Source organism: Geotrypetes seraphini, chromosome 1 (genome assembly GCF_902459505.1).
Source record: "Geotrypetes seraphini chromosome 1, aGeoSer1.1, whole genome shotgun sequence".
Classification (NCBI taxonomy): Eukaryota; Metazoa; Chordata; class Amphibia; order Gymnophiona; family Dermophiidae; genus Geotrypetes; species Geotrypetes seraphini.
In genome coordinates this window covers 527,192,273-527,336,451 of record NC_047084.1, presented here as the reverse complement: position 1 = coordinate 527,336,451, position 144,179 = coordinate 527,192,273, and the positions used below count along the sequence as shown (strand labels likewise).

At 41.5% G+C, this 144,179-nt stretch overlaps 2 protein-coding genes and 1 long non-coding RNA gene across 8 annotated transcripts in view; 1 reads left to right on the top strand and 2 right to left on the bottom strand.

Moving 5' to 3' along the window:
- The window catches only part of LOC117352546 (protein-lysine 6-oxidase), a 71,944-nt gene extending 66,224 nt beyond the window's left edge, over positions 1-5,720 (bottom strand). Inside the window, exons 1-2 of one of the 2 annotated variants that reach the window (XM_033929025.1) lie at positions 4,627-5,720; positions 3,011-3,119 (exon numbers count right to left, since the gene is read on the bottom strand). In XM_033929025.1, coding sequence (XP_033784916.1) covers positions 3,011-3,119; positions 4,627-5,323 — 806 coding nt within the window. In that variant the 5' untranslated portion in view covers positions 5,324-5,720. The remainder of the gene's footprint in view (positions 1-3,010; positions 3,120-4,626) is intronic. The other variant, XM_033929024.1, reaches the window with a different exon arrangement.
- Positions 5,721-35,261: 29,541 nt separating this feature from the next.
- On the bottom strand, positions 35,262-58,313 carry LOC117367055. Of its 2 annotated transcripts, XR_004540694.1 has the most exons (4): positions 58,180-58,313; positions 46,005-46,150; positions 44,268-44,439; positions 35,262-35,364 (listed from the first exon to the last, which is right to left on the bottom strand). It is a non-coding gene; the product is annotated as an uncharacterized LOC117367055 (long non-coding RNA). The 2 variants fall into 2 exon arrangements; XR_004540693.1 differs by lacking the exon at positions 35,262-35,364 and having other exon boundaries at positions 44,102-44,439.
- Positions 58,314-58,463: 150 nt separating this feature from the next.
- On the top strand, positions 58,464-139,638 carry LOC117352544 (zinc finger protein 474-like). 4 transcript variants are annotated; one of them, XM_033929019.1, is made up of 6 exons: positions 58,464-58,559; positions 73,740-73,811; positions 85,974-87,266; positions 126,066-126,246; positions 129,321-129,463; positions 138,979-139,638. In XM_033929019.1, the coding sequence occupies exons 3-6, from the start codon at positions 86,283-86,285 to the stop codon at positions 139,033-139,035; spliced, it is 1,365 nt and encodes a 454-aa protein (XP_033784910.1). In that variant the 5' UTR covers positions 58,464-58,559; positions 73,740-73,811; positions 85,974-86,282; the 3' UTR covers positions 139,036-139,638. The 4 variants fall into 4 exon arrangements, with proteins under 4 accessions (XP_033784910.1, XP_033784913.1, XP_033784912.1 ...); XM_033929022.1 differs by lacking the exon at positions 129,321-129,463 and having other exon boundaries at positions 139,032-139,638; XM_033929021.1 differs by lacking the exon at positions 129,321-129,463.
- Positions 139,639-144,179: the final 4,541 nt, after the last annotated feature.

Sequence of the window (144,179 nt, the reverse complement as noted above, 5' to 3'; positions counted from 1 at the left end):
GTTAGCTCCGATAATTAAATCATTGGAGCCTGTTAACTAATTATTTTCCGAATTTGGCCATCCTTGACATAATCTGGGGGTTTATTATGTAATACTTTGAAAGTTGCTTCCCCCCCAAAAAAAAACAAAACCAAAAACCTCCATTATAGTATAAACTTGTATCAAAATGTACACAACATAGACTGAAGAAATATTTGGCTTTGCACTAGGAGGTTATTTCCCTGGGATAAACCGTTCAGTTATATTTCCCCTGAAAATGCTGTTAGATATGAGAATATTCAATATGTATATTATGAGCCTACACAATTAAGATCTTTCTTGGATATGAGGAATGTCTTCTAATGACCATTGTGTTGGCTAATTCATCTGGCTAATTCAATTTTGATAAACAAACAAACAAATAGAGGACTAATAATAACAAGAATTCTTGCTATTCTATACCGCTCTCAGAACCCTGTAATGTTCAAAACACGTAAGTGTCCAGACATCACTCGTACAGGTACATGGTATCTTTCATTGAGCCGGTATTTTTATGTGCAAAGCTACAAATGTGCAAGAAGCTGTATTAAAGTGCTACGTGAAATAAATAACTTTAAAAGGTATCAAAAATTCGCACTTAGCTTTTGTATGAGCTTGATTTGTAGTAGATCATTGTAGTTAACAAAAAATGGCTAAACGCCATTTTTTGTGGTTAAGCATAATTCAATTTTGAGGCAGAAAAAAGGGGAACAAAAAATTGTACAAAGCAAAATATGAGATAAACAGTGGAATAAAAAGACTGTACTGGAAGATTATAGACTAAGTGGGTACATCTGTACACAAAACATAAAATTAAGTCTTAACTAATTTTTAGGTAAGAATTACTAGAAAATTATGCTTTCCAATGCACGGAATAGAGCTACTTCTTCTCTAAAGCTTGATATAAACACAAATGGTCATAAAACTCATAAGGCCATACAGATGGGCAGGAGATGACATCACACACCGGGCTGGCTTATGCCTTGTGCAGAGACAGGAAATTGTAACCTCTGTGGAAGAGAAGGGGAGACCTGGAGTACCACTGATGATCATGTCCTTTCTGAACCACAGTATTGTCCTCCTTAGTCAAGTATTTCAGCTAGTAGCACCCGTTCTGTCCAAACCACAGAGGTGTCACTAAAGCAGCAGTACCCTAAGCAAAGGTACAGGTCATACACCCCTAAAGCCAGCCCTGATCACATATTCCACTCCTCTCAGGCCAGTAGTCTTCACTAATTTTCAAGCAGGGGGCAATTTTGAATCTAAATGAACTGAATGCGAGACTCCACACATCTTCCCTTGCAGTGCCATGACACTGCTGGCCAGCATGTGTCACTAACATTCTCCTCTTTCAGGCCACCTTCAGACATTTCACTGGGGGTATCCTCATGAATCAGGTCATTTCCAAATTCATTCAGTTCTTTTGTTGAGAAATGCGTTGTCCTTTAAGCATGCAACTCTTCCCCCCATCTGCTTCCTGCTTTCTGTTTTGAGCTTGAAACTGACAATAGGGCCCCCGGGCCTTCCATTGAAGAACCCTGTCTTAGGCTGACAGTCCTCATATATCAGCAGAATGAGTTTTTAATGTATTCAAGAGTTCTGCCCTTTAGGTCACATACAAGAGCATTATGCTGTGCTTCCCAGGTTATGTTTAGCCGACTGATCTATGTCTACGGTGATAGACACTGGGTCAGCACACCTAACACTGTACGGCCGAGACTGCCTTCAGTCTCCAGCAAGGAGATCTGAAGACATTGTATTAAGCTTGAGAAGGTACTCTAGAAAGTCTTCTGTAGCTAGTTATGTTTATAATGTTGTATATAACTATGGATGTCACATAAAGAATGGGGCATGATTTATATTCTGCATCCCCCTCCTCATGTTTGTTCTTATAGTCTATGATTAGAACTTACATTTGTTTAATCAACAATAAACTTTGAGGTGTTAGTATTTGGTGAGAGCTATGTCTTTCTAGTTCCTTTTTTTTTAAGTTCAGTATAGGATATGCAGACATCTGGAAAACAGACTGAATTAAAGATTTCATCTAGCTTCCTGTACCCATATGCTATGTTTTGCACATTCGTCTCAGATCTGTTATATGATCCTTACAGCAATCAGCAAATGAGTATCCTCATTAGAAGATGCTCAGGTGTGAAACACTGAATCTGATAAAGAAGAAGAAAGAAACATGGAGAAAGAGAGAGGAATGAATAGTGTGAAGCAGTGGTTTAGCCAGATCTTGGATTTGGCGGGAGGAGCCTGATCGCAAAGTGAGGGGGGCACAAAATTTTGGCCCACCTCCCTGCTTCTCTCTGCTCTCCTCCCCCCCCCCCAGCAATAGAAGCCCTCCTCCAGTGATGTCTATTTTTCTGAGCCAACATGCTACCTGCTCTGCTTCTCCTCTCCCCACCCTGTATATGCTCCGTTTTAGCAAAACAGAACATGTGCAAGGGAGGCCCGTCCCCTGTACGTGCTCAGTTCTGAGCACATGCGGAGGACAGGCCTCTCTCACTCATGCTCAGTTTCACTAAATTGAGCATGAGCACAGAGGGGAGGTGGATGAAACAGGGAAGGTAGTACAGCGTCTCAGAAAAAGAAACATCATTGGAGAAGGCCTTCTGCTGACAGAGCTTGAGGACCCCTGCCAGCCAAACCAGCAGAGGTGCACATAAATTTTTTGGAGCCTAGGCCCCCAAGAATTCCCATGGCTACACCCCTGGCATGAAGGCTGAAAGGCTTCCTTCAATAAACAGTAGTATCCAGTTATCCATCTTAGTGAATGAAGTTCAGAGGTTAGCAATACACCAGAAGTCAAAATGGAGTCATTTCAGCCAACAGCAAAATGTCTGTCCTGATTTCTTCATAGTCTCTGCAATATAAGATACTCCAGAATAGTGTCTAATTGATTCTGAAGTTAAAGCAAACCAAAATAACCCCATTCCTACACCCTGAAGCTGTGAATAATACTAAAGAAAAAATGTTTCATGCTTACCTTGCTAAGCAGTTCTCTTCAGCGGCACATCGAAGGTTATACATGGACATTTGCTGAACATATATGGCAGCTTGAATATAGTATGGATCCGGGACTAAGTCTGGGAGGCCTGCAGCGCAAACAACAAACCAGAAGTATAGTGTTATAGGCTCCTTTATTTCTACTCTAATTAGAAGGGCAATTCTGAAGGGTAATTTTCAAAGGCATTTTCTTGGCTAAATAGGCCCACAAATGCCCTCTTTTATTTGGCTTAAAGTACTTATGCACCAGTTACTACAGAATGCATAGTTTTAGCTGGGTTAAAGAGGTAATTCTTGGGCAGGGGATGAGAAGGGTGTTTAGGATTGGGGTAGAAAAAGCAGTGAAACTGTGCCCTGGGAACTCCCCTACCGCCATCTTTTTTTTTTTTTTTTTCTAAGCTGGATACAGTTTGTACATACTAACGTATAAGTTGCCCACATAAATTTAATCAGTTAACAGGGACAAGGGGGTACATTTTAACCATGAAAGTTTGTCTTCCCAAAATTAGGTAGATGAATACTGACTTCTGTTTTTTGATGCTAGCTAACTAAACACAAAGGGGTCCTTTTATCAAGCCGCTCTAGCGGGGTTAGCGCGTTGGACATTTCATCACGTGCTAACCCCTGCAGCCGGTTAAAAAACTAACGCCTGCTCAATGCAGGCGTTAGCGGCTAGCGCGGCAGGAAGTTTAACACGTGGTATTACGTGCGTTAAACCCCTACCGCAGCTTGATAAAAGGACCCCAAAGTTAGACAAAGCTGGGCCAGGTTAATTCCCTTCTGGAAAAGTTATAATAAAGCACTGACACTGAACAGTAACTGCTAACAAGGAGAAAGGGTACAGAGAAAGCCATGAAATAATATCCTTATGGATATTGCATTATATTACCATTTCAGTAATTGGTTCCCTATTTTCCCACACAAGTGTTTACATATTCTTTCTGAGGTAATTTTTAATAGCTTTTGCAAAGGCAGCAGGCACTGATCCTTATTGTTTGACTAAGTGGCTGTGTCCATGGAAAAGACACCCAAGTGTTATGTATTTTGCATCAGTTATCATTTCACTATGGTCAGTTGAAGGACAGAATGTAAGAATCTAAAAATCTTTAAATTCCCATTTAAAAATTTTTTTGCAATAGCAGCCGTTTCTTAAATTAATTTATTCCAAAGTAAATCACACAGAATTGTTACTATGCATAGCTAATAAGTGCCAATTAACTTTTAAAAACACACTTTTGGTCATATGTGTCTGAATACCATATCTAAATCTTATAAGAACTATGTGCAAAGTTTCCCAACCTGTCCTAGTAACTTCAAAGCCAGCCAGATTTTCAGAATATCCTCAATATATATATATATATATACATCAGATAGATTGCATTTATTCTGTCTCCAGTGTATGCAGATAGCATATGGTTAGTTGACAGTGCATTCCGATTTATTTCATCTATATGCATTTTCTGCATATCCTGAAAAATTTGACTGGCCGTGGGCTCACCTTAACAGCCCGGACTAAATGCATATTTGCACAGTTTCCTGGAATTTGGCATCTTTCCTTATACTGAATGAACCCCACCCCCACCCCAATTCACATACCGTTTTGATAGTAGCGAGTGCCATAGCCGGGTCTCTGCCTTGGCCGGGGTCTTTCATAGGTATCATAGTAGTTATAATACGGGTTATCATCTGAATATTTGTAAGGGTTATAGGGATCATCCCCTACCATTTCATCTTCTCTTGGTCTTAGATTACTCAGAGGAAGGCTGCTTCCTCCAGTTCCATTGACTCCCTGGGATGCAGCTGTTGCATTCGTTGAAGCAGATGCCCGGGACTGTCCAGCTGCGGCTGCGCCCCGACTCCTCTGGCCTTCTCCAGGTGTTGCCCGCGCATTCCCTGAGTTGTATCCAGCTTGGAACCACAATCTTGCTCCCGACCTGCTGGTGCCGGCTTGGGGAGGGGAGCCAGCGGCTGCGCTTTCCGATCTGGAAGGCAGGGACCTCTCTGGGGATGCGGTGTCTGAGGAGGAGCTACTCGTTCGGTTATTGCTGAGCATGAGGATGTGGTTCCGGAGGCCCGTAGCAGCTTGCTGTCTCCTTCGGGGGGGCTGATACTCCGAGCCTGGGCTCAGCAGGCTGAAGACTTGCCCGTTGTTCGTCCACTGAATTCTTTGCCTCCATGCAGCTGGAGGAGGGGGATTGTGCTGGTGCTGGTGCTGGCAGTTCACTTGTAATACAGAGCTCAGGTACAGGCACACTTGCAATTGTGTTAAGATGACAGAGAAAGAGAAACCCATCTTCTTTTTAATGATCACAAGCCAAAACCTATAGCAAATCGTTTGAAAGAATCATGAAGGGTCACCACAAGTGTTTTTCAAATCAAAAAAAAAAAAAGAAGAGAGAGAGATCTGGAAGCTGAAAAATAGAAAGAATGGGACATTAATTCAGATTTCACTACTGCAGAAGACTTTTTTGTGAGAAAAGAACAGAAAAGCAGCCGCTCCTTTTCGTCACTGGCTCGCTGGTGTCTGGAGTGAAGAGAGGAGGAGGAGGGAATGAGAGGTTTTAAGTTTCTGGCACATTTACAAAGTTATACAAAGCTTCTTGGCAGGCTGTTCCTCTGCTGTTTGCTCACGTAATATGATTGGAAACGTGCAGGCTGACAGTTCCTCACATCTGCCTTTTCAGTACCTTCCCCCCTCCCCCCCCCTGCAAAAGCACACACAGATTTTTCAAGGGGAAAGGAAAAAACACATATCTTAAATCTGGGATGAACGCAAAGGAATTTCACTGGGATCCAGACACAGAGAACCAACCCAGCCATGGGGCAATGCCAAAATATGCACTTAAAAATGTTATTCCAACAGAGAGACTGGACAAAGCCAGCAGAAACACGCCTAACAGCAATGAGGTCCTATGTCACCAGATATTTACATATTAGAAGATGACTGTATATTTTAAGAATTTAGTACAATTAGAGTTCTGCATTTTTAATTACTATTTTGAAGGGGGGGAAAAAAAGTCCAGGAGTTTTCCAGAGTTCCTAATTTAAAACTAGACGAAAAGAAAATTGCTTTAAAATCAGGTAAAATAATAAAACTAGTAAAAATGAATACAGGTATAATATAGTTCATGTATTTGAAAGCAGTAATACAGGTGAGAAAGAAGTAAAAAGGAATGAAAAACGGACGCGCTAAATGCATATTTCTATAATGCAGTCATAGTGTGATATTAATGCAGTCTAATCTGACCGGCTCCATCATGTGTCCAGAGAGAGTTTTACATTTAAGAATTGCTTCAGCTTCGTCTATGGAGATAATGTTTCAGAAAGATAAAAATCCAATTTGCCAATATTGAGGGGTGAAGTTATCAATGTAGGCTACCATTAAAATGTGTTATTATTTTATTGTTAACCCTAGTTATTAGTAACTAGGTCTCAGTACATAAAATGGGACCTCTGTTAAAATATTATAAGCAGTGGTGTATCTGGCAGGGTGGGAACCCATAGCAGAGCAACCCTACTCTTGCTGCAGCACCCCCTCCTCTGGCCAAAGCACCCTCCTCCTCCAGGCAGTGAGAAGGTATGTGGATCAATCACAGGGTTGCGGTCCACCTGCACGTGGCCATTGCCTCTGCTGGTCCTCCACACAAGAACAGGAAGTTGACAAAGGAGGTGGGAGTCAGTGCACCACAGACCTGCGAATGCTGCAGCACCCCTGAGCTCCCTGCACCCAGGGCAGACCACCCCCCACTCTTCAGTACACCACTAAGACGTTAGTGCTACCCCCAGAAAACCCCCATATCTTAAAAGTTACCCACGTTGATAACTACCCCCTGAGGACCAGATTCTTTTTTTTTTTTTTTTAATCTTTATTCATTTTAAAACAATAAATAAGTGCAACATATTACACATTCAGATTCTATATTGGACAACTACACCAGGCACTGCTAGGCACTCAAATTGCAGCCTAAGATTGGGATCCACACCTATTTCTTTTTTTTAATTGGCTTGGTAATTGACTGCGCTGGTTTTCAGTCAATAATAATAATTAAAAAAAAAAGATTAATTAAACAGTTTAAGAGTTTGATGCTGAGCTCTTAGGACACCTAGTGATGCCTAAACGGAGGTGCCTTCCCACGCCTAAGGACACATATCTCAAATGGTTAGGAGTGGAGAATAGGTATGGTTGACTTAGGTGTCGTTAGGTGTCCGAGATAGGCACCGATGAATTAGGCCAGCAAAAAAACTGGCCTAACGGAGGGGCATCTACCTTTAGAATTTTTAGCGATGTATGCTTAGGTGCCACTATGGAAATGCCACGTCATGTTATAGAAATTGTGAACAATTAGATCTTATTTTGAGTTTACTGCTTTTAGATTATTGGTTCAATTGTTACTACTGAGTCTTCTCGATTATTGAAATATTATCTATCTGACAGTCACCAAGAAAGAATTAGCAAGACTTACAATAATACAGAATACAGCGGTCAGAATGATTTATAGCCTGAAGAAATTTGATCATGTTACACCCTTTTATTGCGAATTGCATTGGCTGCTAATGGAGGCCCGGGTATTGTTTAAACTAGGCTGTTTCTGTTACAAGGCTGTTTATGGTACAGCTCCTTCTTACTTAGTCAATAGATTTTCTTTAGCATCATACAGACATAGTAGAAGAACTCATCCTTTGTTTAATTTTCCATCTGTCTAAATCATACTTTGGCATCTCAGGAAGCTCTTCATGACAACGAATTCCGAATATTGTTGCTTACTACCCATTCCTATGACCATTTTAGAAAACAATTAAAGACCTATCTTTTTTCTAAATATTTAACTGTTTAATGAATCATCTTATTTCATGTAACATGTTTACTTTTACAACTTTTTGTAAACCGCTTTGAACTTCTGGTTACACGGTCAATAAGCACAATGTTATGTTATGTTATGTAGGCATGATTGTATACATGGTGCCTAGTGGCTGATTGACAACCGTGCCAAGCTGCACCTGCAATGTAGGTACTGCCAGGTGCCATTTATACAATCAGGCCCTGAGTGATTGAAAAATGGGTGTCGATTAGTAAACACTGAATAATTAATTTAAAATACACAAGGCAAGTCTATACTTTGGTGCCTACTAGTGCTGCCCGATTCAGGAAAAAAAAATTTTGATTCAATTCGATTCAGCCTATTGAATTGATTTTTCGATTCGATTCGATTTTCCTGCCCAATTGGGTGTTTTTTTTCAAACATCCTGGTGGGTTTATTTTACAGCCTCTTCACCCCCTTTGCCTTCTAACCACACTGGCGCTGTGGTGTAAACAAAATAAACAAACAAAAAAGACTTTTCCTCTTTCTGTTAAATCCTAGCTCACGTTTGCGGTCTAACACCTGCTCTGGCAGGATACTGACATATTGTAATCACAAAGCAGAAAATAAAATTATTTTTTCTACCTTTTGTTGTCTGGTCATTATTCAAATTTTGTTGGTCTCAGGCTCTGGTTGTCTTCTGATAACTTGCTTGCCAGGGTCTCCTTCTTTCTTCTTTCTCCCTGTTAATCATCCATCTTCCATCTCTATCCTCCCCTTCCGTTTCTCTTCCCTCCCCAGGAGGTCTGGCATCTTTCCTTTTTTTCGTCTCCCTCTACAGATCCACCTTTTCTTAACTACCCTTTCATCCAGCATCTCTCCTTCCTTCCCCACCACCCCAGGGTCTACCATCTCTCCCTTTCTTTTCCCAACTACCCTCCTATTCAGTATCTCTATCCCCCCTCCACACCATTCCTTGCGTCCAACTTCTTTCCCTTTCTGTTCCTTCCCTCCCTAAATCCCATTGTCCATCATCTCTCTCCCTCTCCTCTATTTTCAGACCCATTTCTTCCTCCCCAAAGTCCAGCATATGCACATCTCTTTGAACCCCCCTTCCCTCCCTCCATGTACTTCTATACCAGGGCCCCCCTCCCCTGAAGGTCTGTCCCCCCTTGAAGGTCTGTCCCCCCTTGAAGGCCTGACCCCACCCCTAAAGGCCCGTGCCACCATCCTTGAAGCCATCTTTCGATATTTATAGTATATATAAAGAGAATCTCACTCTTTACCCCAAAGCAGTTCACTCCAACTTAGATAATATAGTAGCACTAGATAATATATCAATGTTTTATAAATTCTTTCTTAGTCCAGTTTCTTTACAACAGTACATCTTAGGAATTCAGATATCCACCCTTATCAATAGATACAGATGGTGGGATTCTTCATGATTCCAAGTACTATTTCCCAACTATTTACTTATTTCAATTATTTTATATAAATATATAAATAATAGACTTAGCTTATTCAAAGTCCATTCCCCTTCCCGACGCGTTTCGCCGAACTTTCTCAAGGTCGGGGGAACTGGACATTACAGCATTTAAAAAATGGCTGGTTATACTAGGAGAAGCTATGCTGTAATGTCCAGTTCCCCCGACCTTGAGAAAGTTCGGTGAAACGCGTCAGGAAGGGGAATGGACTTTGAATAAGCTAAGTCTATCTAATATAATAAAATGGTAGACGCGCATGCGCACTAAAAAAATCGTGTTCCCTGAGCTGTCCCGTTTTTTTTAGTGCGCATGCGCGGGTTGTACGTCACCAGTCAATCGCCTCCACAGGCCGGACCGCAGCCAAACGGACCGCGGGAAGGGAAAGGGGGAGGGGAGGAGGGCTTCGAGGGAGCCGGCTGTCGGAGGAGGGCAGACGCGGACCCAGGATCAAGTCCAGCTGTACAATCCTGTCCCTTAAGCCGCGGCGGCTTTGAAAACTGCTCCCTTAGTTACCGCGGGAAGGGAAAGGGGGGGAGGAGGGCTTCGAGGGAGCCGGCTGTCGGAGGAGGGCAGACGCGGGCCCAGGAGCAAGTCCAGCTGTACAATCCTGTCCCTTAAGCCGCGGCGGCGGCTTTTAAAACGGCTACCTTAGTTCTTTGTTCGATTTTTTTTTAAAGTTTAACGCTGCCGCCATGGCTCCTCTCACGATCCCGGCCTGTGTCAGAGAAGGCTTCCGACGCAGGCGGGATCGTGAGAGGAGCCGCGTCGGCATCTTTAAACTAAAAAAAACAAAAAAAAACAGCAAATAACTAAGGGAGCCGTTTTATCTGCATGCTGCTACGAAGGAACAGGTGAAGGGGAGGGAAATGCTGATGCTGATGCACAGGGAGCAGGCAGGCATGGCAGGCAAACAGGGGGAGAGGGAAAGGGGCTGCTTTGGGGGTAGGGGTGTGCTGGGGGCACACAGCAATCATGGGCAGGGGATCACAGAGCAGGCAGGCATGGCTCAACAAGGGGAGAGGGAAAGGGGACTGCTTTGAGGTGAGGGGTTTGCTGGGCCAGCAGCAATCATAGGGGGGAAACAGAAGGGGGCCACGGAGCAGGCAGGCATGGCACAAAAGGGGGCAGGGGCATTGGAAAATGGGGCTGTTTTGGGGGGAAGGGTGTGCTGGGGGCACACACCAAGAGATAGGCAGGCATGACGCAATGGAGAAATACAGGCAGGCAGGGCACAAGGCAGACACACAAACAGAAAGAATGACAGACAGACAGACAGCATCCAAGCACAGAGAGAGAAAGGAAAAAAAAAACAGTCTACTCTAGCACCCGTTGGACAGGGGGAGAACGAAAGAGATACTGATGGACAGGGGGGGTGAAGAAAAAGGAACGGAAGACTAATGTTGGACAGGGGGAGAAGGAAACAGGTGCTACTGGACAGGGGGGAGGTAAAACAAAGGGAGAAGGGCTGTTGCTGCATAAGGAGAGCAGTGAAGGGGTGGTGGTGGACACAGGGGAGGTAAAAGGAAGGGAAAATGGACAGGGGGAGCAGGCAAGGGGTGATGATGGACAGCCAAGGAAAAAGAAAGGCAGAAATAAAAAAAGCGACTAAGGAGAGAGAGAAAGAAATAAAGACAGACACACACACATATGTTCTAGCACCCGTTAATGTAACGGGCTTAAAGACTAGTTATTTATATAAAATAATTGAAATAAGTAAATAGTTGGGAAATAGTACTTGGAATCATGAAGAATCCCACCACCTGTATCTATTGATAAGGGTGGATATCTGAATTCCTAAGATGTACTGTTGTAAAGAAACTGGACTAAGAAAGAATTAATAAAACATTGATATATTATCTAGCGCTACTATACTATCTAAGTTAGAATGAACTGTTTTGGGGTAAAGAGTGAGACCATCCTTGAAGGCCTGTTTCCCCCTTGAAGGCTTGCCCCCCTTTAAAGGTCTGTATCTCACCCCTGAAGGCCTGCCTTTCCCCCCTAGAGGCCTGTATCCCCCCGTTGAAGACATGTTCCCCCTTTGAAGGCCTGCCTGTCCCCTTGAAGGCTTGTCCCCTCCCTTGAAGGCCTATCCCAGCCCTGAAGGCCTGCCTGTCCCCCCTAAAGGCCTGTCTCCCCCCTTGAAGACCTGTCCCCCCCTTTGAAGGCCTGCCTCCCCCCTTGAAGGCTGTTCCCCCCCTTGAAGGTCTATCCCCCCGTGAAGGCCTGCCTGTCCCCCCTAAAGGCCTGTCCCCCCCTTTGAAGACCTGCCTGCCTGTCCCACCCCGAAGGACTGCTCATTCCCCCCACGAAGGCCTGCATGTTCCCCCTGGCCTCCCACTGGGGTCTGGCTTCTCCCCTGGCCTCCCCGCACTGTTTACCTTCCAGGAACAGCCTGCAAACAAGATCATGGTGCTAGCGATCTTTGTTCTTCTTCAGAGCTGTTTCCTCTGTCTTGGTCCCGCCCCTCCTCTGACATCATACCTGAATTGTTTAAAAGTAAGATGTCAAATTATTTACCATCTAGGTCTCTGAGGTCTGAGAACTCATCATTAAAAACAAATGTTAATCTAAAATATGCTGAGACCAGTAAAATGGCCTTTTGCTGTGCGGGGGTCAAATTGTGGAATTCACTTGTCAGTCAATTACAAAAAAGTCATGACAAGAGTAATTTCAGAAAACAAAAACGCAGTTATTTGTTATTTCTAGAACTGATCTTTCCAGTTGTTCTTTTGATAGGCCCTTCACATGATTTTCTGATGATTTTATGTTAATGTTTCTTTGATTTTATTTGTTTTATTGAATTATGTATGTAACGATATGTAAACCGTTTAGGTTTAAATGGTATATAAATTTTTAAAATAAAAATAAATACTATTAATTACACAGGTCAACACATCAATTTCATCAGAGTTAATTTTGGGTGGGTTTTGTAGCATTTTTCATGCTGATTTCAAATCTGTGTTTAGCTTTTCACTAGCATGTCACATTTTTGTGATGAGGATCATTATATATAATTATAAACATTAATTGGGCAGTATATCATGTGTTTATAGGATAAGCGTATAAGGAAGGATAATGACAGTTGTCTTTGTTTTTTTATGCTACAGACATTATTTATGGTGATTAATATCAGTCTTTATCATGTCAAGACATTGTACTAATCATCCAGATAGTTTCTGTTATGTCTGTGGTTCATTCACAACAAAAGCACAACATCGTCCAATTACCGTAGATCTGACGAAGGTATACAAATTGTACTTTGGCTGTCCACTGGGTGACCAAGATAAGTCTTGGGCTCCACATATCATCTGTACCAGTTGTTCCAATGGACTTCATAACTGGCTCAATTGACGAAAGGCAGCAATGTCATTTGCAATCCCAATGATATGGAGGGAACCACAAGACCATATTAAAGATTGCTACTTTTGCCTTGTGAATACAAGTGGATTCTCAGCTAAAACTAAGCACAAAATTATATATCCTACTCTGGATTCTGCTATTAGGCCTGTTCCTCATGATGACTCACTGCCTGTCCCTATCCCTCCAAAAGATGGACTTGCTTCTGTGGAACATGATGGGGAATGTGATGATGATGCAGCAGCTGGTCACAATCCAGAATTATCTGATCCTGATTATGTGAATGATGAAGATTCAGAACCAGAGACCTTTACACAAGCTGAGCTCAATGATCTTATTCATGATCTAAATCTTTCAAAAGAAAAAGTAGAACTTCTTGCTTCAAGGCTTAAGCAAAAGCACTTGCTTGCAAAAGATGCTAATATAACTCATTACATCTATATATATAAAATCGGAGGTATGTATGTGTGTATGTATTTATGTGTGTGTGTGTGTGTATGTGCCGCGATCACGCAAAAACGGCTTGACCGATTTGAACGAAACTTGGTATGCAGATCCCTCACTACCTGGGGTGATATGTTCTGGGGGTCTCGCGGCCCAATTGCACATGTGGGCGGAGCTACAAACAGAAAATCAGATTTCACCCATTCATGTCAATGGAAAAAATGTAAAAAGCTGCCATTCTCACAGTAATTCAAAAACGGCTTGACCGATTTGAACGAACCTTGGTATGCTGATCCCTCACTACCTGGGGTGATATGTTCTGGGGGTCTCGCGGCCCACCTGCACACGTGGGCGGAGCTACAAACAGAAAATCAGATTTCACCCATTCATGTCAATGGAAAAAATGTAAAAAGCTGCCATTCTCACAGTAATTCAAAAACGGCTTGACCGATTTGAACGAAACTTGGTATGCAGATCCCTCACTACCTGGGGTGATATGTTCTGGGGGTCTCTCGGCCCACAACTCTATGTTGCTTGCTCAAGGGTGGGTTCACCCAACAATTTATATGTTCTTGCTCCTGGAGGTGAAACTAAAAATGTTGTTTATAATCACGTTTTGCGTTAGTTGTATTGTATTCATTTTGTCAAATATTTCACATTATTATTTGAATATTGTACTTTTATTAAGCTGTAAAACAATAATTTCATTCACCACTATAAAGTATCTTTATTTGAATCCATTTACAGTGTTATTGCTATAATTAAATACCCGTGCAATGCCGGGTCATCAGCTAGTAAAAAATAATCATAACTTAACAACATTCTTCACTGTAAATGGCTCATTGTGCTTTTGTCATGACATCAACAAGCTCTTCAAGTTTGTCACAAGTGCATTGTCCAGATGAATGGCATCTCTTCATTGATTCTTCACAGAGAAGCTTGATGGCAGTGTTACTGCACAATGGAAACTCCAATCCAAGTATACCAATTGCTCATTCTGTTCATCTAAAGGAGTCTTATGAGAATATGAATAATTTACTAGAAGCAATCAGTTATAAAAACACACCTGTGGAATATCTGTGGTGATCTGAAGGTCAATGGCATGCTAATGGGAAAGCAAGGAGGATTCACTAAATTCTGCTGTTTCCTGTGCTTCTGGGATAGCAGATCTACAGCTGAATATTATGTCAAGCATGTCTGGCAGCTGAGGGATACCTATAACCCAGGGACAAGCAGTGTGAAATTTATGCCATTGGTGGATCTTCATAAAATATTTCTTCCACCTTTTCATATCAAGCTGGGGTTGATGAAGAACCTGGTAAAGGCCATGCAGTGTCTCCCCATTCTCCCTACTCTTTGATCCAGTTATTATCACCCTCCCTTTCCCCTTCCCCTTCCTGTGTTACTTTGACACTGTTCCTTCCTGCTTCTGCTTCCAACACAGGACCACCTTGCTGAGGCATGTGCTGTTAGCTGTGCCAGTCCTTTGCCCCTCTGTCAATTCCTGTTCTAGGACAGAGGTCTGGCAAAGCCAACAGTCACAGCGTGCACTCCAGCAGAACGGTCCCGCTCATATTTCTTCTTACAGTCACCAAAATTTGGACAAAATTGGACAAAAGCAGAAAAATAAAAAAGCCAATAACAGAGCCCTCAGTAAATGCAGAAGAAAATACACATGCATGGGACCATTTCTCAGCATGAACCAGATTCATGCCCTAACATAAACGTCCTGTGTGGAAGGGTACAGCAGCAGAATTCAGAGTGGGTGTGCCCAGGAAAATGGTCCTTGATGTCTTTTCTGCTGGTTTTACCAATGTCACTACTGCTGAGGTGCTGAGAAGGCAGTAATATTGGTGGGCTTGGCAGATCTGTACAGAATTCTGCACAGTTGTGGTGGAATTCTGTGTAAATTCTGCACTGCACCGCAGCACAAAATTCTGCAAGGAGTAATATATTGGCAGCAGCAACAAACAGATATATATATATATAAAATCTCTGAGGTTTTACTCTCAGTTTCTTCTCAAAGAATGTGCCAATTTTCTTACGTGTCTTCTTAGTCCTACTACAGAGGGTATTGGGGATTAAGTACAGTTCTCTTTAATTCTTGCCTGCTGTAGTGAGCAGCAGAATAACAGACTTCATTTTAGGATTCCATTCTCTGTTCAGAAACTGATTACCTTGAGGCTTAGGGACTCCAAGGATCAGGTACTGTTTTTTTAAGCTTGGAATCCAATAATCTGCGCTAGGATCTTCAGGAACCCTGTGGAGTTATTTATAAGTTCTGCAAACACTGTGTCATTAAAGATTTTTAAAAGTATATGTTCGGGATTTTTTCTCTTACTTAAATCCATTACCCTAAGTCAGGGAAGTGGTAGGCACTCTCATCACCCCTCTAATGAGATGTAAAGTGATCTTATCCCAGAAAGGTTCCACAGACTTTCTTTAGGAAAACTATAGTGAGCTTTCTGGGCCAATGCCTGAAGAATAACAAGGGTGTGTGGAAATTTGGAAAAATCCCACATCCCTAATTCATCAAAAGGGAATTATAACTATGAGACATCTGAGCCTTGGCATCACTGAAATCCCAAAGTACGTACTGTTACAGAATAAGGGAGACGGCCCAAGAATTTTGGCATAGTAGCCAAACAGTAGCAAACATCTGGATCTACCTATGTGGGCTGAATGCAGATGGAGTCCTTTCTTCCCTAAACAAAATAATTTCTTTTTTGATCTGGAACACTCAATTCATAGAATATGTAAACTACTTTGGTTGTACCACAGAAAGTTGGTATATCAAGTCCATGTTCATTTACCCTTTCAGAACTCTTACTGAACAGCTAGTACCAAGGGGAAATCCTGCCAATCCAACTTGATCAGCTTCTTTGACTGGGTGACGGGGAAGCTCGATGTTGGAGAGTCCTTGGACATTGTATACTTGGACTTCAGCAAAGCATTTGATAGTGTCCCACACCGCAGGTTGTTGTGCAAAATGAGTTCTATAGGATTAGGTGACACTTTGACAAAATGGGTTGGGGACTGGCTTGGTGGTAGGCTTCAGAGGGTGGTGGTGAACGCCACCCCCTCCGTAACGACGGCAGTGATCAGCGGAGTGCCACAGGGCTCGGTCTTAGGCCCGATCCTTTTCAATATCTTTATAAGGGACTTGGCTGAGGGGCTTCGCGGTAAAATAACGTTATTCGCTGATGACGCCAAACTATGTAATATAACAAGCAAGAGCACAACGAACAATATGAAACACGACCTACTCCTATTGGAGCAATGGTCAAGGACCTTGCAACTGAGTTTCAATGCCAAGAAATGCAAAGTCATGCACCTCGGCAGTCAAAATCCATGCGAGACTTACACCCTAAATGGCGAGATCCTAGCAAGGACTGTTGCAGAACGGGACTTAGGGGTGATCATCAGTGAAGACATGAAGACTGCCAATCAAGTGGAGCGGGCTTCATCTAAGGCTAGGCAGATCATAGGATGTATACGTAGGAGTTTCGTCAGCCGTAAGCCTGAAGTCATTATGCCGTTGTATAGATCCATGGTGAGGCCCCATCTGGAATATTGCGTGCAATTCTGGAGGCCTCATTACCGCAAGGATGTACTGAGGCTTGAGTCAGTCCAGCGAATGGCCACCTGGATGGTCTCGGGACTCAAGGATCTCCCGTACGAGGAACGGCTGGATAAATTGCGGCTATACTCACTCGAGGAATGCGGAGAGAGGGGAGATATGGTCGAGACGTTCAAGTACCTCACGGGCCGTATCGAGGTAGAAGAGGATATCTTCTTTTTCAAAGGTCCGACGGCGACAAGAGGACATCCATGGAAAATCAAGGGGTGGGGGGAAGTTGTAAGGCGACACCAGGAAATACTTTTTCACCGAAAGAGTGGTTGATCGCTGGAATAGACTTCCACTTCAGGTGATCGAGGCAAGCAGTGTGCCTGATTTTAAGAAGTAATGGGATCGTCACGTGGGATCTCTGCACGGAGTTAAATAGGGGAGGGTCATTGGGGTGGGCAGACTAGATGGGCCGCGGCCCTTATCTGCCGTCTTTTTCTATGTTTCTATGTTACCTTAGTTATGAGAAGCTAAGAGAAAAGGGGAAAAAAAAACCCAATGGCTACATATAAATGTTTTGTTGTAGTAGATATTTAGAAACATGATGGCAAATAAAGGCCAAATGGCCCATCCAGTCTGCCCGTCTGCAGCATCAACTATCTTCTGACCAATAAATGTAAGTCATTAGGAATACCAGCCTGGTGTGTGAAATGTCTTTTTACATTGAATGAGTAGGCCAAAGAAACAGCAAAAAACCTGCAATAATTCTTATCCTTCTTATAGTTTTGCTGGGTATGTTCAGTACCCTAACATGGTTCTAATTATTCAGATAAGATAAAGTTCCCCAAAGAGCTTACAATTAAAATGGGTACCCAAGGTGGCAGAAGACAGTGATTTGCTCAGTTTCTCTCAGTGCTCTAATCACTAGGCTAAGAACATAAGACTAGCCTTACTGGGTCAGACCAATGGTCCATCTAGCCCAGTATCCCCATCTTCACGGAGGCCAATCCAATCACAAGTACCTGGCAAAAACCCAAAAAGTAGCAGCATTCCATGCCACCGATCCAGGGCAAGCAGTGGCTTCCCCCATGTCTGCCTCTTCCACTGCTTGCAGAATTTTGAAACTGAATGCATTTTGATGCTCATTTCACCTGGAACTTCAGGAAAAGAAGAAATCTACAGAAAAGAAATGGGTATACAAGAATCTGCATAAAGGACCCCTTTTACAAAGCTATGATAGTGATGCTGCCATGGTAAATGCACTGAAGCCCATTCAATTCGTATAGACTTCGGTGTGTTTTAGAGCAGTGGTTCCCAACCCTGTCCGACCACCAGCCAGTCGGGTTTTTCGAATGACCCTAATGAATAGGCATGAGTGATTTGCATATAATGAAGGTGAGAGGCATTCAAATCTGCCCCATGCATATTCATTAGGGCTATCCTGAAAATCTGACTGGCTGGTAGTCCTCCAGGACAGGGTTGGGAACCACTGTTTTAGGGTGTCAGGTCAAAAGTGCGCCGGGACAAAGGCGCGCCCAAACAATTGAGCGCAGCGCAGAGGCGCATGCCACTCAAAATTACTGTTTTTAGGGCTCCGACGGGGGAGTGTGGGGGGGGAACCCCCCACACTTTACTTAATAGACTTTGCGCCGCGTTGTGGGGGCGTTGTGGAGGGTGTGGGGGGTTGTAACCCCCCACATTTTACTGAAAACTTCACTTTTTCCCTGTTTTTAGGGAAAAAGTTAAGTTTACAGTAAAATGTGGAGGGTTACAACCCCCTAAACCCCCCATAACGCTGGCGCGATGTCTATTAAGTAAAGTGGGGGGGGTTCCCCAACAAAACCCCCCGTCGGAGCCCCTAAAAAGTAATTTTGAGCGGCGCGCGCCTCCGCACTGCGCTCAATTGTCTGGGCGCGCCTTTGTCTTTCGCGCCGTTGTCTATGAACCCTGTTTTAGAGAATGATACGGGGACAAATTTTTCCCCTTCCCTGCGGGAACTCATTTTCCCATCCCATCCCCACAAGTTCTTTTCCTGTCTCTACCCCATTCCTGAAAACTCCGTTCTCATCTGCACAAGCCTCAAACACTTTAAAATCATATGTGTTTGAGGCTTGTGTGGTTAAGGCAGAGCTTATAGGAATGGGGCAGGGACAGCGACAAAACTCGTGCGCATGGGACAGTGAGATTGAGTTCCTGTGGGGTTGGGGACAAATTTAACCCCGTGTCATTCTCTAGTGTGTTTACTATGGCAGCATTGCTACCACGGCTTTGTAAAAGGGGCCCAAAAATGTGTTTTGCCTAAATGTGCTAATTTTTTAAAAAACTAGGCACAGAACGTACAAAGCTATACCTTGTATGATTTATTCAATAATTTTAACTGCTCACAGAAAATTAAATTCTTGGGCAACACATGCATTAGTCCATGCTTATCCAATTCAACTGACTAAAGGCAGGGGATTGCTTTTTTTTTTTTTTTTTTCTGTGCTTTCTCCAGAAATCTGCCTTAAATGTCTTTTTTGTTTCACTATTCTGTTTAACTATGCTGCATTCCTCAGCATTTTTCAGGGGCTGCATACTTGACATTTCTTTCTGTCATATGCAGTTTCCTAAGTAGGACTAGCCAAAAGGGAAAAGTAGATCCAATTTGCATTTCTTGCCACGTTGTAACTTAAAAAATAACTCCTTGATTTTTTACAAAAATTTCACGTCCATGTCAAGAGCTTTTTCAACCATGTTCCAGTCTAATGCAGTATAAAAACACTTAAAAAGGCAAGCTTCAGCCTTAACCACACAAAAAAATGTCATAAATCCAACACAAATTGTTTGTGACTTTTAGTTGCTTCGCACAGAAGAGATTATGCAGAATTCATTAGAATGCCTAGAATGTGTGTACAGGGCATGATCACAGAAGAGTTGCATAAAAAGAATCAAAGATGCTCGATTTTTGCCTCTCACTTTACCATTTTTGTTCAAGAATGATACAGATTCTGGTTTCAGTAACTTTCGAAAGTGCTTATATGAACCTGTGCTTTTGACTCTTCAGGTATCCATTTCATGAAGTACATTTCAAGGGTTCATAGACAAGTTGGCGAAAGACAAAGGTGCGTGCCGACAACAGAGCGCAAGATGGAGGCACGCGCCGAAGAAAATTACAGTTTTTAGGGGCTCCGACGGGGGTTTTTGTTGGGGGAGCCCCCCCAGTTTACTTAATAGAGATCGCGCCGGCGTTGTGGGGGGTTTGGGAGGTTGTAACCCTCCACATTTTACTGTAAACTTAACTTTTTCCCTAAAAACAGGGAAAAAGTGAAGTTTTCAGTAAAATGTGGGGGGTTACAAGCAACCCCCCACACCCTCCACAACGCGGCGCAATCTCTATTAAGTAAAGTGGGGGGGGTTCCCCCCCCACATCTCCCCATCGGAGCCCCTAAAAACAGTAATTTTCTTCGGCGCGCGCCTCTGCACTGCGCTCAATTGTCTGTGCGTGCCTTTGTCCCGGCGCGCTTTTGACCTGACACCCATTTCAAGAGACAGAATGTTGTCTCCCTGTTTTAGAACTCTCAACTAGCAAATGCATGATACTTCTTTTTAAAGAAGTACACAACCCAGGAGACATCAGAGATTCCCCCTGTCAATCCTTTATGCGCTTCCACAGACTTCTTTCTTTACTATAACTATTGTAGTTCAACCGCTTTCCCTATTGTATCATGTTGGTCCTAGTATGATTTGATATGTATTTTCATTTTATAATAATGTACCCCATTTGAAAGTGTGCATCGCTTAGAAGTATTATAAGCAATATAATCAATTTTTTTTTTCATGTATAATATTTCTTTATTAGGCAGAACCAACAACATACAGAAACAAAATATGAACAAAACATCGCTGCAAAGCATGTACATCCACCCAAATAAGGCAAGTAACATATACAAATCAACAATGCAGCCAAATACAGATGGGAAGAGGTCAGTAGATGCCCAATAGAGGAGTTTATAATAGCCCACAAGAAGAAGCCCGTCCCCAATAAGGAACAAATCAACCAGGTAAGACAAGAAATATACCAAAACCCAAACCACCCAACCCCCCCCCCCCCCCCAGACCTGTGCGGTAATCAGAGTACACGTGAAAGATACAAAAAGAGACAAAACAAGAAAGTATCACACTATAGAGACAAAAAAAGAAGAGAAACAGAGAAGAAGAAGCAGAGCTCCCCACCAGGAGCAGAAAAAAAAAACAAAAAAAAAAACCTGAAAGTATCAAAAGAGGAAAGGGAGAAAAAGAAAGAGAAGACGCTCCAGAATTCAAGAATTGAGCAAAAGACTCTTCGCCCTATGGGGAAGAGACAGCCAATACACTTCCCAAACATCCTGAAATTTGGTCCAAAGGCTCTCCACACGCACCCCCGCTGCTCTTCGCTCCAGGAGATAATCAAATTTTAAATCAACCTGAAACCTAAAATATTAGGGTTTTCAAATCCCTAACAATGTAACCCCCTCGTTTACATTACATCCTCTCAGGAAGATCTCTCAAACTAGAATCAGCAAGCAAAATGCAAACTAGAATCAGCAAGCAGATGCTCATATAGCCTCTTTATCCCTCGCCTGCTTACTAAGATCAGGTCACTGGACTTGCTAATGGTCTTTTGGAGAGCAACAAAGACCTTCCTTTTTGCCAAAGATACTGAATGAAGTGACTCCTTGTAAACTGACCCCTTTGAAAGCTACTATCTTTAACCTCTTGTCCCTATATAGTTAGGAAAATGTCCCATTGTATGCTTCTATCGGTATCCTCTCTTCCCTTTTTAGTTCTTTTATCCTCTGTAGTCCCTGTCTTTAGCTTCATGTCCTCTCCTTATACTGTGAATGTCCTTTTGTAACCTGTTCTGAGCTGTTGGGAGAACGGGATAGAAATCTAAATAAATAAATACATTTCTAGACCGTAAAACCTTCCAGATCGATGCGGTTTACATAACCAAGAGACTGTACAACAAGAGTGATTTACAAAAGAACCATCATGGACATTAGTCCCCTAAGAATCTTACAAATAAAGTAGATTTCAGTAACTTTTGAAAGTGCTTATATGAACCTGAACAAGCAAACAAATTACGAAGCTCAGCATCCCAGCTAGCTTCCTGATATGCAAAGCTGCGGTAGCGGCTGCTGCATGGCAAACGCTCCAAAGCCCATTAAATCCCTATGGATGTCGGCGCAATTGCTGATTTGTAAAAGGAGCCCTACGTGAATGATTAAAACTACTCACCCTGAGCATCACCACAATTACCTTTACCGCTCAATATTCAGCAAGATTGGGGAGTGGATGGTTAGTGGTGAAAGCTACAGCCTCAGCACCCTGAGGTTGTGGGTTCAAACTGCAAGCTGCTCCTTGCGACCCTGGGTAAGTACATAAACCACTACCAATACCTCCCTGGTAGTAAAGTCCACTCTTCAACACTTCAAATCCTTACACTCGACGTGTTTTCACTCGATCATTCTGGTAAAGATGGCGTCAGTCTCGACTTCATCAGACTTATAGCGTCTGACGTCGGGAAGCACGTTCAACTCAGCTGCGAATGTAAAAACAGATGGCAGTTAATCCATTTAATGTTTTTTTGTTTTGCTAAAGTTTTAACCCCAATCGTTCAACTTCTGTTATGTTAATGGGGACTTATACAAAAACTTTGCCGCATGTCTGGCAAACTTGAAAAAGAACTTGCTGGGAATCCATTCATTATATGCATATATAAATGCAATTGTGTAACATTCAATGGCAACGCAGGTCCACTGCTTGATGTTATTCTCAAAAAAAATAAATGCCATTCAATCTTTAGGTTGACGCTAACTCTATTACGTAAGGAGCAGGAATGGATATTCCGCTTAAAATCTGAAGAACCGAATGGCTTAAACCTTAAGATTGAATAGCATTTATTTTGTTGAGAATAATATCAAGCGGTGGGCCTGAGTTGTCATTGAATTTTACACAATTGCATTTATATATGCATATAATGAATGGATTCCCAGCAAAACTTTCAACAATTTTTCTTAAGTTCTAAAGTGTATACGTAGGCGCGATTCATGCATAGAAAGGCGCCAGAAATATAGGCCCGGAAAACCCTGGCCTTCATTTCTGGTGCCTATCCTCATAAGCATGATTCTGAAACCGGTGAAAATGCGTGATTGACATGTGATTGGCACCAGTCATAGAATCCGGCCCTCAGTGTCCATTCCTTCTTGGGTACTATGGGCCTGATTATATATATGTAACCTAAAAAATTGGCATTGACTAGTTTGGCATAAGCGCAATTGTATAAAAATTATGTACCCATTAAAGAATCACGCTTTGTGCCACCTGTGTTTAGACAATACTAGCTCCCTCTTCTATTAAACTGTGCTAGCAATTTTTAGCGCAGAGAGCCACGCTGAATGGCCCGCGTGGCTCCCCGTGCTAGAAAACTGCTAGCGCAGTTTAATAGAAGAGGCCCTAAGTGTTCTAATATTTAGGTGCCAGGGTTTCTTGGCCTAAATGCCTGCAGGCACCCAATGGCTCCTAATTCAAAAACACGTCTACAATCCATCCCTAACCATGCCTACTTTTAACTATGCAGTTTGCATTAGACACCTAACTGTTGTAGAATCACCTCTACTAAGTTAGGTGCCTAACTTTCAATGAACACCAATTAGTACCAATTAAGAGGCATTGAGTGCCAATTTAGCCTACCACTCAATTAAGTAAGGCTCCTATATTGGCTAGGTGTACCAATGTAGATGCACAAGTTAAGGCACACTTTCTTTTGGAGGCTAATGCAGGCATTAGTCAAAACGTGGCCATGTTGAATTTTTAATTGTTGCGGGCTTTTAAGAATTGTGTTTCTTTGTTATTTTGTGTTCTCACTGTGGAGTATTACATTTTTGTTTCCAGTAGTACTCAATTGTATTTCATGTGCTCTGATCTATGTTTCTAAGATTTTGGAATTTTTGTTTGAGATTATCACTTTTTGTACAATCCTGTGCATTTTAATATAACAACTTCTTATTTACTACTATGCAGGGCAGTTTTCGGATATTATTGCAGATGGGTTCCAATACAAAAAATGAAAAGCACAGGCTAAATTTTCAGACACAGGACATAGTCCCTCTTTTACTAAGCCATGGTAGTTTCTACCGTGGTTCCAGAGAGCTAAATGCTCCAATGCTCATAGGAATTCTGTGTCAGAGCAGCGTCGGAGATTTAGCGTTCTGGGCCACAGTTGAAACCTCTACCATGGCTTAGTAAAAGGGGAGGATAGATTTGACTATTGCAACTCTATCTACTTAAGCCTAACTAAGAAATACCTCCACAGACTCCAACGGATTCAGAATGCCGCGGCCAAGCTCATCTTCGCTAAAAGTAAATTTGACCATGTCTCCCCGCTCTTGGCCAAGCTCCACTGGCTTCCGATAATCGCCAGGGTCTACTATAAATGCGCCTGTTTAACTTTCAAAATCCTATATGGTATTCTCCCTCCCTTTATCCCTCTTTCTTGGAATTCCTCAAACCCTAATACCACCAGATCCTCCCACAAATTAAAACTATCCTTCCCCTCGCTAAAAGGCATTTCCCACACAGGAAAGCTAGGGACCTCCCTCCACTTCAAAATCACTGAGCTCTGGAACAATCTTACCTCCCCTCTTCGGAACTTGAGCTCTCTCCAAGTTTTCCGCAAACATCTGAAAACCTGGCTTTTCTCAAAAAATATAAGTCTCCCTCCAATTTAGGAATCAAGGAAACTCTTATATCTTGGCATCCCAAGTCCTCTAAATTTTCTTCACACTTCTACCTCTAACCCTCTGTTGTAGTTCCTTCCTATTTCTCCTACTGTAAACCGCGTCGAGCTCTACGAACGTGGAGATGATGCGGTATACAAACCTAAGGATTAGATTAGATTAGATTAGGATAGTGAAATGTGATGTAGCAGAATAGTTTTTGCTTCCCATACAGAGCCGAGGGGTGTCCAATCTGTTTTTTTCAGTATACAGTGATTATATATCAGCATACAGCCACCAGATTCTATTTAACTGCCTTTCCCTCACTGCCATCACCCTTCTGGGATAACTCACAAGTTTTCATAAGTCAAGTTAAGCAAATGACCCTATTTGGAATAATGTAAACATTAAAGCAATGGATCAGCTTTTTGGCCAAGAGTTATTTGTAAGCTAGACAAGTACAAAAAAATAATGCTAAACATATAACTCTGTCACTATATAAAACTTGCAGTTTAAAGACTTCTATAACAAAAATGAACTAAGTGAGCCAGCAAAGAGCAAACTCACATTACTTTAAAGATTAGTTACGCATGACCTTACCAAGCCAAAAAGTTGTGGCATGAATGTATGTCATGTTACTGCAGATATTGGATAGGATGTCCTATAAACAAATTAAAGTGTGGGAGAAAAATGTAAAACTGGAGCAGTGGAAGAATATATCACTCAAAGTGTATGAAAGTAATTCTTTAAGTGCCAGAGTAAAGGAAAAACAAAACAAAACAGGATCTTATATGGATGGTGCTTTTCTCCAGGCCATATAAAGAGATTAGGCTCTTACCTTGATAATATATTTTCTAGTAGATAGGAATGGTATGCTGAACCTTAGAGTATTCTGTCCATTTTGCTGAGCATACTGCAGAAAGATATCAATCACAGCTGAAACCTCCTCCTTCTTCCAGGAGTTTTCTGCCCCCTTCAGTTCATTCCAAATTATGCAAGAGCTCTAGAGTAAATGACAGGAGAAGGAAGGACATGGGGAACTCCCCAAAACCAAGATTCTGATCTGCTCATATAACGTTATAACAGTTAATAATGAAACTGCAATGTATAAATGAATGAACATTACCAATAAACAGTAAAACATTAAATAAATGCAACAGCTTGAATATTGGTGGAGCTCAATTATCTCTTTAGATTCTACAGTATATACAAACTGATTCTGAACCCTTAGTCCGACTGGCAGAAAAGTCTTAGCTATAGTGAGGACCATGAAGCATGAAGCAGAAACAGGCACATCATAATTTTTCAGGTGGGGTGGGGGCAGCAAATCATTCCTATCTACTAAAAAAAATATTATCTCTTTTTCCAGTGCAATAGGAATGGTATGCTGAACTTTAGGGGCATTACCTAAGCAGTCCCTGAAGTCCCGGGTGAGAGAGATACGCCTGCTTTCAGTACTGAGGTTTCAAAAGTGGAATCTTCTTGTGCTGCCACCTCCACCTTATAGAATTTAGTGAAAGTGTATAGGGAAGACCATGATGCAGATCTAAATATCTCCTCTGGAGGTATTGCCCTCGATTCTGCCCAGGAGGTGGCTACTCCTCTGGTCGAATGTGCTTTCAATGACTCTGGTGGTTGTTTGCCACAGACAATGTAGGTGGAGGAGATCACTGTCTGAATCCACTGGGAAATGGTGGTCTTGGAGGCTGGTCTGCCTTGGGTTGACTCTTTGGTTAGAGCAAAGAGATAGTCCAATAAATGAAACTCATTATGTCACTTCCAGGTAATGCAAGAAAACTCTGTGGATGGCCAGCAGCTTTAAAGCCTTGCCTGACTCCCTGGTTGATGTGAAATGCTTAAACAACTCTTGGCAAGGTCACTCCCATTTCTGTGATCCTCAAAAACAGCTCCCTGCACGATAAAGCTTGCAATTCTGAGACTCTTCTGGCTGAGGTAATTGCAACTAGGAACACTGCTTTGATCGTAAAATCCATGAGAGAAGCTTCATCCAAAGACTCATACGGGGCCCTCCAAAGACTCTCTAAATCAGTGTATCTCAAACTTTTATATAGTGACAGAGTTATATGTTTAGCATTATTTTTTTGTACTTGTCTAGCTTACAGTGTATCTCAAACTGCGTGCCAAGGAGATTCCAAGTGTGCCACGGCACACAGTGGAGGAAGAGAGGCGCCTGCCAGCTGATTTCCCTACGCGGTACAGCACCAGCACTGCCTGATTTGCCAAAGGCCTGAATGTTTCCCCCTTCTCTCTAGTGTCCTCCAGCTTCCCCCCTGGCCTCCCGGTCTCACCTTTAAAGCTAATTACAGCAGCCTGCAGAGGATCGCCAATAGGTAAAATAATTTTATTTTCATATAGTGATTGAAATGTGTCAGTTTTGAGAATTTATATCTGCTGTGTATATTGTGTGTATATGAAAAATGAATGGAAAAAATTGTATTACAGTTAGTAAAGGGGATGGGATCTGGGGCAGAGCTTGGGTGGGCCTAGGGAGGGCTGTGGTTGGGGTACTCAGTTGATATTTGTTAGACTTAGGGGGTACTTAGCTTGAAGTAGTTGAGAAACACTGGTGTAAGCAATCAGCTGGCGACAGTGCCTCTCCTCTCCAGCCCTCTTCCCTGCTGGCACTCCCTACTGGCATCTCAGGGCCCATCTGGAGGGCCTCTGCACATGCGTGGATGTCAATGTGATGATGTCATGCATATACATGATGTCATCACGGTGACGTCCGCGCACTTCTGGGTACCTCAAGCCATGGCCACTACCTTTAGTGTGCCCCGGATTGAGAAAGTTTGAGACACTGCTCTAAATGATGATCCTTCTGAGACTTCTTTTTCTCTTTCAGATAGTTTTGTTGTGGGTACGCAGACCTGTCCTGGTGGGGGTGCAGTGGCGCCTCTTGCAGTTTATCTGGGTGCATCAACATCCACGAGTGGGACAGTGGGTATTGTGTTTGAGCAGAAGGGAGGGAGGTTTAGCAGTTCCCAATATAGTGAAGTACTATCAAGCAGCTCAATTGAGGGTGCTGATCAAGTGGCAAGCTCAGGAGTATAAACTTTGGGTTGATCTTGAACAGGAGGATGTGGGGTGGTTGCACCTACTCCATTTACCTTAGTTGCCAGGGAGAGGTGTGGTGTTAAGTACTGCTTCCGCGGTACGGACTACCTTGCGGGTGTGGAGGAGGGTTCGGAAACTTCTTCTGGAGGGGCGTCGGCACTCGGTTCACACCACTGAGATATAATGATGATTTTGCTCCTGGAAGAGTGGGTTGGGGCTTTCAAGATTTGGGAAGCCAAGGGCCTGGTGTGCACGGGGCAGTTTTGGGATCCGATGGCTGGTAGAGTGCGGCCCTTTCCGGAACTCCAAGATAAATATTGCTTACTCCCTTGGGATTTGTATCCTTATCTGCAAGTTTATTTATTTATAAAAATTTATATACCACATAAAAACTATGCGGTTTACAAAATTACATGCATACATATTTAAGAAATGCTAAACATGTTTCAATAAGACAAACACAAAAATACATTAACTAACGGTATCATTATTAAAATCTTCCTTTACATTCATCTTACAAGATGGAAACACAAAATCCCATACAATCATTTACAGGAAGGCATTAACAGAGAATAGCCATTGACAAATAATTACAATCTACTGATCTTATTTGGGATTTGAGCGGGGAAAAGACTCAGTTTGAACAATTGATGGGTCTGACATTGTAGAAGGGGACTATTTCTGCACTTTATCGGTGCTTGAACACTAGACGAGGGGTTAAGCTTCCCTATATGAAGGGGTGGGAGCAGGATTTGGGTTGTGAACTTTTGGATCTGGAGTGGGAGGGTATATGGGATCAGGTGGCTTCACTGGGGGGTGGTGGCTTTTTTGGTAGAAAATGGGTATAAGGTGCTCTTCCATTGGTACTATACCCCAGTTCTGGTGGCATAAATGGAAAAGGAAGGGGAGCGCTATGCTGGAGGGGTTGTGGTCTCCTGGGCACCTAAAGGCATATGTGGTGGGAGTGTCCGAGGGTAAGAGGTTTTTGGGTGGTTCTTTTTGATATTTTGACTCAGATCTTGGGTAGGGCTGTACTGGAATCATGGGAGGAGCTTTTACTTCATTGGTATGACCCTGCCCTGGAGGAGGGGGAATTGAGCTTCCATAAATTGTTCTTTGATGCTGCTCGGTTGGTCCTCGCCACTAGTTGGAAGAGGCCAGATTGACCTGACTGGTACTTGGTGGTGGATATATTACATCACTATGTATAAGCTTACTGCTGTCAGGAGGGGCACATTGCCTCGGTTTGATCGCATTTAGCAGAAATTTGAACAATGGAAACTTAAGTGATCTCTTTTGCTTGTGTAGCTTGCTGTTCAGATGCTTTACTATACCTTTTTCTTTGGGTGTGGGTGGGGGAAGGGGGGAAGAGAGGCAGGGGGTGGGGGTATGTGTTTTGCAATATTTTGTGCTAGACTTTTGAGCATTGTGGGTAGCATGTTGTGTTATATTGCAATATGTTTGATGTTCCATGTTCCATTTGCAGCATGTACTGTATTGTATTCTGCTTTATTATGTGGCTTTCAATAAAAACATTATTTTCAAGTTAAAAAAAAAGAGGCAAGCAAACACTAGGGGCATGGACCCTGACCTCCAGTAATTTTCAGCAGGCTGGATGTATCACAGGACTTTTTAAGCTGCTGAATGCTGCTGTGCACACAGAGCTGAAAGGGGCATATCTGGAGGAATGGTTAGGGCTGTATGTAAGGTACCCCAATGCTCTGTTGCCATATCTGGGTGGCCAGTCTATTTCAGGATTGGTCCAAATGGTTCAAAATTGGTCCAAATGGTCTTGTTCTGGGCGTTTGGGACTTGGATGAAAGTTTGGTCAAAAATATGGTATAAACATAGAAGTCCTGGTTTGGATGAATAGCCTCTACATCCAGATAGACGATTAAAAAAAAAAAAAAAAAAAATTGTAGATGTATTTTTCAAACATGGACATTTTCCCCCTGCCGACTTTGGGCATCTTGCACCATATGCCCAAATCAGACTTAGACATATGTTATGATTATGCCCCTCCACATGTCTATGCTCATATATTTATAATGCCTGTATATTTGTTCTTTGCTAGTATGCATTCATTTATTTGCATGGAGGAGCATTTTCGATAGGACGTCTAAGACTGAGTTTGGACGTTTTGGGAATGACGTCCAGAAATCCAGTAGAGAAAATGTCCATTCTCAAAACAGCAGGACATCTATCTTTTCCTTTTGAGAATAACATATCTAGATGTTTTGGTTCCTACTATGTCTATCTTTTTTGCCCATTCTCTAATATAGAGTCCACATGAAAAGTGCACAAAAGCGTAGCATGTGGTACCCAACTAAAGGCTTGCCATCAGCTGATCACAGCAGGGGAACACGATCAGCTGAGCTGGTGTTTCATGGAGACCTGCCGGCTCAGCTGATTGGTGATTCCTCTGCCAGGGTCAGCTGAACCAGCAGGGAGAACCACGATTTTCAAAACTCATTTTCTAGATGGCTTTCTGTGCTATCTGCAGCACATCTAAATCTCAAAGAAGCATGTTAGAGGCATGCTTTGGGTGGGAACTAGGATGGATTTGCAATTTGGATGTTTTTCTGCAATACTGAAACGTTTTAGAATAAATCTAGGGCACAGTTTGGACTTTTGGGGCTAGACCTGTTTTAATAATGAATAAGTACAAAAGAGGTGCCCAAGCTGACCAGCTGACCTCCTTACACTCCTCCAGTGATTAATGATCCCCTCTCACCCCCCAATAATGTGAATGAAACAGTGCATACCAGTCTGTATGACAGCTTCAGATACCATGGCCAGTCCTATTAGAGAGAAAGCAGATTCCAAGAGCCTAGTGTAGTGATCTATGCAGACGGAAACTTAGGCCCATACACCACTTTAACTACTACACTTATGATGGAACAAGTTAGCCCTCCCCAACCCACCCCAAACCTACTGGACCTACAATACATATAGGTGACACCTGTAGGCATAAGGGTTATTGGTGTGGTGCACAGTTGGATACAGTAAGTTTTGGGTAGATTTTGGAGGGTTCACCATACAAGGGAGTTATGGCAAGATGTGTACTTGGGATTTATATGTGAAGTTCACTGTAGTGCCTCCTAGGGTGCTCCAGTGCTCTACCGGGATTTCTGTGTGGCCAGTCTACTAGGAATGCTGGCCCCTCCTACATCCCAATGGCTTGTTTTGTGCATTTTTCCTTTGGATGTGTTTGGTTTGGTTTTTTTAAATGACTCAAAAAGACAAGACACACTGAGCACAAATGCACCTGTGATATGGCCATTTTCCAAAACAAAAAGATAGATTTTGCTTTTTATGAAATGGGCATATTCGCCACTGGATTTTTGTGCATGTTTTGCAAAATGCTCAAACTCAGATGAACAGTGGATGTCATATTGAAAATGCCCCTCCACATCACCTTTATTTCTCATATCATTATATCACTATCATACTCCACCAATTTATTATCACAATTTAGTAACTGAATCCACTGCTTGGTTCCTTTTTCTATTATTACTTTTTAGCTGGGCACACATTACTCTCAATCACTATTTCTTTGCACATAATTTATTTTCATGCATAGACACAGATATATTTACCTTTATTATTTTAAAATCTTTTCTTTACCCACTGTCTGCTGTCCATTTCTATCACATTTCTTCTGCTCATCATAATGATTCATATGTTGCTAGAATGAATGTATGTGAGCACTTTGTATGTTATTCTTTTGAAGGGCTTTTGAGGAAGGCACAGGTTGCTGAAACATGGACCGTGTTGGGGCCCCTCCTGAAGCATCATCATTCATATTTGAGACTGTGTTGTAATAAATTATTTTTATTCATCCAAATATTTTGTTTGCATCCCACTTTTGTTGTTTTACTGATTATAACATGGAACCTGTTTGAGTTCTTCCTTTTTTAATGGTAGTAATTTACTCATTAACTTTCATTCATACACTTAATCTATACACTTTGAGGGTCTTAAAGTTCACTAGTCTTTAAGCCCGTTATATTAACGGGTGCTAGAATAGAGTGTCTATCTGTGTTTCTTTATCTCTCTCTCCTTGGCTGCTGTCTGTGTCCTTCTGTCTCCCCCCCCCAGCATATCCCTCCCCCAAAGCAGCCCCTTTTCCCTCCCTATCTCTCCATGGCCCCTTCTGTCTTCCCCCTAGCACACCCCTCCCCCAAAGCAGCCCCCTTTCCTTCTCCTTGTCTCTCCATGGGCCCTTCTGTCTTCCCCCCAGAGTAAAACTGTCTGTCCCCAGCACACCTCCCCCCTAAAGCAGCCCCCTTTCCCTCCCCCTATCTCTCCATGGCCCATTTCCCTCTCCCTCTGGCCCCCTGAATTAATCCCCCTGCTTACCTGGCCTGATCCTCTTCAAAGCAGGCCGCGATCGTGGTGGCCGGCCCCAGCGAACTTTGCAGGCCGCTCCCCAACCCGGAAGCACACTCCTCCCGACGCGATTCCATGCGTCAGAGGGAACGTGCCACCGAGGCCGTAAAGCGGCCCGCGAGGCCCACCAAAGCCAGCTACGATCGCAGGCTGGCCCGAAGAGGAGGATCAGCGGCAGCGACAGCAGCGGTGAGTGAGGGTGGGAGGTATGATTTCCAGCTTGGTGAGGTGAGGGCGGGAGGTCTGCTGAGTTTCCTTCGGGTTGGTGAGGGCGGGAGGAGGGGCGTGGCCAGGGTGATCATTGGCCAGGTTCTAAAATGGAACACAGCCATAGATCACACATCACGGCCGAAGTAATCACGCTTTTTTAAAAGCGCATGCGCCACTAACCTTTTATTATTATAGTTCATTTATAGAGTTCATGTTCTCTTCTTCTTTTTCTTTTTTTATGTACCAATCTCCTCTCATCACCTTCTCTCTGATGTCAATACTGTATTGTATATGATATTTTTTCTTCCTATCTCCTTCCTGCTGATCCACGCAATGTCTTAGATGATTTCAACCTACACATCTCCTGCCTGCATAACATCTCCTGCCTGCATAACAAAGGCGCACTAGTGGTTTAACGCACATAATAGTGCACGCTAAACCGCCGGCCGCACTAGCCGCTACCGCCTCCTCGAGCAGGCGGTGGTTTATCGGCCAGCGTGGGGGTTAGCGCGTGATTAAAAGTCGCGCACGCTAAACCCGCTAGCGCGGCTTTGTAAAAGGAGCCCTTAAGCTCAGGACTTTCTTTTCTAGTTGATTCTGGAGATATAACAGCATCCGACTATTCCAACCCACATTGCAAGACACATTTTTGTCCTTCTCATTACTTTCAAAGCTTCAGTCTCCTGTTTCAAACCTTTGTACAATCCCTCTTCCCGGGACAGATTATTCACTCATCTGCTTCTCCTGGACTCTTGATTCTACTTCTAATAGGCGACGTGATACTTCCATCTCTTATTGTGCCCCTTTCCCTACAGATTTTAAACTCTTTTCTTAGCTGTACAAGTCATATCTTGAAAATGCTATCTTGTAGTCTGCTCTGAATGACCTGGCTCTTCTCTGTTCAGTTCCTTTATGCTCAAATCAACTCCAACCTTGGTTTCATCATGGCTTGAAAAAAATGAAATCACATTGGAGCAAATATTGCTCTCTTTCTCACTAGTTGAAATTTAAAAGAAATATCTGTTGTTTATACAGTATGAAGAATATTTCACAAGCTGTTTACTTGACGAGTATTTCACAAGCAGAGAATGAATACTTTTCACAGTCATCCTAAAAGATCATAATCCTCCAAGGTTACATTAGTCTCCTCCCTCAACTTGCAAATAGAGTCGGGTGAGGTTTTTAACCTTCAGGCCTCCTTGTCATGTCTTTAGTGAAACAGCTGGATCTTTGATTTCTCCTGATTTTATTTCTAGCTCTTGTAGCACCTCTCCTTTCACTCTTCCCTTTCCAAGGTGGTGTCTCTCATGTAAACCTCTATTGCCCTCTTAAATTCATTACCATCTTTTTTTTTTTATATATTTTGTCACCAAAATTACAACTCTACTATCACAACATATTCAAAACACCTCCATCATACTGCTCTTTGAAATATGAGATACAAGAGTATCTCCCCTCTTCTATCAGAGGAATATTGGCTTCCTATTTTGTTTTGCTTTCCATTTAAAATCCTCACTGTTCCCCATCATGCAGGAAAGTATAATGTACTAGCTAGTTAATGCTTCCACACCCAATTTCTGCCCATGACCTGCCCTTCTTAAATATATATATTTCAATAATCAATGCAAGGGTTAGGGTACACAAATAGGCAAAATGTTATAAAACACTTTAAACATGTTTCTACAATTTCCTGTTTGCATGCTATTACAAGCATTTTCGAAATACTAACCCCCTCTTCTACAAAACTGCGCTTGCAGTTTCTAGCAAGGGGAGTCGCGCTGAATGGCCCGTGCTGCTCCCGGCGCTCATAGAGTTCCTATGAGCATCAGTCAGGAGCAGCGCAGCTCTCTGCGCTAGAAACTGCTAGCGCAGTTTTGTAGAAGAGGGGGCAAGACATCCCAAAAAATGGCATAAATCAGCTCTTGGACATCCTAATCGCCAGGACATCCAAGTGTCAATATTCTAAACTGTCTTTCTGGACGTCATGTGAGATATCCTAGCCCCTGTGCATCCAAAAGTAAAGGGGAACATGTTGGAGGCAAGTTCTTGGTGGGCACTGGGTGCACTTAAACTTGAATGTCTTGCGGTAATAACAACCTTTCCCAAGACGCCTGGATGGAATTTAGACATTCTGAGTCAGACCTGTTTTAAATCCATCTAAATGCCAAAAAGGTACTTAAATTAGCCAGGTGGAGGGAGAAAGTTATGATCCCTCCACCACACCCCACAACTCATACCAAGAATCCATTCATCCATCCATCTTATCAAATATGCTAATTGTTAACTTGCACTAATGAGGTTAGCACATGCTAAATCGGTTAGTGCCCCTTGATGAATTTCCCCGTTAATTTGTAAACCAGTTGGATGTTTTAACTGATTTTGTGGTATATCAAATAAGATGATGATGATAATAATTTAGTTTGGTTTCATCATGTGTATATTGACCTTTTAGAAAGTGCCAGTTTCATGACTTTTCTTCTATTATGTCAAATGGTCATATTTTTAAGAGGCTTATTATTCAATTACAAAACAGATTTTTTTTCTTTTAAATTTCATACATCCTTATAGCAGCAAACTGAGCTGTGACTAGTTATTGGAATACCCCCGAATCCATCAGTACAAATAACATTTGCAGATATTTGGTAAATTTTTATTTCTATGGAAGTGTTGAATTAAAAATATTACATAGCTTCATTATTCCCGTTTTATCAAGCTGTGCTGCCAAGCAGCACAAGCTAAATGCCGAGCCACCCATTCTATTCTTATTGGCGGCTCAGCAGCGCAGCTTGATAAAAGGAGGGAGGGGCATATTCTGATTTGTTGGCATTTTATCATTTGTGAAAGAAAATCCAAGTACGATATACAGATCAAATGATTTGGCCTTCTTCAATGTATATTTAACTGGCATATAATTATAATAGAAGATAAGAGAAATGGGATCAGATGAATGAGGAAAATTCTTTAAGGACAGACTATGTATATTCTTTAATAAAGTTTCATTGAGTTCTATATTTGAACAGTATTTCAGGCAAAGATGTATACAGGTACAAAGGATCAGTTAGTTATAAGACTGTATAAACTGTCGATTTCCAGTACTCCTTAAAAAAATGAAAATAAAATAGTTTTGCTTTGATAGGGATTTGGGGACACCATCAAGAATTAATATAATGGCAAAGAATGAGTTAAAAAATACAAGTCTGGTAGTCCAATGTTAATTTGAATAGTCTATTAGCAATGCATTCCATACCAAGGACAGTTCGCTGTGTGCCCTGGCAAAAAAAAAGATATGAATTTAAGCTTCTCTTTAAATTTTCCTCTTCTTTTAATCTTCTATGGTGAAGGAGCATAGATATGCAAAGTGAAGCAACATGATTGGTTGGTGCTGCTCAGCCAGTCTTTAATAAGCTGCAGCTCAATCCTTGACCTTTAAATTGTCTTCTTTACTGCTCCACCACAGTTGAAATCAAATGTCCACCACTGCAGTTTTACCAACCCTGTCAGTGTCTCTTTCAGTACTATCTGCGTGAATTTGAACACGTTGCCTTAAAGGCATCAAGTTCAACTATTTCCAAAGCTATTCGGATTCTTATTAGGTGACAACAATTTCTAAAGATAAATCCAAGATAGAATTAGCAGGCCTGTTTAACCTTCAAGATTTCGATATACAAGCCCTTTTTATATAACTCTAAATACTTCCATACTAAGACCATCAGCTTCATTGTATTGATGTCCGCCAATAGATATATAATAATAATAATAATAACTTTATTCTTGTATACCGCATTACCGTGGAAGTTCTATGCGGTTAACAGAAGAAGAGACTGTACAATTACAGCGAAGATACAATTTTGTTAATGTTACATTAACATTTTACAACAGTCAAAACTGAAGACTAATATAAAGAGTTCTTGCTCATATCGCTATACCGCTCTCAGAGACCTGTAAGGTTAAACACAGCTGTGTTCTAAAACCACTTTGACAGGTGATAAGTATCATTCATTGAGCCGGTAAGTATATATCATGTATTTTTGTGCAAATTACTGCAACCAGCTATACAGCTCCTATAAAGTGCAACGTGTAATAAATATTTAAAACGTATATGAAAAATATATATCAAAAAATTTTAAACATTGCACTTATCTCATATAAGCTGGTTCGTAGTTAACGAATGGCTAAACGCCCTACGGGACCCGTTTCACCATGTATATAGGCTTCTTCAGGGGTCATATCATTGAAAACTACAAAAACAGAAAAACAATATACTGAACTTTAGTGCGACAGTGCTAGAACTTATAATAAATGAAGAAGTAGACATACTCACAGTGCGGCGTAAATTACGTCTGCACAAGAAAAAATGGCGCTGGCAATTTTTGAACGCCGCGCATGCGCCCTTTATCCTCTTAATCGCGCATGCGCCTTGCTGAATGAATGTTAACCAAAACCACTTATTTAAAGAAATATACTGTTTTGTGAAAAAGAAACAAACAATTGAAAAACACTTAAATTTAGAAACAAGTTTAGAAAAATATTTAGAAAAAATCTTTTTAGAAAAATGAACTAGAAAAATGAACTAGAAAAAAGAATACCAGTCTATGTTAGAATTCAACCCCCGTGGTTTTATCGTATTTAACTTAAAAATCCATCGTGACTCTCTCTGATGTAATCTCCGTTGTCTGTCACCCCCTCTAATATTACAAACTTCCCTGTCTATCCCGAAACATTTTAAATCCGAAAAAACATGTTTCAACTGAATACAGTGTTCTGCTAGAGGGGCATTTCTTCGGAGACATTTAATGTTGGATTTGTGTTCTCCCATCCTAACTTTCAATGACCTAGTGGACATGCCAACATAAAATTTGTTGCAAGGGCACACTATCACATAGATGACATAATCAGTAGAGCATGTTAAAAAATGTTTAATTTTATACGTTTTACCATCCTGTGGATTAGTGAACTCAGATTGCGAAATAGTGAGTTCACAGATATTGCAATGTCCACAAGCAACAAAACCAACCCGCGACGAACTCGGGGTTTCGGCAATGCCACATCTAGTTGGAGAAAGAATGTCTCTTAAATTCCTATTTCTAGAAAAGGCTATCCTCAACTGTACATCTTCAAAAAGAGAACTGGTATTCATAATTTTCCAGTTCTCTTTCAAAATGTGCGCGATGGAATTCCCATCGTTTGAATAACGCAATGTACAGGTCATGATCGTCTCATCTGAGGACAAATCTTTTGGTTTCTTCAGAAATAGCCACTCTCTGTGATAGTTTTTAGTACGTTTAAGCGCTTTCTTCAAGGTAGCTTTCGGATAACCCCTTGCTTCTAATTTAACTGTCAATTCCTGAGCTCTTTTTTTAAAAGTTGTTTCAGAAGAACAATTCCTCTTTAACCTCAGAAACTGCGAAAAGGGGAGATTATTTCTCAAACTAATAGGATGACAGCTCCGGTAATCTAAAAATGTGTTACGATCTGTTGGTTTTGTGAAAACATCATACACGAAATGATCTTCCTTTTGGGAAATAAACAAATCTAGAAAAGCAATTTCAGACCGAGACCAAGTCATAGTGAAATGCAAATTCACATCCCGGCTATTAAGCCAAAGCAAAAACTCATCAAGATTTTCCTCATCTCCCTTCCACAATACCAAAATATCGTCTATATACCTATGCCAACTGTATAGCACTTTTTTAAAAGGGGAATGTTTAATCCAATGGGCCTCAAAATCTGCCATATATAAATTGGCAATGGAGGGGGCAAAAACCGCCCCCATGGCCACCCCTTTTCGTTGTCTGTAATATTTTTGGTTATAAACAAAAAAGTTCTCAGTCATGGTAATTGTGGCAAGATCTATTAAAAAACTTGTAGGGATGAAATGAGGTCGTGGTCTCCTATCAAGCATTTCTGTGATGATGTTCAGAGCTGCTTCCTGAGGAATAGACGTGTATAACGCAGTAACATCAAAGGAGACCAGAATGAAAGAAAACTGCTCACTCGGAACAGCATCTAATGTTAACATTACATCTCTCGAGTCTTGAAGATAAGATTCTATTTTAGGAATTTCATATTTCAAAAATTCATCAATAAATGTTGATAAAGGTTCTAACAGCGAACCTTTAGACGACATAATAGGTCTCCCCGGCGGATCTTCCAAACTTTTATGTATTTTAGGAAGGATATAAAATGTTGACGTCATGGGAAACTTCCTATTCAAATATTTGTGATCACGTGATGTTAAAAAACCCTCTTCGAAACCCTGATTAGTTAAATTCAATATTTGAGTTTGCAAACGAGAAGAAGGATTCCCCACTAGTTCTTCATACACCGATGTATCATTCAATTGTCTCATAATTTCTGCATGGTATTTAACTTGATCTAAGATGACAAGGGCACCCCCTTTATCAGCTTTCTTAATCACGATAGTGTCATCCGTTTTTAAAGTAGAAATGGCATTTCGTTCCACTTTCGTTAAGTTATTATATACCCAACTCTGAGACTCTTGCCATACGGCCACATCCTTAAGGACACACTGCTTGAATGCATGGACCATCGGGTCCAAGGGGATAGACGGGGACCAAGAAGATTTCGGAGTGATAACAGTCCTATCTTGCATGTAATCTTTATTGGAAAAATAAACTTTCAACTGTAATTTTCTTATCAGTCTTTCCAAATCAATGTTAAATTGAAACAAATCAAAAGAAGTAGATGGTACAAACGAGAGTCCATATGTTAAAACCTTCACTTCGATCTCAGATAAAGGTCTCGTGGATAGGTTGATCACCACTGGTTCCTTGTGGACTGCGATCTTGTGTTGGGTCTGGATTGTGGGCCCCCTCTTCTTCCTCTTAACCGAGTTCTTCTGTTGGATTGGCCTCTCCGTAAAAAAGTCGTGGAACCACCACTGCTGGTCGAGGTGGATGAAGAAGAAGCATCAGATTGAACCGTTTCATCTGCCCTTAAATTCTGCGAGTTTGATGCATCCATCCAAGAATAGAACCTATTCTGCACATAATCTTGTTCATCTCTTTTGAACTTTTTTAATTTATTTCTTTTCAAGTTTTCTCTCAATTTTTCCATGTTTTCATTAAGATTCTTCAAGCTAGAGGAGAATTCATCTTCTGTTGATCTCGATTTCAGCTCAATTAAATCAAGATCTACTTTCTTTTTCAACTCATTGATATGATGATTGCTGTTCTCAATAATTAGAAGCATTAGATCTAACGAACATTTATTAAGAATTTTATTCCATGTCTCAACGAAACTTGAATCATCTTTGAATATCTGTGGGGCTTTTGATACTCGTAAGCCTCTCGGAATTCTTTCTTTTTTGCAATATTCAATAAGCATGTCACTGTTAATCTCCATGCCTATTAACGATTTGAAAGTTTTAGAAATATCAAACCACGCTGAAGAACTGGTATTCAACGTGTGAGAAGAATCAAACTGAGTGGGAACATCTAAAAGTTTCCCTGCTCGTTCTGTACTAAAACTGAAAGCTGTCTTCCACCCTTCAGATGCCATAATTATCAGTGAAACACTCAATGGCTAAAGTAGGCAAAGTCTTCTTAATCAAAAACAAGTACAACAGTCAAAACTGAAGACTAATATAAAGAGTTCTTGCTCATATCGCTATACCGCTCTCAGAGACCTGTAAGGTTAAACACAGCTGTGTTCTAAAACCACTTTGACAGGTGATAGGTATCATTCATTGAGCCGGTAAGTATATATCATGTATTTTTGTGCAAATTACTGCAACCAGCTATACAGCTCCTATAAAGTGCAACGTGTAATAAATATTTAAAACGTATATGAAAAATATATATCAAAAAATTTTAAACATTGCACTTATCTCATATAAGCTGGTTCGTAGTTAACGAATGGCTAAACGCCCTACAGGACCCGTTTCACCATGTATATAGGCTTCTTCAGGGGTCATATCATTGAAAACTACAAAAACAGAAAAACAATATACTGAACTTTAGTGCGACAGTGCTAGAACTTATAATAAATGAAGAAGTAGACATACTCACAGTGCGGCGTAAATTACGTCTGCACAAGAAAAAATGGCGCTGGCAATTTTTGAACGCCGCGCATGCGCCCTTTATCCTCTTAATCGCGCATGCGCCTTGCTGAATGAATGTTAACCAAAACCACTTATTTAAAGAAATATACAATGCAATAGACAATGCAATTTTTCAATCAAGTTACATTTACATTTTAGACGGTACATTGACAGAGAAGTTAATTTTTTCAGGTAGGTAATATACTCGGAGTAGTTATGTTTGCTATCATACAGCAGTTTTACAAATAGAAGTGTAACCTAAGGCAGTAAAGGGTCTGGGGGAGAGTCGAGGTCAGAGGTGGAGGAGGGAGGGGATCGGAACATTCAGAGGAATTTGTCAAAAAGGTAGGTTTTGGTTAGTTATTATTATTAGATACTACCACTATACATCTAAAGTAGTCCTGGTTGTACCCGCCCTTCTGGGAGCTGCAATTGGAAGCATGCTCGGGTCCTCTTGTCTCTGTATATATGATTAGAGATCTATAGGGTAAACATAGAAACATAGAAATAGACGGCAGATAAGGGCCACGGCCCATCTAGTCTGCCCACCCTAATGACCCACCCCTACCTTTGCCTAGTGAATAGAGCCCACGTGTCGATCCCATTTGGCCTTAAAATCAGGCATGCTGCTGGCCTCAATCACCTGCAGTGGAAGACTATTCCAGCAATCAACCACCCTTTCAGTGAAAAAGAATTTCCTGGTGTCACCTCGTAGTTTCCCGCCTCTGATTTTCCACGGATGCCCTCTTGTTGCCGTGGGTCCCTTGAAAAAGAAGATATCTTCTTCCGCTTTGATGCGGCCCGTGAGATACTTGAACGTCTCGATCATGTCCCCCCTCTCTCTGCGCTCCTCAAGCGAGTATAGCTGCAGTTTGTCTAACCTTTCTTCGTACGGGAGATCTTTGAGTCCCGAGACCATCTGGGTGGCCATTCTCTGAACCGACTCCAATCTCAGCACATCTTTGCGATAATGTGGTCTCCAGAATTGCACACAGTATTCCAGGTGGGGCCTCACCATGGATCTATACAATGGCATAATGACTTCCGGCTTACGGCTGACGAAACCCCTGCGTATGCAACCTAGGATCTGTCTTGCCTTGGATGAGGCCTGCTCTACCTGACTGGCAGCCTTCATGTCCTCACTGACGATCACCCCCAAGTCCCGTTCTGCTACCGTTCTTGTTAGGATCTCACCATTAAGAGTATAAGTCTTGTATGGATTATGGTTGCCTAGGTGCATGACTTTGCATTTTTTGGCATTGAAGCTGAGTTGCCAGGTCCTAGACCAGCGCTCCAGTAGGAGTAGGTCGTGCATCATGTTGTCGGGCATTGAATCTTCGTCCGTTGTGCATTTTCCCACTACATTACTTAGTTTGGCGTCATCGGCGAATAATGCTATTTTACCTCGAAGCCCTTCTGCCAAGTCTCTTATAAAGATGTTGAATAGGGTCGGTCCCAAGGGTAGTATCTATATCTATTGGTGGAAATCAGTGCAATGAAGCTGATAGACTTAGGGGCCTTTTTATTAAAGTTTAGCATACGCTATCAGACATTAGCATATGCTAAATGCAGTATGTCCTATGGGCCAAATGGTACTTAGCACACAGTAATATCTGTTAGTGAGTGATAAGTTTTAGGAAAAGGGCCCCTTAATGTGGAAGCATTTAGAGTTATGGTAACAGGTCTGGATTCATGTTCAATCTTGAAAATTAAACCAGCCTGCTAATCCTATCTTGGCTCTATCTTTAGCATAAGAATATGTGTGAAAGTGACATATGTTTATGTGTAAATGTTTTTTGATGATAAGTGAAAATATACAGTATAAAATATGGTCATCCATACAATCATATCATAAAATGATTAGTATATAACTGTATTGGTTTTATTTTGAATTTTAGCTCTATTTCTTATCTTTTCTCATTTAAATTTGAAAATACTGTATATGCAGTATCTTTTTATATATTTTTTTAATTTAAATATTTATAACCCGCAAATCCACAATTCTAAGCAGGTAACAAAATCATTGCAAAGGTAACAAAACCTATAAGCACAAAAATATACAGTCTCAAAAACAAACCCTGTCCCCATAATATGACACAGACAATCATTAACAAAACAAATTGCCTTAACGCTAACAACTCAACAAAAAACCTGAACTCAAGCAGCTAGCAACTTACCTTACTTGACAAAGTAAGGCAGTTTTTAATCCCTTCCTGAACTGCATTAAAGTGTACACCTGCCTTAATCCAAGGAAAGGGTATTCCAGCACACTGGCCCCTGAACTGAAAACATTGTTTTGTGACTGACTGATAACTTCACAATATTCAAGGCTGGTACTGACAACAACTTCCTGTCAACAGATCGCAAGACACGTTCTGGCTGATGAAATTGCTGCATGGTGCATAAGAACATAAGAATTTCCACTGCTGGGTCAGACCAGAGGTCCATCGTGCCCAGCAGTCCGCTCACGCGGTGGCCCTTAGGCCAATGACCAGTGCCCTAACTGAGACTAGCCTTACCTGCGTACGTTCCGGTTCAGCAGGAACTTGTCTAACTTTGTCTTGAATCCCTGGAGGGTGTTTTCCCCTATAATAGCCTCCAGAAGAGCGTTCCAGTTTTCTACCACTCTCTGGGTGAAGAAGAACTTCCTTACGTTTGTACGGAATCTATCCCCTTTTAACTTTAGAGAGTGCCCTCTCGTTCTCTCTACCTTGCGTCTGACATCTGTTCAGTTTTAGGTTAGGGGAGTTCAGTAGTATAGATCAATCTAATGCTTCAGTTTGCATACATTTGCTGCTGCTTCCTTACCTGTAAATTTATGTTGCCCATTTTCACCAGTGACATAGTAGAATGGGAAGGAGGAGCCCCTCACACTTGAACACTCTCAAAAATGGGTTCACCATGCTGGAGGAAAACAACACTCTGAGAAGAGGTGAAGCTGGGAGTTTGGGAATCGTATTCTCCCTCCTCCAATCAAACAATGTGGATCTATATCATCTCTTTCCCTGATTCCAGGCTTGGAGGATGATCCTGACCAATAGTGGTACAGTGAGAGAGTGCATGTACCTGTTCCTCACAGCTTTCCTTTCTTCTTTCTAGTACATGTCTGGTTTAGAAGCAGAGGAGCATGGGAAAAGAAAGATGGAGAAGGCAAGCAGTGAACATGTAATGGAGGGGAGAGTTACAAAAGAGGTGGAAAGAATAAAAGAAAACTGTGAACGATCATGAAGATACTGGTGGAGGCTGAGTGAATGGTACAAAAAAAGAGCCTAATTAGAAAGAGCTCAGGCTCTTAATGGTCTTTCTTTGACAACATTCACATTTTATTAACTCTGTCAGTCACCCATAAGGATACCTTGTAGAATGCTGTGGATAATTTCTTATTATGTTAGAATACCAGACCACTAGTTATATCTGTTTATTTTCCTGTCTGTGTGAGGAAATAACACCACAGCTATAAAGAATATTGTAGGCTTAAAATGTTAAAGCAACACTTGAGGGGACAAAAAACAGATTCGACCAATATCCAACTAGAAAAGCAATAACAGAGAAATAAAACAGACAGTTCTCGGGCTCTTGGAACATGTGTACAGGGCATCTTTTTCACTCTGTGGCTATAAAAGCACCTGGAAGGGAAATGTCAGCCCCAAAGTTTACAACCTGTATGCGACACTGGGTAATGATGGAGTCATTGAATTGCTCTCGGAAAAAGACTATTTTTACCCTGGCCACAGTAACCTCTTCATTTCGCAGTACAATGGCTTCAGAACACAAAGTTATCCTGTCTTTATAAAGGGAGTTCCCACTTTCAGAGGAAAGAAAATTATAGGCTTCTGATCCCAGAAAGACGATTTATTGTTGTTTACGTCTGACTGGCATGTAAACCCATCAGCTAGTTGAAACGGAACGAGAAAAAGAACAACCAGATAAATAAATGTTCCTGTTTTGTTTAATACAGATGCTGTAGAGTTCATCCAGAGGTGAAATATTTCAGAAAGTCAGATGGGTTTTTGCAACAAATGTTAGAAAGAAAACAATTAAATCCCAGTCAAACTGCACTAAAGACCATTCTGCTATCCCAGAATGAATTGCTCAACAGGACTTTCTTACCATTTTTGTTTTATCTAGCAGTGATAGAATGATATTTCTTCTCAAGGATGGTGGTAGAATGATATTTCTTCTCAAGGATGGTGGATGACTGGATTGACTTCTCAGAGAAGGAGGTGGAGACTAAAAACAGTAATGAAATTCAATATATCCCGAGACAAAACATAGATAATCCCTAGAGGCAAAAAAATAGAAGCCAATCACTGGAATAACCTGCCCAGAGTGATCGTTATAACTCAGCTACAAATCAAAACAGCTTGAGAGTACTGGGGAGGGGTAACCTGCAAGGAGCTATTGTTTCAGCCCTAAAGGCAATGGTATTAAGGGAAGGGTGGGCTCCATTTTGCAAATCACTGCCGGGGAGACTAAATGGGCTATTTTGTCTTCAATTTTCATTTATCATGTTATTATAATTTACAAGCAATGGGCAAAAGACTGAGTGGGAAGGGGTGGGGGGGGAGGGGAGACAGAGACATAAAGCTATGATAAGATTTTAAAAGAAAACCAGAATAGCGGAAACTGAATACCAAGACAAGTAATGACAAAAAAAACACCATGTGGCTGCACTAGAAAACAGGATGGCTTATACAGGAGATAAAAAATCTTAAAGACTGCCTGATCTTATTCTGGACCCTTCAACAAGTATACATATGTCCTCTCGGTGTTTAAATTGATACATTTGTCCACCCTACAAGGAACTATACTTACCATTTACATCACACCTCAGACTGCAACACTAGGGGCTTCCTTTACAAAGGTGCGTTAGGGCCTAAACGCGCGAAATAGTGCGCGCTAAATTGCTGCGTGCGCTAGACCTTAATACCAGCATTGAGCTGGTGTTATTCTAGAAGTGTACCGCGCAGTTTAGCGCGCGGTAATTTTGTGCGTGCACAAAAACGCTAGCACACCTTAGTAAAAGGAGCCCTAGCTGTGTCATTTACATTATCCTGTGCCTGTGTAAACTGATTTATGTTGACAAAGAGGATGATTAAAACATGCATCGTTGAACATCAAAGTAGCATCACAAGACAAGTCCTCTCCGCACCACTGGTGCAACATTGGTTAGACCTAAAACATGAAACTCAAGAATTTAAATTCTTCATCTTTAAAAGAATCAGACCAAACCCAAGAGGTGGAGATGTTGATACTACATTGCTACAAGTCAAACAACAGATTATATATGATCTGCAAACTCTCCGTCCCTTAGGCCTCAATGCAGCTATAGTGTTTTTCTTTATCACCAGAATGCAAGTGTTATCAATCTCCCCCTGTATCCTCTAATGAAACAGTGACCATCACTACTGTGTGCCATGCTCAAATATCATCATATATTGTACCAATATTTTGCAGTTATGAATCTTATTTACAATCTAGGTCTCTGATTTTTAATCAGTACCAATAGCATCTGCTATAAATGATAGGTTTCCATGGGATATATATATATGTCAATTTTCTTATGTTATCGTCTTCCACTCTTGTTTTTGCCTTCCACACTTTACCTTTTTTTCAAACTCAGACATCCTTATTATGCTTGACTAAGATAACCTCTTTATGACACACGATTTTTTGCCATCTCACTTCAACTTCTGTTTCCCAATAATCGATCACTCATGTCACCATGCCTTAAAACTGAGTTCTGCTTCACTAGGTGAGATCAATATCTTCAAACTGCTTATTGGCCTCATTTGTTTTCATTTTTATTTTCATTTCAGTCTTCAGAACAATTTACTTATACCATACCTTCAAGTTAAGTTCTGTTGCGTCAGGCGTAATCTATATTATCGTGCCATTCACTGGTCTCAATTGATCTTATTTTTTTCATTTTCGTAAGACATCCTTCATGCGCAGGCTCAGATTCATTGTCTTTTACGCGGCTCCAGTTCCTTCTAACATTGATTTTTTAAAAAAAATAATCTTTATTGATTTTACAATCTTCAATAGTGCAATACATAAATATATCATATATAATAAGTCAATATAAGCACATTTAACTTTCAAATATACATAACCAACCAATTTCTCCCCTACCCCTACCCACTCACCTAATGATAATTTAATAAAACACAGAAACATAGATATCCCCAATAACCTTACCCTATTAGCCATATCCTTCCATCCTCCCACCCATCCCAAGTGTAAGTATTTAAAAAACAAATTATGACAGAAATAACCCCCCTCCCACCCTTCCCTGGATTTTTTAATACATTGACACACTTTTACTGCTCACTCATTTTTTATTTGAACATTCACATTCTTTACAGTTCAAATTTTTTGTGTAGTTGAGGTACAGCTCTTAAGAATTAAAAAGGAAATGCACCTTTTTGGAGCACCATAATATGTGGCTTCCAAGCTCCTTTTAAAACGAAAGGGAAAATGCATGCACGTCTCTTTTTGGTGTGCAAGTTTATGAAGACACCAACATGGTAAAAAGACAGATACTACTCTCATCCATTTTCAAACTTAATTACTTTGTTATGTTTTCATAACATGTTTTCATAACATAAGATTCACTCATGCACTTCTGTATCTGTTACATTTTCGTTTTGGTATCGTTAAAGCTATTTGACTGTCACCGAGGTTTTTCAACCAGCGTGTTCTAGGTACATTTTATATTGCAGAATTTCTGTAATCCTTTTTATCCAATACTGTGTCAGATTATCAAATGTGTCTTCATGCTTCCCTGATACCTATAAAGATCACTTTCTTATGTTTTTCTCTGTTTTGGCTCAGGCTCAGTCCTTTTGGCAAACCACGCTTTATAGTATTAAAAAGCAGCTCCGGTATTTAAATACAGAGATGCAATTATTATGCATAGCACCAAAGGGTGTCTTGCCTATGATACCTGGCCATCAATGAACTTACATGGGTTCTTTCAGTTCAAGCACACAGCATCCCAAGTTGTAGCAAACTCTAAGGCACGGATACTGTTTTCTAGTGCAGTCACATGGTGTTTTCTGTCACTATTTGTCTAGATATTCAATTTCCGCTCCAATATAATCCCATTATAACGGACTTCAAGGGACCTGGAAAAACAGTCCGTTATATCCAGAGTCCGTTATATCCAGAGTTGCATTATTTTTAAAGCTTTATTTAGGGCAACTTGAAACAATGTATAAATCAATGAACAACAGTCACTGCACAAGCGTATCAGCATCATCAATAACAAAACTCGGCAAAATATTGGTATGGCACGAAATGATTGCAAACCAGAACACTGTACTGGAAAGAAAAATACTCTGTCATTTTTTTTCTAGGCTGCATTTTGATACTATATCACTGGCATGCCACGTGCCTTGTAGGCGGAGCCTGCATGTCCGTTACAGCCAAATAAAACTACAGCTAAAAGCGGCTCTGGGGACCAAAATAGTTGACCGGTATATCTGAAAGTCCGTTATATGCGAGTCCGCTATATCCGATGATTTTCTGTATGTTTATAATGGCGCTCGGCCGGGACCAGTGGACCTTGTCCGCTATATGCAAGGTTCCATTATAAGTGAGTCTGGTATAACGGGATTATATTGTATTCTAGTTTTCTTTTAAAAGCCTGTCGTAGCTCTCTTCAACATGAATCTCATGGATTCTCTTCTTTTTAAAAAAAATGTGCCAAACCTAGCCATTTAGGCTTATCTTTTAATAACATGTTGCTTTATTTATATAAGCTCTTTATCCTATCACGCTTGTTTAGATTCTTGATATGTAGTATACACTTCTATATGTATATTTATCCTCGTTTTGATTTTATTTATTTGAATCGATGCATTTTATCCTTGTTTTTACTTATGACGTTTAAACAATATATTATTTTATATAGAGTATGTACATTTATATGTTAATATCTTATTTTATTTTTGCTTTTAACTGCTTGGATGTATATGTTTCCTTTATTTCTCTGTTTTAGTCACTGGTTTGTCCCCTGAAGAAGGCATTCAATAATGTCGAAACTGGGATCCTGGTTGGGAATTTAATCTTTAGTTTTGTGACTTTGATATTGAGACTTTCATTAATAAACAGTCCCGTTGGTTGAATTTTTGGATCTCACTTGCCCTTTTGGTTTGTTTGTCATATATTGAGGCAAGAACTCTTCCTTTCTTTTGGTTTCTTATACCAGCTTCATCAGTTCTTTTTAGAAACTTAGAGGTACAGAATCAAAAAGAAAATATGTCCAAAAACCCGCCTAAATCGGCACTTGGATGATCATCCAAGTGCCAATAATCGAACACGGTTTTAGATGTATCTAAAACCAGCTTAGGCCTTTTCACTGCCTCTGTGCGCCCAGAGAGAAAAGGGGCGTTTTTTGAGGAGTGAATAAGGCGGGATGTGGGCGGGATGTGGACGGGATGTGGGCCAACTTAAGACTTAGTCGTCCAGCAGTCATAATCGAAAAGTTTAACAGATTGCCTGGACGGAACATATATGTTTTGACTTAGACCAAGCCAAAACAGGTATAAGTTCCAGATCGGGCCACTGAGCTGATTGCGGCTGCCACGATCAGTTCAGCAGCCCAAGCAACCTGTTCCCTTCCCCCCTCCCATGCAACGATCATGGCAGGAGAGATGCCCAATCTCTCCTGCCGACACCCGCCGTGACTCCCCTGAATGATCACGGCAGGAGAGATGCCCAGTCCCTCCTGCCTGGCATCCATCGTGACCCTCAATGGTTCTCTAGCAGGAGAGATATCCAATCTCTCTTGCTGGATCCCCCCCACAAAAAAAAAAAAAAAATTTGCCAGCACCCCCACCCCTGGAACTTGGGCGATTTTTTTGTCAAGAACAGAGCTTAAAGGTAGACGTAGTGGCGGTCTGGGCGATTACCGGTAAACACTTGAATGTACAGTTAGGCCATTCTCGGAACCCTCCCTCCCCCTCCCCCATATTTTGGATGTTTTTTTCAAAAATGGACATTTCCCTGCTGCCTTCTTTGAGTGCTTATAGCCTTAGGCTGAAAATGGACTTAGACTTTTTATTTTATTATGCCCCTCTTAAGTCCCTCAATTCCAATTCTTTGTTGGAAATCTGGCTTAATTTTGCACTGTAATGTTTAGTTTGTTGCAAAACTTAATAACAACTCTATCTTCTTTAGCAAACACCATTTTCATAGTTAGTATAAGCAATGTCATCACACTGGTGTGACTTTTGAGTCATAGACAAAGTAAGCACTGAGTTATGGCAGTCAATTATGCAAACTGTTGCTTGACATTATTTTGATCCAGATTAATAGCATAATTGAAGCAAATGTGGATAAACAACAAAGTCAAATGAAAAAATGTAGGGGTTTTAAGTTTTTTCTATTCACCATATATTGTGAGCTGGGAAGTAACATTTGATTCATGCATAACTAGTGCTCACTGAGCCCAAGCAGTGATATTCAGTGGCATTATACAGATAATTACTTGGGGTATTTGCACTCAACATTTCTCTTTCCTTTTGTTTTACGTTTCATTTTCTTTTGTTTGTTTTCTTTCTTTAAAATTAAACAAAAAAAAAAGAAAGAAAATGAAGGAAAAATGTAAGGTCCAGTGCCATATTTAGATTTGGTAAGGCCCTAACCTATATAAAACCTGGGGCTCCTTTTACTAAGCTGCGATAGCGGTTTTAGCGCATGCTTATCGCGTGCAGAATTGCCCCACGCGCTAGACGCTAAGGCCAGTATTGAGCTGGCGTTAGTTCTAGCCACGTAGCATGGTTTTAATGCGCGCTAAAAACACTATCGCAGCTTAGTAAAAGGAGCCCTTGGTGGACCCTTTTTAATAAATTATACCAAATCACATACCCTAGAAACAATACACAAATTGAATTTTTAAAATATATATCATGCTGACAAAATTACTAATTTGGATCACTTTTACAGTATTAATATAACTCCCCTTTTACAAACCAAGCAAAAAAGCCCTGAAGCCCTTTAAATCCCTATGGGTTTCAGGGCAGTTACCACAGCAGCCTGAGATAAATGGCTTCGTAAAAGAGGCCCATAAATAATAATTAACTTGTTTGCAAAATCAGAAAACTGATAAACCTGAAAACAGAAAATTTATGCTTAAAATAATACCTAAATTCACTAAGTATGAAGCCATTTTAAAAGTATAGAAGAAAGTAATTCAACTTCTTGAACATAAGAACATAAGAAGTTGCCTCCACTGGGTCAGACCAGAGGTCCATCATGCCCAGCGGTCCGCTCCCGCGGCGGCCCATCAGGTCCACGTCCTGTGACGTGGTTTCTGACTACTCCTGTAACCTACCTCCCCCTCTATCTGTACTCCTCAATCCCTTTTTCTTTTAGGAACCTATCTAGACCCTCCTTGAACCCCTGTAGCGTCCTCTGGCTTATCACAGCCTCCGGGAGCGCATTCCATGTGTCTACCACCCTCTGAGTGAAAAAGAACTTCCTAGCATTTGTTCTAAACCTGTCCTTTTTCAATTTCTCCGAGTGCCCCCTTGTACTTGTGGTTCCCCAAAGCCTGAAGAATTTGTCCCTGTCTACCCTCTCTATGCCCTTCATGATTTTGAAGGTTTCTATCATGTCTCCTCTAAGCCTCCGCTTTTCCAGGGAAAACAGCCCCAGCATTTCCAATCTGTCAGCGTATGAGAAGTTTTCCATACCTTTTATCAGTTTTGTCGCTCTTCTCTGGACTCCCTCAAGTACCGCCATGTCTTTTTTGAGGTACGGTGACCAGTACTGGACACAGTACTCCAGATGCGGGCGCACCATTGCCTGATACAGCGCCAAAATGACTTCCTTCGTCCTGGTCGTGATACCCTTTTTGATGATACCCAACATTCTGTTCGCTTTCTTTGAGGCTGTCGCACACTGTGCTGATGCTTTCAATGTTGCGTCCACCATCACCCCCAGGTCTCTTTCAAGGTTGCTCACCCCCAGCAATGATTCCCCCATTTTATAGTTGAACATTGGGTTCTTTTTCCCTACATGCATGACTTTGCATTTCTCAGTGTTAAAACTCATTTGCCATTTTCTCATCCAGTCTTCCAGTCTCGTTAAGTCCCTTTGCAGGTCTTCACAATCTTCCTTGGTTCTAACCCTGCTGTAGAGTTTGGTGTCGTCCGCAAATTTAATAACCTCACAGTTCGCCCCTGTCTCCAAGTCGTTAATAAATATATTGAACAGGAGCGGTCCCAGAACCGATCCCTGTGGGACTCCACTCGTGACCCTTTGCCATTCTGAGTAATGGCCCTTTACTCCAACCCTTTGTTTCCTGCTTGACAGCCAGTGTTTGATCCATCAGTGGATATCCCCTTGCATCCCGTGGTTCCACAGTTTCTTTAGCAGCCGTTCATGGGGTACCTTGTCGAAGACTTTTTGGAAGTCCAGGTAAATGATGTCTATGGATTCCCCTTTATCCATCTGGCTGTTTATTTCCTCAAAGAAGTACAGCAAGTTCGTGAGGCATGACCTCCCCTTGCAGAAGCCGTGCTGGCTTACCTTCAGCTGCCCATTGCTTTCTATGTGATCGCAGATGGTGTCCTTAATCAGTGCTTCCATCATCTTTCCCGGAACCGAGGTCAAACTCACCGGCCTGTAGTTTCCCGGGTCACCCCTTGATCCCTTCTTGAAGATGGGCGTGACATTTGCTATTTTCCAGTCCTCTGGAATCTCCCCTGTTTTTAAGGAAAGGTTACATATAAAGCAAAATGTTTCTGCTATTTCGTTTCTCAGCTCCTTTAGTACCCTTGGGTGGATGCCGTCCGGACCTGGTGATTTGTCGCTCTTTAGTCTGTCTATCTGACGGAGGACATCCTCCCGGCTTACCTCCAGTTTGACCAGCTTCCCATCCCGGTCTCCATGTAAGATCTCCTCGGGTTCTGGAATATTGGATGTGTCCTCTTTTGTGAAGACTGACGAGAAGAACTTGTTTAACCTGTCAGCTATCTCTGTTTCCTCCTTTACCACTCCCTTTTTGGCTCCATCATCCAAGGGTCCCACTTCCTCCCTGGCCGGTTGTCTCCCCTTCACATACTTGAAGAATGGTTTGAAGTTTCCTGCTTTCCCTGCCAGTTTCTCCTCATATTCTCTTTTTGCTTTCCTTATCACTCGGTGCTTTCCTTATCACTCTTTTTGCTTTCCTTATCACATTCCTTTTGGTGCCTTTTGTGTTCATCCTGGTTGTCCTTGGTTTGATCCTTTTTCCATTTTCTGAACGATGCTTTCTTATCACTTATTGCCTTTCTCACTGCATTTGTTATCCACACCGGGTTTTTTGTTCGTTTCTTTTTGCACCCTTTCCTAAACCTGGGGACGTACAGGTTCTGTGCTTAAGTTTGATAAAAAGCCACATAAAATTTTCTGAGTCCCTCCAAAATTTCTGAACTTTTATGAGGCCCTGCAGATTGTGAGACCGTAATCTGTAGCTTATTTAATTTATACCGTGGGTAAATCTGGCACTTCTGGCACTTGTGAGGTCATAGTTCCCTTTCTCCCAACGGCACTAACACTCACCACTCTCCTTCCCTAAGACTCACCTTGGACTTCTTTTATTCCCCATTTGCAGGTCTTATGGGAAAGAACCCCTGTTATCCTGTCTTAATGCCACTTTTATTATTAAATGGTGCTGGCTGGCCCAGGGCCAATGTCATTTTCCTCTACAGCTGAATCTGCTTGCAAGAAGGCGGCAATCATTTTTTAATGTGTCTGTTTTTTTATTGTTTTTACATCTATGTGTTTTTAAATTAATGGGCCACTTGGTGGTATATCAAGTGCAAATAAAAGATAAGAAAGTAGCTTCGGCCTGGCTGGTGCCATTTTGACAAATAACAGGGAATGACAGGGGAATGTTCCTGCCTACAGAAGACCTGCAATTTGGTCAAGAGGGGAGTCTAAAGGGCCCACAGAGGCTCATAAGGAGAGATGGAGGAAAACCCAAATACCGGGATTTTCAAAATATGGCAGGCAACAACAAATTATATTCTTTTGTTTTCATTTTGAAAAAAATAAAACTACATAGGAAAATTTGGCATTTCCTATTCATTCAAATGACAGAACATCCAGCACATCTTTAGAAATAATATATGTTCACAGAATCAAAGTAAAACTCACAGTTTCAGTTCATTCTACCTTGGTAACCTAAATATTTTTAATTCGTTTATTTGAGATGGTTGCCCTCTGCTGGACATTGTAATGAATTTTAGTGTTTCTATTTTTTTGCAGGTTGTGGAAGTTTGTTTTGGACCCACAATACAGGAATTATCTGAAAGTGGTGGTGTGTCTGAATAAAAGTCTGGAGAATTCATGCACACCACCACCTCTGGATAATTCAAGTACTGTTGGTCAAGAATAACCCATATCATAACCTGAAAAACATTCCATTTTCTCTTGTGCATACTGTATACATTGCCTAGAATTCTATTTTTCTAAAATGTAAAACCACAAAGAAAGAGCAGAATGGATATCTATAGTTCAATTAAAATAACTGCCTTTTTTAGGCAGTAATTTTCAAAAGCCATTCACTCAGGCAAGAGGCATGGTTTTCTATTTTCAAAAGGATGCACATTGATTTGAAGAGAAAAAAAGTGCCTGCAGAAAAATCAAATATCTATGTTGTTCTCTCAGGGTTTCTGCTGCTGGCATTGTGCTTGTTGGCTTCCGAGTCTTGCTGCGTCTTTGTCAGGTAGAAACCGACATTTCAGCCATCATGCTGTGGCTTTCTTCGGGGTATGCTCGGAAGTCTGTAGTGTGACTTTGTAAATAGTGGGTTCACTGACCTGATTGGGAGCAGGGCAGTCCACCAATTTGAATTTTGTCGGGAAAGTCAGTTGGTAAGAAATTTGAGTTTGTTGTGAAAGTCCATAGAATGGAAAAAGTCTCTGGTAGGTTTTAAAATGTTCTCCCCATGCAGCTGGGTTAGATGTTCTCTCAGGGTTTCCACAGCTGGCATTGTGCTTTTTGCAGGTTTCCGGATCTCGCTGTGTCTTTGTCAAGTAGAAACCGATGTTTCAGCCACCATGCTGTGGCTTTTTTCAAGGTATGCACTGAAGTCTGTAGTGTGACTTTGTAAACAGTTGGTTCACTGAGACTTTTTCCATTCTATGGACTTTCACAACAAACTCAAATTGCTGACCAACTGATTTTCCCACCAAAATTCAAATTGTTGGACTGTCCTGTTCCCAATCAGGTCAGTGAACCCACTATTTACAAAGTCATACTGCAGACTTCAGAGCATACCCTGAAGAGAGCCACAGCATGGATCACCACCACCGTATCTTCCTCTTCCATGCTGTCGATGATCCTGTTGATGCGGCTCACTATATCTTATACCTTGGTTCCCGGTAGGCAGGTCACCAGCCGATCCTGTCTTCCTCCCGCTATGTGGTTGTCGTCTTGTCTGATGATGGAGTCCCCCACGACGATCACTGTCCTCTCGATCTTCTCTTGCCTCTCTAGCCGCATGTCCGTGTGCCTGGTGTATGACCATCTCTCCAGCTGTAGGTCCATGTCCTCTGTGCACTTCCATCTTTCCTCATCCTGGCATTGGCTTGCACCGGACTCGTCTTCGAGTGGGTTCCCTCCGCTGTTTCCAGATCTCGCTGTGTCACCCATTTCTTCCTTGTGGTTGTCCTCCAGGTGGTCCTCACTCCCTGGAGGTCTATCTTGGCAGTTCCACTGTCGTTGGTGATTTTCTACGGCCTCCCTGTATGCCTCCTTGATGAGGCTTAATACAAATTAAAGAAAAATAAAGGAAGGGGTTTTTAGAGGTGGGGGACCTGTCCCTAATTCTGTTCTAGAATGTTGTCTGAGTAAGACCTGGGCTTCAGTGTTTCTCTCTTATAGTTTTAAGTTTTTAGTTTTATTTAGTTGGTTTCTACTTTATTTTGTTCCTTTCATCTACCTTATTCATAGTTTTACAGGGTTCTGTACTTTTTTATTTTAATTTTCACTCGGGCGAGTCAGAAAACATCTTGGATTGGAGGAGTATGACAGTTATAGAATCACAGCATAACTGTCTACTAACCTAAAGGCCTGAAACGGTTCATTTTCAGCAGAGGCCCTTCCTACCTGCGTGTAGTGACTGGAGATCGCTGCGGGGCGATCGTTGTTGGAGGCGGGACCAGTGGAGGCATGGTTGATCGCTGCTGGTGGTTGTCTAGGATAGGGCGACGTCTGCTCTCTCATTGGGGAGGGGCTGATGGTGTCTCTGGATCCGTGGAGTGGGACCGTGCCGTGGACTCCTCCTCCTGGTTGTCCGATGGAGGCAGAGTGCTGTATTCTTCGAGGGCTGCCCATGAGCATCCGCCGCCCAGCACTGGATTGTTCTATCTCTGTGACTCTTCTGCCTGGAAGTGATGAGTCGGGGGCTGCAGCAGCTGGAAAGCCCGAGCTGATATCTGTCCCGTCTGGACTTTTGCCGTTGGGATTATTTAAAATATGCTGAGGCAACAGAGCTGCTTCAGGAAATTGGACTTGTGCCAGACATTTGATTTTGTTTTTCAATTTTTTCTTCCAGTTTATGAATTATTTTAAATTTTATTCCATTGTTTTTACCCCTATTGTTTTTATTTTATTAACTGAATTGTATTGTTTAACAGTTCCTCCCTTCTATTCCTTTTTACATATTACTTTAATTTATTTAGATATCATTTACATAGATGGTGCTTCTATCTATGAAATATTCTACAAACTTCTCTCCTCTCCACTCCTTCCTGCCCTCCATAGTCCTCCCTACCCTCTTCCTCTGTAATGTCGGTCGACCCGGTCGACATTGTATATCTGAATTTTCAGAAGGCATTTGACAAGGTTCCGCATGAACGACTATTTCGGAAAATTGCGAGCCATGAAATCGAGGGTGAAATACTCATGTGGATTAAAAACTGGCTGAATCAGAGAAAACAGAGAGTGGGGGTAAATGGACAATACTTGGACTGGAAGAGCGTCACCAGTGGGGTACCGCAGGGCTTGGTGCTTGGACCCGTGCTCTTCAACATCTTTATAAATGATCTAGACATTGAAACGACGAGTGAGGTGATTAAATTTGCGGACGATACAAAGTTATTCAGAGTTATTCAGACCATAATTGGTCGCCGTACATGAAGAAGGACATGATGCTACTTGAAAGGGTCCAGAGAAGGGCGACTAAGATGGTTAAGGGGCTGGAGGAGTTGCTGTATAGTGAAAGATTAGAGAAACTAGGCCTTATCTCCCTCGAACAGAGGAGATTGAGAGGGGACATGATCGAAACATTCAAAGTACTGAAGGGAATAGACTTAGTAGATAAGGACAGGTTGTTCACCCTCTCCAAGGTAGGGAGAACGAGAGGGCACTCTCTAAAATTGAAAGGGGATAGATTCCGTACGAATGTAAGAAAGTTCTTCTTTACTCAGAGAGTGGTAGAAAACTGGAACACTCTTCCAGTGTCTGTCATAGGGGAAAACACCCTCCAGGGATTCAAAGACAAAGTTAGACAAATTCCTGCTGAACCAGAACGTACGCAGGTAGGGCTAGTCTCAGTTAGGGTGCTGGTCTTTGACCAAGGGCCACTGCGTGAGTGGACTGCTGGGCACGAAGGACCACTGGTCTGATCCAACAGTGGCAATTCTTATGTTCTTATGTTGCCAAGGGCTTGTATAGGTATGTGCGATGCATAAGTGGAAGAAATAAATAAATAAAATAAATAAACTCACAAAATTCACATTTTTCCCATAGGCTGTACCAGCCCTACTCACTGTGTTTTGCTTGTGCTGGGAGCCACTATTCATTGAACCTCTAGTCAGAGGTATGAGAAGACTTCTGCCTAGAAACATCCAAATGGCTTGTTTCTTCAGACTGCTGTCCAGACCCCTCGTGGGAGTGGACCCTCAGACACCCACTGATGCCCTTGCAACGTCATGACGGGAGGAACGCAGCCAGCCCTGATGCAGGATCAAAACCACCATGGGATCCAAACAGCCTGCGCTCACTGTGGATGAGACCTAGGGCGAGCTTGTTCCTAAGGGAACAGTTCCTGAGCCTCCAAACTGTTGAAGCAGGCTGGCCACACAGGAATCCAGCAAAGCAGGTGCCTGTGGGCTATAGACCTAGCAGACAGAATAGACAAGCTCCTACAACTTTGCATGTAGAGAGAAAAACTAAGGTCAGCACAGCCTAGACTGAGAGGAGGCGGAGAAGAATATGTAAATGAGGTTCTCTATACATTTTGCATCAGGCTTGACCCATTGATCAAGACTGATGTTCCTATTGCAATAGAACAGTAATTGCTGTGATTTCAACACAGCATTAGTTTGCATGCTCGTTATTCTGAGCATGCCGCAAAAATTTTTCAGCCCTAGGTTTGCAGTAGAGTTTCACTCTACTGCGGACCTTGGAGCATTGATTCCCGGGAATGGTATTGCTGTCATAACTTCCTAGCATCAGGCCCAATGCAACGAAGAGTTAAGTGACTTTGCCGAGGCCACAAGGAGCTGCTGTGAAACTGGAATCTCAGCTTTTTGGTCCCCAGTTATAGAACTGTCCCCTAAATGCCAGGCTCAAATAACAGCCTTACCTATGAAACTGCAGTGTTACAAATATTATAATATTAATTAAACTACTGTTGGAAAAACAGATTATAAATTCTTGCACTAAAACCCCAAGTTAGCAGAATATTTCATCTTAGTCTCACATTAAGTACAGACAGCTACAAATTTGAAACATATAGAGAAAAACTGAACTGGAAACCCAGTGATCCTGACTGCAGTGCAAAGGTGAAGTAATGCAATTCTAAGGGATACTCAGTTCCCAGAGCTTGAAAAAAGAACAGAATTCCTACAAAAGAATAAGCAGGACGTACTCAGCATAATATTGGAGGAAAAAGAGAAACATCATCTATGGTAGAAAATTACAGTACTGTATATAGAATATTCTGACCACAAGCACCAGAATCTTGGAATTATTGTGTTACTATATTTATAAACATTTTAACCACTGTCTGTATTACCTTCGCAACATATGCACAACTTGCTATGGGATCTGAGAGAAATGCATCAGAAATTGCTGCTCACATGAGACAAGACATCAGCAGCCTCAAAATCCACTAGCAGTAGAAGTCTTTCAGCTTCCTGTCTTCCCTTTGGCTCGCTTAGCTAGAGTCCCTGCCTTTGATTGGCTGGCTGTGTGTTCACATATCCTGTCTTTGATTGGCTTCCTTCCTCTCCTTCTGGGTATGGAGTTCCATTTTGTTGACAGGTTGCTGGGTTACCATGAGAGGGCAAACAGGGTGCAGCTCGTTTCCATGTCAGCGGGAAAATGCTAGTGTTCCACTGGTGCACAGAAGGACTCGCTGAGAAGCTGGGGCAGGATGACCTAATTATAGCTTAGGTAAGACAGAAAAACCTGATCTTTTCATTTTTAAGAGAAAACGACACTTTCTGTAGAAGGTTCTATTGATTTTAATAGAATAAGTTACAACCAGTTGAAGTTGAGGTTTTCATTAATGCAGCCTTTATTCTAGCTAAACATATGCTTTTTGCTTTTCTTAAAAAAAAAAAGAATGTTCGTTTTTTACATTTTCTCTGCCATGCACCACAAATATTTCTTCCAATGTTAGCATAAATTATATTCTTTCAGTTAAAGGCAACTTTTCAGCCTACTGTAAAGTAATATTTTCCTATCAATGAAAAAGAAAAGAGGAAGAATTAACAGCTAACATAACCAAAATGCTCTACTGTGTCAGGGTATGTTATTATACTGTAGAACACATTTCCCCCTCATTCTATAGCAGTTTGCTTAAACTGAAACACCAGTTACATAATTAAATGTGTAGAATACTTTCATCCATGCACATATGTGTATACTGTATTTACACATACTGTAAGTGACAGCTTGCATGCAAAGTGCTATTGTATAATTTATGCATGCAAATAGCTTAGCATATAATTGGTAGGATGTGTTCACATGGGGTATAGGCAGGGCTGACCTTTGCACATTTAGGGGAGAATTCTATAAATGGCACCTAAGTTAGGTCCCCTAATCATGGATGCCTAGTGACACCTAACTAAAATTCATGCACAATTTTTTTTATTGGCTTAATTGGTGTGGTAATTGACCACACCATTAAAAAATGATTTAAAATTTTTTAAAAAATAATTAGTATTGCGCACAGAATACCATGTGGCACCTAATGACGCCTACCTGAAAGTAGGCATGGTTAGAGGCAGAGAATAGGTGTGATTAACTGAGATGTCACTAGGAAAACCCTGGCCTAATATACCGGCACCTACCACAAGGATGCCTAGTGATGCCTAAGCGCACCTAGGTGTCGCTAAGTGTGATTCTATAAGTAGCACCTAGCGGTTGATTGGATTAAAGGATAGGCCCAGTAGGCACGTGCCTAGGACCAGAAAATATCATGGGGGCACAGGGCTGGCGTTAGGGGGGAAGCAAACAGGGCGGGGGGGTCCCGACTGCCTGAAGGTCAGCTTCTCCCTCCTACTCCCTCTCTGCTCTCTCCCGCAACACAACGAAACAACTCAAGTCGCGGGGCTCTAACTGCATGTGGCAGCTTCCCTTCTTCGAAACTGAAAGTTACGTCCTGTTTCGGAGGTGAAGGGAAGGCAGCGCGTGCAATGTTAGACACACACACCCTCGTTCCCACTTTGGGAAGCGGCGAACACCGTCGGGCCTCTGTTCGGCAGGGTGTACAGATGCGGTGGGGGACGAAGTACAGCTCACACCTGATGTGGCAGCTGTTTCCTGCACAGTTGAAGTCGGCCCTGCTTCTCCTGCGCTCGTGGCTGCTTCTGTTCCGCTTCGGTGCATGTCAGCGGCTGCACCGGCTGTCAGCTGTTTTTCTTCGTCTTCTTCCTTTGCGGGCCCAATTTCTGAACAGGAGCAGACTTTTTTGATGCAGGCCGAACCAAATCCGGTGACATTTTCCCCGGAGTTCGTCATGTTGATGCACAGGGCCTTTTTGATACAGAAATCTCAGCTTGCTCAGCGCCAGGACTGTATCTTCAACCAGGGGTTGGTTCTTCATGCCTGTGGACCTCCTCTTGAGTCTCAAGCCGCTAAGAGGCGCAGGGTACCTTCCCTCAGAATTCGCATTACCCCTGTCTCATCCAGATTCTCTGGAAGACGGTGAGGTGGCGGATTTTGAGCTTGAGGATGCGCTGGCTAGGGAAGTGGATGATCCTTCTGCGCTCCGGCTTTTTCATAAGGAGGAATTGTCATCCTTTATTACCAAGGCGCTGCAGTAACTTAATATTTCTCAGCAGGATACGCAGGCGTCGGGTACGGCTAATGCTCTTATGGCGGGCACGAAAAAACTGGCTAAAGCGTTTCCGGTGCACGAAGCGATGCTTGAGCTTATTTCTGTGCAGTGGGACACGGCGGAGGCTGGTCTCCGGGTGGTGAAGGCTATACGCCAGTTGTATCCCATATCTCAGGATGAGCTGGACAGGTTTAAGAACCCCAGGGTGGACGCTTTAGTGGCTGCGGTTACCAAGAGGACTACCTTGCTGGTGGAGGGTGGTATAGCCCTCAAAGATATCCAGGATAGGAAAATTGAATCTTCCCTTAAGCTGTCCTTTGAGGTAGTGGCGGTTACCTTGCAAGCGGCGGTGTGCAGTTCCTATGTGGCACGGGCTTGCCTGCAATGGGCTCAAGGTATGACTGATAAAATGATGGAGACAAGGGTGCCGGTGCCGGCCAACTTTCCAGATTTGGAAACAGGTCTAGCGTATATGGCGGATGCCCTCTATGATATTATTCGAGCTTCGGTGAAACAAATGGCTCTTTCTGTTGTTTCTCGACAATCCTTGTGGCTCCGTCACTGGCGGCGGATGCGGCTTCCAAGCTTAGGCTCGTGCGGCTTCCTTTTAAGGGTTGGCTGCTATTTGGTGATGACTTGGACAAATTGGTTAAGGATTTTGGGGATACCAAAACACAAAGTTTACCGGAAGATAAACCTAAAGCCCCTTTGAGAGCGTTGTCTGCCAGAAATCGTTTCAGGGATGTTAGGAGATATAGGCCTGGAAAGCTGTCCTTTCCCCCGTCTTCCGGGTCTTCCTATACTTCTAGGCCTAGGTTTCCACCGAAGAATTCCTTTCGTCCTGCAAAACCCCAACCTGCCCCGCCAGCCCAAACCCCGGCCTTGCGTAATTCCCAATGACGGGAGGTCGGCTCCCTCTGTTGTGACCATTGGGGGGCAGCTGTCTTCCTTTCTGGTGGAGTGGGCTCAGATCACGTCCGATCGGTGGGTTTTGGACATTATTCAAGACGGTTACAAGTTAGAATTTTCCTCTCCCGTCGCAGATTCTTTCTTGGTCTCCCCTTGTGCCGGGGGGGGGGGGGGGGCGCTGCCAAGAGAGATTCTTTTAGAGATTGGGGCAGTTATTCCTGTCCCTCCGGCAGAGAGGGGGCAGGGGAGGTATTCCATTTACTTCATCGTGCCCAAAAAAAGGGGGTTCGGTCAGGCCTGTGTTGGATCTCAAGAAGATCAATCGATTTCTGCGGGTCTGACATTTCCGGATGGAAATGGTGAGGTCGGTCATTGTGGCGGTTCAGCCGGGGGAATTCCTGACGGTGCTTGACCTCAAGGAGGCTTATCTGCACATCCCCATATGGCCACTGCATCAGAAGTATCTTTGCTTTGCAATCCTGAGTCAGCACTATCAGTTTTGAGCCATGCCATTTGGACTAGCCACAGCTCCATGAACATTCTCGAAGGTCATGGTTGTGGTGGCAGATTTTTTTCGCCAGGAGGGAATTTGAGTGCATCCTTACTTGGACGACTGGTTGATCCGGGCGTCGTCTAGACAGGAAAGTTTGTCGGCGACACAGAGGGTAATTTCTCTTCTTCAATCCTTGGGATGGGTGATCAACTTTCCAAAGATCTCTCTTACTCCTTCCCAGTCATTGGAATATCTGGGGGTGCTGTTCGACACGGAGATGGGGAAAGTGTTTATTCCCTGCGACCAGGGAGAGAAGTTATGCTCACAGGTTCACCTGCTTCTACAGTCACCCAGGCCGAGAGTGTGGGATTATGTGCAAGTTCTCGACTCAATGGTGGCTACGCTGGAAGTGGTGCCGTAGGCGCGCTTTCACATGAGACCGCTGCAACAGTCCCTTCTCTCTCGATTGTCCCCAGTGTCTCAGGATTACAATCGTCATCTGCAATGGACGCCGTAGGCGTCACTCAGCATGTCTTGGTGGCTCAGCAATCTCAATCTGTTCAAGGGCATGCCTCTGGCGACTCCGGAATGGATGATTGTTACGACGGATGCCAGTCTTTTGGGCTGGGGAGCTCACTGCCTTCAGTCCACAGCGCAGGGAGTCTGGTCTCCGGAGGAGGCTCAGTGGCCCATCAATCTTCTAGAATTGAGAGCGACCAGGCTAGCCCTTCAAGCGTTCCTGCATATGATTCGGAGCCGTCCGACGAGGGTTTTTTCAGACAGTGTCACGGCGGTTGCATATATCAACAGGCAGGGCGGTACACGCAGGCCTCAGTTGGTGACAGAGGTGATGCTTCTCCTTCAATGGGCAGAACTTCATCTTCCTCTACTGTCGGTGGCTCACATTGCAGGACAAGCCAACATTCAGGTGGACTTTCTCAGCAGAAATCTTCTAGATCCCGGAGAATGGGGACTCTCCGTGCAGGTGTTCAACCTCATTGTGCGACGGTGGGGTCTACCGGACATAGATCTCATGGCCTCGTCCAAAAATGCAAAGCTTCCTCGGATCTTCAGGAGACACAGGGAGCAGGGATTAGAGGGGGTAGACGCGTTGGCTCTGGCTTGGCCTCCTGGTTGTCTCCTTTATGTGTTTCCTCCTTGGCCAATGATAGGGTGTGTGTTGCATCGCATAACTCGCTTTTTGGGTTCGGTGATCCTGGTAGCTCCGGATTGGCCGCGTCGTCCTTGGTATGCAAACCTGGTATGTTTGTTGACGGGCGATCAGTTGCCCTTTCTGGCGATGCCCTTTATTGACTCAGGGTCCCATCGACATGGAAAATCCATCCCGCTTTGGTCTTACGGCCTGGCTCTTGAAAGATCGCAGCTGAGATGTAGAGATTATTCTGAATCGGTTATTTCCACTCTTCTTCAAGCAAAAAAAAGATCAATCTCTGCCTCATATGCTAGAGTCTGGAGGGTTTTCGATTCTTGGTGTGCTGCTGAGGGTCTGTTGCCCTTCCAGGCTTCGCTTTCTGACATGATTGAGACATTTAAGTACATCACAGGATGGGTCGAGGTGGAAGATGATATCTTTCTTCTCAAAGGACCCTCGAACACAAGAGGACATCCGCTCAAACTCAGGGGAGGGAAGTTTCGTGGAGACGTCAGGAAGTACTTCTTCACGGAACGAGTGATAGAGCATTGGAACAAGCTTCCAGTACAGGTGATCGAGGCCCGCAGTATCCCAGACTTCAAGAATAAATGGGATACCTATGTGGGATCACTGCGAGGGTCATACCAATGAATAGAGTCGCTAGGACATAGACTTAATAGAGCAGGTCAATAGAGTTAAGGGGGCCAGTAGACTTAAAAGGGTGGGTCAATGGTATGGGCAGACTTGATGGGCTGTAGCCCTTATCTGATGTCATCTTTCTATGTTTCTATGTTTCTTTCCTTTCTTCAGGATGGAGTTGCCAAGGGATTGGCCTTTAATTCTCTTAAAGTTCAAGTGACTGCTATTGCTTGTTACAGGGGCCACGTGGCGCATTCTTCCTTGGCGTCTCAACCTGATGTGGTTCAATTGCTGAAAGGGGTGCAACATATTCATCCTCCTATTAAAAAGATATGTCCAGAGTGGAGTCTTAAAGTAGTCCTTGGTGGGTTACAAAAGCTTCTCTTTGAGCCTTTGTCCAAAGAGAATTTGAAGGATGTGACGTTGAAGGCGGGTTTTCTTGTCGCGATGGCTTTGGCTAGGCGAGTGTCTGAGTTGCAGGTGTTGTCTTGTAGAGATCCTTTTTTGCGCATTTCGGATTCGGGAGTGTCGGTGCAGACTATTCCGTCGTTTCTTCCTAAGATGGTCTCCACCTTTCATGTTAACCAGTCTCTCTTTCTTCCAGCCTTCAGAAAGGAGGATTAGGGGGAAAAGTTCTCTTCTCTGTGGTTCCTAGATGTCCATAGGATACTTCTACATTATCTCCAACTTACTAACGACTTTCGCCATTCTGATCACCTCTTTATGTTGTTCGCGGGACACAACAAAGGTATGGCTGCGTCTAAGGCTTCCATTGCTCGCTGGGTCAAGGAGACAATTGCTTCCACTTACTTGACGTATGGTAAGCAGTTGCCCAACAAGCTTCATGCTCATTCCATTAGAGCGATGGCTACTTCTTGGGCGGAGTCCAGAGGTTTTTCTTTGGAAGAGATTTGTCGCACAGCTACTTGGTCTTCTAAGAATACTTTTTCTAAGCATTACCGGTTGGATGTGACGGTGCGTGCGGAGGCTGCTTTTGGTGCGTCAGTTATTGTCAAGACGGAATGCGCTTCCCACCCTGATTGAGGATTGCTTTGCTACATCCCACTAGTCTCTGGATTCATCTGCTGCTGTTGTTGAGGAAGGAAAAATTATGTTCTTACCTGTTAATTTTCTTTCCTCTAGATGCAGCAGATGAATTCAGAGCCCCACCCTTTCTGGCTATTGGATCCCTGTTCGTGTTTTGCTTTTTTCCGCGGTTTTGTCATTGTTGGTAGTTCTCTCTATTATTGCCTATGCGATTTGTGTTGGGAAAGAAGTTTTTTACATGCTGGACATATTCTGATTCCGACTGCTTGGGCAAGGAGCAATACTGAGAATACAGGGAGGGTGCCAACCAATAGGATCACCTGTTAATCAGTTCTCTATCTCCACCTGCTGGTAGATGTGTACTATCCCACTAGTCTCTGGATTCATCTGCTGCGTCTACAGCAGTGGTCTCGGACTCAAACCCTTTGCAGGGCCACATTTTGGATTTGTCAGTACTTGGAGGGCCTCAGAAAAAAATAGTTAATGTCTTATTAAAGAAATAACAATTTTGCGTGATGTAAAACTCTTTATAGCTTATAAATCTTTCCTTTTGGCTAAGTTTTAATAATAATATTGTCATTTATAGCTAAAGAGACAAATGATCAAGAAACTGTTTTATTTTACTTTTGTGATTATGATAAACATACCGAGGGCCTCAAAAGAGTACTTGGCGGGCCGCATGTGGCCCCTGGGCCATGAGTTTGAGACCACTGGTTTAGAGGAAAGAAAATTAACAGGTAAGAACATAATTTTTCCATCCTGTGCACAAGACAAGATAAGTAGTTTTTGTACTATTATCCAGTTTTTATTCACTGCATTGCACAGAGTCATTTTGATTTTGGCAAAAGGAGGGTTTTTTTTATGCCCATGAGGTTTTGTTGGGGCAGGCCTTAAGCTGCTATGGCGGCTAGCTTGTGCTACATTTTCTGAGGCTTTTTCCTCCTTTTTTGCATTTAAATTAACTCATGCAGGCTAGACTGGTTTGTGTTTGCTGGTTTTTGGTGACGATTCCATCCATTGCCTATATAATAAACTCACATCCCATGGAAAGTAGACACCTACATATTTGTGACATATTATAGAATTGCCTCCTTTATGCAAAAGGACCTAGTTAATGGCAGCACACATTAGCAAGTCTAGCTACTGAGTGTGTGGTATCAGAAAGAAGAACAGAAAAATCCCTATTTTGTATTAGATATTTAAGTAAGATTTGGGATGTTTCCAAATTGCTGTGAATTCTATAAAAGGATCTGCTAAACTTCAAGCTTTTTTTTAAATAAAATACTTATACAGTATACATATACAGTACATATACAGTCTAGCAGCAACAGCCATTTCACAAAAATTCACGCAGAAAAAAAAAAAAAGCGGTATCACTCAGGGCTTTGTATATGTGGAAGGGCATTATCGACAGGACGTCCAAGTCCAACTTTAGACATTTTCCGCAAGTCTGGAGCGGAGAAATGGCCATTTTCGAAACCAGCAAAACCACTACATTTTTTGGGTTTTCAGAAATTTCCTATTTAGATATTTTGGCCTTCAGGATATCCAACCTTAGGACATTTAACTTTTTTGGTCATTTTCAACCCGCGTCTTTTCTCCCTTTCCATCAAAGAAAATAACTTTTTTTGTTTTGGTTTTCATGAAACTGGGGGCTCCAAGTTTTTACTTGGCCGCTGGGCCTCGTTGTGGCCGCGGCCTTTCTTCCTGCCTTATGTCCTGGCCTCTTACCGGGTTTAAGAAGTGCTCCCAGTGCGGTTGGGTGATCTCCATCACAGACCCGCACCGTTGGTGTATTCTTTGCCTGTGGGTTGACCACCCGACGGACTCTTGCCCTCACTGTGCCACCCTCCAGCCTTGTGCCCTTCGTCAAAGGTGGGCCAAGATCGTGGAACTCTTCAACATGGACCCGTCGGCTGATAAGACTTCAACCCCGGTTTCGGCCTCGGCCTCAACCTCGGCCTCGAAGACCTCGGTTCCAATCAAATCTCCCTCGACCTCAAGGACCTCGGCTGCTCCGGCCCCGAAGATCTCGGCCTCGGGTAAGTCTCCTCTTCTGTCTTCCGGTTCAGCTCAGCTACCGAAGAAGCCGACTTCGGAGTCTCTGGCTGCCCAGGCAGTGAGTGTAGTCCTGCTGGCCTCGTCAAGACCTCCTCCTAAGTGTGCCTCCACATTACGGGAATTCTCTACATCGAGGTCACCCTCAGTGGAGCGCACTGCTGCACCAGTTTGTCCAAACCCTTTGGTCTCGGTGCCCATGTTTGAGGATACGCTTAAGGCCATCTTAACCTCACAGATTTCCTCTGCCTTGGCCCAGCTTACCCCAGCTTCAACCCCGCTCGTCGTTGACCAGCCTGAGCGTCGTGCCGAGAGCTCCCGAGGCAAGGTGCGTCAGTCTCGACGCTCATCCTCGAGTGCCTCCTCACCTACTCCCTCGAGGCGTACTTCTTCCGCCGGCCATCCTCGGTCGAAGCACCGGCCTAAATGTCCGTCTTCATCGAGGCAGCGGTTCGCCAAATGGCCCAGGGACTCTCCCCTGAAGCGGGGTAGGTCGCTGGTCCCCCGCAAGACTGGGTCCATCAAGCCCTCGGACCTCGTCCTGTCTGACCCTCGTCTTTGACATTCCCCCATGCGGTCTCCACTCCGGGGGGTTTCGATGTCGAAGACACCAGCCTCTTCTTCCCGGGGCTCGCCGAGGCAGGCTCCCCGGACCTCCGTTCTTCGGACCCCTGGGTCCTCGCCTTCCCTACTCTATAGGCGCAAGCTGTTATCGACCCCCCCTTGTTCTATCAGCGGGGCCTCCTCGACGTCCATGCTTGTGGACACTGACCTGCCGGCGCAGTACTCGAGAGAGGCTTCCCCCTCGTTTTCTGCTGCACCAAAGTCCCGCTCGGCTTCCCCTCTTGAGGGGCATTCTGCAGGCAGGCCATCCTTTTTCACCAAGTTCGTGTTAGACATGGGCAAGGCGGGATCCCAGTATTCCCAGAAATATTTGGAGGAGATGGAGCTTCCTTATCCACCGAAGAAACCCCTTCGCCTCTCCTTAAACCCGGTTTTGCAACAGACTTTCTTCCGGAATTTGGAGACGCCTTACTCTATTCCGGCCATTCCGGCCAAGATAAAGTCCCGGTACCGGACGGTCCCCTGCAAGGGGTTTGAGAAAGCTCAGCTCTCCCCCCAGTCTTTGGTGGTAGAGTCTTCCTTGAAGAAGTCAATCCTTCCTAGGTCTACACGGCTGTCCCACCGGGACGGGAAGGCCGGACTATGGACAAGTTTGGTAAGCGCCTATACCAGAATTCAATGATGGCGAACAGGGTTCTCAACTATAATTTTACTTTTACATCATACCTGAAACAGTGCATCAAATCCATGCCCTCTTTTCAGGACGACTTGCCTGTTCCTTGCGGGGCCGAATCTCGCCGGCTTATGGATACGCTGTCGCAGATCCGACTCTATATGTTTCAGGCGACCTATGATGCCTTTGAACTCTCCTCGAGGGTCTCTGCCTTTGCGGTAGCCATACGCCATCTAGCCTGGCTCTGCATAGTTGATATGGACCCGAATCTCCAGGATCGGCTGGCGAATCTCCCATGTTTGGGCAATGAGCTCTTTGATGACTCCATCGAGGCAGCCACCAAGCGCCTCTCCGAACATGAACGCTCCTTTGCCTCCTTGGTCAGACCCAAGGTGAAGCCCGCGCCACCTAAGTCGTACAAGTTGCCTCCCCGGCGTTATCCCCAAAAGTCCAAGCCGGCTTTTTCCTGACCGCCTCCTAGGCATCTGCAGCAGCAGAGGGCCCCTCAGAAATCTCAGGCCCCTGCAGCGGCTAAACCTGCGCCGTCCTTTTGACTGCCCCGATTGGGGCGGACCGGGCCCCTTCTGCCCCAAGCCTCCCCGCCTTCATATGTTTTCTCAACGCTGGGAACTGATCACTTCGGACAACTGGGTCCTCTCGGTCATCAGGGAGGGGTATTCCTTACATTTCCAAACTCCTCCTTCGGACCTGCCCCCTATTGAGGAGATCTGCAAGGCTGCCACTTGGTCCTTGGTTCATACATTCACCTCTCACTACTGTCTGGATACTTTGTCCAGACGTGACGGCCTGTTCGGCCAGTCGGTTTTACGTAATCTGTTCTCTTAGCTTGCCAACTTTCCCTCCATCCCATCTTGGTTAGCTTGGAGGTCACCCACATGTAGAGAATATGCTGCCTGCTTGTCCTGGGATAAAGCACAATTACTTACCGTAACAGGTGTTATCCAGGGACATCAGGAAGATATTCTCGCAACCCTCCCTCCTCCCCGGGTTGGCTTCTTTGCTAGCTATCTGAACTGAGGACCACGTTGAGGAGACGCGCCCTCTAGTGGGGCGGGAAGGCACACACATGCATGGTGCAGCACTAGTAAACTTTGAAATCTTCAATCAAATTTGCTTGAAAAGCTTTCTGCGACGGGGCTCCGTGGATGACGTCACCCACATGTAGAGAATATCTGCCTGCTGTCCCTGGATAACACCTGTTACGGTAAGAAACTGTGCCATACATGCACTCCAATTGTAAAATAATAATAAAAAAATACCCACATAAGAACATAAGAATAGCCTTACTGAGTCAGACCAATGGTCCATCAAGCCCAATAGCCCGTTCTCATGGTGGCCAATCCAGGTCACTAGTACATAGCCAAAACCCAAGGTGTAGCAATATTCAATGCTACCGATACAGGGCAAGCAGTGGCTTCCCCCATGTCTTTCTCAATAACAGACTATGGACTTTTCCTCCAGGAACTTGTCAAAACTTTTCTTAAAACCAGCTTCGCTATCCACTCTTACCACATCATTTGGCAATGCGTTCCAGAACTTAACTATTCTCTGAGTGAAAAAAAATTCCTCCTATCGGTTTTAAAAGTATTTCCTTGTAACTTCATCGAGTGTCCCCTAGTCTTTATAATTTTTGACAGAGTGAAATCGATCCACTTGTACTGAGACTGCCCAGAACAAGCTTCCTTTAAATCTATATGACCTGCAACATTCGCACATGTGAAGAGTGCATTATAGAATCAGCCTTTACATGTATATGTCATTTACATGAGAAAATACTGCACAACATGTAGCAGATGTGCACATTTGCATTTTGCAGACGCTTCCTTAATGTTTCCCATTATTTGTGGTTTTCCATCTTGGCAATTGCAATTTTTCCACAAGCTCATAGAATTTCATGACTTTCTAATGTTCAAAAATCTGAACAACAGGAATTACTTTTTCCTTCAGTTTAGGAAAATGTATAAAGTAGTGTTCTACTGGTTACAACTACAGCCTCAGCATCCTTAGGTTGGGGGTTCAAACCCCATGCTGCTCCTTGTGACCCTGGACAAGTCACTCAATCCTCCATTGCCCCAGGATAGACTATGAGCCCACTGGGACAAATAGGGAAAATGCTTGAGTACCTGATTGTAAACCGCTTAGATAATCTTAATAGGCAGTATATAAATACCTAATAAAATAAAAAAAATTCTATAGCACTGCCAGATACATGCAGCACTGTACATTACATTAACCATGAAGAGACAATCCGTGTGGCAGGATTCTTCATTGCTAAGTTTTAACAAGGAAAAAAGGGCAAAACTGCAAACTTCGTAAGACAAGGGCTCTGGTTTAATAAAGTGGTCGTTTATTAAGAGCGTGCACTAAAATCACTCCACTCATGATAGGTTTGAGTCGCATGTTCTTCACAAAGTCCGGATTGTAGTGGATGGAATATCGCATTATCTTTATAATAATCTAGACATTGTTAGTAAACAATTTTTAAATAAATTTGCTTTCAAAAGGAAGATTTGAAATGGTTCTGGAGGCTTGAGGGAAATTTATATCTATTCCAACAACCTTTTTCGAAATGGCTTTAATTTATTAATTAGTTAAGAATTTATATACCACTTATTACCTTTTTTAAAGAAGGAGCTGGTTCTGGGAGCCTATTTTTGAAAGGCACATAAGCGGCTTTGCTGCCTTGGCCAAATAGACTTGAAATAGGTTCCCTTTTAGACTCTTATATAGGTATCCTATTATAAAACCAAACCCTGTTAGGCATTTCTATAATTGGGTGCTGTAGAAGTATAGCTAGCGAACAGACCTGGGCACTTAATAACAACAGCCACACTGGGAGTTCAAAGTAAAATAAAGAAGCTTGTTGATGTACAGGGAAAGGGATATCCTGTTCCTTTCTTTCACAGGTGAGGAAAAATAAACATGCAAAAATCAGTCTTTGATCCCAAGAGTTATCCCTATGGCCTTTTCCAGCAGGGCCACAGCATGTACTAGTCTGGCTCTCAAAAAGACAACATAACAGCTGGTCTCTGGCCAGTCCCTACAGTCCAAAATTATACGTTCCAGCAGGATTCCAAGATAAACTTTACTACCTTAGTTAAGAGTTTCTGCAGCTTAAACTTCTGTGGTGGAGACCTAGGGTGGAGAACTTCTCTCCTCAGGGCTTCTCTGTTCTGTCCTGCTAAAGGTAGGGTTATCATATTTTAGTCCGCAAAACCCCGGACACATGGCTCTGCCATGTTCCGCCTCTGACCACGCCCCATTCTGCCCCCAACCCCACCTCATTTTTCCCTGAATCCCGCCCGTACAAAGCCTTTTCTCTTCTTCCCCAACAAGCTCCAGCTGCGTCTAGAGGGCCTGGAGCATACGAGGATGTGTGTAATGTCATCTGTGAATGCTCAGAGGCCCTCCAGATGCAGGACTTTTCAAAACCCGGACAAACTACTGGGTTTTGGAAAGTCCGCCCGGGCGCCTGAACAGTCCTCTAAAAAGATGACATGTGAGTTTTTCCGGACATCTGGTAATCCTAGTTAAAGGGTACTGTATTTAATTTCTTATTCTCTGAGCTCCACTTCCTGACTCAGCAAGTAACCTAAGCTCTTTCCTGCCTTAAAGTAGCTCACTTTCAGCCTCAGTGAGGGAGTGTCCTTAAGGAATCCCTGTTTTGTACTACATACTGCAGGGGTGTCCAATGTCGGTCCTCGAGGGCCGCAATCCAGTCGGGTTTTCAGGATTTCCCCAATGAATATGCATTGAAAGCAGTGCATGCAAATTGATCTCATGCATATTCATTGGGGAAATCCTGAAAACCCGACTGGATTGCGGCCCTCGAGGACCGACATTGGACACCCCTAACATACTGCTTCATAGGCACTTCCATTTAGGTATTCCAAAGCAGTGTTGGAGCCTATTCTATAATGGAAGCTAGGTGTACCGGCCATAGAGTTGGCATCAGTGTGATCTCAACTATTCACATTATGGTATTTTCCAGAGGATTACATGTATATTCATTTTATTATATGTATTTTATTATGTATTTTTTTTTACTTTGTCTTCATTTTAATATTGTGTATATAAATCATGTAAACCATTTAGTCTTAAATGGTATATAAATTTTTAAAATAAAAATAAATGTGATGCTTTCAACTTAAAGTATTCTGTAAGTTATATTTATTTATTCAGTTTTCTGAACCATTCTCCCAGGTGAGCTCAGAACAGTTTACATTAATTTATTCAAGTACCCAATCATTTTACCCTGTCTGTCCCAGCAGGCTCACAATCTATCTCATGTACCTGGGACAATGGGGGAATTAAGTGACTTGCCCAGGGTCACAAGGAGCAGTGTGGGTTTGAACACACATCCTCAGGGTGTTGAGGCTGTAGCTTTAACCACTGTGCCTAGGTGTAAATGGGAGTATTGCCTATGTCCCCTTCCCATCTGCTATCCATCCATAAACCCCCTCACAAATATACACCATGCAAATTATGTGGCCATTTGCAGAATAACGCTTGGGTGCCCTGCTACCAGTTATGCAGATGTGTGCCCACAAGTGTGGATATTCTAACCCTTTAATACATTATGTTAGAGATTTTTTTATTCCGTCATTACCTTGCGGTTCAAAGCGGATTACAAAAGAGTTATGGAAGGTGGGTTACAAAAGAAGATCTCTGGTCATTTCCAGAGAAAGTAAAGAGTAGATCAGGTAGATTCGGGGAGTCAGGAAGAAGACGGGAGGAAGACAGGTACTCGTGGTGTTAAGACTTTTTCCAGGGATTTTTTGAAGAGTATAGTCTTTATTTCTTTTCTGAATATCTTGTAGTCTGGGGTTGTTATCAGTAGATTGGCGATTTGGTTGTCTAGTTTTGCTGCTTGGGTGGCTAGGAGGCCGTCATATAGTTTTTTTTCCGTTTAACTTCTTTGATTGGAGGGTGTGTGAATAGAGAGTGAGTTTTCCTATGCCTGGTTGAGGTAGTTTGGATGAGGCGGTTGTTCAGGTAGGTTGCATAAGTGTGGGCAGCTAGGTTATAGAGTAAATTCTATATATGGGCCAAAAATAAGTTAGTTGTGGTGTATAGAAACTTGTAGTGGCCAGCTCTGAGACTAAAATTTAGGCACATCAACTAAAACCTGGTGTGAATGCCTTCACCTAAATTCTGAATGGATCGGGTGTATTCTATAACAGTGCATATCATTTTTAGGAACGTCCATGATGCTCCTTTGGCCATGCCCCCTTTTTAGAATTTATGCGCACCACTTTATAGAATGTGCATTTGGCTGTATGCTATTCTATAAGGCAGCACATCTAATACCCATAGGCCCTGATTATATGTGAGGTGCCTAGCTTAATTATTTAAAAAGTCTTAATTGATGTTAATAGAAAATTGCAATTAAATTGCAATTGATTAGATGGTAGGTACCTAATTTGGTAAGTGCTTACCACTTTAAGGTAAGTGTTTACTCCAAGACAACTACCAATAAGAAGACATGGTTAGGGCTGGATTTTAGGCGGATCTCCGGCATGTTTTGACTTATGTATCTATTGGCTTCTGCCCATTATGACCCAGATTCTATAAATGGTGCCATTGTCAGCAGCTGCTGTCAATCACGCAATGGGTGCCGGAAATATAGGTCAGGGTTTTCAAGGTCTATATTTCATTTGTTTACAGTTTCTGTTCGTACTGATTATATTATGACCAGTCACTTTTTAATATATATTGACTTCTTTTGCCAGGAATTTGTCCAACCAATGCCTTTACGCATTTCTGGAAAGCTTGGAAAGATGGCATAATGGAACTAGACAAAGGTAAGTCACCAAACAAATACAGAGATATTTTTTGATTTGTCAAAATGTTACCAAATGTAAAAATGTTACCAAAACAAAACTAAGAGCTCCTTTTACAAAGCCACAATAGTGATTCTCCTGTGGCAAATGCACCAAAGCCCATTCATTTCCTATCGGTTTTGGTGTGTTTTTGTCATGGGAGAATCAATACTGTGGCTTTGTATAAGAGGCCTTAAAGTTTGATCTAGAAATATATATCCACAAATTGTCAACTACAATATTGCCAGATGAAAAGACCTCAGATGCTTTAAGACACTTTCAAAACGGTGTCAATTTATGGCTCCACATTACTTTCATGGTAAAATGAAAACAAGAAAACAATCCAAGTCTGCAGTAAAAAGCAATCAGAACAAACAAAGATGAACTTCAGACAGGAGTACTCCTGTCTGCAGTTCGTCTTCGTTTGTTCCACATTATTTTCAGCCTTGGAAGCACAGTTAAGAGCACAGACAGAAAGAAATTCAACCAGAGATTGGAAAAAGATGATTAGAAATTTAAAATCACCAGACAACACTGAGGTGCTGGCTCTTCTTATTCATTGGTACACATTCTAAATAATGGACTTCATGTAGTACAGTACACCCCCATGAATTCGCGGTCGGCGATTCGCGAACTCGGTCATTCACGCTATTTTCTGACCGTCTCTTCCGGTCAGAAAATAACACGAATGACTGCCCAATGGAAAAGCTCTCTGTTTTCCCTGGCCACGCACCTTCCGTGTACCCTCCCACAACGCAGTGAGAGGAGAAAGCAGAGCTAAAGATTTTCTCCCTCCCACCACCAACATGGCGATCGCGTCACTCCCGACATCAGCCTCTTCTCACGGAAACCTGGAGCGCGCTTCTCATGCGGGGTTGTGCAGGAGGAAGAGGTCGAGTGCACAGGATTCAGCCACGGGGAAGCCAAGATGCCGCCGACTAAGGCGACCAGGTAAGCGGCGCAGCTCGGGCCGGAACAAGAGAGGAGGCGGAGGAGGGGGGAGTGCCGATTGCAGTACTCTTCCAATATTCGTGATTTTTCAATATTCGCGGTCAATCCGCGAATATAACCCCTGCGAATTTCGGGGGAGTACTGTATTACAATTTTAGGAGATTATGAACCCCTGATGCAGGCATTTGCTGAAACACAGCCCATGTTGGGTTCATTTGAAGTGTGTTCCATGCGAGCTACTTATTAAAGTTTTTGCCAGCCTGGTCATCTCTGCTCATTTATGGCAGACTACTGCAAAGAGTCATAAGTTTTTGGGCTCAAAAGATGGCTATGAATCTACCTCTTATTTATTTATTTGAACAAGTTTTTATGCACTGTCCACATGTTAATGAAAACAAAGTAGTTCACAAATTAAATCACTATTCAAAATGTTTCCATTCCTATGCTCCTTAATAGAACCTTTAACATTTCCTGGTTACAAACATTTTTTCTAACTCCTGACCTATCTTGATTTTACTCCTTATTAGTATCAGTATATTCACAAGCTCACAACTTTCAAAGAGGGCAAACACTGGCTCTAGGATACAATCATGGACGTTCCCTCATTACTACTTCTAAAGTAATTTCCTGCAAGGATGTAGAAAAATAGAAACATGACGGCAGATAAAGGTCAAATGGTCCATCCAGTCTGCCCATCCGCAGCATCCACTGTCCCACACTTTCTTGAATTCAGGCACAGTCTTTGTCTCAACCACTTCTACTGTATTTCCTTAGTTTACTCACCTCTTAACCTCATTCTATGCCCTCTCACTCTAGAGTTTCCTTTCAATTGAAAGAAACTCGCCTCATCTGCATTTATGCCACATAGGTATGTAAACATCTCTATCATATCCCACCTCTCTCTCCATATCCACCTTTCCTCCAAAGTATACATATTAATTATACAGTGGTCACATTGACTGAAATTCAGGCCTGAAGTCTTTACAGAATGATTTTAAAAAATCTGAATAAATAAATCAGAAAAAAATAAGTTATTATCTTCACAGACACAAAAGCAAAATGACAAAATATGAGTAAACACTTAAAACTTGTCTTTTCTCCTTGAAATTTCTCTTTTAAGCTCTTATTCAGAATCTTTAGGCTCCTCTGTCCTCTTATCTATTTCATTTACTCACAGGTAGAAATTCCTCTCACCTGTAAGACACTTCATAGCATCTCCTGTTCCAACCATATTTAAGATAAGGTTTTCAGAACTCATACTGTAACACTGAATGTGAAGTCTCCCAACACTTCTTTCATACTACAATCAGGAATTATTATACCATTTAGGATGTAAGAAACTTCCACAATCAGGAACTTCTTCCCTCTATACACTCCCAATCTTGAATGAAGAAGCATTTTTTTTCCATGATACTTTATTAAAGTTTTTAGCAAAAGGAAGTCATAATAAATAAGGCTGAAAGCCAAAACATTAGCAGATCAAAGAGATTTTGTAGAGGGACATTGCAGGTACACAAATACATCATTAGGTATTGAGAAACTATCAATAACAAGAAACATATTTCATAATGCTCAATTAAAGGCAGAGAAAGTTTGTAAATAATTTTATAATTTAAACCATTTTTTGTTAAAAGATATCAAAGTGCCGAATTTCCTAGCAATAACTGATTCATATCTGTAATGATGTAAAATTGATTGCCACCAAGAGTGGGATGTGAGAAGTCTGGAGGATTTCCAATTGGATAATATAATTTTTTGTGCTATGTTGATAAGCAGTATTCTACATCATTTACCCCAGTAGATTCCGATCACCTGTTCAGCCTAGCCATCCCTCCATCATCCATGTGATTGTCTTTAAGATACAGTCTAAATATTCATCACCTGGATGTATAGTACAACTCACCCATGTAGGTGTGCCCTTGCTGGAACTTCTCTCTGTGCCTGTCTCATCCATCTGTCATCAGGACAGACAGGTGTAGCATCCCAGCTGGTCTAGATGTCAGTGGCAAAATGGATGCTATTTCCCCTGCTTTATCCAGTTGCTCCTATATTCAAGTATATTCAAGTATATAAATGGATAAAGTGTGTGGGGGAGGGTAAGTAGTCATAATTTTGAGCTAATAGATGGATCAGCCATTTAAATCCAACAGTTTCAATATCTACAGGGGCGGGTCATCAGGGCAATCATTTTCCTGGACAGTGGTGTGGAATACCAGGCCATCTGCTCTTCGGGTGAGTTGTCACTGATGTGGGAGTGGGAGCTACTGGCTTGCAATCTCACTGGAGGAAAAAGGGTTAGATTGAGAGATGGACTTCTCCATTCCTATGACTGTCCTTCTGGCCCCAGCCATTGAAAATATAATATTAAAGCATTGCCCTCTTATGGCAGGCTGACCAGCTTTAGCAGGGAGAGATAAGCACTCAGCACACTGATAGAAAGTATAACAAAAGCTTTATTGTTCATAAATTTTGAGTTTAATAACATTGGCTTACCTGAGCCAAGTCACCAACATTCCAACCAACAATTGCCTCCTCTGGATAGTTTCTCTCTTAGCAGGATCTCTCCTCCTAGGGACTCCTCTCCTAGATAGATCTTAGCTTTGTCAGCAAGCTTGTATAAGCTTCTAACTAAGGAAGCTTTCTCTCTCTCCCTCACTAACTCCTGCTATACTATTTAACCCTCATCTTGGCTGAGCCCCACTCTTCTGACTCAGCAGTCTTTATACATCAGTGTCCCAGAGTGCCTCGGTATTGGGCTGTAGAACTTGGAACACTCTGGGACATGTAGTTCACTCTAGCACCCCCTGCTGCCCAATGGTATAATTGAGTCCATGTTAAGGGAAAACCCCTGACTTTGTTATACCTCTACTGACAGCAGTGCATTTGGAGGACTCCCACTCAGCTTAGTGGAAACAGTGGTGCAGAGCATATACTGAAAGCACGCAATCATTGACAGTTTCTTTCCCAAAGAAGCACACCAAATACTACTGCTACTCAATTGGAAAGAGCAGATTCAGTTGGGCCAATGAGTTGTAAAACATTATCTACTTTTATTTATGCTGTACAAAAGCTTTAACAATGTATATCTTGAATAATTTTGACAGAGATTTTATCAGTTCATATTTAATATTTTCTTGCTTTAATATACAGTAGTTGAAAAATTGAATTATTCATACTGATGAATGAGTAGCTAGATTTAGGGCTCCTTTTACGAATCCGCGTTAGCGGTTTAACGCACATAATAGCGCTCGCTAAACTGCCAACATTGAGTTGGCATTAGGTCTAGCTGTGTAGCACGGGTTTAGCCGTGCTAAAAAGCTACGTGCGCTAAAACTGCTAACGCGACTTCATAAAAGAAGCCCTTAGTAGATATAACTAGCAGTGAATCCAGTAGAAACATAGGTTCTTAACCATTTTTTTAGAAAAATTCTTTATTGATTTTCAAAACTTATAAAAAGTGCAAACAAATATATATTCAGATATATCGAATAAGAGCACTTGTATTCTTACAAACAATGAAACAAATTACCCTATTCCCTCCCCCCCCTTTCCCTCCCTTCCTACCTGGATGTGTGTAGAAATCTAAGAAAATCTAGGAATTAAGGATTCAATCATTCTGCTGTTTGACAAATTCCTCCAAAGGACTCCAAATCTTTTTGAACCTTTTATTATTTCCAGATTGTTCTGCTATCATTCTTTCAAATCTATAATACAGACAAAGGGCCCCTTTTATAAAGCTGCGCTAGCGGTTTTAACGCATGCACCGGATTAGCGCGCACTAGCTGGAAATCTACCGCCTTCAGACCAGTGAGCCTCACATCAATAGTGAGCAAACTAATGGAAACCCTAATCAAACGCCAATTGGACAGGATCATGGACGAGGAGAATCTATAGGATCCCCGCCAACATGGATTTACTAAAGGGAGATCCTGCCAATCCAACCTGATCAGCTTCTTTGACTGGGTGACGAAGAAGCTGGATGCTGGTGAGTCCCTGGACATCGTCTACCTGGATTTCAGCAAAGCATTTGACAGTGTACCACACCATAGGTTGCTGAGCAAGATGAGTTCTTTAGGATTGGGCGACACATTGACCAAATGGGTTGGGAACTGGCTTGGAGGTAGGCTTCAGAGGGTAGTGGTGAATGGCACCCCCTCCAAAATGTCAGATGTGATAAGTGGAGTGCCACAGGGCTCCGTCCTGGCCCGATCTTGTTCAACATCTATATAAGAGACTTGTCAGAAGGACTCCGAGGTAGAATAACATTATTCGCCGATGATGCCAAACTAAGCAATGTAGTGAGCAAAAGCACAACAGACAAAAATTCAGTGGCAGACGATATGATGCATGACCTACTTCTACTGGAGCGCTGGTCTAGGTCCTGGCAACTCAGTTTCAATGCCAAAAAATGCAAAGTCATGCACCTGGGGAGCCGAAATCCATGCAAGGTTTACACCCTAAATGGCGAGATCCTGACAAGAACTGAAGCGGAAAGAGACTTAGGGGTGATTGTCAGGGAAGACATGAAATCTGCAAACCAAGTGGAGCAAGCTTCATCCAAAGCAAGGCAAATCATAGGCTGCATACGCAGGAGTTTCGTCAGCCGCAAACTGGAAGTCATTATGCCACTGTATAGATCCATGGTGAGACCGCACCTGGAGTACTGTGTGCAATTCTGGAGGCCGCATTACCGCAAGGATGTGCTGAGACTGGAATCGGTCCAGAGAATGGCCACCAGGATGGTCTCGGGACTCAAGGAGCTCCCATACGAGGAGCGGTTAGGGAAGTTGCAGCTCTACTCACTCGAGGAACGTAGAGAGAGGGGAGATATGATCGAGACATTCAAGTATCTCACGGGCCGCATCAAGGTGGAAGAGGATATCTTCTTTTTCAAGGGTCCCGCGACAACAAGGGGGCATCCGTGGAAAATCAGGGGCGGGAAACTGCACGGTGACACTAGGAAGTTCTTCTTCACTGAAAGGGTGGTTGACCGCTGGAATAGTCTTCCAATCCAGGTTATTGAGGCCAGCAGCGTGCCAGATTTTAAGGCCAGATGGGATAGACATGTGGGATCTATCCGCAAAGATAAATAGGGAGGGTCATTAGAGTGGGCAGACTTGATGGGCTGTGGCCCTTATCTGCCGTCTATTTCTATGTTCTATGTTCTCCAAAAGAGGCAGTAGCAGCTAGCGCGTGCAGCAATTTAGCGTGCGTTAAGGCCCTACTGCGACTTTGTAAAAGGAGCCCAAAGTGTTTCCCACCAAAAAGAAAAGTTCAACCTATCCCAATTCTTCCAATTTCTAGTTATTAACTGCATGGCCACCCCTGTCATAATAATAAGAAGTCTATTTTTATGTGTATCAATTGGACTCTTATGTTTCAACAATTTCCCAAATAAAACCACGTCATAAGCCAATGGAATGGAGACACCTAATACCCTGTTCATTTTTCCCAAAATTGATTTCCAAAAATTGAGTATCAACGGACAATAGAATAAAAGATGATCCAATGTTCCTATATCAAGATGACAGTGCCAGCATCTTTTCGATTTTAAATTATCCAACTTTTGTAAAAGAACAGGTGTCCAAAAAATTCTATATAACAAAAAATAACAAGTTTGTCTCATAGATGCTGATGCTGTACAGCTCATTCTCCATGTCCAAATCTGTGGCCATTGCCTAGCAGAAATATGTTGCTTTGTTTCTATACTCCAAATGTCTCTTAAACTTGTTTTAGGTTTTTTGCCAAATATTCAGATATTAATTTGTACCACTTAGTAGCCTGATGCCCTTGAAAATCTGTCTGGAAACATAGACCTTGCAAGCTGTACTGATTTTTAAAGTTACGCCAGTCAGGAAACCCCCTTCTGAATGGCCTGCTTCAACTGCAACCATTTATAACCTTGAGACTTTGATATGCCAAATGATTGTTGTAACTATAATAAGTTTACCATTTTCCCATTCAGAATTACATCATTTAGAGTACGAATGCCTGCCTTCAACCAATGTTTCCAGAGGATTTTAGATTTGCCGATTTGTATATTGGAGTTCAACCATAGGGATTGTCAGTTGGTTTGCTATATCAGAATAGGAGTTAAAGCATCTATAAATGTTAAAGTCACCCAAGTTGAACGAAAAATAATATTGTCCTTATATATTTTAGGAAGCTTGATACTCAATATATGGCTGAGATGAAGTGGGGCCATAAGATGACTTTCCAGAATCAACCAATCTGGTAGATTATCCATGAGTTCAGGAAGGATCCAATACATACCCTGATGTAAAATAAAAGCTTTATGATATCTGTAAAAATTTTGAAAATTTACCTCTCCCGCCAATTGAGATTTTTGCAAAGATACTAAGACTATTCTAGAAGTTTTACCAAGCCAAAGGAATTTTGTAAGAATCCCATTTAGTTTTTCATAAAAAGAACTCTGAAAATAAACTGGTAACATACTCATTTGGTAACAAATTCCAAAAAATCTCTTCCTTCTTTCTCTGTATTTGAATATCACTCAGAAGAATATAAAGCTTTCTAATGTTCCAGAAATTGATTTAAAACATCTGGTATGTGGGTATAAATCTTACCCTTTTCATTCTTAATGACTGCAATCTTTCCTCTTGTCTTTTTAGCTTTCAGATAATTAGCCAATAGTCTTCCCACTTTATTCGAGTTTCCGTAATATACCGCTTGCTGACAAAACAAATATTTCCTAGCCAATTATGAGGAAATCTCATTATACTTGTATTTAGCTTTCAACAGGGCATTCAAAGTATGTTGTTCCCATTTTAAAGCCAATTGTGATTCTTTTTTTTTAGTTCAATATTTTTTATTGAGTTTTTTGAAAAAATATAAGAAACAGTTGATTCTAAAGCAGAAATAATTTGTTCTAAATTAGAAAATTCTAATCTAAGTAATTTCCTAGTATGCGCAGAATATGAAATAATCTACCCTCTTAGAGTTGCCTTGAAAGCATCCCATATAATTTCCAAAGAGATCTCCTCCGAGGTATTGAATTGAAAATACTCATTCATTTTTATTTGAATTTCCTCAAAAAAGTTTGAATCAGCAAGCAGTGTATTAGCGAACCTCCAAACAGGTCTGTTAGAATCTTCTTCAGTGAACTGATAATCAGTCCAAATTCCAGCATGTTCTGACAAAATGATAGGATCTATGCTGGCTTTTGTAATCTGTTGAATTAGATGATCTGAAACAAAGAAATAATCAATTCTTGAAAATGATTTATGAACTTGGGAACAAAACGTAAATTCTCGAGCATTAATATGAAAAATTTGCCATATATCTTTTAATCCACAATTATGCACAAAATTATCTAAACCTAATGATTTTATTTGTCTACTTGGTTGTTTATCCATTATTGAATCAATTACAGCATTGAAGTCTCCAGCTACAATTAAATTAGATGTAGCAAGCAAAAGAATTACTTGTTGGAGCTTTTTAAAGAATTCCGCCTGATTTGTATTTGGTGCATAAATGTTAAAAAGCGTCAGGGTATCATTTCCTGAAGTCATATTAACATGGAACCATCTACCCATTGGATCAGCCTGAAAGTTATCAAATTTAGCAGAAATATTCTTATTAATCAGGATTGCCACCCCTGCCTTTTTCCCCATTGCTAGAGCAAAAAAACAATGTTTTATCCACCTTCCTTCTAATTTGGCAGCCTCTGTAGCTGACAAATGGGTTTCTTGTATAAAATATATGTCTGACAGTTGTGTCTTCAGAAAGTTAAGAATCTTTTTCTTCTTGATGGGATGATTGAGTCCATTAATGTTCAAGGAATAGAAATTTAAAGCCATTTTATTTCATTAATACGTGCTAAAGAATGGACCCCTAATTTCCTTTTGGCCAAATATAAAAATAGTATTTTCATACACACCCAGGACCCTAATCTAAAATTCCCCTTACTCCCTCCCCTAATCCATCCCTGCATATAGCACGAAAGCTTGTGTACAAATATATAGACCGGTAACTACTGTCTTCCCCCAAGCACCCTAAATTAATCCCCAAATTAACCCTCCACATTCAAGAAATATTAATAAAGCATATTTAATCCCCATAAAAACTTATGATTCAATATATTTTAAAAGTAAGTTATTACCTCATATAGGTATTCAGTTTAACATTATACATTAAACATTATAACCATATCTTTATCCTGAGCTACCTTACTCCATAATAACAAATAATTCATTTAGATTGTCTAATAATTTAAACAAACCCCCAGACCTAAAGCCACTAGGAATCTCTACCAGAAGAATTATCTATTAATATTACTAGGACTATAACCAAATATACTATATAATACATAGTAAATTAATTAAGAACTGCAGTATTCCTTCAATTAATTAATAAAACAATTATTTAATCCATTAAGAAAATATATTTATTCATAAGCAATAACCAGATGGAAATTGTAAAAATCAATAAACCAATAGGAAGGGCTCCCAAATTCATTACCCTATTAATCATGTAATATTAATAATAATTAATTAAAAAAAGAAGAATGACCAAACTCAATAAAGGAAAAATCAGAATCACTGCAAAATAAACTCATCATTCTACTCAAATAGAAATATAGGAGTAACTTAGAAAGAATATATAGCCTTCAAACAAACTGTCTTTGGAAGGAGGGACTCAGTCCTAGAAGTATTAATCTTTCTTCAAGCCGCTGTATCTTTCAGGATGTAGAAGATGATTTACTCATTTCAGGGAACTGATGTCAATCTAAATTCTTCTTTTCCTCTGTCATTTTGCATCCATTGTGCCAGATAAGTCTCTAATTTGTAATCAACCTTATACTTCATCTATTCAATTTCTAATGGGATTCCCATCAACACTTGGGTCGCATTCCAGTTTTTTTCCTCCTCATAAATAAATGTTAGATGCCAGATGTTAGAGGAAATCTTTCAGTACAGGCAGCATTTCTTCTGAAGATGGTTTGTACTGCTGAGATTTTGCCCAGTACTTTTAAAGCCAGTATGTAAGTCCAAGGAGTGCAATCAGGGCTCAGGGACATACATCCATGTCAGGTAAAGAATAAAACCAAACTGGGAGCTCAGTCTTGATAATCTGAAATGTCACTAGAATAGAACTGAATTCTAATAAATTCAAAACCCATTCCTTGTCCAGAACTTTATATAATGTCCATAAGAAAAGCGAAGTTAAAATCATTCCTTGTCACTCTCCTATGTCATTGGATCTAAGTGCTGGTTAATGTATTCCTGCAGTTTGATCCTCTGCAAACAGTTCATTTGCCTCTTTATATAGACACATATTTTTAGACTTATGCTTGCATGTTGCTACACAAATAATGTATAAGCTCCTGAAACACTGAGAATCTGCAACAGCCATCTGTAAAGAGATCACTGCTCTCCTGGTTCACGCAATCTACTCTTTCCCCACCAATAACACTGGAACATTTTGGCTCTATTCACCGCCACTGCAACAGCATTGTCTCTGATGCCCACACAGCAGAATAGCTCCCATCCCAAACAAATTGAAAGCTCACCTGCTTTGCCAACTCCATTTCCATGGAAACACCATTCAGAATATGTGAGCTGAAGCTGAAAGGACAGGCAATCCTAGGAGACTGACATATGCAGTTCACTGTTGTTATAACAGCAAAAGCACCTTTAAGTTCCACCCCTTTCACTTACTCTTCTGTAATCCATTGGCTCTCCGAAAACCTATTACAAGTTTACCAACAACTCTTTCATTAGAAAAAAATAAAACTAAGTTCCAAGAAATTAAAACAAATAATTTGTCCAGACTTTTGTATGATCTTCCATTAAAAATTCAAATTAAACAAAAAGATTTATCACTTTTGAAAAATAAATCCAGCTGATTAATATACTCTTGCAGCTTAGTTGGATCCTCATAGCGACTGGTTTTATTATTGTAAGTGATCTTCATAACAACTGGATACAAAAGCCCATACATAGTCCCTAACTGCCGTAGCTGAGGTCGGAGAAGCAAAACTGCTTTCTCAAGCCAGCAGTAACTTTAGCAAAATCCGGCAGAAGATGGATTTTTGTTTCCTCCATTTCAACTACTTCATTTGTTTTGCAGTAGATAAAATGTCCATAGCCTGTTGAAAACGTAGTACTCTGAATATCAAGGGCCTGGGATCATTTTGACTGTAAGAAGCCCTTGATAGAATGCGGTGTGCTCTTTCAATTTCTAATGGATATTTCAAATTGAGGGAGAGCAGTTTTGGTAAGAAATCTTCAAGAAAAGAAATGGCATTTGTGCCCTTTACCCCTTCTGGGAGCCCTATTACTCTAATGTTGTTTCTCCTACTTCTGTTGTTAACATCCTCCAATTCCTTAGTTAGCCGTGCCACAGCTTTATAATCAGTTTGAATTTTATTCAAACTGCCTTCCACCTCAGAAAGCTGGTGTCCTGGCATCACATACCTTTAACTGCTGTGAGAAAATGTGAACTTCTTTTTTTAGTGTCTTTAGTTCAGTTTTATTATCTTGAAGCATATCTCTGATAGATTTCAGCTCCAATAATACTTGTTCAAACATTTCTGAAGTGTCTTTAGGAAGTGTCACTTTAGATGGGTTTGGTGGGTCTGGTTTAGCCCGTTTAGCTGAGGCCCCTGCAGCAAATGCTGTTGGACTGTCTTCGTGAAACCATATCTGCTGTAGAAGATTTCACAAATCAAAATTTTTGAGAGCAAATTTGACCTCTTGTGCTGACAAATTAGCTGAGTAGTGCTGCTGAGGGAAGAGCTGTAGAATCACCCATCCATCTTGTATTGCAGTCAAGCCACACCCCTGGTTCTTAACCTTTTTTGATTCTGCCTCCTTTAACTGTTCAACGAAACCCTCACATCCCCTTTCAAAATCACGTGTCTACTAGTGACTGTTGACAGCTTTATATGTCACTTTTAGCCACTAACTCCAGGATTTTATATATGGTGCTGAGAAAGCAGTTGCAATTTTATATATTCAAGCTAAAATATGTTTAATTCCATTTCACAATAGTGATAGTAACCTTGACAGCATGTATTCTCAGAAAACTGATATAGCAAAATGATAAGGGGAAGAACATGAGAGACCAGCCTAAAGTACAGAAGCACATTTAAACAATTTAACTGCTGGTTTTTTTTACAAAGAGAGTTGATTATTACTTAACTGTTTACTCTGTGAAAATATCTTTCAGGTCAAAAAATATACAAGTTAAACACCTCCTTCTCTATGATGTCAGCATACCTGAAGATTATGTGCGTACATCATTCTTTAAAGTACTTCTTTTTTGACATCTCAAGCATATGAAGCACACAAAATGCAATTCAACTGAAAGTGGAAAAGCATCATACAACCAATGGGAGGAGCAGATTCGGTTGAGCCATCTCAAGCTCTGATGATCTTTGAACAAACACATTTAGGAACAGCACTGTAAAGGAAAATAACCTCTGGAAACAAAACCTTCCTGAGCCCTACACAATAGCACCTACTCATTCTCCTACCCATGACACTACCACCCTCCCATCAAAACCAGGTGCCAAGCCTACATGATTCAGTTAACCCTAAAACCACCTCTTCTTTGGATCCCACAGTAAAGAAAACAACAGAAAAAAGACCTGGTACTGCAACGTTATCAAAAGGGTCAGGCATAGAAAACATGGCTGAACAACAACGAAACAGACCAGTCATCCCACCAATGAGGCCAGGTTTCAGAGTATGCTATATCTGTGGCAGAGAGTTTGGATCCAAATCTATTGGCATTCATGAACCGAAGTGCCTGGAGAAGTGGCATATGGAGAATGAAAAATTACCAAAGCATTTAAGAAGGGCAGAGCCCCAGAAGCCTCAGAGCATAACTGGTAGTGGTGCATACAGTGTTCAAGATGAAAATGAGGCAGCCTGGAAGAGTTCCCAAGCACAGCTCATACCATGTGACAATTGCGGTCGCACTTTTCTTCCAGACCGTCTTACTATACATCAAAGAAGCTGTAAACCAAAGGCTGGTGGTGCAGGAACTTCTGGTTCCACTGCTCTTAAATATAGTAAAAATATCTCAGAGAATCCACCTTCTTCCAGAAGTCTTTCTAAAACCAACCTGCCAGGGCCACCTAAGAGTAGAACCCTAATTTGCTACATTTGTGGAAAAGAGTTTGGTACTGCAAGCCTCCCTATCCATGAACCAAAATGCCTTCAAAAATGGAAAGCTGAAAATGACAGTCTTCCCAAAGAACTCCGTAGACCAGTTCCTCAGAAGCCTACAAGTGGAGTTAACAAAGAGGAGCAAAATGAAGCTGCATTGCAGAGCTTTAAGGGTCAGCTGGCACCATGTCCAAATTGTGGGCGAACCTTTGCACCTGACCGCCTCATAGTCCACCAGAGGAGTTGCAAAGTGAATATGGGAGGCTCAAACATCAAGACCGTATCTCTTGGAAATGAGCCTAATATGAAAAAGCAATCTAGTAAAACCACCTCTTCTACATCTGACAAGGTAAATTATATATAACATACAGAAGGAACATCAACCCTTCTTTGTAGACAAATGGAAAATGACATCAATATTTTACACTTTAATAGGTTCTTAAAATTTCACTCAAAGGGCCTGATTCTGAAAATGGCATCCTAATTGTAGGTGGCAATAGGCGTCCTACTGCTATCTAATGGACTAATCAAGATGCTCATTTTTTAAAAAATTTGATGGGGCAAATGACGCCAACAATGTAGGCATTGTTCACGCATGTACAGAGATATCTAAGCACACCTACATATGCTTAAGGTCGGTGTAGGCATGGTTTATACCGGAAGTGGCCCTAGGTGTCTGTAGGCGTGCCTAGGCTCTTCTCATAGGCACAAGCCTTAAATGTAGGACTGTAAAATTCTGGCCTACATTTAAGGCATCTGTCAAAGAAAATAGACGTGATTCTGGATGTGGTGCCTACCGGTGATTGACACGCACTAGACGCCCATTTTGCAGGCGCCTAATGCAGCAGGCACCGTTTCCAGAATCAGGCCCAAAGTGTCTATCTGATGAGAGTTTGTTTAAGGCAGCTATGTACTTTCACCATCCACAGCCATCACCAGTCATGAACACTGCAAATGTAATCTTTCTGTATTTTCCTTGGAGGTATGAAAAATATAATATAACTTTATTTTCATAGTAGCTAAGATTATTAAATTCCCTTTATGATTTGAAAACCAATTTAACCTGATAGAAAAGTAGTTTATGTTTATAGCAGGGCATAGTTTACTAGACAGACACTAAGGGGCCCTTTTTCTAAAGAGTGGTAAGTTTTACATGTATTGTGCAAAACTTGCAAAATCTGTGCGGTAAATACAGTGGGCATGTCCAGCATCTGTCCTGCATTTACCACACAGATGTTCCAGTGCTATATGCCACTGCAGGCTGTGGGCTCATTTCCAAATACAACACCCACACACCACACACATACACTTGGCACTTCAAAATCCCTCATGCACTTTCTGTACTTCAGATCCCCCTTGATACCCTCCTGACACCTCCAATCCCCCACAACACAGCCCCCATCCTTCCAATCCCACTCTCCCAAGTCAGACTCCTCACATTCTCAATCTGCACCCCTTGAGACAAATCCTAGCTTGATTCAATTGTCCCCTCCAAAACCTGCATCCAAATAGAAGCCCCTCCTAATCAGAGCTCCTGCCACTTCCCCTAATGTCTCCCAGGACCTTTTTCTTGACATTAGCAGTGGTGGTCCAGTGGTCACAGGCAGGAGTAATGTTTCTCTGCCCTCACTGAGACTGTGCTGGGATGCAAAATGGGACCAATTACCCTCCCCAATGATAGTCTTCAGTACTACTACTAGATGATGTCCATAAGGATGGATTCACCTTAGTGGTAGTACTTTTCAGGTCCTATCCCAAGATCGGCACTTGGGGTCCAGTAGTCCCAGGCAGGAACGATGCCTCTCTATTCTCATCCATCTGTATTGGTAGACTTATGCCACAACCATTAGGTGGCATCCAAATGGAAGAAAACTACTGCTAGAAGTCATTGATGCTATTTTGGATCCCAGACTACTTCCAAGCAGGAATGGAGAGGCATCACTCCTGTCTGGGACCACTAGACCACCATTGCTAACACTGAAGTAGGTCTCAGGAGGGCTTAGGGGAATGCAAAGGGATGCTGGAGGAGGGGTTGATGAAATGTCAAGAAATGACCGGGGGATTACAGGTGCTGGAGTAAGGGGGCATTCAAAAAATGTTTGGAGGGATAAACTGGGAGGATCAGAAGTGAAGGGTAGAGTATCTCTGAGGCATCTAAGGGATTGCCATAGTACAGCTGTACTTACCACACCCTACACTCCTCCCCAGTCACGCCCACTCCCGTGTTACGCAGATAACTTGGGTTTTCTGCCATGCTGGCTTCTTTTGTTTAACGCAGTACACATTAGTGTCGGTCCATACTAATCTTTACTGCATGGTAAAACCCATGTTAACAGCTTAATGCAGTTTTATAGAAAGGCTCCTAAAATAGGAAAATTTATCAAAGTGGGGCAGAATATCATCAGCAAATGATCAATACTAACTTTCTTTCATGTAAAATGGCAGCTGTAATTGAAAAGACATTTTTCAAACAATTTGCCTTCATATAGGAAGCAGAGAATTGCAATTGCTATAAGTCCCTTAGATTTGTGGAAATTGTAATCAACAGCCAAATTATAAATGACACTGAGACTCATTTTCAAAAAAGATAGATGTCCAAAAGATAGCATAACAAAAAGCAAAAAGAAGACTCAATATTTCACAGTGAAAGCAATCAAAGCGATGAGAACAAAAAAACTGTGGATGTGGATGTTCAAAATGATGATTTGTTAGTCATTCTTCACAATAAAAACATATAAATACAAAAATAAGTACAAGTTTATAGTCAAAACATTTAAGTGGGCATTTTCAAAACTGACTTTTTAGATGTCTTTCTGGTCGTTTTGTCTCCAGCACATCTAAATCTTAAGGGGATATGTTACAGGTGTGTTTTGGGTGGGATTAGGGCAGGCATAGCACTAGGATATTTTACATCAATAAACATTTTACAAAACGTCCAGGACACAATTTAGGCATTTTGGGCTAGACCTTTTTTCAAAAAGAACAAGGGACAAAAAGGTACAAAAACTGACAAGATGGCCACTGGAGGGATGAAGATATGGTACCTACACACTTCCCCAGTGGTCACTCCACCTCTCCCACCCCCAAATATCTTCATGAAACAGTACATATCTGTCTCTATGCCAGCTGCAGATACTATGGCCAGTCCTAGCAGAACTGCAAGCAGGTCTCTGGAGTAGCCTGGAGGGCAGTGCAGTGGACTGCAGAGAAGGGGACTCAGGCCTATATGCTTCCCTAACTAGTACACTTGTAGTGGAAAGTGTGAGCCCACCAAAAACCCACTTTACTGCCATAAAGGTGACACCTGCATGGTCTATTGGGGTGGTAGACAAGTAGGTACAGTTATAGGCAGCGGAATGCTTTTTTGTTTTGGGTGGCTGAAAAGCTCCGCCCATCAGGAACCTGCAGCACATCCTCTCTCTCGACTCCCAACTCCCCCATCCATCTCCTCCTGGTCGCTATAATTTTAAGTCTTCGGGCAACTGCTGGACAACATCAATGAGCAGTCCTGCCCCGGAAGTATTCATTCTTCAGCAATGCTCATTGACGCTGCGGGACGGCTGCCCAAAGACTTAAAATTACAGTGACTAGGAGGAAGTGGTTGGGGGAATAGAGCCACCCATAACCGACTCCTCCAACTGCCAATCTTTGGGGAGGCCATGGCCCCTGTGGCTTCCCCCATTCTGAAGCCCATGGGTGCAGTATGTTTTGGGGGAAGTTTTGGAGGGCTCAATATATAATGTATGGAGGTTATATCCTTTTTGAGATACGATGACCAGAATTGCACACAGTATTTGAGGTGTCGCTGTTACAGAGAGTGAAACAAGGGCATTCTAACATTATCATCTTTGTTTTCCATTTCTTTCCTGATAATTCTTTATATTCTATTTGCTTTCTTAGCTACTGCTGCACATTGAGCTGAGGGTGTCAATGTATCCTCAACGATAACACCCAGATCCTTTTCCTGGGCAGTGACTCCTAACATGGAACCCTGTATCACATAGTTATAGTTCGGGTTTCTGTTTCCCACATGCGTCACTTTGCACTTGCTCACATTAAATGTCATCTGTCATTTTGATTCCCAGTCTCCCAGTCTCACAAGGTCCTCTTGCAATTTTTCAAAATCCTCTTGCGATTTAACAACTTTGTATCATCAGCAAATTTAGCCCCACTTTTACTAAGCTGTGGTAGAGGTTTCCACCTCGGCCCGGAGCGCTAAATGCTCCAACGCTCATAAAATTCCTATGAGCGTTGGAGCAGTGTCAGAGCTAGTGCCCTGGGCTATGGCAGAAACTAGAGAATGGCATGGGGACCATTTACTCATGTAAACCATGGTCACCGCAGTAAATTTGCAGGAATGGAGACATTTGCAACTAGTTTACTGCAGGAACGGGGACAAGACCTTTCACCGCCATGCAGGAATGGGGACACGGCCTTTTACCGCCCCATAGGACCGGTGAAAAGTCTTGCTCCAGTGGTAAAAAAAATTGCGCCCATGTCAGACTCAGCATCTCCTCCCCAGCTCCTCTTGCGCCTATTTTACCTTCAGGGGCCAGCCATGCCACAATGAAGACAGAAGGAACCCAAAACCAAAGCCTGAGACCAATGTGATTTGAAGAATAAAATTACCAGACAACAAAAGGTAGAAAAAAATTAATTTATTTTATATTTTGTGATTAGAATATTTCAGATTTGAAATATGTATCCTGCTAGAGTTGGTATTAGACATAACTGGGGACCTCAAAGCCCAGGCTGTGCTTCTTTAGCTTCCAGCTGGCTTAGGGCTCTCTCTCTGACCAAGGGGCAGTTGCTCTAGTTGCACTCCCCTAACACTATTTCTGCCATGTGTGACTGAAGTATTCTGTTAGCTTGATTTTTCTATGTAGCATTCTGTAGTAATTCGGTTTGTTCAGTTTTCACAATAGTGGAAGGGGATATTTGTCAAAGGGAGGGGAGACAGGGGTTTTGTTGATCCTTGCTCTGTATTATTTGTGCTTATAAAATGACAATTGAACAGAATATTGTCTCTTTTTATACTTTAATAAAATAAGTTCAGTATAAAATCATAACTATTCGAAGCGTGTATGGATGGGATCTGACTGTTTGCAGGCTGGGGACTGAGATCGCTAGGATGGGGCAGGAATGGTGATAAATTTTTTTGCTGTGTCATGCTCTAGTAGAAACCTCTACCGCGGCTTAGTAAAAGAGGGCCTTAATTATCTCACTATCTATTCCCATCTCTAGATCATTGATAAATGTTAAAAGCAGCGGTCCTTGGGGTACCCCGCTATTTACCATTCGCCATTGAGAATATTAACCATTTTAGCTACTCTCTGTTTCAGCATGGGACAGTTCATCACAGCCCTTTCAGCGCGGGCTGTTTCATCTCATAATATCAAGATACCTTCTTAAAGTCAACCTTTTACCACAGAAGTCTTCCTTCTGGACAACTTTCTGTTCCAATATGAAGGGAAACCTTATGATGCAACTGATTGATCTATGATGATGCCCCCACCCCCTTTTCAAACCAGATGATGTGGAGGCAGGAGAAAAAGACTGAGGGTGGGTGAAGGGAAAGGAAAGAATCACCAGTGAAGAGGGGCGAGGTGGGCTATGCCCGCCCCCTCCCCCCTTTCAAACCTTGAAGTCACCAGATCATGCAAAGGCAGGAGAAGATGACCATGGGTGGGTGAAGGGAAAGGAAAGAAGTACCAATGGGGCTAGAGGGGTTATTCCTCCCCTCTCTTTCAAACCTTGCAGCTTCAGCAAGGTAAGCACTCGCCATTACAATAGCCGCAATGAAACAGCTGTGGTTAAACGGCAGTTCTGAACCAGGCTGGCTGAAATGGCTGTGCTGAACTGGCTATGCTGAAACAGCTGTGCTGGATTGTCCTAGATTGTCCTGTTTTCTGTCTTTCAACCAGTTCATAATCCATAAAAGGACATTACCTCCTATCCCATGACTCTAATTTCCTCAGAAGTCTTTCATTAGGTACTTTGTCAAATGCTCTTTGAAAATCCAAATGCACAATATCAACCGGTTTACCTTTATCCATATGTTCAAGAAATACAGTAGATTGGTGAGGCAAGATTTCTCTTGACTAAATCCATGTTGGCTTTCCCATATTAATCCAAGCTTATGTATATGTTCTGTCATTTTGTTCTTTATAATAGACTCTACCTTTTTGTCCAGCACTGATGTAAGAATGGCCGGTCTACCACTGGAACCCTTTAAAAAAATTGGCATCATCTTGGCCACCCTCCAGTCTTCCAGTATTATGCTGGATTAAAAAAAAAATAACTACAAATTATAACAATAGTTCTGCAAGTTCATTTTTCAATTCTTTCAGCACTCTGGGATGTATACCATCCGGTCCAGATGATTTGCTACTGTTCAGTTTGTCAAACTGATCTATTACATCTTCCAGTGTTACAGAGATTTGTTTGAGTTTCTCTGATTCATGAGAATTGAATACCATTTCTGGCACCGGTAACTCCCCCACATCTTCCTAGATGAAGGCCGAAGAAAAGAATTCATTTAATCTCTCTGATATGGCCTTGTCTTCTCTGAGAGCCCCTTTTATCTCTCAGTCGTCTAGCAGTCCAACTGATTCTCTTCCTGGTTTATTGATTTTAATATACCTAAAAAAAGTTTTTATTGTGTGGTTTTGCTTCCAGCACAATCTTCTTTTCAGTGTCTTTGCCTTCCTTATTAGCACCTTGCATTTGACTTGCCATTTCTATTTACAATTATTTTCAGTCTGAGCCTTCTTCCACTTTCTGAGGATTCTTTTTTAGCTCTAATAGCTTCCTTCATCTCACTCGTTAATCACGCTAGCTATCGTTTGGTCTTCCTTCTTCCTTTTTTAATACATGGAATATATCTAGTCTGGACTTCCGGGATGGTATTTTTGAATAACATCCATGCCTGATATAAATTTTTGAAATTTGCAGCTGCTCCTCTAAGTTTCTTTTTTTACCATTCTCCTCATGTTATCATAGTCTCCTTTTTCAAAGATAAATGCTGTTATATTGGATTTCCAGTGTGAACTTATTCCAGGGATTATATCAAACCTGATCATGTTAGGATCACTGTTATCAAGTGGTCCCAGCACCATCACCTCCCGAACCAATTCATGTACTTCACTAAGAACTAGGTCTAGAATTGCTTTGCCTCTTGTCTGAACCAGTTGCTCCTTAAAGAAGTCCTTGATTTCATCAAGGAATTTTATCTCCCTAGCATGCCCAGTCAATATCGAGGTAGTTGAAATCACTCATTATTATTGGGTTAACCAGTTGTTAGCCTCTCTGATTTCTGATAACATTTCAGCATCTGTCTGTTATTCCTGGTCAGGCGGGCGGTAGTACATTCCTATCACTATCCATTTACCCTTTACACATGGAATTTCTACCCATAGGGATTCCAAGGTGTAGAATTTACAATCCATTCAGTTCAAGGCCCCCTGTTGAGTCATTTTTCTGTCAGTTTCAATATGATTTATCAGTTTAGTTGTGAAGGTTTCTGTTCTGTGTGCTCCTGAAGTTTCTTTTAAGCACCTATATTGTAAAGTCATTGAGGGAGTGATATTCCTTTGAGAAAGTTCACCTATTGAACAGTCATTCAGATAGCTGAAAACCTAGATATATTTGTACTATTTAATCCCACAAAACTGTACTGTTGCTAAACTGACCTGATTAAGAGAGGATAACTCTGAAAAGCTTGTCCAATATAGATTTTTATTGGACTATAATTTAAGTGTATCCTGTTTATTGACCTTCATCTTGTTAAAATGGAAGAAAACTATTTGGTAATAGTCTCTTAAGCAGTAGTGTAGCCAGCAGCCTATTTCAGACTGGGGGGGGGGGGGTGGCCTCCTTTTCCCCCCTGCCATGCCAAAGTTAATATCTTGATAGAAAGAACAGACTGACTATAATAGTAGTGATAATGTTTAACAGTGAGGAGAGAGTGGAACTACTGGTATTCAAAAAATGCTCAGAGAAGTGAAACCCTGAAGAGGGGGTGAAAACCACCTCTTGAGAGGAAGAGTTTACCATCCAATCATTGCATTCACATGTAGAAAATCACTCTCTGGTCACTGGTAAAAATGTAGCTTCATAACTCTTATGCAGTATTATTCCAAAAGTTATATCAGAAAATTCTCTATATGGACAAAATGAGATGCACTTAGCTTGCAAAAAGACTTAGAAAGATTAACAGTCTCAGGGGTCCCAACGTGGCCCCGTTTCGAGATCTTCTGCTTCAGGAGACCCAAACGTATTTGTTTAAAGCCCTCTGTGCAGACTTAGTAGAATCAATTTTTTGCCAAGAGAAATCGGTCTTAAGATTCAGAAATTCCAAACGACGATTTCTCTTGGCAAAAAATTGATTCTACTAAGTCTGCACAGAGGGCTTTAAACAAATACGTTTGGGTCTCCTGAAGCAGAAGATCTCGAAACGGGGCCACGTTGGGACCCCTGAGACTGTTAATCTTTCTAAGTCTTTTTGCAAGCTAAGTGCATCTCATTTTGTCCATATAGAGAATTTTCTGATATAACTTTTGGAATAATACTGCATAAGAGTTATGAAGCTACATTTTTACCAGTGACCAGAGAGTGATTTTCTACATGTGAATGCAATGATTGGATGGTAAACTCTTCCTCTCAAGAGGTGGTTTTCACCCCCTCTTCAGGGTTTCACTTCTCTGAGCATTTTTTGAATACCAGTAGTTCCACTCTCTCCTCACTGTTAAACATTATCACTACTATTATAGTCAGTCTGTTCTTTCTATCATTTAGCAATTTTCTGACTACATTGATATATATCCCTGTACCCTCCTAACAAAGTTAATATCTTGGCTGGCAGGATGCCAAAGCCCTGTCCATGGAAGAAGTCTTCTGCTTGAACCCCTCATGTCATTTGAGTTGTGGGGAAGTTGGTAGTGCACTTCTAGCCACCAATGCTGGCACTAGGGTACCATCAAGCCGCAATTCTGGAAGCGGCACCTGTTTTGTAAGTGGCAGGTGCCACTTGTAGAATCAGTCCCTTGGTGCCTAACTTTTAACAGCCTTTAAAGCAAGAGTATAGTCAGAAGTCCATTCCCCGCAGTTGCCACCACCGCCATAAAATGTTACCTTTGCTGGCAGGGATTCTAAGACCCATCAGCTGAAGACATCTCCTCAATGAGTCCCACCCGTGTTGAATGAGTAGCACTTAATTCAGGGCGCACTCTTTGGCAACTGATGCCAGCTCTCTTGCACATCCTCATTTCAGTCTAACTGAGCATGCACATGAGAGTTTGCATTAGCGGCCAAAGCTACATAACATAAGAACATAAGAAGTGCCATCTCCGGATCAAACCTTCGGTCCATCAAGTCCGGTGATCCGCACACATGGAGGCCCTGCTAGGTGTACACCTGGCGTAATTTTTAGTCACCCATATCCTTCTATGCCTCTCGTAAGGAGATGTGCATCTAGTTTGCTTTTGAATCTTAGGACGGTCGATTCAGCAATAACCTCCTCTGAGAGAGCATTCCAGGTGTCAACCACTCTCTGCGTGAAGCAGAACTTCCTGATATTTGTCCTGAATTAAGTGCTGCTCGTTCAGCAAAGGGCAGGACTTATACAGGAGACATCTTCAGCTGGCAGGGCTTGGCATCCCCACCAACCATGAAAGCAAAAGAGGCCTGAGCTGAAGCTGAGGGGGGGGGGGGGTGAGCCCAAGCCCCTGAATCTCTCCCCACCCCGTGGATATGCCACTGCTTTAAAGAATTGTTCCTAAAGTTGACTTGTACTAGTTTTGTGATTGTTGTATAGTTTGTGAAACAAACTCTAATATATTCTGAATTGAACTTTTATAGACCACAGGATGTTTTTAAATTTTACAAGGCTCTGTATAAGTACAACAGTATCAGAGCTGTAGTAAAATGTTGAGGATTCTCAAGCTAGTTAAATTCCAGTTCTTTGACACTAAGCACATACTCAATCCTGTGGGCTGGCAAACACAATTTGTTTAGCATGCTGAAATGACTAAGATGTTAAATATTGCCTACTTTGCATCTCTTATTCAGCACAGTGAAACTAAACATCATATACTTAAAATCTTATAAGAATGTATTTCATGCATCTGATGCTGCCACCTAGTGATTTTACAGATATAAAGGCTATACATTTCTGCTTGCATTATCTTTTGCTGAAGACATTTTTCCTTACTTTTAAAACATCACATGATATTTCATAAAAACCCACAATGCAGCAAGAATGACCTAACACTGCCTTTGAATTCCTAAGTAGAAACGTATTTAACCATCAATCTCCTTTTGGAAAACATTATTTTTTTAAGTGCAGTCAGTCTCTTGTTTGGCTTGTCTCACATGCTTATAAATCATTCAGGAAACCTATTACCTGCACATTTTGGCTCATATAAGCAGACTTCCACTGTAACTAGCTGGATTATGGTTTCAACAGTCTATTGATCTGACAGGATTGTGAAAGGATGGTTTAGCTTAGAAAAATTTGAAATATAGAGCCAAATTAGCCTTTAGGCAGCGTAGGCATAGGCCTAAGGGCACTGTCCCATGAGGGATGCCACTTTCTAGACTTCCTTCTCCTTTATCGGCATAATGCAGAGATGAGGCTGAGTGAAGAAAGGAGAAGGAAGTCTGGAACGTGGGATCCATCATAGGATGGTACTCTGAGACATGAAAATATGATTTTGGATCCATGCTTTGTAGCAATGTTTATCAATCCAGTCCTCAGGGCACACCCAGCCAGTCAGGTGTTAAAGATATCACAATGAATATTCATGAGAGATATTTGCATACCAAGGAGGCAGTGAACATAAGAACATAAGAATTGCCGCTGCTGGGTTAGACCAGTGGTTCATCCTGCCCAGCACAGTCCGCTCACACGGCGGCCCCAAGGTCAAGACCAGTGCTCCAAATGAGTCCAGTCTCACCAGTTTAGCATGAACTTGTCCAACTTTGTCTTGAAATCCTGAAGGGTGTTTTCCCCTATAATAGACTCCAGAAGAACGTTCCAGTTTTCTACCACTCTCTGGGTGAAGAAGAATTTCCTTACGGATCTCTCTCTTGCATATTCATTGTAGATATCCTGAAAACCTGACTGTCTGGGTGTGTCCTATCCCTGCCATTCTGTTCCTCCTTGGGTATTTTCAGTTGCTAGCCATTTCTGTTCACATTAAATTCTTCTTATTTTTTTAAAAAATATGCTAGTTCTGTTCCTTTCACTTACCATATCTTGCTACATCTTATATAATATGCTTTGAGCTACTACTGAAAAGACTTGATCTACAGTAAATATAATTCCCATTCCCTTTCCCTTACTTTCCTTTGTTCATGGTGTAAGAACCTATTCCCTCATAGAAAAGTAATTTCACTTAATAAACGTGAAACACATTTTTCTGGTAGTGATTCAGTCCTGAATAAACCCAAAGTGCTTTCTACTAGAGGAGGAATCATAGAGACCCTTGAAGGAAAATTCCATTTTCATGTTTTCTCAGGATATTTCTAAATGGGTTAGTTTTTTGCATACTATGACAAGAATGAATCTCACATGTATGCCAGAATTTATTGGATATAATCTCAATCTCTCAAATTTATTGCTAGTGCTCATGTTACTACGTGTATTGTGCCAATGAGAGTCTCCTTCTGGAGTTCAGAAGGTGTAAAACATATGGACAACATAAGATGTGCTTAGAAGTTCTTTTAAATCAAGCCAGCAAAGTCCTAAACAGTTGGGACATTAGCAAATCTAAAAAAGATATAGAGAAGGGTGTTGAAATTTCCCTATGAGGAAAAACTAAAAAGGTTAGGACTTTTCATATTGGAAGAGATGGCTGAAGGGAGATATGATAGTGATCTATAAAATCCAGAATGGAATGGATAGATGTGAATTGCTTGTTTACTCTTTCCAAAAACATAGAGACTAGAGGTCATGTAATGAAGCTGCAAAGTAGACTTCTATGTAAGATAGGGTGCTATGATAAATTCTCACCTTTTCTTTTTTTTTTTAATTCTTTATTTATTTTTACAACTTACAAGTGTAGACAGAAATAACACTTAAACTTACAAACTCACAAACATCACTTGAATTTCTATTACAATCATCTTAAATTAATGAAAATTTTCCCTCCCCCCACCCTTACCATATCATAAGTAATCATGTATATCTTATAATATATTCTTATCTACTAAGCCAAGCACTTAATGTAAGATCAGAAACCGCCCACCCCCACCCTCTCAGTTACAATTATTATTATTATTCTCACCTTTTCTAAAATCCCATCAATGACTTCCTGTCAAACAGAGGATTGTCTACAAAATATTGGGGTCCTTTTACTAAGGCCGTTTCAGCGCACGCTAAATGCTATTGCATCCATTATAGTCTATGGACGTGTTAGCGTTTAGCATGTGCTAAAACGGCTAACACACCTTAGTAAAAGGAATCCATTATTTCTGGCTTTCAAGACTTTTTGCCTTGGAGTAGCAGACTGTCAGTTATTACTATCCCCTACTGTCCAGCTTGCATTCTGCATTCTCTAAACTAGAATCGGTTAGCCCGAAACCCATTATGAGACAACCAGACACAGAGCTCATTTTTCATGGAATAACTTGTCAATCACAAAATGCAGCATAACTTCAATTAAAGATTTCAAGATGGTTATAAAGACCTGACTTTAACGCGCACCTTCTAGATTGCTCTAGCTTTGTAGAGTTTCATGGAGCAGTTTGGGTTACTCCTGTAGAAACCTCTTTCTTTTAACTTATCTCTGCTCTTCTGTGCTATATGCATGCAGTGGCGCAGCGAGGGTAGGAGGTGATAGCACCCCCTGCATTCTCCTCTCTGCATCTTCTCTCCTTCCCTGCCACCCATGCCACACTCATGCCTTCCCTTCCCCCACCTTCAATACCTCTTAAAATCTTTACCAGCACAAGCAGTTTCTCCAGCCTGCTGCTCACACCGGCATTGGCTTTTCTTTTGATGTCACTTCCTGGTCCCGCAACCAACCTCTGATTTCAGAGGGGAACCAGGCTGGCGCGAGCAGCAGGCCAGAGAAGTTGTTTGTGCTGGCAAAGATTTATAGAGGTATGAGGGAAAGGAAGCGTGTGAGCGTGGCATTGGGGGTGGAGAGGTGACAGTGCCCCCATCAAGACGGTGCCCAGGGTGGTCCGCCCCCCCCCTATAGTATGCCACTATATGCATACAGTGTGTATCTTTCAATAACTGGAGTTCCTTTCCTCACGTTTATTTTTAGACTGTAAACCGCTTAGTTCTGTTTGTGCAGTTGAAAACTGTAAATAAATAAATAGTGCTATACACTAATAATATCATTTTCGCTAGATCCATACTATCATAAATTGTTCAAGCTGTACCTTGGATCTGTTTCTTTACTTTATCCGGATTGAACATTCTGCACTTTCCATTTCTCCTTGACAGGTCATTTCCTGCTCTTGTTTTCCTTTTCTTGGTCCATTTCATCATATATCAGTGAGACTTTCTAGGACAATGCATTTTTTAGATCCAGCTGAAAGGATCCCTCTAGTTCATTCAGCTCCAACAGACCTGCCCCATCTCTTACTACTCAATCAAACCACTGAATGGGACTGAGTTCTCCAGTAAGTCTTTGTTCCTCCTAGCCTCCATGAAACCAGTTCCTGCTATGTCTCATCAGGATCCCCCATGGTTCCATCATGACTAGTAATTATGCATGCCACTCATAAATGAGAGAAAATCTATCTGCAGTTTTGAAGGGGAGGTCCACATGGATATTAAAATCACGTACGACTACCAAGTTAGAGTGACTGGAAGAACTATCTGCTAGTAGACGTGCCATTTCTTCCAGTAGTAACAGGCCTGTCACAGGGACACAGTCAGAAAACAAACTCAAACAAAAAAGTGTAGATCTCTCAGAAAGCATGAATTAGCTTTTACTTATAGTGTTCACTGCAGCCTGAGCCCTTTGCCTTGCTCTAGCCGTTTACAGAGGTGGTATTCTGGGGATCTTGACAAAGTGTGAGATTCCTTACTAGGGTGCGATGATTGTTCAGGCTAAGGAAGTCAGCAATATTTTATTCAATAAAGATATTATCTCATAAATACACTGATCTATTGTCATGTAGGACAGTAGTACCTGCACTATGCACTTTTGGTGAATACAGAGAGAGGATACAGTTCAGGATCTTTACCAGTACAAGCCGTTTCTTGTGAGTTATGCTGTATTCCTCGGTAGCTGTTAAGGTGTCAAGGGAAACTTCTTTAAATCCAATAGCCACTTTTCTAATCCCATAGAAAATTCTGATTTCTCAAGTTTATTGGTTTTAACCATTATTTAGACAACAAGCCAGTTCAAACTTTGATAAATGCTTTTTCCCTACCCCTGCTGCCCTTGCTCTTTGTGGAAGCTTATTATTGATTGATTTAAGTATTAAGTTTTGATTACTGCCTTTTTATTACTGCCAAGGCAGTCGCAAGTACAACCCAGACATAGGCAATATATAGTAAAAATATTTAAATAACAGTACATGTTATGGCATAATATGATCCAGATAATATGCCACAACATATACTGTTAGAGGACAGGGATAAAATAACATGCACACTTTTGAAAATATCCATGTATGCATGCAGTTTTTTCTCCCCCACTCTAAACATCTCACCACCTTTTGTGACTGTCTTTCTAACCAGTTAAATGTACCATGCTGTGGAAATGCTGAGAAATTTCTGTGTGCTTTTTCCAGACGCAGGAGAGCAATTTTCAGACAGGCTGTAAACACCTCTCTATTCAGATTAACAAATTTGAAAATGATCCTCAGGGGTGGTTATTTTTATCTCTCTCACTTAGCTTGCAGGCCTGTGGGTATTTGGTATCCATGAGCCTGCAAACATGGGAAGTACCCCAAGGAATTTCCTTTTCAAAATCTGCCAGCTGGCTGCTGTGGGATTACTTACCCTACCTCACTACGCGGCATAAAGCTTGCACCATGATTTGAAAATGAAATCTTGGTACATATCTCATCCAGCTCACTCCAATCCTGGCTGTTTAAAAATTGCCCATCCTGTTAAATGTATGTTAGTCCAATAGCAGAGCTGCATTTAACAGGATGGGGCAATTTTGGATTTGGTGCTTGCATATGTGAGTTTCCAAGCTAAAAATGTTACTCTAAAGCTCTGCAGTTCATTTATAATTAATCATGAGCATACCATAGTAATGGAATAACATTTCCCGAGCCATATTTATATATTCCAGATTTTACAGATCTATTTACTAAACGGATTGAATTTGGGTCAACTTACTGAAGGTAATTAAAGCAGGGCAGATGTTCTCATTTCTAGCCCTGAAAGGCTAGAAACCAGTAGGAGCCTACGTATTAAAGATTTTATCCCATGTAAAACCTGATTTTGCACAGGGCATTTCATTGAGAAATGATATGTTGAAGATGTTCACACTGTCCAGTATATTTTAAAAGTGTACCTGTATTGCAATTGTAAAACATCGGAAATAGAAGCTTACTTTTCTGGTCCACCCAATATCACGTCCTAAACTGCAGAGCGGTTTTCTGTGACTTACATGTGCAAGCCTTCCTGTAATTCTATGGGAAAAACATCTTGGCACCAGTAATGCAACTTATTTAGGAGCCCCTTTTACTAAGCTACACTAGGTTCTAACGCATGCCTAACGCAGCTTAAAATTGCATACCACAGGACATGCTGAGATATCCTGCAATAAGTAGCATTTTTGCATGTGTTAATCCATACACTACAAATTCTTCTGTTTTCTTGGAGGAGACATGTCGGAGGCATTCCTGCGCTAATCATGAGCCCTTACCACCTTAGCAAGTGGCCATTAATACAGAAAATGGAAAATCAGCCATTTTACGACTGGCCTTAGCATGCAGGAAACACCCATGCAGAGGTGCACTGAAGCCATTTTTTGCTGCAGCTTAGTAAAAGGACCCCTTAAAGAATAGTATTGCTTATATATGTCATTAACACTATTAATTTACAGTTATGTATGTAAGTGCTAGGCGCTAGTCTATTAAACAGCAGTCCTGAAATTCAGATTGTGGGAAGCAGTCCTGCCACCTCCCATGGTTTGCAGTGAGCCCAGAATACAGCCACCAGCATTGAATTTCCTGCCTAAGTTCAGACACATTTGACATGGTCAGCCAAGCTAATATTCATCAGCTGGGCAGCTAAGTCAGAGCAGCCAAAGATAAGACCTATCTTTTAGGCGAGTGGTATCTGACCACTAAATTTAGCTGGTCAACCAATGAATGCTAGTGCTGACTGGGCTAGCCTGTGACTGGGATATTTGGTGCTATTTAGCCGGTAGGAGCCTTTCCCGGCTACCTAAATATTGACAAATATTGGGTTGAGTGTGCCTAAATCACTTAGCATGCAACTCTCAGGGAGTATATACATGGGCAAAGCATGGGTGTATTGTGGTTGTCCAAAAGACAAACAGGAGAAACTGCCTTCACAACAGTGAAGGGCTGAAAACAACAACGAAGGAGACCAGTTGGTGCTTATTCCTATTTATTATCAAACAGACTCAACATGATCATGTTTAGACATGTTGATGGATAACCCCTTTGGGAGAAATTATGCATCATGATTGGTGCCTGTTGGTCGAACTCTTGGAGATCTGTGCATAATCTTCGTAAGCGTAGAAACTGTGAATATAACAGATTGTTTTTTAAACTCCGATTATGATAACTGGAATAATGTAAATATGTGTTTCTATCAGTGTCTTTTCTATAAATTGATGTATTAAGTCCGTGTTCTCTCATGATGACTTGCATGTCTAAATATGATATTTCTTTTTGATCATACCGTATCTTAAATTGTAAATTAGGATCACATCTATTCATCCAAGATTGAAACCTGTTGAGATTTTCTATATCTCCTTTCCATATAATAAAAACATCATCGATGTACCTCTTATATAGAAGAATTACATCAGCAAAAGGATTATTCTTCAAATATATATCCTCAAAGTCAGCAATGTATATATTTGCCAGGTCTGGAGCCATAGATGACCCCATGGCTGTGCCTCGGATTTGCGGAAAAAAATTCCCCTGAAAACAAAAGTAGTTATTGGTCAATGTTATGATGGCTAGTGCAAGGATGAAATGTTAGGTATCCTCTTATCTGTCTGACGTCTCTGTAATGCTTTGTCCACAATATTTAGTGCTTGTAATTGAGATATATTCGTATAGAAAGCGTCTATATCCATGGTTACGAGAAAAGTATCACTGAGATCTCCATCTACTGTCTCCAAAATATTAATCATATGAGAAGAATCTCTAACATAGGTTTCAATTTGTGGTACGAAAGGACGTTAAAAAAAATCGACAAATTTTGAAAGCGGCTATAAAATGGAATTATTACCAGAAATGATAGGTCTCCCTGGGGGGCTGTGGAAGATTCTTCTATATGAGAGGTACATCAATGATGTTTTTATTATATAGAAAGGTGATATAGAAAATCTCAACAGGTTTCAATCTTGGATGAATAGATGTGATCCTAATTTACAATTTAAGATACAGTATGATCAAAAAGAAATGACATGCAAGTCATCAAGGAGCAACAAAAAAGGAAGGAGGGGTCCAACCTTGTCTGCAGAAAAAACCAACCAGGAACAAACAAAAAAAAACTGCAGATGTGTACAAGATGCAGGCAAAATTTATTGTGACAAATATAAATATATAAAAACCTTTTTACCAAACAAGGGACCCAACACGGTCTGTGTTTCGGGTCCCTTGTTTGGTAAAAAGGTTTTTATATATTTATATTTGTCACAATAAATTTTGCCTGCATCTTGTACACATCTGCAGTTTGTTTTTGTTTGTTCATGCAAGTCATCAAGACAGAACACGGACTTAATACATCCATTTACAGAAAAGACACTGATAGAAACACATATTTACATTATTCCAGTTATCATAATCGGTGTTTAAAAGACAATCTGCCATATTCACAGTTTCTACGCTTACAGAGATTATGCACAGATCTCCAAGAGTTCGACCAACAGACACCAATCATGATGCATAATTTCTCCCAAAGGGGTTATCCATCAACATGTCTAAACACGATCGTGTCAAGTCTGTTTGATATTAAAAAGGATTGAGCACCAATTGGTCTCCTTCGTTGTTGTTTTCGTGCCCCGTATTCTGGTTATGTCATCAAGTGATGTGTGCAACTTATAGAAAACTATCAGTTGTGCGCCATGCACTGCAAACCTAGACTCAACCACTTGTGTTATCCCCACTGACCTGTCATAAGTTAGCGTGCCTAACCTTTGGCACCCCAGTGCATTTGTCTGTTAATATTCTGTATTGGCTTTTAGGCGCACCCTTAAGCTATTGTAGTATTGGCAATAAGCATGCCAAATTGTGGCATCTAAGAATGAGGAGCCAATTTACAGAATTACCATGTTAAGCAATAGTGCCCTTAGATTGCAGAGTAGGTAACCTCTACTTAATAACCCATTTCTTGAACTAGTGTATTCAGTTATTTCTGACAAATATTCATTGATGGGCAGACTGGATAGGCCGTATGATCTTTATTTGCCTTCATTTTCCCCTGTTTCTATTAAACCAAGCCCTCATGCACTGGCTCTGAGAACTTCTGCTATAACTATTACCACTTCCTTACTACTTGTGCTTTCTGGTTTTTATTAACTGGTGTAACTTTTCCATAGCTTACTCAGCTTTAAAAACATTGAACTAAAACAATCTGTCTGGTCAATGTTTAGCAGTAAGAAATTTGTCAGACTGGAAAGACTTCATGATATGCTATCTTATGGTTTCCAAAAATATTTCTGTTGCAAACATTGATTCTTCCAGACGTAATACTAGACAGCACAGTTTGTAAAAGAAAACAAGAAAGCTGTTAAATTAATGATTTAGCTCTGGAAAAATAGGCTTCAAATGGAATAGGTAGTCAGAGGAAAGGGATTAATGATTTCTCGCTCCAATTTCTCACACCAAGTGGACTTGTTACTTTATTGTGAGATGGATAGATTGTAGAGGATCAGATAGCATGACCAAAGTTCAATATTTCTTCAAAAACACATGATTCAGTGATTCAGCTAATAACATTTGCTTCAGTTGCAGCAGTGGTTTTGTAGCATCACTGTCAGTAATATACAGTGGCTAAGAGGCAAAAGGTTTCAGGTAACAAAATTCAGCTAGGAACTTAGAGGTGTCTTTCAGAAGCTGGGCAATAGTATAATATTTAAAAAGCAATAGAGATTACTCCATAAACGAATAAGTAGCAATTTAAAACAAAGTGGAGAAAATTTTTTTTTCATTCAACACATAATTAAGCTGCGGAATTTTTTGAAAGATGCAGCCAGGGCATCTGCTGTAGCATAGCTGAGTTTATGTTTCAATAGTTTTATAAAAGGTATAAAGATATATAAGAACATATATTTTGTTATATAAAATAACATCTCCCCTCCCCATGCCCTTCGTGAGTGGCACAATTGTTATGAAGGTCTTATAAGATAAATATAATAATAGTGAGACAACGTCATACAGTGGAAAAACATCCACTATAGAACAATAAAGAGACCCATCTCTACCCAGTCCAGGTCATGTTGCACAAAAGGCTCTTCAGTAGAGAAAAACATCACATTAGCAGCAAATCTAAAAAGTATCTCCATAGTAACCAGAAAAACAAAGCAACTATAACAGGGGTGGGCAACTCCGGTGCTCGAGGGCCGGAATTTCAGGATTTCCCCAATGAATATGCATTGAAATCAGTGCATGCAAATAGATTTCATACATATTCATTGGGGAAATCCTGAAAACCTGACGATTCCATGCCTCGAGGACTGGAGATGCCCACCCCTGAACTAGAACAAAGCCAGTGGTACAGTGAGAGTAGGAGACGCCTATGGTGGTAGTGCCCCGTGCCCTCCTCTCTGTCCCTTCCCCTTCTACGGCAACCTTCCACTCCTTTTTTGCCCCATGCCATACTTGTGCATTCCCTCACCACCCCCGTACCTCTTTAAATCTTCACTAGTGTGAGTAGCTTCTCCAGTCTGCTGCTCGCACAGGCATTGGCTTTCCCTCTACCAGGAGACTATTCCATGCATCCACCACCCTTTCTGTAAAAAAGTTTTTCCTTAGATTATTCCTGATCCTTTCGTCTCTTAACTTTATCCTATGCCCTCTCATTCCAGAGCTTCCTTTCAAATGAAAGAGACACCTCATGCACATTTATGCCAAGTAGGTATTTAAACATCTCTATCATATCTCCCTTCTCCCATCTTTCCTCTTAAGTATACTACATATATTGAGATCTTTAAGTCTGTCCCCATATGCCTTATGACAAAGACCACCCACCATTTTAGTAGCCCTCCTCTGGACTGATTCCATCCTGTTTATATCTTTTTGAAGGTGCAGTCTCCAGAATTGTACACAATATTCTAAATGAGAATCTTATACAGGGGCAACAATACCTCATTTTTCCTACTGGCCATACCTCTCCCTGTGCACCCTAGCATCCTTTGAGCTTTTGCCATTGGCTTTTCAACCTATTTGGCCACCTTAAGATCATTACATATTATCACCCCAAGTCCCATTCCTCTTTCATGCATAAAAGTTCTTCACCCCCTAAACTATAGTGCTCCCTTGGGATTTTGCAGCCCAAGTGCATGATCTTGCATTTCTTAGCATTAAATCTTAGCTGCCAAATTTCAGACCATTCTTCAGGCTTTGCTAGGTCTTCCTCATGTTTTTCTCACCATCAGGGGTGTCTACTCTATTGTAGATTTTGGTATCATCCGCAAAGAGGCAACTCTTACCTGACAGCCCTTCAGTAATATCACTCACAAAAATGTTAAAGAGAAGAGGCCGAAGAACCAAACCATGAGCACATCATTGGTAACATCCCTTTCCTCAGAGTGATCTCCATTGACCATTATACCTCTGTCACCTTCCACTCAACCACTTCCTGACCCAGTCCATTACTTTGGGGCCCACAACAAGGGCATTCAGTTTATTTATTAGACACCTGTGTGGAACACTGTCAAAGGCTTTGCTAAAATCTAAATATACCACATCTAGCATACACCCTCTATCCAATTCTCTGGTTACACAGTCAAAATAATTGATCAGATTTATCTGACAAGACCTGTTTCCAGTGAATCCATGTTGCCTCAGTTCCTGTAATCCACTGGATTCCAGAAATGTCACTATTCTCTGTTTTAGAAGTGTTTCCATGAATTCACTTATCACAGAAGTCAGACAGTTGCCATGTTCTATCTCAGGGATCTTCAAAGTCCCTCCTTGAGGGCCGCAATCCAGTCGGGTTTTCAGGATTTCCTCAATGAATATGCCTGAGATCTATGTGCATGCACTGCTTTCAATGCATATTCATTAGGGAAATCCTGAAAACCCGACTGGATTGCGGCCCTTAAGGAGGTACTTTGAAGACCCCTGTTCTATCTGAACAAACAAAAGGGAATGGGTCCCATCCCCTTTGTATGGAAGCAATCAGTATTTGGACCTGGGCAACTGCTCATGGGATACTTTTCAGGGTGGTTTACTTAGTGGGGAAACAGAATGTTCTTGCAGACAAGTTGAACAGACTTCTTCCTCATGAATGGTCTCTCAGTATGACTGTCTTGCATCTGATTTTTACTTAGTGAGGAACACTTTTCAGAACAACAAACTTCTACAGTTCATCTCTTCTCTGTTGAAGAAACCAGTTTCTTTAAGCATTTCCTCCAATCCCTCTCATAGAGAAAACTCTATTCACATTCCACCAGGATTGGGGCGCCATGATCCTAATAGCAGCTTTCTGACCACACCAGATTTGGTTTCCATTTCTCCTGGAGCTCTTATCCAAGAAGCTGTGGAAATTGCAACCTTTTCTAAAATTACTCACTCAGAACAAGGGGTCCCTCCTTCATCCCAACCCCCATGCATTACCACTAATAGCATGGTTTCTTTCTCCGAATAGATAAATTATTTTTGCCTTTTGGCTGACGCATCTGCTATCATAGAAGCTTTTAGAAAACCTTCTACTCAGCACTGTTACCACTTTAAGTAGACACAGTTCTCTTCCAGGTGTGCACTGAATTCTCTGGAACACATTACCTGTCCTCTTCCATCAATACTAGACTACATTCTATATTTCTCCAACATTGGTCTAAAAAGCAACGCTAAGTTCATCTCAGTGCTATCATTGTGTTCTACTCACATCTAAACAGAAAACCTTTCTCTGTTCGTCCTTTAATAGTTCGTTTCATGAAACACTTCTTTCACACAAAGCTACCTATCAAGCCTCTAACTTTTGCTTGTAATCTCAGTGTGGTTCTTTCTGTTCTCATGAAGTCTCCCTTTGAACCACTTTTATCTGGCTCTCTGAAACTCACTTTGAAAGCCATTTTCCTTATAGTTCTCAAATCTGCATGCCATGTGAGTGAACTTCAAGCCTTTATCACAGATCTTTAATATAAAAGATTCTACCATGACAGAATAGTCCTCCGGACACATCCCAAATTCCTCCCTAAAGTAGTCTTAGAATTATGCCTTAACCAATCCATAATTTGTCCTATCCTGTCTTCTTCCAAAACCACATTCCCATCCTGGAGAAGCAGCCCCAAACACATTAGACTGCAAGCATACTCTGGCATACTATATGGACCAGCCTAAGCCTCATAGGAAGTCCTCCTAGCTCTTTGTAGCTTTTGACCCTAATGGTCTAGGTCAGGGGTAGGCAATTCCAGTCCTCGAGAGCCGGAGCCAGGTCAGGTTTTCAGGATATCCACAATAAATATGCATGAGATAGATTTGCATCTCAAGGAGGCAGTGCATGCAAATCCATCTCATACATATTCATTGTGGATATCCTGAAAACCTGACCTGGCTCAGGATCTTGAGGACCGGAATTGCCTACCCCTGGTGTAGGTGTTGCTGTGTCCAAGAGAACTAACTCCATTTGGCTAGTGGATTTTATGTCTTTGCATATTCTCAGGTTGGGCTGACGCTGCAAGGCCATGTGACAGCCCACAATAGAAATACAGAAACATGATGGCAGATAAAAGCCAAATGGCCCATCCAGTCTGACAATCCGCAGCAGAGAGGAAATGAACTATTGATATAGCCATAATATCAATAGTTCTTTTCCTCTCTGCCTGTATTGAGGATATCAGCAAAGCAGTTACTTGGTCCTCAATACATGCAATGGGGCTCATAATTTAAAAAAACGTCTAAAAAGTGGCCTATATGGGTACTTGGACGATCAAAAAGCCTGATCATCTAACTAACCATAATCAAAGCTAGTTTTAGACGTATCTAAAACCAGCGTAGGCCTTTCCCCTGCCTCTAAACGCATAGAGCGAAAAGAGGCATTTTTAGAGGAGGGGAAAGGGCGGGAGGTGGGCCAACCTACACCTAGGCGTACAGCAGGTATAACCAAAAGTTTAGGCAGGTTGTCTAGTCGGCACTGATACATTTTGACTTAGACCAAGTCAAAACAAGTATAAGTGCTGAAAAAGGGGCCGCTGAGCTGATCGCTGCAACTCAGCAGCCCCAGCAACCTGCCTACCACCTACTGCAACTATCGCTGCCGCGATGATGATCGCCCACCCCCCTCTGAACCGAAGCACTTCAGGGTGAGCATCACAGCAGGGCATCTCCCCTGCTGGCAATCCAAACCCCAAAGTGCCGTGGTTCGGAAGGGGGTGGGCGATCACCATCGCGGCAGGAGAGATGAGCCATCTCTCCTGCAGCGATCAGCCCTCCCCTTCGACTATGATCATGCAGGAGGGAGCCCAAGCCCTCCTGCCCAGGTGAACCCCCTATCCCTCACCTCCACTAAGATATGGGCAGGAGGGATCACAGGCCCTCCTGCTGTTGAAGCACTCCCTACCACGATTGCCGCCCCTGAACCCCCGATCGCTCCCCCCTCCGCCGACCCCCTTGGCCTCCCCGCCCCAATCACCCTCCCAATACCTGTAAAGGATGTCCGGACGGACAGGTGCCAAGCCCAGCCGGCCGGCTGGCCAGCCATCCCACAAATGGCTGGCCTTAGAGCCTGATTGGCCCAGGTGCCTCAAACCCCGCCCACAGGTGGGGCCTGAGGCGCCTAGGCCAACCGAAATCGGCCCAGTAGCCTTAGACCCCTCCAATCATTGTAGGAGGGGTGGATTCTGTCACCGGTGTTGTTTTTGACAGACACCAGTTACAGAATCCAGCTTTTAGGCGAAGGACTGGCTCCTCCTTCGCCTAAAAGCCCTTGTTTTGGGGGTTTGGGACAGGCTTTTTTTAGGTTGATTATATGGTGTAAGTTTAGACTTAGTAGTGGTCTGGGCGTTTAAACAGCTGAACATAGAGGCAGGCCATTATTTTAAAAAAACTCCTTTTGGATGTTTTTTTTTATAATGGACATTTTCCCTGCTTCTACTTTCAAAGTTTAAGGCCTTAGGCCAAAAGGGGACTTAGATGTTTTTTTTTTATTATGCCCCTCTACATGTTTACCCCTCATTACTGTTTAGAATAAACCTCTAGAAGAGACAGTCAGCTTTGGGAAGTAGCTCTACAAAATCTTTTTGCTTCCTAAGCACCAACTTTCCCTCTGAACCTGTTGGATTTCACCAGGTTCATGTTTATTCTTTGTTTTACCTCTTCAAGAGTCATGATCCTGGCAGCTTGGAAGTCCCTCATGTGAGAATATAATGCCTACTTGTCCTTGAAGAAAGTAAAGATATTTTCCTTTAGCAGGTGTTCTCTGAGGACATACAACCCACCCACCTCTCATAATTGGCTTCTTAGCTTTGTTACTGAACTGATGATCCTGCGAACTGACATCAAGGGCACCAGCATGTGTGCAATATGGACACTGCTTAAAGATTTAAAGTTTCACAGTGCACTTTGCAATGTCTGTACCAGGTTCCGTCAATGATGTCACCGACATGTCAGAATATATGCCTGCTATCATCGGAGAACACCTGCTATAGGTAAATACCTTTGCTTTATGAAAAGGGCGATGAATTTGTGGAATAGCCTTCTGATGCAGACAAAATGGAAATTGGACCCACATAGCTATGAATTGGGCTTTTTAGAGGCCTCTCCTAAGTATCCAAAACTTTGGGCATCATTATCTGACATGCTTATGTTTACATTGCATGGGCTTGAATCCCCCTGCCACAGCCAGAGACCTTCACTTTCCCTTATCAGTTAATAACTGAAGGAGAGAAACACTTTTACGTTACTTTACTTTTACATTTAGCCTGATCAGGCTCTGAAGCTCAAGTGTGCATATTTGATTGGTCAACCTGGTCAGGCTCTGCCCTACTTAACCCAGACAGAGCAGGGATATAACTGCAATATGCACTAGTATTTTAGTGGAGAACTTGTTTTAAGCTTTTTTTTTTTTCCTTTGTTTCCCCCCCTCCCTCCCCCCACTTGATATTCCACCTCTGTGCTCTGTGAAGATACTGTCACAGTCTATGCAGGTCAGACCTTTTTTTGTCCACTCCCTATGCTTGGGAGGTTAGAGACAGCCACAAATACTGTCCATCTGAAACCAGAAGCTTTGTGAGCTGATCATTTTACTGCTGGCATCATATTAAAGGTATCTGTTGTATTCTGTTTCCTAGGTGAATGTGTGAGTTTGTAGTCTATGCATATTTGTCATCTGAAAATATAAAAGAACCCATAAATACAATCCAGATCACCTTCCGGTGGAGGTGAAGGGTGCAAAGACTGTATCTGAATTCAAGAAGGTGTTGGACAAGAACCTTCAGGTCTCCTAGGGAAATGAAGTACATGGCATAGATGAGCAGACTAATTAGTCATATGGCCTTTATCTGTCTTCCTTTTTTTTTTGTATAAACATGAGTAGCCTCCCAGTAGGTGCATTGTCATATCCAACTTTAAGTTTCTCTGATCTCAACAGACATATTTCCAGTTTTCTTGAAACGATAAATTGCCAAAAATTAAGTTGAAAATCAAAACCTTTCAGGCAATGGCTTTAAACCCATTTCATTTGATTCGCCTTTATAGACTGCCTTATTTCCAAAAATGTAATCCAAAAGAGGTTTGCAGCAAGTTTGCTAATTATGGAAAATGCCAAGTATGAATCTTTACTATTGGACTTGTTTATAAATGTACCTAGTTAGTAATATATACTGAGTGCAGGACTCTTAGCTTGCTATGGTGAAATTTCAAGCAGATGGTTTAAATTTAGAAGTAAAGCTTACAGTTGAGTTGATCTGAACATTCATCAGTTATGCCACATTTGTAGAGCAATCATTCTCTTCATAGCACATTATCTTAAATAATGGCATTAGTATTCAAAATGGTCAGAGTTCCTTTGGGAAAATCTGTCTCTTTTTTCCACCCTGCAAAGTAATGCTTATATTTCAGCACATGCTTATGCTATAGATATAGGACTCTGTAAACAAAATGGTTCAAATTCTTTCTTTCAGAAATTGAAGATTTCAATCGTTTTCATATTTAATCTCCAAGTATAATATACTCTTTCCAAGCCCAAACTCTGCCCTTAACCATGTGTAACTGGTGGCTTGGAATTCTGCTACTATTGGGTTTTTGAACAACAAAAGAAGAGGCACAGGAGATTTGTCAAACCAACCTCCAGTTACATATACTTTATTAATTGGTCCAAAGTCTAAAAACAAGTCCTTGAATACAGTGCAAATATGGTTTCGACTTGTTTTTAGACTTTGGACCAATTAATAAGTACCATATTTTTCGCTCCGTAATTCGCACCTGACCATAAGACGCACCCTAGATTTAGAGAAGGAAAACAAGAAAAAAAAACATTCTGAACCAAATTCTCCCTCCAGGATCTGCACCAAACCCCACACTCCTTGCCAGGCTCTGCACCCTGTCCCCCCTCCATACCAGACTCTGTACCCTGTCCCCCCTCTGGTGGTCTAGTGGTAGGCGGGACAGGGCAAGCTGGGACAGGGCACAGGGCACAGGGCTGGCAAGGATAGGACACAGGGCAGGGGCAGGGCACAGGTCAGGCAGGGACAGGGCAGGCAGGTTTAGTAGTTAGCAGGCAGGCAGGCAGACGCTGCATCAGAGTCAAAGAGGTGCAGAGTCAAAGCGGTGCAGAAGGCAGGTGCGAGTGTTTTGCTTCCTGCCTTGTCCTGCGTCGCGGGGATCAGCTGGAGGAAAGGGCAAGAGGCAGTCAGCTGGAGGAAGGGCTCTGAAGAGAGATGTTGCTGCTTCGCTGGCTCTTTCCCAGTCCCGATGTTGGCGGGAGTCCTCGCGTTTCAAGCAGGGCAGTGGCGGTATTTAACCTCTGCATCATCAGAGGTCCTTCTCCTTTTTTTACAGTGCTAAAAACTTTTTTATGCTGCCTCCCCCCTGCCGGTTCCAAAAACAGGGAGCTGAAGAGACGTGCTTCAGTAACTCTTCCTCCATGCCGGCTGAGGGTAAGCTTGTAGACAGCGGTGTCTACATAGAGGGAGTCAGCCGGAGGAAAGGGCAGAAGGCTGAAAGCTCTTGCCCTACAGCGCTGGACCGCCAAAGGAATTAAGTTTGGGGGGGGGGGGGGTATTTCCAACCAATTTTTTTGGGGAAAAAAGAAGAGCGAAAAATAAAGTATATGTAACTGGAGGTTGGTTTTGACATCTCCTGTGCCTCTTCTTTTGTTGTTCTGGTTCACTTCAAGGCTTGTCTTCTCACTATTGGTTTTTTGCCAGGTACTTATGAGTTTGAAGACAGGATACTGGGCTAGATGGTCCATTGGTCTGACCCAGTAAGCTATTCTTATGTTCTTACTTTTCAGGTAGATGTGGTTAGGTGCCTCGGTGTAGACTCCTACATGTTACCTACCTGAAAATAAAAAATTTTAAGCGCTCCAATCTGAGGAGCTCTAGACCTCCAGAGAAACCGAGAGGTAACCTATTGGAAATGCAGCTCATCCCGCCGACGAACATATGTTTTAAAAAAAGAAAATAAAAATTTAAAAATTGTTTTTTTAATGGTGCAGCTCAATTAACAGCGCCAATTGAACCAATTAAAACATTAAGTAGTGAGTAGTGGATTAGTGGAGTGTCATAAGGACCAATGTTGGGGCCGATTCTTTTCAATATATTTGTGAATGACATTGCTGAAAGGTTAGAAGGTAGTTTCAAGTTTATTGTTGCTTGATATAACACTTATAACAACCTAAGTGGTTTACATTAAAACATAGTTTAAAAACAAACTCAAAATAATGTGTACTTACATGGGAAGTTAACACAAACTCTTGAAAGACAGAGGGGGAGACTTCACAGAAGATAGAAGGGAAACTGCAAGGGTTACATTACTTCAAAAAATAATTTAAAAAAAAAGGACAGGGGGAGGAAAAAACATATGGCTAAAGTAAGCTGATGTCATAATCTTAGTTTATATGATGAAAGCATCTCTAAAAAGGTCAGATTTGAATTTAGCGGCATTTGATTCTTGTCTCATTTAATGGAAGAGAGTTCCACAGCATGGGAGCTATAACAGAAAATTGTCTTGAGGGTTGAATCATAAAATATCTGGCAAACAGAAGGAATTGATAATAGCTGTTGCTGTGTTGAATGTAACAATCTGGAAGATGTATATGGGATAAGGAATCTATCTAGAAAGGCTGGAGAATGGACTGTTTGTACTTTAAACGATATGAAAAGGATTTTAAATGTTTTTTTCGTGAGAGATGGACAGCCAGTGTGCCTTCTTTAAGAGAGGGTTGATATGATCCAGGGGTCTCAAAGTCCCTCCTCGAGGGCCGCAATCCAGTCGGGTTTTCAGGATTTCCCCAATGAATATGCATGAGACCTATTTGCATGCACTGCTTTCAATGCATATTCATTGGGGAAATCCTGAAAACCCGACTGGATTGCGGCCCTCGAGGAGGGCCTGATGTGATCATATTTGTTTGCTCCGTAAATGATTTTAACGGCCGTGTTCTGTATTATTTGAAGTGTTCTAATTTTTTCTGTTTCACTCCCTGGTAGAGTGAATTATAATAATCTAAGTTTGAAATGACCAAGGAATGTATGAGGATATTTTGTGATTTGAAGTCCAAGAGGGGCAAGAGAGAACGAATCATCCTAAGCTTAAAGAAATGTTTTCAAACCATGGCACTAATTTATGAAAGCATAATTTATCATCTAGAATCATCCTAGGAGCTTGAGTGTTGTGTCTAATTGAATTGGAGTCGATCTAATGCAGATTTTTTAATATTTGAAAGGTATTAATAAAGAAACAAATCTTTTCCAGAGAAAGGAAAATGATAAAACTAGAAGGTATGAGCTGAGGTTGTGGGAGGGCAGACTTAGGAGTAAAGTTAGGAAATTTTTTTTCACGGAGTATGTGGTGGATGCCTGGAATGCCATCCCGAAAGAATTGGTGAAGATGAAAAAAAATGATGGAATTAAAAAAAAGTATGGTATGAACACAGAGGATCTCTAATTAGAAAATGAATGGTATAAAATAAATTAAGGCCAGTACTGGGCAATCCTGCATGGTCTGTGTCCCGTATATGGTGATTTGGTTTAGGATGAGCTGGGGGAGGGCTTTGATTGAAGCTCTAGTGACTGGATGGTCAGGATAGGCTGGAGTGGGGCTTCAATGGCAACTCCAGCAGTGGGAACTTAAAGACAGTATCGGGTGGACTTCAATGGTCTATTGCCTAGAAATTAAAGAAAAGATAATTTAATCACAAATGTATAATGAGTGTGACTATTGAGCAGACTGGATGGACCGTTCAGGTTTTTATCTGCTGTTATTTACTATGTTACTATGTTAGTTAGGCACATCAATATAGGTGCCTAACGACAGGTGTTATCTATAGAATTAGGGCCTTTGAATACAGACGTATCCTTAGCCCTATTACATTTCCAAACAGGCCTATTTAGTAGCATAAATTCTGTATCAGATCCTTTAGAGCTTAGCACTAATTTTTAGCTCAAGGTTTATAAACTAGTTTCATGAATTTAGACAAATGAATTGCAGGCCTACATTTATAAGCATAGAGGGGCATAATCAAAAAAAAGGTCTAAGTCCCTTTTTGGCCTAAGTCCTTAAACGTTCAAAGCAGAAGCAGGGAAAGTGTCCATAACCAAAACAAACTTCCTTGTTTTGATTATGGCCTGCCTCTACTAAACGCCCTGATCACTACTACGTCTAAAAGTACACCCCTACGACGTCTAGACTTTTTGGCCATAATGTACCCAAAAAATATTTAATTTGGTATGGTAATATTAAATTTGTCTTTTTGAGCCCTCACAGTTAACATCCTTTCTTCTTTCTAAATCTCTGTCTATTCATTCATCTGAAATAGTTCACCATACCGCTTATTTGGATACTCCTTTATACTGACTTTCATTAAACTCTCCCCCCCCCCCTTTTACAAAACTGTAGTGTGGCTTATAGCTCCAGCTGCAGCTGTAATAACTCCGATGCTCATAGGAATTCTATGAGCGTCAGAGCTGTTACCACCGTGGCTGGCGCTAAAAACCGTGCTACAGTTTTGTAAAAAGAGGGGTAAGATAACTGGATCTTGCACTAGCAAGTTTTTTCTTTCTTTTTTGATATATAAAAATGACTTATAATCTCCTGTTTAGATATTATTTCATTCCCTAATATTGTGGACTTGGTAAAGAGAAATATAAATCTTTTTTTTTCCTTGATTAAGTTGATAATAGATTTTGGTTTTCTAATTACTAGAACTCCAATTTGCAAGGATTTGGTGGGATATAAGATTGCACATAATATAACATAACATTTTTCTGTTTCTTTACAAGCTAACCCCCTCTCCCCCCTTTTATGAAACCACGTTAGGGTTTTTTTTATCACCAGCTGCGGCAGCAAAAGCTCCAATGCTCATAGGAATTCTACGAGTGTAGGAGCTTTTACCGCCACAGCCAGCAATAAAAACCCTAATGCAGCTTCATAAAAGGGGAGGGGGGTATGCTGGGTTATATAATTGAAACATCTCTTTAAAAATTTTAAAAAATTGTCTGCATTACATGGATCTCCATGTGTAAATAGTGGCTCTCTGAAATCAGTATTTATACATGTATAATGATAGTCATGTGCAAATGCCATTATTTCACATATGTTTCTAAAATAATCATGATGGGATACTGTTGAGGTTAAAATTGCAGACATAGTTGGTTTTCCGTGGTTTTTCTTTTCCAAATTTTACTTAATTAAGATTTGGGATGTTGATTCATTACCCAAGTCTACTAAATGTTTAGTCTGGCAACTCACCCATGTGGCCAGACATTCAATCATATTACACTTGAAAATAAAACTTAAATTAAAGATACCAAATTCAGATGATTGCTACTATGGAAAGACTTGTGTCCTCAGTAACGAATTAGATTATTATAACAAAATATGAAGTTCCTATTGGGATTAGTATAATTCCTCTTTTTCTGAATGATCTATTTAAATGGTATGAATTATGTTTCTCTGTTCTTGATGATAGATAGATATATAGTATAATCAGAGCACAGTTGTCAAATTTGGTGGACTTTCATCTCAAGTCGGAAGTACAAAAAGGAGCGTCCTATATTAAGGATACTACATCTATGATACAACTTTTACAATCATTGACAAATGTCCCCCCAGGAGCTCTTCTGGCTACATTAGACATTGCGGCTCTGTACACTAATGTTCCGTAAGAGAAAGCAGTGATATTTATACAACATCATCTCACGCTTAAAGGTATCAATCCTTGTAGAGTGGTGTTGCTGACATCTTGTCACACGTTCATGAAGATTTCGCTGACATGCGAAAGCTAATCTGGAACCCTGCTGGAAAACCTCATAAGTGCTTAGCACCTGCCAGTGCTGTTTGATAATTTTCTTAATAGCAAAAACTTGAGTTGAATATGGCAAGACGCATGTCAAATTCGTTTCAGAAACCCTATTGGAGGATTGCAATAAACATTCACGAGGTGCATATAAGGCCCTCTTGTAAGCATGTTTAATTATTTTATGAGGATACCCTCTCTCCACAAACTGGCTCCTCATCTCCTGTACGCACTCCTTATATTCATCAATGTGGGTGCATAAATTGCCGCAGCCTCAAAAATTGGCCAATCAGTAAGTTGTCCTTTAGGTGTTGAGGATGAAAGCTGGTGAATTGCAATAGATTATTGTGATCAGTGGTCTTCCTAAATATGGTAATGGTAAATTGCCTCCCTTCCAGGGTAATCAAAATATCCAAAAATGGAACTTGGACAAAATTGGTATGTGCTGTAAATTGTAAATGGATGTTACAGCCATTCAGCCACATCAAAAAGGTTTGAAACAACTCCCCAGATCCTGTCCATATTAGAAATACATCATCTATGTAGTACATCCACACTATAATGTATTTAATGTACTCCGAAGTATATAGGAACTCTTCTTCAAATTTAGAAACATACAAACAGGCTACAGAAGGGGCTATTGTGGCCCCCATCACTGTCCCGCATATTTGAAAGTAGAATTGGTTGTTGAATTCAAAAAAATTTTTGCTCAATGCGATACGTGCCAAAGTTGTCAGCAACTCTACGAGGATAGATACCTTTAAGCGTGAGATGATGTTGTATCAATATCACTGCTTCCTCTTGTGGAACATTAGTGTAAAGAGCCGCAACATCTAATGTAGCCAGAAGAGCTTCTGGGGGAACATTTGACAATGATTGTAAAAGTTGTATCATAGATGTAGTATCCTAAATATAGGATGCTTCTTTTTGTACTTCCGAATTGAGATGAAAGCCCACCAAATCTGACAAGGGCTCTATAACTCCCACTATTCCCATCTATCCCATAAGAAACATTTCTTCTATCTCTCTTCCCTGCCACACCCATTGCCACACCCACACCCTGTGCACCATCTCTTCCCTCTCTCTCCAGTGGGCTGAAATCTCTGTCTTCCCCCTTAGCCCCTCATATGGTCTGGCATCTTTCTCCTCTCCCATAGTCTGGCATCTCCTTCCCTCTCTCTTCCCATGGTCTAACATCTCTCTCCTTTCCTTCCCGCAGTATGGTATCTCTTTCTTCTCTCCTTCCTTTCTCTGGTCTGGCATCTCTTTCCACTTCCAGTGGTCTGACAACTCTATCTCTCCTTCCATCACCCTTCTCCAGAATCTGACATCTCTCCCTTCTTTGAGTCATCTGTCCTCCCTCCCAGTATAATATTTATCTTTCCCTCCTCTTCATCACTATCAAATCCAACAATTCTCCCTCTTTCTTCCTTTCCCCATGTATATCATCTCTCTTTCCTTCCCACTCAATGCACCTCTGTACAACAATTTTCTTTTTCTCTTCCCTCCCCCACTGGCAGCATCTCTCTTTCTCTCCCTTCCCAGTATCCCATCCATGCAGCATCTGTCCTTTCCAATCCCCTAGCCCGTGCATCTGTAATTCCCAACCCCCTCCCATTCTGTGCAGCATCTGTCATTCCCAACTCCTTCCCAACCTAAGCAACATCTTTTCTTCCCTGCCTTCCCACCTTCCCCCCAGCTCTTTCAACATCTGTTTTTCCCTGCCTTCCCACCCAATCCAGCCCGTGCAGCATCTGTCCTCTCCATCTTCCCAACCCCCTACCCCTATCCCATGGCATGCAGCATGTGATTACATGGCATTACATTACATTACATTAGTGATTTCTATTCCGCTAATGCCTTGCGGTTCAAGGTGTATTACATCAAAGTTATCAAGAGTAACTGTAAAAGTTTACAGGAACAGCATAAGTGATGTCATAATATTTACTTAAGAAGTATCAAAGAGTTGTCGAGATCTTAAGGTGATAAGTATTGGGTAAATTAGAAGCATTTTAGGCTTTGTTGGGTAGTTAGAAGCACATTAGAGAGTATTAAGGGTATAGAGAGGGTTGGGGGAGGTTGGGTAGGGGCTAGTCGTGCTAGATGGGTTTTATGTATTTTTTGAAGAGTATGGTTTTACTATCTTTCTTGAAGGTTTTGTAGTTTGTGGTCGATGATAATAGAGTGGTGATTTGTCTGTCTAATTTAGCTGCTTTGGAGGCTATTAGGTTATCATATAGTTTTTTTCGTTTGACATTTTTGGATGATGGGTGTGTGAATAGTGAGTGGGTTCTCCTGTGCCTGGTTGAAGAGGATTGAGTTAGTCGGTTATTCCAATAGGTTGGACTTTCTCTGTTAATAGCCTTGAAAAGTAGGCAGTAGAATTTGAAGTGTACTCTTGCTTGTATTGGAAGCCAGTGTGAGTCATGGTATGCCTCTGTGATATGGTCATATTTTTTCAGTGAGTAGACAAGTCTCAGGGCTGTATTTTGTATTGTTTGTAATTGTTTTATCATGGTCGCTGGGCATGGGAGGTATAGTATGTTGCAGTAGTCTATTAGTCCAAGGATAAGAGATTGTACCAAAAGTAGGAATTGCTTCCTGTCGAAGAATTTTCAGATTTGTCTTAGATTTCTCATGGTCATGAACGATGTTTTTATTACTTTGTTGATTTGTGGTTGCATGGTACAGCCTCTGTCAATTATTACTCCCAGAAGTTTTAATGTGGGTTGAATTGGGTATGAGATCGAGTTTATTACTAGATTTGTTAAGGTTGGAGATTTGTTGTTTTCAAGGAGGATAAAGTTTGTTTTGTCAGGGTTAAGTTTTAATTTGTACTCTGTCATCCATGTTGCTACTGTTTTGAGTGCTCTGTGTATTGTGTTCTTTTTTCCTTCCTCCCTCCCCCCTCCCCCAGCGGGACCCTGCAGCACGATCTCTCCAGCTCTGGACTCCCCCACACCTGCCCCCCCCCGGTTGCTGTTATTTTAAATGTTCCATCAGCCGTGGCGCAGCATCCACGAGATGAGCCTTCTGCCGTCGGCCTGCCCCAGAAGTCTTAATTCAGCAGCAACTTCCTGTTCCCACCTAGGTGGGCAGCTGCTGAATTAAGACTTCTGGGGCAGACCAACGGCAGAAGGCTCATCTCATGGATGCTGCACCACAGCTGCCGGAACATTTAAAACTAGGTGAGCGACCAGCACTCCACTTTCAATACATGCTTCAAAATCATGCTTCATATTTCATCTGACAAAAAAGATGCCCTTTAAGTAATCGCTTAAAACTTTCCAAATTCTGCTGTTGACATATGTATAAGGGTATCTTATTCCATTCTCTTGGGCCCATGTAACAAAATATGCTATCCCTGGGCACTGCCAGGCTATGGTCTTTAACAGATGGAATATGTAATTCTACCAAACCTGCAGACCGTAGTTGACAAGACGGGACATGTGGCAAAATACTCTCAATTAAACATATTGGGGCCAAATTGTGCACAATTGTGGACAAATATACATTTCTTTATCTATTGGTCGTGGGTGGGGGAGTTAGGTGAAGAGGTATGTTTTCATTGCTTTCCTAAATTTGAAGAGTCCTTCAAAGGATCTAATCTGTGGGGGCAGTCGATTCCAGTGGCTCGGTATGAAGTGGGAGTAGGAACGTCATTTGGAGGTTTGCATTCAGTGGTGTATGGTTTCAGTTGCAAGTGACTAATACATGGTGTAAGATAACATAGAGGATTATATACAAGGTGTAAGGGATGTGAGTAGAAGATTCCAGGGAAGGTGTAGGTATAACGCTAGGTATACAGTTTAACATATCATTTAACACATCGTTACGGATTACAGCTAACTTCCATTGTTTATAAGAGGTTGTCACAAGACACACATGAGTAGTGGTTTACATAGAAGAAGTTAAAAATCTAAATAGGAGAAGGGACATGGCTAGAAGATTAAGTATAACAAAAGCTGTATTGATTCTGTTTACATATACAGTTATAGGATACATGCATGTCAATACATCACATCGGCTAAGAGTCAAATTTCATCTAATAATAATAAATTATTACTCATTATGACAGGGGTTGCAATACAACATATAATGAAAAACTGGAAAAATTGGGATCGCTTAAATTATAGTTTTTGGTGGAATTCATTATGCCATATATTTAAAATGGAAAGAGTAATTGCCTTACAAAGAGGGGGCATTAAGAAATTTCAGGATATTTGGGAGCCATTAACAAAATACTGTAATGATTGAATATTAAATTTTTCCCCTTAAATATGCACATCCAAGAAGGAGGGTGGGGATTTCTTGGTTTTCTTTGAGAGTAACAATGTGGGGAGGGGGAGGTTATTTTATATTTGTCTTGAGTTGAATGTTATTGAATAGGGAAGGGGAGGGATATGGAATTTGAAATTGAGTTTTGTATAATATTAAGTGATATATGTAAGACCAAATGGATGTTATATACTGTTTCACTTATTGTAAGTGTTAAAATGAATAAAGAATTTAAAAAAAATAATAAAAAAATACATCACATCGGATTACAACTGATTCCAGAATTAAAGGCTACTATGGGGGTTTCATATTTGAAAGCATTGGTCTGTAGGAGTTAAGAAAACAGATAGGTTTTCACTGCCTTTCTGAAGTTTAGTAATGTATCTAGTGAGTGGATTGGTATATACCGGATTGTGAAAACATGTAAGTAGTCAGGTGTTTGACAGTACAATGCCATATAAGTTAAAGTCAACATTTGGAATAGAATTCTATAAGCAATTGGCAACCAATGATAGTGTATATAAAGGGGTGCCATATATAGAATCTAGGGGAGGTAAGCTATTCTATATGTGGAGTGAGTGAATAGTCAATTGCCGCATGAACTAGAGCCTTGGGATAAGAGCCAGGCTTTCACCTGTTTTCTGAAATACAGGTAGTCTTGAGTTTGGTGCAGCTCCTCTGGGAATGAGTTCCAGAGTGTGGGTGGGGGCTTCTCCTGAGAAAACTTGCTGGCAGGTATCACCTCATTCATTTTTTTTTATTTTTTTTTTATGAGTGTAATAATAGTGATGATCCTTGAGAAGACCTTAGAGGCCTCAAAGGTATTTAGAGGGATAACTTATTCTTTAGGTTCTTTTGTCCATTTGTCTGAAGACCTTGAAAATAAAAGAGACAGCTTTAAATTTGGTCTTGTAAGACATTGGTAGCCAGTGTAGGTTTTCCAGGAAGGGTGTGATATGGTCACACCACTTGTAGTCTTCTATAAGTTGTACTGCTCATCTCAACTGGTTGACTTTAACCGTTCCCAAACATCACCATCCTCCCCTATCCCACTCTTCCTCCAAGCCCCTTTTTCCCCTTCCTTCCCTTCCCTCTTCTAGTCCCCTTCATTCTTCTCCTAATGTTGTTTCCTTCACAGCCACTATCAAATATATACACTGAGGTCCTGCCAGCTTCTTTTCGTTTGGTGGGCTTGGGCCACTCGCAGCATCATTCTGTGCTGGATCACGTCTTTGGTAGCTGCTGATTCCTCTGCTGGTAGAGAATAAGGACCCTCTCTAGCTCCTACTAAACTAAGCAGCTACTGTAACTTCTGTAGGACTAGGGTTTCCAGATTTAGGATTGCAAAAACCTGGACACATGACCCCACCCCATTCTACACACAGCTCCGCCCATTCTGCCCCCAGCTCTGCTCCATTCCACCCCCACCCCCACAAAGCCTCATCCCTTTTTCCTCAATCTGCAGGCCGCGTCTAGAAGGCCTCGAGCATTTACGGATGCATGCTCAGAGGCCTTCCAGTCACAGTTGGAGCTCATTGGGGCTTTCCAAAACCCGGACAAACTGCCAGGTTTTGGAAAGTCTGTCCCGGCACCTAGCAGTCCTCTAAAAAGAGGACATGTCCAGATTTTCCCGGATGTCTAGTAACCCTATGTAGGACCCCATCCTTTTCCAGTGCTACAGGAGTTGGGATCCTGCCAGCACACCAATTGATTTTGATGTTGCTCCTCCTTTCTGTTGAGCTGTGGAAATTGGGGTCCAGCAACACTGACTTCATTGCCCATCATGGCCTGGATGATCTTCAGGTGGTGAGGGTCTGGCCTCCCTGTCAGCCCACAGCTCAATAATTTCTTCCCTTCTTTTCTAATCTGAATGCACAAACAGATACATATAAATAGATGGACAAGCAGTGGCATAGTAAGGGGAACGGAGGGTGGACTGCCTTGGGCGCCATCTTCACATGGGGTGCTAGCATCTTTCTGCTCCGGCATACCTCTTTAAATGTTCACCAGCACAACCATCATCTTCCACTTGCTGTTGTGCCAGCCTCAGCTCCCTTCTGACATCACATCCTGGTCATGGGACCAGGACCTGATGTCAGAAGGAAGCCAAGGCTGACACGAGCTGCAGATAGGAGATGCTTCTTGTGCCGGCGAACATTTCAAGAGGTATGCGGGGGGCACTCAAGCAGTAGGGAAGAGAGGGGGTGTGCCCAAGTGACATGGAAGAGTGGGGAGGGGTTACACAGCATGGCAATGCCGGGCACAACCGTCTCAGGCACCAACCTCCCTCACTACGCCATAGACCCTAAGTAATAGGAATCTTATTTTTTTTGAAAAGCCCATCTGAAAAGAGATGGAATGGCTCTTTTATAAAGAAAGGCTAAATAGATTATGGTTCTTCAGCTTGGAGAAAAGATAACTAGGAGAGGAAAAGGCAACTAAGAGGAGATTTAATATCATAGAGCCTGTTTATTAAAGTGCGCTAAGCAGTAAGCCCCTCATTCTTTAGCATGAGTGCCCAAATAAAAGCACCATTTGTGTGCTCTAGTTATAGAATGAATATTGTTATATGCATGAATATTACAGAATATAGTTATATGCATGAATATTACAGATTTCCACATAAATGCTAATTGGGAGCTAAACATTATTCTATAATATTAACAAGCAACTTGCATAGTGCACAAATGCAAGGGGGTATTTACATGGGCAGAGCATGAGTGCGGCATGAGCATCTTCCACAATTATGTGGACATGTTTATACAATAGTGTCATTTTCGGGCTAATCTGCATTTATTTTGCCTGCCATAGACCTATGGGCTCCTTTTACTAAGGTGCGCTAGCATTTTAGCGCGCACTGAATATTAGCGCGCGCTAACCCCGTGCGTTAGCGTGTAGCACGCAAAGCAATGTAGCGCACGTTAAGCACCGTAGTAAAAGGAGCCCTATGTCTAGCAAACCAACAGATCTTTGCTTTTTACAGACTTGAAATTTCACTTACTTCACATCAGAATCATTTTTTATTATTTAAAATAATCCATGATTTGTTTATATATATATCCGCAGCCACCAGTAATGATGAAACCACGAACCATTGTCTGCTATATCTGTGGCCGTGAATTTGGGACAAAGTCTATTGATATCCATGAACCCCAATGTTTGAAAAAATGGCACATTGAGAATGACCAGCTCCCCAAGAATTTGCGAAGACCCGAGCCTAAGAAACCAGAAGTCCAAAGAATAGCAGGTAAGCTATGAATTATGAAAAACAAATGAAAGCAAAGATATGTATAAAATAAAGATTCACTCAAAGTGAGATTAGATGGGTAGTGGGGAGGAATGTTTATCTAAATTTCTGTTTTTGTTTTCCTAACTACTGTGGTGTTGATTATTTTTAGCAAATGACTAAAACTGACAAATGAAGACAAGGAAATGAGAAAAAAGCAAAATATATAAATACTTTGTTTTGAATATCTCTTTAACTGACTCAAGAGTTTATTTATGATGAAGTACATTGTTTCTGAAGTACGCAGAATTTCCTGCATTTTGCTAACTGAAAGCAGGCACATCTGCAAGACATGTTATAGATTGGACCAAGAATTCCTTAATAATGCCAATCCTCCTGAGACCTGCACATTCCACTCTCCCCTAGCAGGCAAGGCAAGGGGTCTTATTTTTCAAATATTCCCCTCATCTTTAACAGGCAGAGCAAATGGCTCTGATCCACTCAGTGCAGCATTTAAGATTTTGGTGGACAGGACCAGAGAGCAGTGGATAAAGAAGGGTAGTTGACCCAGTTAGTGGTAACTCCAAAATGTTGTTCCTGCTGTGTATGTCTAAATCTAAGCCAGGGTTCCCTCCAATACCTCCTCCCCAACTCCAAAGATTCTCATATCACAGTTTTCCTCACAGTCTCCTCTCCTTTCCTGCTTACGCTTTCCAATTTCTTAAGTAAAGCGGTGTCATCTAGGATCACCAGACGTCTGGGAAAACCCAAACATGTCCTCTTTTTAGAGGACAGTCTGGGTGCCCAGATGAACTTTGCAAAACCCGGTAGTTTGTCCGAGTTTTGGAAAGCCCCGACCTCCAGCCGTGTCTGGAGGGCCTCTGAGCCTGTGCGGATGATGTCTCACACATCTGCGCATGCTCAGAGGCCCTTTAGACACGGCCCGGTGGTCGGAGAAGAAAGATGAGGCTTTGTGGGGGGTGGACCAGGAGCATAATGGGGCTGGGGCGGAATGGGGTGGGGCCATATTTCAGGGTTTCTAGAGCAGAAAATCTGGTAACTTAGTGTCATCTGACCTTACAAGGTACTTTGCCCCAAATGTTGTAGGGAAAAATAGAACACGAGGTGGACTGGTGCCATTCCAGATTTGGTATCAGTGGAACAAAAGAGAATAGCACTCTTTCCAACTTTCTTGCTTTTCATTTACAAGTCCTTCAGAACTTTTAGATTCAGTGGCCTATAAATATGACAGAAAATAAATGAACACATGTTCCTTCTCTCGAAAACCTCAGAAAAGTTAGATGGGGTGGGGGCCTGGGTAGATGGATCAGGGCACTACAACCCCTTTTTTTTTACCTATTGGTTGGTGAGAGTATGGATCAATGAATCAGGGTCCTTAATTTGTATTTGGGAGGATAGAGGGGAACTGGAACTCTTACCAGGGCTAACATTAAACAAGGTTGGTTAAAAGAAAATGATAGCCCCTACTGTGGTGTAGTTAAGTTTAGTGTTACTAGGAGGTTAATGCAATTTGTGTTGCTTTCTACAATTTATGCTAACCCATTTTAATCATTAATCAGCTGAAAAATACAATTTGAATGCAGAGAAGCTCATTTACATGTTTTTCATACCAGTCCACAGAGTAACATAGGAAGAAAGTGTGCATTAAGGCCTATGTTACACATAGATCTGTTCTATGTCAAAAGAAGCATTAATCTTTTTCTAGTCTATAACTTGGGTAAAATTATTTTTTAAGTACAACAGCTTTAACTGCTTATCTCTAAGACTCAAGATCAGGTACCCTTTACTCACTCTGGGGCTAATTCTACAAATGTCGCTTCAAATTAGGTGGCGGTAGGCGCCGCACTGCTACCTAACTTAAGTGGCCAAACATGAATCTTATTTTATCAACCAAAGATCACATGATAAAGTGGAAATGCATCAGCTTTTTGGAATCAGAAAACATTAGTTTGGTGCATATGTTGTGAGTGCTTGAGGTCATGACCTCAATAGCTCATGTCACTCCAATGGTACATCTCTATAAGAGAAAAGCCCTATGGGATTCTCAAAGCCCAGTGGAATTAGTCTACCCAGAGGAGACCATTTTGGCACCTAAGAGCTCATAGACTCCCTGTCTTGGCAGTTCTTTTATTCAAATTTTATTCAGCATTTACTCTTCCAAATTAATAACCATCCTAATTAGAACTACAGGTACATCCAACCTGAGTTGGGTATCTTTCTTAAGTTAGGTCTTTTTGCTGTCCTAATTTCCCCCTCCCCCCCCTTTTTTACAAAGCCGTGTTAGGCTTTTTTATCACCGGCTGTGGCGGTATTAGCTCCAATGCTCATAGAATTCCTATGAGCGTCAGAGCCACTGCGGCCAGCGATAAAAAAGCTTGACGCAGCTTCGTAAAAGAAGGGGGGGAGGTGTTATCTGGATAGTTACTGGCTAGTAGACTTAAATATCACCGCTAACCGGGTAATTCCTAGCTCCACCTTAGTTCCATCCCAAGGCTACCCCAGATAGTGCCAAAGTAATTTGACAAGATCTTCAGCAGCATTGTCTGGATAATGCCACTGAGAATCGTCATATGAACCCAGGGAATGGGGCTAATCCATTTAGGAGCCATTCCTACCTGGATAAGTCCTGCTGTGTACCAGCCTCTTAGATTATATTTTTAAAGTTAAAGTTCAATATTCTGTCAATTATCTGCCTCATAAAACTGAAACAAAAAAAAAAAATTTATTAGCAGTTACTGAAGACCAGTATCTATGAAGGCTGAATACCAGCGTATCTCTTTAAATTCAATCCATATGAATTTCATGATTTCTAATGAAAGTCATGTGTGATGTTGGTGCAAAAGACAAAGCAAATAAAAATGACCTGGCAACTAACTGAAACTTAGTTATAGACTTATCCTGAAATGTAGAGAGAATTGTATGATAATTCAAATTTCTCTCCAGAATCTTGGAATTATGACTGCATTAAAAGGGGCCACAATAACTTTCAGAAACAATATCTTATGAAGAACAGAATATAGTTGCTCAGAATGAAAACATAAACTTTTTTTTCCCATTCTTATTTTTTCTTCTAGCCAAAGGTTCCTATGATATTGAGGCTCTAAATGAGGCTGCCTGGCAGAGTGCTCAGAGTCAGCTTGTTCCTTGTGATATCTGTGGACGTACCTTCCTGCCAGACAGATTGATTGTCCACCAGCGGTCCTGTAAACCAAAACCAGTTAAATAAAGTTTCCTTGCCAATCAAAGAATAGTAGAAATCTCACAAGAAAATATGGAGGGAGGGATGCAGCCTTCTCATACATTTTAAAATAACAACAATGTAGGAACAAATTAAGACCATCATTAGTGTTCCATGAAGGCCATGTCATGACTTGTATAGTAAGGGTCTGATTCTATATATCAGCACCAACAAGTGCAGTGCTAAGTGCTATTCTATAAAAGTTATGCACAACTTGTAGAATAACACTTAAGGGCAAATTCTATAAATGGTGTCCCGACTGTAGGTAGTAGTAGGTGTCTTACCACTGTCTAACTAGCCAATTGAGACGCACATTTTCTTTCTTTTTTAAACCCCGAGGCAGGCGACCTACACTGTAGGTGTCTGTTATGGATGCAGGGAGGTGCTTAGGGATACTTAAGCTTGCCCAAGGCTTGGTGTGTGCGTGGTTTTGCCTGGAAGTGGCCTTAGGTGAGCTTAAGTGGCCTTAGGTATCTCCCAGGGGCCATGATAGGCACCTGAAATCTAGGCCATTGAAATGCTGGCCTACATTTTAAATAGATACAGCCGCTAAACTGATGCCCATTCTTTCCTGCCGGCACCCCCCCAAACACCCCTGGCAGGAGGGATGCCCACTCCCTCCTGCCGGCACCCCACCGGGTGGGCATCCCTCCTGCCGGGGATGTTTGTGGGGGCAGGGTTTCCCTGCCGCAGCCACTGAACTGATCGTGGCAGGGGGATTCCCTTGCTGTGATCAGCTCAGCAGCAACGCAATTCTCTAACCGATGCCTGTGACATGGATGCTGATTATAGAATCAGGCAGGTAAGGCAGGGTTAGGCGTCTGTCCGTTAGGACAGACATGATTCTGTATAGGACGCCGGTGTGCGATTCTCATCCACCGCTTAGGCATCTGCTGAGACCAGTGTCTTATGCAGAATCAGGCCCTTAGTGCTGATTATGTGTCATAACTTTTAGGTGCACCCATTTAGACCAAGGAAAACTTGGCCTAAATGCCTGCACCTAAATTGTGTGCATATCAGCATTTAAGCTAAAAACTTGCACATAACTTTAAAGAATGCCTATAATCTGCCCCTAACCACACCCTCTTTCCAGATTTGTGCACCTAATCTGACACATAACATTATGGGCAGTGCGCCTATCAAATTGTGCATGTAACTTTCCAGTAACTTCAATTAGCATCAATTATGAGGTATTAATTGCCAGTTACTGGCACTGATTAGGCCTATCATTTAATTTTAGGCACCATATATAAAATGTAGGGGTAAGTCAATTTCTTATTTAGGGTCCCTTTTACAAAAGCTTAGCATGAGCTAATAACATTAGCATGTGCTACATCCTGAGCGTCTTGTTGTATATCTATGGCTATGTAGCACATTCTAAGTTTTAGTAAGAGGACCGCTAAGTCATTTATGAAACTGTGCGCATGTGATACCATATGTTAGGCAATTGAATCAATCACAAAGACAAGTCCAACAAGAAAATACCCATGAGAAAGACAAAAGTCACAAAAAAAAGGTGTGGGATAGAATAGTCTTTCCAAAAGGAAAGAAGCCAAAAAAAATCAAAGGCTTTTTAAAATAAACCCAAAGGTTAATTATGTTCATCCACAAGGGTGTAGACCCCACTCAGCACTGTGTTTCTGCATACAATATGTCTGCTTCAGGCCTAGTGTACTTTTAATACTTGTCCAGTTCCTCTGATGTTGTGAGAAGTTTGTTTTTTTTAAAAACAGTAGAGGAACTAGACAAGTGTTAAAGGTCCACTAGGCCTGTTTATAAGCGCTCTTGGTATTATTAATAACATCTTCACTCAGTGCATGTTTGATCCCTGAAGCAGACATATTATATGCTGAAACACAGTGCTGAGTGGGGTCTACACCAGCATAGATGGTTTTAAGAAAGGTTTGGACAAGTTCCTGGAGGAAAAGTCCATAGTCTGTTATTGAGAAAGACATGGGGGAAGCCACTGCTTGCCCTGTATTGGTAGCATGGAATATTGCTACACCTTGGGTTTTGGCCAGGTACTAGTGACCTGGATTGGCCACCGTGAGAACGGGCTACCAGGCTTGATTGGTCTGACCCAGTAAGGCTATTCTTATGTTCTTATTCTTTTGAATTCTTTCCTTTTGGAAATACAATTATCCTATCCCACTCCTTTTTTGTAACATATGTTAGGACCAGATTGTCAATGATGTTACTTCTACTTATATTTTTAACTTTTTTGTGTGTTAGGAAAACTTGTCATAGCAATAACAGTGGTGATAAGTCCTCTCTTTCTCCTTAGCTGTTCAGAAAACTAAGAGAAACATTTAAAACAATCCAGGCTGGTAAGATACTTGAAGTTAAGATAATGACATCAACTAAAACGGACTTAGAGATTTCCTGGATTTCCTATCACATTATTAACCATAAAATTATACTGTTATATATCCATCCATTTCTCCCTTTTTCTCATCATCCCAACCTCTCATCTTTCCCTGTAAGACTGTCATTGGAATACTTTTGTGTTTCACTTGTCATCTTTTGCTCATTCCTGATCTGAGGAAGAAGATTCTGGCCATTAACAGCTATTCAAAAATGTATTTAGTCCAATAGAAAAGGTATCATTTTCTTTTCTTATTTTGTTGTTTTATTTTTATTACACATAAAGGGTTAGATTCCATAATGACGCTCAAAAGTCAGCGCCAAACAAAATTGGCATTCAATACTATTCTATAATAAGCATTCATCTGCCAAAGAAAATTTCTCAGATTCTTCCAACTTCTTAAAGAGACTTCAGTAGAAGTTTTAAATGAAAGAAATTTGCTGTCTGATGTGACAGAAAGGCCCTAAATCTTTTTTATTTTCACACTAAAATTGCTTGAATAACTTCTACATCTATCAGAATCAAGTTTTGTAGGAATGCCACACAGGAAACACACACACGCAGTCTTAGAGTCGGGAAGGAGGCGCTCCCTAATGGATGGTCTCTCACCCTTTTATTGAGAATCTTAGCTCCATTAATTACTTAGCTAATGCTCTACAAGGTTATAATTTTATAATGAGGTTTAGACCAAGGTAACTCATTGTTTACATATTTCATGTGCTTCTCAAAGCTACTATCTCACGTGACATATGAATACATAATAACAGTTACAATAAAGTGATTCCCAATATGTACATTTCTTTTTTTTTTTTTTTTATAATATGCCTTTTTATTGAGGAGAGCAATAGTTACTTAAAAAAGACATAGGGCTAAATTCAAACTTTTTGACTGTCCATGTCAGGTTCTGTGTATGACATGACCCAGATGTTGCTTCCCAGCGCTTTATTTATGATAAAAATATGTACATTTCTGATATGTCTCAAATCTTACTATAGCATGTAACAGTCCAAAGGTTATAATGCATGCTCCTTAAGCTCTCTTGATTAGCCTTACCTCAGGGTCTGTTCAGGCAAAGTCTGATTGTTGCCCATATAAGGAATAAGGGATTAGGGTAAACTTGTGTCAGATTAATATGTGACAAGGGTCTTGTGACAAGATGCTAGCATTTTCCTTTACTTAGAATGGCTGCATGGCAAGACGAGAGAGGGAATGGGAATAATTCATAATTTTTTCACAGGGGCTCATAATTCTTTCACAGTGGCTCAGATCCTCACACAAGACCTAGATCCGTACACAGGACCTAGAGCAGTGTACTGACCTGGCCTGGTTCAGAACTGCCTGTGTACTGACCTTGCCTGTTTTCTGATGCCCTGGATCAGAACTTATCAGACCTCCATCCCTACAAAGTTTAGAAACCAAGGGCCTGATTCTGCAAAGGTTACCGAAAGTTAAGGGTAGCCAAGCACCTAGATCGTGCCTACCAGTGCCTAACCTAAGTGTTTTAATTGGTTTTAAGTGGCAAGATAACTGGTCATGCCATTAGAAACAAATTCAAAACACACACACACACAAAATTAGATGCCGCTAGGCACCCTCCGGGACCAGCACCTGGGAACATGGCACCGAAACCTAGAAGTGGGTATGTTTAGGGAAGGCGCTGGACTTCCACATCACTAGGCGCTGCTGGCCATGATTCTCCAAGGATCCTTCCTAGGTGTCAGAAATGTAGGCCTGTAAAATCCTAGCCTACATTTAAAGTGCCTAGGGTCATTGTTAGCTGCAATTCTCTAAGCAGTGCCTCTGCGTAATTGACACGTGGCAGGTGCCTGTTTTCCAGACGCCTATCGCATCAGGCGTCACTTACAGAATCAGCCCCCAAACTTCCTAATGGTTCATCTTTGTACAATTTGTGAATATCACTACCAGAAATAATGTAAATCCTGTTCATGGCCAGGCTCTTATAAATTGTAAACCACAATGAACTCATTCTCCATATTAGCTAGGGTTACCAGACGTCTGGATTTACCCAGACATGTCCTTTTTTAGAGGACATGTCCGGGTGTCCAGACTTGTGCTACCTGATTCTGGGAAAAATATTTTGATTTGATTTGCCATGTTGAATCGATTTTCAATTCGATTCATTTTCAATGGTACAGATTTTTATATTTAAACATTTTATTTAACCAAAGCAATATCATGTCAAAAATAGGAACATCCAATCTATAACATAGCTTTAAAATTAGTTAGAAACATGGGGTGGTGCCAGCAGGGAAGAAGGCGAGAGAGAAGGAGAGGTGCTGGCACCAGCTGATTGCCTACAGAACGTGCCTCTTCTGTGGCCCATCCTTAATGACAACTTCCTGTTTCCGCTGGGGTGGCTACAATGGAGAGAAGTCACCCAGACTAGCAGCATGGTAGCTCTGTGAATCGCATTAACTACCTCCACTCGCCAACAACTTTTACATCGAATTAAAGGTAGATGCAAGGGCAGGGAATTAGGTAAACGCTGTTGGGGAGAGAAGAGTGACAGGATCGATTCTAAGAAGGAGTAACAAGTATAAAAATAAAAGGCAAAAGAAAAGAAGCCAGAGAGATGTGGGCTCACCTTGCTGCCAATCTACTCACACAGGCCTGCTCAAGTGTTCCCTTTGCCGAAGTCCTTTCTTCTGATTAACTTCCTGTATTGCAAAACAGGAAGTTACATTAGATGGAGGGACTCCGGCAGAGGGAAAGCCCAAATGGGCCTCTGCAAAATAGATCAGTGGCAAGGTGACTGGTGCTACCACTTATGAATCGGCGAATCTGTTTTTTTCTGGAAAAGAATCGATTCAAATCAATTCACCCGAAGTGAATCGGTGAATCGATTCTAATCAGGAATCAGGCACCTCTAGTTTGGATGGATTTTCAAATCTGGCACTTTGTCTGGGTTTTGAAAAGCTTCCACCTCGGGACCACATCGGAAGGGCATCTGCAATTCTGCGGATGCAATGTGTTGACGTCACATGTATGTGTGCATGGTAAGACATTATCAAGTTCTAAAATGGGGGACATTAACATACATGGACAAGTTTGAACATACATACTATACTAGACTAGTACAAAATGGGAAGGGGGAAGAACTACAATGGTAATAGTGCAAGAAAAACATATAGGGTTAGAACGACAAGGAGGGGGTAAGAGTAAAAAATAGAAGTATGGATAAAGACTGTCAAAAAAAATTAAGCTATGGGTCCGGATTTTACAATAGTAAAATCTGGTAACCCTAATATTAGTGATCCATAAATACTAATGTAATGTAATGTAGAAGGTAAATCCATTTCTCTACAGCCTTCAGTTTGTCTTATGCATGTCCTGCTTCTATTGAAACCTTTTTGAGCAAAGACAAACATCGCAGTACACCTACGTGGCAAACTTGTTGTGTATAAACTTTTTTCACCACCATCTTATAGACCCCTGATGAAGAAGTGTTGTTCGAAACACGGACTGTGTTGGGTCCCTTTATCTTTCTAAGGTGGTTTATTTGTGCACAACAAATTGTTTATTGGAATAAACATTGCCTGCATCTTGTACTATGTTCTGCAGTCTTTTCTTTTTTGGTTTCACTGTTCCTTTTCTGCAGATCTGTTGGATTTTGGTTTTTTTTTTTGTCTGATATATATTGAAACCTGCCCATCGAGCCTCCCTCCCCCACACATACACACACTGCTCTGCCCTATACAGTGTTTTCATCAAGACATAATTCTGTGTATTGATCCTAAGTGCTTGCTTAAGGTGGTATGAAATTTCTATTTTAATTTGTGAATTGTCTTTCCAGCATTATTTCCCAGGCCACATGTCCATGATGGTGAATGTGCCTTTCACACTTTGAACTGCAAAAGGACTTTCACTTTCTACTTTAAAGATAATATGTAGAAATAAAACAAAAAAGAATTCAAGTGATACCTTTTTATTGGACTAAATAGAGCATGGTTAGATTAGCTTTAGAAGGCAAGCCTTCTTCTTCAGATTAAAGCCCTTTGAAGGCCCACTCAGCTTTTTCTTTCAGACTCCCAAAAAACCTGGGACTGCCATAACCAAGTGCATACTTTCTCACTGGATAGAAGATTGCATCTGTTTCCCTTATGCCAGAAGGTCTTATCCCTGGAAGGGCATGTCAGGGTTCATGAAGTCCATAAATTCACATCACAAGTTTATTTGGAGAGGAATTTCCAGTGTGACAATAATAGCTTTGACAGTATGTCTTGCAGGAGTTTAGATTCCAATTCCATCTCCAATAGACAATGTTTGTTGCCCATTTTTCAATTGGTTTTCTGTTTTTTTTCTGAGGGGGAGTGTTAAAGGCAAACTGTAGCTGACGATTCCTATGCATGAGGACTATATATCCTGATTTTCCTTGCAGAAAGCAAGGTGACTTACCTATAATAGAAATTAAATAGAAACCAACTGAAAAAAGAGGGGGTTCGTGAGTTTCTTTCACTGATATGCATAAAGCTGTCATACTGTTTGTTCAGTTTTTTACAGTCTCCAAGAGGCTCATGCAATAATAACATTCCTATTTTTTTCAACAAGTTTTCATTTTCCAAAAACATATAAATAAACTAATAAAATTTCAGGAAAACTGATTGATCCTAAAAGGAAATGACTTAATTGATTTATACTCCATAAGCTATAAACTCCATAAGCATTAACAGTTTTCTAGTAAAACAGCAAGAGCTCCTTTTACTAAGACGCGTTAGGGCTTTATCCCACGGAATAACGCACGCTACATTGCCAGGCACGCTAGACCTTAATGCCAGCTTTGAGTTAACGTTAGTTCTAGAAGCGTAGCACGTGGTAATTTCCCGCGTGCGCTAAAAATGATAAACAAGATCCCCCATGGTTGTATTAGATCTCTGTGAAATGTAATTTCTCAGTTTTTTTTAAACCACAGGACTGGTTAGCTATTCAGTGAAATCACAAGCCTTTCATAAACTGTGAAAATAAGAGAAGTGCCAGCAGTCAACAATGTAGCAAATATTCATGGATGGGCACAACGAACGTTAAAAAAATCAAATGTTAATATAATCTTTGCATAATTGCTGTTTCAGTTCTCACAGGAAAGCTCATTGGGGTCTAGAATTTATGGTTACTTTGTGGTATGCTGGGACTTGCCGATTTGTACAAGAGCATCCTTATGTTTTTTTCAAGGTTTATGTAGAACTTTATTTTATTTTTCTTAGTTGTCTTCGGCAGTGAACATATTCTGTTATCTTCCCATACGTATTGTCAGAGTTGAAATTAATTTAGAGTTGAGCATTTAATTTACAACTTTGCATGATCTATGTGGCACATTGGACTGTTTCATTTGTTGGATCAATTACATCTTTCAGCTAAGTGAACTTTTTCTATCTGGGTGAACATAGTTTGCTCTTCCGTGGTTCCTTGGTATATGGGAAGGACTTTAAATAAATTGTATGAATATTGATAAAAAGAAATAAGAAAAAAATACATACATACATATATACAGAGGAATAATTTAAAGGGGAGTTTTTAATTTTAAAAAGGTGGAGGTTTTTCTGACCAATGATTGCTCCAAGTATGTGATCAGGACATGAATGCTAGCTGGCTTCGCAGTTCTGCTTCACTAAGCTCTTGAGGTCTTTTCCTCCACCTATGACATTTGTCACTCCCTTTTGTGTTTGATTTTGTTTGGGTAATGGAATTCACAGCTTGAGTATTTTTGGTTTTTTGGGATTTTTCTTTGATTTTTGAGTGGTGATTTTTAGAGTTGAAATAAAATAAAAATTATGGGAGCAGTTTTCAGAAAGGCCAAAAAGTGGCAAAGGTTAAAAGTGCACATGTACTAACCTATGCCCTGGAATGGAACAAGGGTTTCTAGCTCTCCCTACAAACTAGAATCTGTCTCATCAGCACCCTATCTCTACCATCATGCATTGCAGGAAGAAACTCCAGGTCAACAAGGAAGAAGGGGTCCAACGAGTCTACAATAGATATTGAACAACGCAAAACAAAAAGGAACTGCAGAGCAGATGTACAAGATGCAGGCACTTTATTCAGTCAATCAATTGTTATGTAATATAAAACCACCTTTTTCCAGAAGGGGACCCAACATGGTCTGTGTTTTGATTAACAGATCTTCCTCAGGGGTCCCAGATTTCTGATTTGGTGCGGTCCACTTTGCTTTTTCAAATCAGAAATCTGGGACCCCTGAGGAAGATGTGTTAATCGAAACACAGACTGTGTTGCCCTTCCCCCCCTTCTGGATAAAGGTGGTTTTATATTATGCAACAATTAATTGACTGAATAAAGTGCCTGTATCTTGTACATCTGCTCTGTAGTTCCTTTTTGCTTTTAGGAAGAAACTCCATCCAGTGCAAGTTTTATAGCCCCGAGTCTTGTGAGACTTGCACTGGAGTTACCATGCAGTAAAGAGACAAGGGGGCAGGCAAGTCTTGTTCAACACATTTTGAACTTGTGCTCATGAAAGGTTTATGTACTGCTAAACATTGGTGCACATCTGCTGTGCTTACTTTCACACCAGCCCTTCTTATAGCTAATTTTCAAAGGGAATGTATGTGCAGACTTTTACTGCTCTTTTCTTAGAAAACAACACATGTAAAGTTTGAAAGTACAAATCAAAACATGTTATTTTTTGGATTCCACCAAAGCATGTCTCCAGGAACACAACTACTATATGTGGCTAGTAGCATGTCCACTCTAGCTCTGAAATCAGTTCTTGGGGCACACCCAGCCAGGTGGATTTGCAGGATATCCGTAAGGAATATGCATGAGATAGATTGCATACATAAGAGGTAGTACTTGCAAATCATCTCATGCATATTCCTTGCAGATATTCGGATAACCTGGCAAACTAGATGTGCTCTGAGGACTGGGCTGAGAAGCCACTGCTCTACATGCATTTAGGTGATATGAATTTTTAGACAGTAGCAATAAAAATGTTCCTCTATATTGATTTGACATTTTGCAGTTTTTGTATATCTGAAACATTGTTATGCTTTGTCCTTGCAATCATTGTTATCTTTTGAAGAATTATATGAAATGAAATGGATTATTTTGTTACTAGTGGAGTGTGATTAGTTATCTTCTTTCTTTCTTTCTTTTTTTTAAGCAATTGGATTACAAGCCTAATTTATTATCCATTTTTCCCATTGATCAAGAAAGATAGAAAATCTTAGCAAATCAGTCCTGACGTGCAATGCATTATCACCATGATGAAAATTTGGAAACCCTACACCTGGCTTTCATGCCCTTGAGGACACCAGCACAGTTCCAACTGGAAACTCTGAAAATGCAGACTAGCCATATCACAAGTGCATTGTTAACCACAGGCTTTCCACCTGCTCTACAGTGGGGGCAAAATCTATAGTATAAATCATATATAATGATTTTAAAAATGAATTTCTGTATGTTATTGACTGGCTCTGTCCCCCTGCCCCAGGAACTGTTCCTTTATGACATGTTAACAGTACCTGTGATCTAGAGCAGCACGAGTACTTGTACCCACAGAAAGGGAAGGCAATTTTCAGCCTCCACTTTACCTTGTGCCTTTCATAGTAGATCAGGTGGCAGCAGGTATTTTCCTGTTCCCCAGAGGGATTACCATCTCAGTTTGTCCCTGAAGAAATGGTGAGTTAAGTCAATTACCCAAGAACACAAAAAGTGGGATGGGTTTTAAATCTAGCTTCTCTGGTTGTCAACTGCCTGCTGTAACCATTAAGCTATACCACCAGCAAGATTAGGCAGTCACCAGGTAAAATAGTCTGAAAATTCTTCTCTACCATATGAGTGAAATAGTAAATGATAAGATTATTGCAATATTTCCAACCCCTCCCTCTTCTGCAATTCAATAACTTAAATTAATCCAACTTAAAAGCAAACGTACATATTCTAAACCAGCCTGTTTGCAGAGTAGTGACTTAGGCTGGGAGCTGCATTTTTTTTTTTGTAATACAAGAGCTAATCATCTCAGGAATGTTTTTATTTGGATAGGAAAAAAAAAAAAAAGAACTGGGTATATAGAACTCCAGCAAGAAGTAGCAGAGAGTAACTTACCTTGCATTGCTGACACAGAAGAGAAAAGGTAGACTAGTATCAGTACTATTTATTTACAAATATCAAATCTGAGTACAGCTGGTCCTTCGTATCCTTGGGCTTCTCATCTGCGGATTCAACAAACCATGGATCAAAAGTGATGTGTAGGCATACCCTGCTGTAGCCTCCCGCCATTTCACAGATTCTCAGTCTCTCTCCAGCACTCATTGTCTGAGTATTGTTCACCTCACCTCACATGTCTGTGAAAAAAATGGCTCCTAAAAAGCAATTAAATGGTCAAAGCAATCCCTCAGTGGAAGAGGGAGCATAAAGTGCTATCTCTTGATAAGAAAATAAAAATCTTAGATCTTTTGAAAAGTGGCATGTCGTTTGCCGAAGTGGGCAATAAGGTTGGTAAGAACAAATTGAGCAGTTACACAATAAAGCAGAAAGAAGCTGAAATTCATAGAAGTGTTAGTGCTGCCCTTGCAATGGCAAAAATGGTCTCTGGTTTGTGATAAAATGTTTGGAAAGACTGAGAAAACAGGTGTGTGGTTACAGGACATGTCACAGAAAAATATCCCTATTGATGACAAAATTATGCATGAAAAAACACTTAGCATCTATTAGCACTACCTTGAAGGTGTTGAGGAGAGCGAGAGGAAGGAGTTTAAGGCTAGTAAAGGATGGCTGGCTGGCTAGCTGGCTAGCTATGTAAAGTACTACAGCCTCAAAAACTTAAATATCACTGGAGAATCAGCATAAGCTGATGCCAAGGTAGCATGAGCATTCCCAGAAGAGCTGAAGAAGCTCATAGAAGAGAAAGGCTACTTTAATCTAATCTTCCATTTGTGAGTCGAAACATACCTATACAGGCTCAAGGCGACAGATCAAAGAGGAAGGGGAAAGAGGACGTGGGGAGATAAAAGGAGGGACTTAGATGTAGGGGATGCTATACAGAAGCTAAGATAGTTACTTTAATGTACAGTGCTGCATGCATCTGGTAGTACTATAGAAATGATAAGTAGTAGTACTAATATTATTTCCAGACCAAGTCTTCAATTGTGATGGAAATGGCTTGTTCTGGAAGAAGATGCCCCCCTATACCTACATCCATAAGAGTGAAAAGCAGGCCCCAGGGTTCAAGGCCTGGAAAGATCATCCTACTCTGGTGCTGTGTGAAATGCAGCAGGTCACATGATCAAGCCAGGTCTTGTCTACCGAGCCATCACGCAGGCCCTTAAGAACATAAACAAAAATTGCCTGCCCGTGTTCTGGTAACAGCCATATTGTTCTTGGAATGGTTCCACCAGTGCTTCATTCCTGAAGTGAATAAATATACCTCCTGCCATTCAAGGTTATCCTCATAATTGGCAATGCTCCCATCCATCCCCAATCTCTCTGCTTCGCCGACAAGAATATGGAAGTGCCTCCTAACTCTATGTCACTCCTGCAGCCACTTGATCAAGGCAACTTACACCTGCCTCAATTTTAGGAGGATTTGTGCTTCCTTTGATGCTAACCCTGACTGCAGCATCATGGATTTCTGGAAGAATTTCACAAATGCAGATGCAATTGTGCTTATGGCAAAGGCTATACATGCCCTAATGCCCAAGACAGTCAATTCATGTTGAAAACCATTATTGCATTACTATTGTTCTGCTTGAACTTACCTTGCTGGTTGTGTTCCTTGTTTATTGTACTACTTAAATGCCAATAAACAGTTTGAACTGAAAACCATTATGGAGTGAGGTAGTTAGTGATTTCCCCACTATTGATGCAGAAGTCAGGAATATCTTGAATACTTGAATATTGCAAGGAAAGTTGGTGGGGAAGATTTCTCTGACATGATCGAGAATACCATCAAGGAACACATAGAAGAGCACAGAGAAACCCATACCAGTGAGGAACTTGAAGATCTGCTAAAATCCTCTAAAGGAGATGATGATTTTATTTATTTATTTAAAATGATTTATAACTCGCTTATCTACAAATCTAGGCGAAGGACAGAGCAACATATAAAATATGCTAAAAACATACTCAAAAACAACATTCCATACAAAATATAAAACAGAAGAATCTAAGCATTTTTAGAGATAGAGCCATAAAAACGCTCATACAGTAAAATCTTCAACCCCTTTCTAAAATGCAAAAGCACAGTAGTTTGGCACAGAAACAAAGGAAGAACAATCCAGAGCATTGGGCCCTGGACTGAAAGCATTGACGATGATGATGATGATAATGCAGAAGATCTAGAGAAGGCAGAGCCATCAATTTGGACACATGAAAATTTTGCAGCAGTTTCTCAACAGGTGCAAGTGTTAACGTATATGATCCTTCAGTACAATCCTTTGATGGAATGAAGCCTTGTCACCTGATTTGCTTGATGATACAATGAAAAAGAAGAAACAGCTTCCAATAACAATGTTTCTAACTAAAACATTTGCAATTGTGAAGCCTTGACCTTCAATGCTTGAAGATCCTCAGGCCTCAACCTCAACATTGTATAGCTCCCCTGTTGCTAAACTGTATGTTAATAATAATTTTTCAGAATGTTTTAGGTTGCAGAGGGGGGTTAGACAAGGCTGTCCCTTATCTCCTCTGCTTTTTGATATTGTATTAGAACCCTTGTTATTAGCTATTCAGCAAGCGAAGGAGATACAGGGTATTCCTTATTCAAATCAGAAATATAAAGTCTCTGCTTATGCAGATGATATACTGCTTTATTTGATAAATCCTGAGACAACCATTCCTTGCTTACTTGAATTGATTGAGAAATTTGAAAATTTTCAGAATACAAGATAAATTGGAGTAAATCAGAAATTCTTCCACTTAATGTCCATTGTACAAAAGGTTTGTTTGATTCGTTTCCCTTTCTTTGGAAAGAAGATGGAATAAATACTTAGGCATTTGGATTAAAAATACGCTGGAAGAAACAATGAAAATTCATGAAAATTTTTTATTACAGAAGATAACAGAGATGTGTGAGCAATGGAATCCTTTACATCTTTCATGGTGGGGGAGAGTCCAAACTATTAAAATTATGATTTTGCCTGTGGTTTGTTATCAGATGGGTATGTTGCCGGTTGTTTATCATGGGTCCTTTTATAAAAAATTAAATAGCATTCTTACAAAATTTATTTGGCTGGATAAAACTCCTAGAGTTGCTTTGGTATCTTTACAAAAGCCGATTTCAGAGGGAGGGGTAAATTTTCCCAATTTTTATAGGTACCATCAATCCTATATTTTGTGCCATGGTATGTATTGGGTCCTCCCAGAGCTCATGGAAAAACTCCCAGATTGGTTGTGGTTAGAATGGAAACTAATGTCTCCTATACGTCTTTGCCATGTTCTCAGTATCAAATTGCCTAGGTACTGTAAAGATAACAGAATATTAGTTGATACATGGAAAACATTGCGATATGTAAGTAATTTAACAACTATTCCAATTCACAAATCAACAAATCAGTCTATATGGCTGAACTCCAAGATTCAAATTGGCAGAGAAAAGATCGCCTGGAAGCATTGGATGATAGCAGGAATACGTTTATTGGATGATGTTATCTCTAATGGTAAACTGCTTGAGTTTTCACAGTTGCAACATAAATGTGGCCTCAATAAATCAGATTGTTTTAGATGGTTGCAACTGAAGTAGGCCATTCAGGTGGGGTTCCCTGAGTGGAAAAACCTTAATAATGAATATAGTATGGAATTCTTATGCTTTCAGGTGGACTTCCTGGGTCACCAGGCTGCCCAGTGGTATAAATTGCTGACTGGATTTATTAAAAAGAAACCAAACACTGGTCTGAGAGACATTTGGAGCATTGAGATCAAGCATCAAATTTCTGCGTCTCAATGGCCACAAATTTGGACTTGGAGAATGAGAAGTACAGTGTCAGCATCTATGAGACAAACATGTTTTTTCTGTTGCATAGAGCATTATGAACATAAGAACATAAGAATTGCCACTGCTGAGTCAGACCAGTGGTCCATCATGCCCAGCAGTCCGCTCACGCGGCGGCCCTCTGGTCTAAGACCAGCACCTTAACTGAGATTAGCCCTACCAGCGCACATTCTTGTTCAGCAGAAACTTGTCTAACTTTGTCTTGAATCCTTGGAGGGTGTTTTCCCCTATAACAGCCTCTGGAAGAGCATTCCAGCTTTCTACCACTCTGGGTGAAGAAGAACTTCCTTACGTTTGTACGGAATCTATCCCCTTTCAACTTTAGAGAGTGCCCTGTTCGGTTACAAAAATTGGATAGCTCTAAGTCTAATAAA

Bases quoted from the DNA above. Each gene is read 5' to 3' on its own strand.
- LOC117352544 (XM_033929019.1), top strand. From the start codon at position 86,283: ATGACACTACCACCCTCCCATCAAAACCAGGTGCCAAGCCTACATGAT. The intron at 87,267-126,065 runs GTAAATTATATA...ATATATCCGCAG, and splicing joins CCTCTTCTACATCTGACAAG to CCACCAGTAATGATGAAACC. The intron at 126,247-129,320 runs GTAAGCTATGAA...TTTTTCTTCTAG, and splicing joins AGAAGTCCAAAGAATAGCAG to CCAAAGGTTCCTATGATATT.